Below are 144,179 nucleotides of genomic sequence, written 5' to 3'. Positions count from 1 at the left end.
AAGTCTCCCATTTATGGAAGTCACACACAAAGCATTCCTGGAATGACACCCAAGAAGCTTGGTCATGGGGTTGATGGGGCTGGAGACCTGCTTTTGGGGGAAGGACTCAGATTTCTTTGTGTAACATTTTGTGCCATTTGACTTCCTACTCTGTACCAGTGATATTTTCATAATTCTATGTTTTTTGAGGTAGATAATGGTTTATGAAATGAGAATAATTTAGAATTAGTAAGTATCCAAGGAATAGAACGAATACCCCAATTTGCAAAATTAGAAATCAAACAAGTACCTAATTTGCTTACTGTGACTTAGCACAGTGGGCCCACAGAGGCAAATCATCAAAACTGCTTTGGGTGCTTAGAACAAAACGTTTGCAGCCAGCACCCCTGGAAGGGTTTTAGGAAGTTCTCTGAAACCCTCAAGTGGTGTGCTAATTTTTTCTTTACTTTGGTCTGTTCATCTTCCGAGGTGGACGTCCTCAGTTTTTCTTTGTTTTTGTTTTTTTTTAGTAGATTCTCACACGGGTTCATGATCCCCCAGAGTTCAACAACCACTGGCCTAGAGGCTATGAAAAAAGGTGATGTCTGTACAAAAGACTCTTGTATGCAGACCGTTAATGAGTGTGAGAGGGACTCACAGGCGGGAGGGCCCCACACACTGTCCTCAGGCAAATGCCCGTGCCCGGGCACACCCTGCCTGAACGTTTTCAGCAACTGCGTCTTGTGCACAGCACATACATGACAGCCATAATTCTACCTGTGTGCCGGGACTGCGTTTGACTGAGTGCAGCAGAAACCTGGCCGAGATCGGCTGTGTCGACGAAGGGGGTTACTTTTCTAACTTGACCAGTTGCCCAGGCGGAGGGCGTGGTCTGGGGCTGATGCACAGGCTCAGAGAACCAGCCTTTCATCTCCCTGCACAGCCATCCTTAGGCTGTGGCTTCATGCTCCATCTCTGGGTACCAGGTCCATTTTCCAGGCAGCAGGAGGGGGAGAGGGCAAAGGGTATGCGATCTGCCAGTTGTCTGTCTTTTTTTACAAGGGAACCAAGAACCTTCCCAGCAACCGCACTCAGTAGAATTCCATTGCGTTTCATTGTCCTACAGTCACGCCCACCCCCCAGCTATAAGAAAGCCTGGCAGGGGAAGCAGGCTGTTCACTAGCTGGTTGTCGTGTAACCACCAACCAACTAGAAATTCTGATAGCATGGAGGAATAGGGACCAGTGCAGATTGTGTGGCCCCAAATGGAATCCCTGTCGTGGTCTGAGCGCGGGTTGGAAAAGAATTTCCAGACACAGGGCAGAATGCAGGGAAGGTAGAGTTTATTAGAGAGAAGGGTCGCTGCAAGAACAGCGGGCCAACTTCCTGGAAGCCAGGGAAAGTCGACCGTGAGCATGGGTTGCTTGCCTGTTTTTATAGCCAGGGAACCTGCAGTTAGCTGCTGACTGGGCAGAGTATGTATGCTCTTAGCGTGCTGAGAGGGAGAAAAATGGGGCAAATGTCTTTCCTTATGTGGGATGGGCAAGGGACATGGCATGCTGCTTCGGAAGGTTTTGGGACATTGCAATGTTTGCATTGTACAGAGTGATAGGAGTCCTGTAGCTCTTTGTTCTGGCAATATTGTCCCTTTGAGTCTCTCTTGTTCTTTGTCCTTGGAGCACACCACAGTCCCCACGTATGTGTGCATGGGCACGCGTGTGTCTGGACCTGTTTTTCTACCATGAGGCAACAAGCATGAATTATTTGGTTAATTGGGCCTGAAACATGGCCTAATACTTTCATTGTGAAAATACAGCCCAGGGCTGTAACTTGCAGACCTGCATCCATTAGTGCCATTAGAATCTAGCTGAATATCATACTATTTTAAACTATTCAAATGTAACTCCAGTAAGCATGCGTGACACAGCTTGGGACGTGGTAAAAAATTCATGGTGAAGGCAAACTGCATTTCTTTTTCAGTCTTATTGAGATATAATTGACATACAGCACTAAGTTGAAGGTTTATGAGTTTAGAAAGTTATGTTTATAAGTTTAAAAGAAAATGCATTGTAATAAAACTGACCTAGAAGAAAACAATAAATGAAGCAACCACCTGTGCCTGGTTCAGCCAAAGTTCTGATTCTGCGCACACTCTCCAGGGCATCTCTGTTTCCAAAAAAAATTCCATGAGCCTGGCTCACATTCTTCACTGTGGGAAAAAAACAAAAGGAAGCCTTTTCTCTGAGCTTTTTTCCTAGACACCACCAGATACTTAGCCAACCAGGCTGGATTTCTCCTAATGGGATCCGAGGCCTGGGACTGGGGCAGGCAGTGAGCTGGGTCACCAGTGAAGCATTTTGATGGAAGAAAAGCGGGAGCCAAAAGTGAGGAGATGTAGGTCTTGGACCAAATGACCAAACGGGTGTTCAAATGTACAAAGAGTGACTGTTCAGACAGTGACATAGAATTTGAGTTTAACACACTAATACTGGGACTTCCCTGGTGGTGCAGTGGTTAAGAATCTGCATGCCAGTGCGGGGGATGCAGGTTCGATCCCTGCTCCAGGAAGATCCATGTGCTCCACAACAAGAGAAGCCACCGCGAGCCCGCGCACCACAACGAAGAGCAGCCCTTGCTCACCGCAACTAGAGAAAGCCCATGAGCAGCAACGAAGACCCAATGCAGCCAAGGAAGGAAGGAAAGAAAGAAAGTAAGAGAGAAAGAAGAAAGAAAGAAAGAAAGAAAGAAAGAAAGAAAGAAAGAAAGAAAGAAAGAAAGAAAGAAAGAAAGAAAGAAAGAAAGAAAGAAAGAGAAAGAGAGAAAGAAAGAGAAAAAGTAATACTGACATTATTACTGTGATGATGTCTCCAATTCTAACTAAAAGCATTGTCTGCACAGGAGAGCGGCCAGCCTCCTGCGATCACACCTACCAATGCCCATCTCTCTCTCATATGACCCAAACAGTCCAACAGTCCAAACTGCACTCATCAAACTGCCAGCGTAACTCTTGGTTATGCTGTCTTCCCTTTCAGAATGTTTTGGGGGACGTTTCGCTAAGAAACTTTTGCAATGTGGCGTTTCTCCCAAAGGCCAAGCATCTGCTAATTAATGGTAACATTTTACCAGAAACTAAGTATGAACATAAACTTAAAAACATTCTCTCCCTTGGAAAGCTTCCATTTTCTTTACATTAACTCTGAAGTTTTAATTTGAAAACCTTGTATTTTAAAGGGATGCTACTGGAAAATATAGTCATCAAATTTCCTCCCCCCCCCCCCATTTATAACAATATAATTGTTGTCCTGAACATGGTAGACTTCTCTGGATCAAAATTTAATACATGAGGAAAAAAATACCAAGTATAATATCCTTGCATAAATACCCACAGCTTAAGAGTACAATTTTCAAAGGTACTTTGGAAGATTTAAAAAAATACCATCATGTGTAACCATGAAAGAAAAGCTATGATCTGAATTTGTTCTCAAATAATCTCTCTAAAAGGCTGAGCCTTTGATTTATGTTTTCTCTACACCCAAAGGAATAATTGTAAGGTGATTCAAAAGCTGTAATTGTGGGAAATATCAGCCCTTTTATTTAGTTTCTGAAGATAAATTTAAATCCCTGTTTCTTTAACATAAATATTCTTTGCTTATCACAGCTCTAAAATATTTTCAAAGAGGTAGATTCCATGTAGTCTGATTCTTTAGACCATTTTGAAGCATTCTACGACAGCTTGTGAATCTTTTAAGTGTCCCCGTGGGAGCTGCATAGAAAATTAAAGAGATACCCAGGAAAAAATTGTAGGAGCTTTAAGTGCCGCGGTGGAAGTCAACCCACAAACATGTGCTGAGTTCCTGGCACAGCCCCTCCTCAAGGTGCTCCGGTCACTCCGATAAGAAGCAGACAGAACTCCCTTATCTGGACACACTTGGGAGGACCAAAAAATACTGTCTCGTTTGCCTGCGTAAGACCGTACTGTATCTGAGACCTCTTGAGGATAAGATGGACAGGAGGGTCCCATTTGAGACCTGAAAAATCACATCTGGGAGCTGCTGTCAGTTCCCTGACGCTTCCTTGGCACGTGTGGGGGGGTCCCTTCCTTGGAGACAGCTCTCTCCATCATCTCCTTCCTGCTCCGCCCCCTGGGGAGCTTCTTCCCTGGCACATCCTAGGGATGCTCTTCCATCCCTGGCCTTGGTTGGTTCCTTTGTAGATGTGACCCTTTCCTCTGGAGAACTGATCTCACTTTGTAATTACATCATCTTTAATATGATTATTTCCTTGACGTCTGCCTTCTCTATGAGACTCTGGGCTCTGCTCACCACCGCATCCCTCGCTACAGCTGCACAATAAACACGGGTGGAGGAAGAAAGAAAAGGGAGGGGAGAGGGTTGCTGGGGAGCAGGGAAGGGCGGGGGGGGGTCACACTGCTGAGCCACCCAAATTCTCATATGCATGGTCTGGTCTGACAACCCTGCAGAGCTGAAATTGGAGCTGAACACAGAATTAATGTTGTTGGGTGCTTTGATTGTATCCAAAGGCAGACAGCCAGTGGTTGCCAGCCCAAGAGCAAGAATTTCCTTCATTTAGAGAGCTCAGCCAGCCTCTTTGCTGCTCCTGCACCATTTTTAACGTCGCTTTCAAGCAGCATCTTCTACTGTGCTTAGAGTTGCTTAAAGGAACAAAACTGTCATTGTATTTTATAAAAACTTTTTTACTTAAAGATCTGACTGTATGGTACAGTTCTGAAAGTTGCCTGCAGGCGTCTGGTGCCAATACCATCACCTGTGGCTTTACAGCTCAATTTTGTCAAAATGAAGAGCTGCCCTAGACAACAGGAGCTTGGCTAAAGTTCCTTTTAGTCTTCTGCAAAAACTTAGGACCTTTCACTGCTCTTACTGGCCTTCTGCTCTGCACCAAATATTTTCCATTGGCTCTTTCCTCCTGAGTTATCCATACACATCCAGTGTTGAATGAAGAAACCGACAAAACTATGCCTGACTTCCGCAAAGTCAACCTGAACCTCACATCAGGGGCAGTATTTGATCCTTTGTGTTACAAATGGACATCCTTGAGGAGGTCAGCTCAGAATGTTGGAGACATGGCTGCATCTGTGAACGTGAGCGACTGCGGTTGGCTAGCAGCTTCCTAGCCTGAACCGCATTCTAGGAAACCTACTTCCACCCTGGAAGATCAGATGTGATCTCCACCAGGCCAACCACTCCCATAGCACTTAGAGAAACCTGCTTTGCCCTGGATCTGAGGGCCTGAGAGAGAGAGAGGAGGGTGGGGAGGTTCCTAAAGAGAAAATGCATGGGGATTTCACTGCTCATCTTAACCATCCTTGCTGACTGCTCTTGAGCAGGTTCATTTGTTTTAAATTTACACTCTTGATAAAAGTGGTTTTGTACCAACACCTCTCCACTCAAGTACTGTTGTTGGAAATTCAAAGCCCTCTGTGGCCACCTTGGAGATCAATGCTAGTTTACAATGTATTGAATCCAAATGTTCTATGTGGGTAGTAGACGAAGTTCTCTGGACTTACTGTTGGTCAGTGGTTGGGTGAACAAGGCTACTTCTGTTTTTGTTTCTGTTTTTAACCAGTTAGCTTATTCATTATTTTTTAATTAATTAATTAATCTTATTGGCTGTGTTGGGTCTTATTTGCTGTGCACGGGCTTTCTTTCTAGCTGCGGTGAGTGGGGGCTACTCTTCGCTGTGGTGCATGGGCTCCTTGTTGCCGTGGCTTCTCTTGATGCAGAGCACGGGCTCTAGGCGCATGGGCTTCAGTAGTTGCAGCACATGGGCTCAATAGTTGTGGCACACGGGCTTAGTTGCTCTGCGGCATGTGGGATCTTCCTGGAGCAGGGATCAAACCCATGTCCCCTGCATTGGCAGGTGGATTCTCAACCACTGCGCCACCTAGGAAGCCCAGCTTATTCATTATTGATTCTAAGGGTCGAATTCCTTTAAAAGTCTTTCAGGCCTAAAGGAACTGGTTCCCTCTTCTGGTTCATTGTTTTTTGCTTTTTCCACTTTTTTTTCCTTCCTGCAAAGATAACAAATGAAGAAATAATAAGTCGTGGTCACTTCTTCCCTTCTGTGTCCCTCATACTTATGGCCATAAACCCTAATCCTATTTTTGTCTAGACCTCATATTTGTCTTGGTTCATTTCATAGAAGAAGCTTCTGGACTGGTTAAATGATTTTTTTAAAAGAAATGATAAAGTTGGACTCTTGCTTCTAGCTAGGAGGTGTCACCAGCTCAGAACTTGCCTACCTACCGTAAACAACTAGAAAACTGGACAAAATATAGGAAACAGCAATTTTCAGACACTGGACCAAAGTCAGAGTGTCAGTACAGGATTTTGAGAGAAGGAAAACAAATGAAGTGACTGCCATCATGGCCCCAGATTTCCACCAGGAGGCACTTTCCAGACCACAGCACAGGGAGAGGGAATCCAAGCAGGTTGTAGAGCTCTCTCACTGACTTGAGCATTAGAAATCGGAGTTCTCTCAGAGAGGCCAAGGAAGACAGAATTTTTGGAGCAGAGTATTGGAGTAGAATGAGCTACACAGAAAAAAAAATTCTCCTTGCGAAGCCTCATTCCATGTCCTTGAGTCTCTGGGTGAAAATCATACTGTGCCTGCATAGGACCAACTCTCCAAGGTCAAGGAAAGAACAACTATTAGGGGATTTGTAAGGTTAACCATTTCTAGAACTCACATAGTTCCAACCAGTCAAGTGGAGAGAACTCGCAGAACATACAGGGCATTCAGAAAAGAACTCAGAAAGGTCATGCATTGGTCATAGATAAAACTAGCCTGAGAGTAAAGGCTGCTCTAAACTTGTCATTAAAAACTTAACAACAGGACTCAGAAATACAATCTGATTCAAAAATAATTTAACTGCCTGCCAAGAAAAAACAAAAAACAAAAAACCCTGCAATGCTATTTAAAGGAAGACAAAAAACCTAAAATCTGGGCATACAATAATGCAATAGTCACAACATCCAATATTCAGTCAAAATTTACTAGGTATGCAAAGGTGCGAAAAAATATGACACATTACCATGATAAAAATCAGTCATAGAGACAGACCCAGAAATGATGTAGGTGATGAACAAATGATGGAATTAGCAGAGAAGGACTTTAAAACAGTTGTTATAAATATGCTTAAGAATTTTAAGGAAAATAAAAACATAATGAAGAGAGAAATAGAAGATAAAACCCAAGGAAACTGATAAGCTGGATAATACAAATCTGAAATAAAAAATTCTCCACACCTTTGCCAATCCATAGGAACTATTTCTCTTTATCTTTTAATATGAAAATATCTCAAACATACACAAAAGTATAGAAAAGAGTATGATGAACTCCCAGTGCTTGTCACTCATTTCAACATTTACACAAATTCTACTCTTTGTGATTCATTTGACCTCTTACAGCTTTTTTTAAAAATCTGGAGTATTGAAAACAAATCTCAGATAGCATATCATTTCACTTATAAATATTCCAGTGTTCATCTCTAACAAATAAGTCATCAAAGCTTAAACACACACACATAATACCATTATTACACCCAAAAGATTAGCAATAATTTCTTTATATTGCCTAATAACCAATTTATAATTTTTCCTGATTGTCTCAGAAGTGCCTTTATGGTTCATTTGCTCTACTCTTTGCTTTCGGATAATATGACTCTTAATTCTTTTGTCATCTTAACAGTTCACCTCCTCCTTTGGTTTTTCCATGCCAGTTATTTGTTGGAAACAATCTGATCATTTTCCAGGTCATTTGCCCAACGGAATGTCTTACTTCTGGCTTTGGCTGGCTGACTCATTGGGGCATCATTTAAATTTCTTCTCAGCTTCACTTTTGTGTGAATGGTCAGTTAGGTCTAGAGGCTCGATTGGGTTCAGGTTCAACCTATTGACAATAATACTTCACAGGTGGGGCTGTGACCTTCCTATTGCAGAACTTCAGGGGGTACACGATGTCTAGCTGCCCCATCTTTGGCAACATTAAGGTAGATGAGAGGGATCAGCTGTAGCCAGCCAACTTTTCATCTAATGGTTTTAGCTGTCCCTCAGAATGATAATTCTAAAATATCTTTGCCAAGTTCATAGCTGAGAAATGGGAGCCATCTGTTTGAGTTGGTCGCAGTTATTTGTTGCTTGCTTTTCGGGTCAAGGGATTCCTCCATGATTCACCTCCCCACCTCCTCGCCAGTTCTCCTCGCTGGTCTTGATCATCTCTGGTCTACTCCTTGTCTTGCCCTTCTCCTCAAGCCCTTTGGACTGCTTGATGCGGAAACCATTCCATGCACAGCTCCTACGAATTGTCTCCACATTCTGGGCCACAGAGAGGTATGAGATGTCAGGCCCTGATTCCAGCTCACTGATGGACAGGCTGCAAAGCCACCAATTCTACATCCTTTCCCTACCATGGTCCATGCTGCAAAATGGGAGAAGTTTAGTGAAACATTGTCTGTTCGTTCCTACTCCCTTTTTAACTTCCAGATCCTCTTCCTAAGACACAGGCATGAGTCTGCATGGGCTGGGCTTTGGACAGCTTGTGGAACAGACACAGTCCTGAGTCACAATGGCCCCTCCCCCCCTCAAGCTGTCTTTGGGCCCCCTGTGCTCTTCCCCTCTCCTTTCTCTTCAGATGACTTATCTCCCAGGAAGCTCCAAAGGCTCTCAGCAAATATGACCTTGATGGCATCAGCCCAGAGGCCGCAGAGACATGCCCAAATCTGTCTGAATCCTGGGATGAGCACAAGTGAGTCTGGCCAGCGGGAGCCCTGTCCCCACTAAATAGTGACCTAGAGCGATGTGGTCGGTAACCTCAGAGGTACGAGACACTGCTACCTAAAGAATGTTTTTCCAAGTGATTTTTTAAAAGGAAAACAATGTAAAAAATCTTCTTAGTAATCCAGGTATCTTTGTGAAAAATGTTGAAAATCCCCTGAGGGACTTTGTAGGAAAGAAAGACTTGAGAAGCACGGCTGTGACTGCTGCCACCCCTCCCCCGCCCCCGGGGAGCATGTTGAACACGGCAGGTGTTTCCATTCCGTCACGAAACTCCCTTGAGCTGCAGGTCTGGATCAAGGACATGTTTTGGAATTTGGTGTATTTTGTTTTTTACTCGTTTTTGTCATCTACTAACTTAAGGGGATTCCAATGCAGAGTCCCCGTTGGAATGGGAAGGGGCACGGGGAGGGACCCCAGCTGGTGACCATGGCAGCAGTGACTTTTTCGCATCCATGGAGCACAAAAGCGGATAATGGTGTGTTTGGAGCGCTGTGAAGGTGGGATTTTGTCCCTGGGCAGCCCTGGGTCCCAGACCCCTCTCTCAAAAAGGTCCCCAAGGGGAAACAATTCACTCCTTAAAAACCAGCAAAATGAAGGACACGGGATTCTCTTACTAATCATTCACATAAAATGCTTCTTTTATCTTTGGGAAAGTGACATAGAGGCATTGGTTCCCATTTTCACAACTAAGAAACTATTGGTTCCTACTTTGCTCCTGGCCCTGCGGCCCTGTCAAGACCACGGGACACCTTCCTTAGTCCTTTTGCCCCTGCCAGGTCCCCAGCCTGCTTCCTTCTCTCCAGCCAAAAAAACCAGGGGATCCCAAACACAGATTCTCTTCTTTCTCAGTAGAATAAATTTACTCCAGTTAAACCTCACCTCATTTTGTCTTCCTCAGGGAGGACCTACCAACCCGAATGACAGTGGTGAAGACATTTGAAGAGCATGAGCCGTGGACCACTCAGCAATTTCGAGTCTGGACAGCTGGCCTTTCTCCCTGTGTGGCCTGTGGCCGTGGAGCCACCCAGCTCTCAGGTTCTGGGAGAACGTGACCAAGATGCCAAGTCTTCAGAATTCCCCAGGCCAGGCTCCCACGGCCCTCACCTCCATCCCTCCATGCTCTCTCCTGGGACTTTCAGAACAGCAGAGCTGCCCTTTCTTTCAGACTGAGGTTCCTTCCCTTGCTGTCCGTAGTTAAAAAAATGGCACTAGCCTCTCCTCCCACCCAGACATGCGCTCTCTGCACCCTCACCTTGAAGCTACAAGGACTGTGACTGCTTCACCCAGCAGAGTACAGCCAAGGGATGCTGTGTGATGTCTGAAGCCAGGACAAAAGGGACCACCTACGTCCTGCCATTTCCCTGGAACATTGCTCTTGAAGTCCTGACCGCCATGTAAGGGGTCCTATGTGGCTGCCGTGCTTACAGGAAGCCCAAGCCACATGGGAGGCCATGGGAAGAGCTCTGGTCAAACACCAGCCTTCAAGTCACTCCAGCCCAGGCACCGGGCATGTGGTGAAGAAGCCTCCAGGAGATCCTAGTCACGCACGTCTTTGACATTGTGGAACGGAGATGAGCCTTCCCCATGGCCCCGCCTTAATTCCTGACCCACAAAATCCATGTGTATGATAATATTGTCTTGCACCACAACTTCGGGGAGTTTTGTTCTGTAGCAAAATAACCAGGGCACTGCTGGTATCTCTGCCCCTTGGTCTCCACACATGGATGGAAAGTCTTACTCTTTTATCTGCTCCTTTATGTCTTCCCTCTCTGTCACCTGACCTCTATGATATCTGGAGAAGTTCTGCACACTCCCTGTCCTTTCTAAAGAAGCCAAAGGAGCATCTTTCAATTGTTTATTAACAGTACATAGTTGGTCCCCTACAGATCTACGCAAATGTGCCAAAGAGAAAAACCCATGGAGGCCCACGCAATTGAGGTGGGTGGAAGGTCCCCGTTTAGCCATTTGCTTCATTTACACTAGTTTTCAATTATCTGTGATGATATAGAAGGAAAGGGGACATGAATCTGAATTCAATGGAAGTTATGCCATCAGAGCGCTCATAGTGGGATTGTTTGCATCAGCTGTGAGTCACACGGTAAGGAAGCTGGCAGGTAAAGGGCCACGTCCATGCAGGGGACTTAGTGACCACTTTACATGAGGACAGTAGAAACAGGACATGCTGTCGTGTGCGTTTCCTGAGGAAGACAGAGATGTGTGCCCTGAAAATCGTTCTGGATAAAGTAATTTAAAAAGAAGAGAGACAAAATCTGGAGATGGTGCTTGAGTATAACAGGAAGCTGTACAGAAATGTTCATTGCAGCCCTGGGGCCTTAGTGAAGATGTGGGCACAATCTCATGCCAGGGAGAGATGACCTCTTCATTACTACCCAGCAAGCTGCTAAAACTGTACAAAAAGGAAAGCCAGGGAATGACAGACCCAGGGTTCAGGGTGACAATCAGCCTTCAGTGCCAGAAGCCAGGAGGATTGGCAGGCGGAGAAAACCATGTGGCAACATGGAGGTCATTGTCAACATGTCAGCTTGCATTTTGGGTGGTGAGTTCAAAGGTGCTTAAAGATAACTATTCAGAAAACAAACGCACAGGAGTCACCCATGGATTGACCACGAGGGTAGACCAGGAATCGGGGACTGTTGATGAATCTAATTCTGTGTCCATGAGACGCAACAGAGCAAAGAAGGAGTGCACAGATACGGGAGGAGAGAAGGTGTAGAAAACAGGTCGAGACAGCTCTTTCAAGGGGCTGGGCGGTGAAGGGGAGAAGGAGACCAGGGGGCAGCCAGGGGAGCAGGTAAGGTCCCCAGGTGATTTTGTGTGTGTTTGTTTTTAGTTTATTTGCTAATGGGAATGACCTGGTAGCTGGAAATACTGATGATGCAGGATAAAGGGACATTCAGGACTGACATCCTGGAGGGGGCGAGAGGGAGTGTGACACGGAGCCCAGGGAGCAAACCAACTCTCCTTCCCCGAGCCAAGCAGCCGCACCACCTGCAAAGGAGCCTCATCCCCACCTGACAAGGTGCTGTCCTTGATAAGAGGAGCGTGGGTACCAGGTGTTAACTCAGACCTCACTGCTCCTTTACACACTGGCCTGCGCACACACAGCAGGCTGGCCCCGTGTTCAGGGGTGTGAAAAGTCCCAAACACAATCTACACCCTCACCTGCCTGCGGTTCCTGTGAATCCAGCCTTCATCCCCATTTTCCTGGGGAAGGGAGATCCCCCACTTTTCCAAGGAGGGGCACATTCAGCAGCCATTAAACCACCACGGGGTTTGCGGGCTCCCCCAGCTGTCCGCAGAGGGACCCCAAGGCTCCCTGTACCTGCTGGGACTCACCTGTATCTCCCCCTTCACAACCCCAAGCTCCAGACGCTGGGCCTTCAACTCTCCCATCATGCTGCTCCCAGAGGGTCTTCCTTCCTTCTGGAGGGTAAGAAACAGTTCACACAACCTCAGGCTTCGTGCGGATGCTGCGTACCACGCACAGGGTCCGCAGCTCGCCTACCGGCCCCGCCCGTGTCTCCCAAGGACTCAGTGGTGTCTGGTCACCTTGTGTGCCCAGGGGCAGCCAGGCTCCCAGAGCCCTCCTCTGCCCTCCCAGGCACGGGGGCCTGGTGCTTCCCCTAGACAGGGCTGGGGCGGCCGGGAATCAGGCCTTACCCGCAGTCAAACTCATAGCTCAAAATTGAGCCTGAGTGACACAGTTTTTCTTTTCCTGAAAATTACTGTGCTTTCTCTAAGAAATGGATTTATGTGCTTGTGCGGAGGCTCTTTACCCTGTGGCTGGAAACTGATACGTCCAACTCCTTCTGGAACATTCCTCCTGGGCTTCTCTTCCCTGCCCTCCCCCACAGAGCCTCCTGCCAGTGGGCGCTGGACTCCTCTCCTTCTGATCTCAGCCCGCCCTGTCCCACTGCCTGGTTGTACCCACCCCTGGACGCACACGGCCAGTCGGGGCCCACACAGTTCCCTCCACTTGTCCCCTTGTCTTCATTCTCATGGGACCCTCGCCCTCCCCACCCTGCAGTCCCATGCAGCCCTGAGGCATCTTCTGACCAGATGGGGGGGCGGAGGGGGGTGGGGGGGCGGGGGGGGTGAGGCTGACCTCGACCTCGGTGCTACACTCCCTCTGCTCCCTGGGGAGCTGGAGGCAGGGACAGAACCCCAACTGGAAGGGGCAGGAGAGGCTCTGGTTGATGCCTCCCTTCTCCAGGCCAGCGTTCACTTCTTCCCTGTGGCGTTAATCACTCTCTGCCCCCCACCCCAGGCCCTTGCCCACAACCACAGCTTCTGGGCTGGAGCAGGTAGAGAGGGTGGGACCTGGTTTTCCAGGCTTGGTTTCCATGAGTTATCTGGCTAACAGCAAGAAACTGCACACTGCATCACCTACACATTTTCCGAAAGTGGACGTCTCCAGCTACGCGGGAGGATGTTGAGGAATGAGGGCTGTGGCCTTCGGAGCAGAGATGTCCCACAGCCCCCTCGTCCTGGGCGTGAGGGCCCCCAACAGGAGGGTGGTGGACTAAATGCAGTGGGTGGAGAGATAGAAACATGTGAGGACCCTCATGCTTGGGGCTGACCCACCTTTCAGGAATTTTCAGATACCGCTTTGCTCCTGGCATAGGACTCTCCATTCGGTCCACTCCTGAGCCAAAATAAGAGACAGGTTTCCTAGGCAACCAAGGAAACATCTCAAGAGAAGGGTTATATTGTTTTGAAGTGTTTTGAAATCTTATCAATGGTTTCCAGGGAAACCCAGGATGATGAATCACGGCCTTGCTAGGTAACCTGAAGAAGAGGCACCGGGGAATGTATTTGAATTCACAGTGTGCATGTATTCAGTTGTTTATTAAGGCATAAAATCATATATTTCACTCACATCTGACATTTTAATTTTATTGTTATATGTACAATAGCTCCTTGGGGAGGTCAGCGTTATTCGGATCACAAAGTTTAAAAATTAGGTAATTTATGAATCACATGAGAATCAAATTTTAATTAATATTATGTCTTACACTTTGGGAAAATAAAGATGTAAACTAGTCACTGAGCTGCCAAATTTTGTTTGGAACAGTTTGTAAATCAAAAGGCAGCAGTGTCTCCAGAAGAAACAATGCAACAACATGTTAGCTCAGTGGAAAAATGACCCCAAACACTGATGTTTCGTACAGACCATCCTCTCTGTGACCCTATCTTGTCAGTTACTTCTATACCTTATTTACCAGTCAAAAAAATGTCTGTCAAGTCTTAATATCCAGTGCCTACTGGGTTTTATTTCATTTCATTTTATTTCATTTTATTTTATTTTATTTTATTTTGCATCCATGGAGATTACTAGGTGCTTGTGTATTCCTTCTGCAGGCAGTATTTTTCCTTTCTTGGTTGGCCCATGATCATCTTTTAGAATTCACTCCTGCATCTCAAATTCATCTTTGCCCTTGTTTATTGCGTGACTGTTTAGGAAGTGTCCCTATATCTCTAAAGATAGCTCAAGAGAACAGTGATGGGAAAACACATCCTCTAAGTCCAGTCAACCTTATGCTACCAAATCTCTTGAGAAATATCTTCTGTTTAATTGAAATTAATTTTAATTTCCTGAATAATACTTTTCCTTGTCATGGTGCTATATACATGTTTTCGATAAAGTGACTCTCTTCTATTTTTCTGGGCTTTTGTTATTGGGATCAGATACTATTGACTACAAGCAGAAACAGATGAATGTAACTATAGATCAAATTGATATCATAGCCACATAGAAAGATAACAGTGAATTCAAGTAACATTTGAAAAGTTTACTTTGACTATGCACCCTCCAGTGGGATATATTTTAAGAACAAAAACTGCAAAAATAAGTTGGAATTTATTTAAATAGGTTTGTTTTCAGAAGTGATATTGGAGTTGTAATTACAAAACTATTTCGTGTATTTTAGGACTGGGCAAATGAGCTAATATGTAAATGTCAGAAACAGGGATTCTTGAAACAAGGATTCTTGCTGTGATGGGAAATAAACTAATGGAAGATGTGGGAATGTCAGGACAAACCCTCTAACACTGTATTGGCGGTAAAAGCATCTTCAGGATGAATTCATGATTTTTTGAAAAAACAAATTTTGAGTCTCTTTCCATTGAAGAGATATGGAAACAATGACACAGCTACAATGAGCACACCTGGTACCCAGATCTTGATTTCTAAATACCTTTCTCCAGCAAAGGGAAAATGACAGACTCCAGGCCTGGAACAGGGAAAGTACAGGGTCAGTCCAAAATGTCTTACAGTGTCAGAAAGAAGGAAGTGTCCAAAGACTAACGAGGGCATGTGAAAATAGCTGATCTGAAGGGCTTCTCACTATACAGATTTGGAATGGTTTGGGTGTAAAAAGTTTTGATTATAACACTTTGAAATTTTTTGAGCATATTCATTGTTTTGGGTGTTGACTTTTTTTTTTTAAGACAAGTTACTTGTTTTTTTAAACATTTATTTTATTTTATTTTATTTTATTTTATTTTATTTTAGTTGCGTCGGGTCTTAGTTGCAGCAGGTGGGCTCCTCAGTTGTGGCAGGTGGGCTCCTTAGTTGTGGCGTGCGAACTCTTAGTTGTGGCATGCATGTGGGATCTAGTTCCCTGACCAGGGATCGAACCTGGGCCCCCTGCATTGGGAGCTTGGAGTTTTAACCACTGTCCCACCAGGAAGTCCCACACTTTGAAGTTTTTAAAGTATTCATGAATCCAAAATAATACTTTTAAAAAGTGGTGAAGGGACAGGTTTTCTTTAAGGAATAGAGAAGAAACAATAGAATTAGAAAAATCACCATTTTGGAGCCAAATGTAATAACCTGTTCAGGTGAGGATCGTAATTGATGCTTAAACCATTAGGTGGAAGGCTTTTGAGGAACAGGATATTCACATCATCTCAAAATGTCGCTTCACAGATAACTTACTAAAGGATAATTTATATTTTTAAATGGTAGTTTAACGTCTCCAACAATGGAACAAACTCAACGTTTGTCACGTGTGTCTCCCGATGGGGTTCACTGGTCCACACATATCACCCAGGTGGTATTCCTGCCCAAAATGTCCATCCTCAAATCTATCATGAGAAAACAATGTCCCAAACTGTGGGACATTGAGGGGAAAAAAAGAGCCCAGCCTGGACTCTTAGAAAATATCAGTCATGAAAGACAAGAAAACAATGGGCTGCTTTAGATTAGGGAAGATGAAAGAGCCATGACAGCTAAATACAATTTGTGATTCTTGATTGAATCCTTGATTTTAAAACAATCTAAAAAGGACATAACTGGGGCAATTTGACTATGGATTGAATATTAGATAATATTATTATATTAAAGTTAAACTTCTTGGGTGCAATAGTGGTATAAATGATTATGAAAGATAATGTCTTTATTTTTAGTATTTGAGAGTGAAGCATCAGGACACCTGCAACTTCCAAATATCAAATAATTGAAGTTCATATAGACATAGGTACAGATATACACACACATATACATATACATACATATATAATATATACAAAATAATATTTGTATACATACACAGATACAGAGAGAGAACAAAGGAGGCAAAATGTTAAATGATAAGTCAATGTGCAGATTATTCTCTCAACTTTGCTGTAAGTTAGAAAATTTTCAATACAAAAAATTGGGGGAAGTTGAAAACTATCTTATCTTTCTTATCCTTGACGCAGCCTCCTCCCAGCCAGAGAGGAGGTGCTTTCTCTGTAGCTCAGATTTGCAGCCAGCTGGTACCCACCCTCGGGCCCGCTGAGAAAGGACAAAGGCCACAAGGCCTAGATGTGAGAAGCTTCTAAGCATGAACTGAACTGGCCTCCTGAACCTCCTGGAGCCACCCTGCTGCCCCCTCCCCCCACACACCGGTGTGAGTGTGATTCATCATGTGCACAAGGGCTTTGCAGGTGTGAGGGCTCACGTGTGGGTCCACAGAAGTCACATGGTCGGAGCTGGGAGGATTGCATGGCCAATTTCCCTGTCCTGAGAGTCCTTGAAAATGGGCACAGGGACAGATGGCAGCCCTCCCTGCATACAACACCAGGAAAGCCACGCAGTGAAGAAGCCCAGTCCTCATATGCATGGAAAACTGGAACTGCGGGTACCACTCAGGGCCTGGAGTCAACTCTAAACCCTCCGTTCAATGACAAAGAAGGGTAGAGAGCGGCCACAGGCCCTGGCCCATTTGCTGCAGAAGGAGGACTTGAAGATTCCACCCTGAGGATCCTTGGCTGACTGTCTCCAGACCCATTTAGAATCCCCATCCCCACTTTTTAAGTTTTCTTAGGACCCCACGTTGGCAGGAGAAGGGCCAAATCTCAATATGTATCTGCTGAAGGCTGTGCAAATTTCACAAGTTTAATAAATTTGCAAAGACGCAGATTTTGATGGTGTCCACGAACACCCTATCCCATTCCCAGCTCCCATTCACACCCTCCAGCAAATATTTTCCAACCAGCAGGAAGGCCATGTAGACAAAGCAAATTACATTTGCTTCTGCTGTTGCCTGCAAGTCAGGTCCAGGTCAGGCAGACTGAGAACGTGCAGAGCCTTCCCCGGGACACCCCAAGGAGCCTGGGCCCCGAGATGGATGCTCAGACTCTAGTCTCAGCTGCAGAGTGACCTTGGGCCATCTTTAACCTAGTCACACTGCCCTACTTTTTCACATGCCACGGATACTTTTGTTTGCCCTTCGGAGCGGTCAGGAACTCTGAGTGAAATAAGTTTGTGAAAGAACATTTGAAAATGTTTCCTTTTCTGCACATAGGACAGCAGCCAGGCTGGAGGGGTTGCCTGTCTCTGGCAGAAAGTGATCATTAATCAGGTGTGAATTTCCTTGTAGTGTGAAGCCTTCATAGAAACCATCCAGTCGGGATTGGGGGGTAATGGCAGGTATTCTTCAGCTGCCTGGCACCAGAGTGATTTGACATAAACAAGGAAAAATGTTCTCCAGGTAACACATTGGCACCTCTAGAGCAGGCTGGCCTTCCCGTCTGTCTGGACCTCTGTGTTTACTTTCTCAGCCCGTGTGTCTCTTCTTGCTGATGAGCTGCTGCTTTGGAAAGAGGCATTGGGATGAATCCCTAGAGGTCCACCCATGGCAGTGAAAAAGAAAAAGTGCTGTTATGAAGCACCCAGATTTCTCCCTCCAAAGTCTCAATTTTTCATTTTCAAAAGCCTATGCCAACGTAACAGAAACCTGTGTGTCAATCCGTAGCCGGAACTCAGGGCTGCATTGACAATGTTTCCTAAAAACCTGGGGTCGAGCTGGTCAGATCCGTACACTAGACATTACCAGCCACTGACACAGCCAACTTGGAGGATCGCCCAAATTGGGAGGATGACAAGCTTGGGGACATGTCAGATGCCAGCTGGGAGTGATGTTGAGGAAGCAAGGCTGATGGGGTTTTAAGTTGAGCAACAGAAACCTGATGAATTGTATCAGGCCACATCAGAGGAAGAAAACCGTTGGTCAGGCATAGAAATCTGGGCTCAAACATGGGCAGGGCCAAGCCAGCCCCGTCGGGGGTGAGGACAGCTTGGCTGAGCACTCTCGATTCACTGCCTAGGAGTGGGTGAGAGAGCTTCCACATCCCCAGACCAGCCTGGCTTCAGTTCTGTCTGGACAGAGCAGCGTCTGTCATCCAGCTGCCCTGGCGACCAGCCTGCAGAAGAACGAGCCCCATAAGCTGAGACATGCCACCCCTTCAACAACCCCATCTCACATGATTGACAGATAGATCTGCATCAGGTTTATACATCAGTTGCTGTGAGTCCAGTTAACTTGTGTCTGTCCTTGTGAGACAGAACCACTCTCAGGACAGTAATAAAATCAGGTTTCTGGAAACTAGAACTGGAAACCAAGTATAGAGAAGTCACCCAAGTCAGAGCCCCCCAGGGCACCTGCTTGTGTGGCCAGCTCTGCAGCCCCGGAGGGCTGGCTCACTCGCCCCTGAAGATCAGTGTCTGGGATCACTGAAGAATCATTTTTTAACATTTCCATTTCTTTTCGTAAATATCTGTGCTTTTCCTTTGCTTGCTGTGTCTGTTTTCCCTCTTATTTTCACCATGAGCACAAATAAAATGTTCAATAAATTCTGATTTGACAAATGGATCAATGAGTAATAGCCTTAATATTTTCGACTGAAAATGAATAAATATCTACGAGAGCAAAGGCAGACTGTATGTGAAAGCACTTTAGGAGAAGTATGCTTTATAAACACAGGAGGATTATAAGTGATCCGGTGGGATTCCATCATAACACTGACTGACCACACATGGTTCTCGCATCGAAAAGAACTCCAAGTCTGTGAAGGGCTGTATGGTTATAAATTAGTTTTTCCATACATGCCCTCAATTTACCCTCACCATACTATAAGGGCGGCAGGGCAGTTATAGGCAGGAATTAGGGTTAGAATGTTGTCATTTGATCCAAGAAAGCCTTAACCCTGACCAGCCAGTCACCTCTTTTTTCCCCTCCTATTTTCCCCTTCCCAACCCCCATGTCACCTTCCACCACCCCCTGCCTTCTCCACCACACACAGAGCAAGGGGCTTCTGTGGGAATGAAATACAAAAGGAACACTAACAGGATGGGGACCAATTATTTAAAGCTAGCACAGAGCAGCTGTGGACATCCAAAGACACCCCCCCAAAAAAACCCAAACAAACCTTCACCTGAACACTTCACCTAATATAACTAACTCAAAATGGATCATGGACTTAAATGTAAATTTTTTTTTTTTAATTTAGCAACATGGATGGATCTAGAGACTATCATATTAAGTGAAGAAAGTCAGAGAAAGACAAATATCATATGATATCACTTATATGTGGAATCTAAAAAAATAATACAAATGAACTTATTTACAAAACAGAAATAGTGCTGGCTTCAGCAGCACATATACTACAAAACAGAAATAGACTCACAGACATAGAAAACAAACTTGTGGTTACCAAAGGGGAAGGAGGGAAATAAATTAGGTGTTTGGGATTAACAGAGGCACACCACTATATATAAAATAGATAAACAACAAGGACCTACTGTGTAGCACAGGGAACTATACACAGAAACTTGAAATAACCTATAATGGAAAACAATCTGAAAAAGAATACATATATGTGAATAACTGAACCACTTTGCTGTACACATGAGACTAACACAACATTGTAAATTAACTGTACTTCAATTTAAAAAATCTAAAAGAGAAAGAAAAAAGTTGTTTTAGAAAAAACTGGGAGAAAGTCTTTGGGATCTAGAGCTATGCAGAGTTCTTAAACTTGATATCAAAAGCACAATCTATGAAAGGAAAAACTGATAAATTGGACCTCATCAAAATTAAAACTTTGCTTTGCAAAAGACCCTGTTAAGAGATTGCAAAGGCAGGCTACAGACCAGGAGGAAAGATTCGCAAACCACATATTTGACGAAAGACTTGCATTTAGAGTAAATGAAGACCTCTCAAAACTTATTAGTAACAAGATAAACAATCCAATTAGAAAATGGGCAAAAGACACAAACAGACATTTCATAGTCGAGGACATACAGATGGCAAATAAACATAAAAAGACAATACCATTAGCTAGAAAGCTGCAGGTTGAAACCACAGTGAATTAGGAGACTAAACACTTATCGGAATGGCTAAAACAAAAAACAATGACAACACCAAATGCTGAAGAGGATGGGAAGAAACCAGATCACTCACACATGACTGGTAGGAATGTAAAATGCTACAGTAGTTGTTTACAGAACTCAACATGCGCTCACCATATGACCCCGCCATTGCAGTCTAGGGCATTTATCCCAGAGAAGTCAAAACTTCTTTCCACACTCAAAACTTCATAAATGTTCATTGTCGATTTAATTTGTAATAGCCCCAAACTGGGAAAAACCAAAATGTCCCTCCAGGTGAATGGATAAAAAGCGGTGACACGTCCATAACCCTGGAATCCTACTCAGCAATAAAAAGCACACAACCATTGGCACCCACACAACTTGGAAGGATCCCACGGGAACCATGCTGAGTGGAAAAAGCCAAATTCAAAGATTCTATGCTGTGCGAATCCACTTATATTGCATTCCTTACAGGACACAATCATGGAGATGAGAACAGATGAGTAACTGCCAGGGAGTGGGGTGGGTGAAGGAAGGGACGTGGCTTTGGCTGTGACAGGGCAGCACGAGGGATCCCTGAGGTGGAATTTTTCTGTGTCTTGACCGTGGTGGTCAGATGAAGCTACATACGGAATAAAACTGCACGAAAACAAGCGCACACACACATACCCAAATGAGGAAACCTGAATCCAGTTCCTAGGACTGCTGTAACAAATAAACACAACCAGGTGGCTTAAGGCAGCAGACATTTGTTCTCTCCCAGTTCTGGCGGGCAGAAGTCTGCAGTCAAGGTGTCAGCAGGGCCATGCTCCTTCTGAAAGGTCTGGGGGAGAAACCTTATCTCCTCCAGCTTCAGGTGGCCACAGCTTCCTTGGCTTCTGGAAGCATCACTCCAGCCTTTGCCTGGTCTTCCCACGGTCTTCTCTGTGTATCAGCGCCATATTGTACCATATTGGCTGCCATACTGTACTGTTGTTATGCAAGGCGCTACCTTTGGGGAAAAGGGGAAAAGGTTTATAAGATCTGTCTTATTTCTTGCAACTGCATATAAACATGCAATTATCTCAAATTTAAGTCGGCACAGGGAGAGACAGAGAGAGAAGGAACCCATGGGTCCTGGCATCTGATTGGCTCTGGGACAGAGAGAGACGTTAATGGTGATATCTCAGTTTCATGCCTGTGTGATGGGAGATGGTGGAACCAGAAGAAAACAGAGGATGGGGAAGAGGGGCTAAACCAAGCCCCCCCAGGGTCTAGCGGTCAGCATGAAGGCCTCAGGGACTGGGTTCTCTTTCTTTGGGATGTTGATAATATCAGAAACACCAGGCAGCTTCAGCAGAAATGGGCAATTTCCTAGAAGGCTAAAGAGGGGACTGTGGAAGGTAGAGGCAGAAGTGCAGCTGGGCCTCAGGAAGAGCTGGAGCCAGGACCAGGGTGAACACACTCTCCAACCTCCACCTTTACTTCACTCTTCTTCCCTAACAGACTGGCTTTCTCTGTTCCTTAGGCCACAGGTGGACTTTCTATAGAAAATGGCTGCATTAACTCCCAAGTTCAAGGGTTATCACTGCTGCTGGGAGAAACTGACCTCTTGCTATTGGTCTTAGTCCCAATTTCCCAGGGAAAAGGTTCTGACTGGGCCTCCTGGGCCTCCTGGCCCGCTCCACGTGGCCAGAGGCCAAGGTCATTTTCACAAGCACCGCCAGAACTCACCAGGGTAGGATGGCGTAAAGTGGTCCCTTTGAGCTGGGCAGACATCCCAAAACGTAGCTGTCACAAAAGTCCTGAAAGGGCTCCTATTCAGTCCAGTAAACTTGGAAGGCAAGAGAATTAACCACATTTACTTTTCCGAAAGGGAAGTCTCTACGTTCTCCAACCATCAACATTTTATAAAGGTTTTCAACAACAAGCACTGAAACAAATATTTAGATTGCCTTTTTTTGTCACCTGAAAATTAAATTAACCAGAACATCAAATCCATAAACCTGAGCATCAGAGTTTTATTTTATTATAAATCCACAATGATGCAATAAAAATCATTCCCTTATGGATTTATAGTGGCTGCTCCCCACAATCCCTTAAACTTTCTAAAATCATTAGTTACTATTCCATCAAAATAATTTTGGCTGGAGATAGGTTATGGTAGAATAAGCTTTTAGCATGAGGCCACTTTTCTTTAATAAAGAAGTACTGTTTCTTCTTAGAGACCCACACAAACAGAAGCCATTGTAGTTGTTTATTCTCGGGGGCGTTTGCTGTGACAAGTTGGGTCATCAGCTGAAGGTCAGGACCCAGAGCCAGGGAGTTTGCATCAAAGGAACATCTCTGAAGCCTGGACAGGAGAGCAGGCTATTCTTTCCTTCGCTTGTATAAAAACCTCTCCGGCGAGGATTTCCCCTCTTGTAAGAGCGTTTATGAAACCAAGTCCCAAACAGCACACGGGCTGAATAAATAAATAGGTCGCCCAGGCATCTGCTTCCGAGATTTGGGATTTGTTGATTTAATCCCCCAGTTGTGCCTCCTGGTGATTCTTCATTAATTAAGCAAGGGAGAAACAAAAGAACTTTGTATTCCTTCAACATGGAATTTCCAAAACATCAAAGTGAACAAAGAGGTTTTCAGAAGCTCTTTGATTCTCCTCATCCTCCTCCCCCTCGGGGCCTCCACCAGGGAAGGAGGCTAGAGGTCAGCCCGGGGAGGAGGGGGCCCCAGAAGCGGTCAGGACGACTCAGAGACTCCAAGAAGGTCAGTGGCTCCAGCAAATGTGGTAGAATCGGGGTTTTGAAAATAAAAGCTTCGCGCATCCCTGAGAGATATCTGTGCCTGGGCGGCAGTTGGGGATGTGGATGATAAAAAGCAAAATCACATTCCAAGCATACCATTTCTGGTGGGGAGTAAATGTATTCAGGTTCAAAGAGGGGTCTGCAAAACATCCCTATGAAATGTTGCTAAATAGTTGCAAAGGATCCAAAGGTCGACTTGGAGGTTTTCATCAATTTGTGTGTGGACGTTTTTCTCAGAAATCATGTAGGAATGGAACTAAAAAGAATCCTGATGAAACGCCACAGGAGAGCAGTTATACCAGGTTGTGCTGTAGCAAGATTTTAGGGTGCCCCCAAGATTCTAGCCCCCGGTGTAGTCCTGAGTATAACCCATGTCTACTGGAGAAAAAAAAAAACGCACAACCTAAAAGCTGAGAATTATGTTTTATTTGGCAGACAAAACTGAGGACTTCAGCCTGGGACACAGCATCTCAGATAGCTCCAAGTGACTGCTCTGAAAAGGTAAGGGAGGAGGTGGAGTATATAGGAGTTTTTGCAACAAGGACCAGTTCATAGGAACATCAAAAGATTACTGTTAATTAAAGAAAACCAGATATCTCAAGTTAAGGAATTTAGCGCATTTCTTTGTATGGGAGGATGAAAATATGCACCTCAGCTATCTGGGGGCAGTACCCTGAGCTTTCTCATCCTGAGTCTCCTCAGGGTGCATCGGGTAGGGGTGGCTGGGGCAGACAGCGGGCATCCTGTGTCAGTCCTGAGTTCCCTCGGGGCTCACCCATGGGGGCGGCTGTAATGTGATGGCTTGATGGCTGCAGCATCCCTTGTTTACTGATACGGCAGACAATGTGTTTTTTCACTGACACCCCCTCCTGCTGTGAGAGGATGGGGAAGAGGGTGGATGCTTGGTTACATTACATGACAAGGTGACTCTGTGACCTTCTCTAAGACTCCCTGCCTCCTGGAAGAAGCAAACAGCTGTGAGGGGAGCCACATGGCAAGGACCTGGGGGAGGTTCCAGGAGCTGACAGTCAGCGAGAAAACTGGGGCCTTGGGGCTATAGGCTGGTGGTACTGGGCTCTCCCATCAACCAGGAGAGCTTGGAAGAGGACCCTGAGGCTTTGTCAACCCCTGTGGCCACACCCTGAGTTCAGCCTGGTGAGACCCTGAGCAGAGAACCCAGCCAGTCATCGCGGAAACTATGAAATAAGAAATGTGGCTGCTTTGAGCTACTGAGTGAGGGCCAGTTTCTTACACAGCAGTAGAAAAAGAATACAGATCATGTCAGAAAGCCAGCACAATTTATCTCAGTAAGAGTTCTTTAAAAGAATTGTGTGCCTCTATCATAGAACAGAGAATCGCTGGTGTTGGATTAAAAGTTTGAACGACCTCAATGCATCATATAAAACAAACAGCACCATGTTGAGAGTTTAAAAAAAAACTTGGTTCTGGCCCTTTCTTTACTGGCAGGCTAACTTGGACCAGTAACTTTATTACTTCTGGTGCCAATTTTAGACCTTATTAAATGAAGAAGTGTGCCAGATTGCTCCCTAAGTTTTCTTCTAGTTTTAAAACACTCTGTCAATAATCCCTCAGCTTGTCTCTTTCAGTTATAAAAGGTATTCCTGCAAACATGCACTCACCTGCTTAAACCCTGGTTGCAGCTGGCTCCCCTGGCTTGTTTGTTTGTTAGTTTAATTTTTGGCTGCATTAGGTCTTTGTTGCTGCGTGCAGGCTTTCTGTAGTTGTGGAGAGCAGGGGCTACTCTTTGATGCGGTGTGTGGGCTTCTCATTGTGGTGACTTCTCTTGTTTCAGAGCACGGGCTCAAGGCTCACAGGCATCAGTAGTTGTGGTGCACGGGCTTAGATGCTCTGTGGCATGTGGATCTTCCTGGCTCAGGGCTTGAACCCATGTCCCCTGCATTGGCAGGCAGATTCTTAACCACTGCACCACCAGGGAAGTCCTCCCCTGGTTTATTTAAAAGTCCAAATTACATGGCCTTATCCGAGTTTCCAGCCTGTCTTTTGTTTGTCTGTTCCCACCTATCACCTCAGTTAAGCCAGAAGCCTGGAGGGGCACATTCCTCACACACGTGTGTGTCCCTTTCCACACCTGTGCATCACCGCCTCACCCTGACAGGTGACCAGGTAGTAGCCTTGGAAGCTGCATAACCTCATTGTGTCTCATGTTTCTTGTCTATAAAATGTGCAGTAAGGCTGCCTTGTCTTCCTTACAGGATGGCTCATCTGTTCAACAATCATGTATTCAGCACCTCACGCGTGAGATGCTGGGGTTACAGCAGTGAACAAACCACACCCAATCCCCTGCCCTCTGGCGCTTGTGTTTTAGAAAGGGTGGTGCAGGAAGGCCTCTCTGATGAGATGGAATTGGGATGAAGCTTAAGTGAAGTGAGGCTGATGAGGAAATTGAAACTTCCATACTTGTAATTGCTTACTCTCCATCTTGCAAAGGCCTGCTTGCCACTCTCAGTTAAACAGTAAAATGAATTACTAAGAGTGATCAGATAAGGGAAGAATATCTCGCTCTCAGGCACCCACCCCAAGCCTTTGTTTGAGACCCTTTGCACATAGACTTGTTAAGTGACCATTAACTTCAACCCACAACCAATGTGAGAATGCAAATTGTGACCTTAGTCCTGATAGGAATGGGATGTCCGGCTCCTACAAGTTCCTGTTAGGACCCCCTACTATGTGGGTAACCCCTAGCAACTCCCGCGCTCTGTAAGTGCCAGTGACCTATAGTAATTTGTAGCCAATCAGTTTGTACCAATTATAGCTGTATGTTTTAACCTATATAAGGAGAAGACTCCCCTGAAACGGGGCCCCAGAATTTTGGAGCGTTCTCTCGTCTGGGTCCGCCGGCTTAATAAACCTGAGTTCTCCAACTCTCTGAGTGTTGTGCTTGGTTTCTCGTGGGATCAGTTTTTTTCTGCAACAAGGCCGCAGCCAGGCAGACCCTGGGGAGGGCACCCAGGTACAGGAGCAGCGTGGACCGAGGCCGAGCTGTGTGCGAGGCATGTAGAGAGGCAGGAGGCTGCAGTGTGGTGGCCGCAAAGCTCCTGTGATTTTGTAGGAGCCTCGCGTTCTGTGCTGAGCAGCTTAAAGCAGGTTGGCCTGGCTCCTGTGGGGCCATCCCTAGGAAGACTGCTTATCACTGAAAGGAAAGAAGTCCCCGAATAACTTCATCTGTTGACCCATGGTAAGAAGTTGTTAGTCTTCAAAGGGTATCAGAGAGCTTTGCCAAATCATGGGATGCAGTTCAGGGGGTGACAGTCCCAACCCATTGCTGATAAGCGATCATCATTGCCACTGGCTTGCTGTGCAACCCCAAGAAAATTGTTGTGCCTCTCTGAGCCTCCTTTGGCTCATTTGTACAAGGAAGGTGTTGAATTCAAGCAGTGATTTCCAACCTGGGGACTTGGGCTCCACAAACAAAATAATGTCAGAAAGAGACCAACTGTCAGTGTCATAAAGAGCTGTTGTGGTTCCCAAGCATCGACTCAACTCCACATAAAAGCCCATCCTGTCAAAGCTTCTACTGAGCTTTGTGTCCTTGAGGGGGTGAGTAGGGAAAGGGGCTGCTGTTGGGGAGGCAGTGACCCTTGTGCAAGGTGGGTCTTCCCGCCTGGTCAGGGGCTGAGGAAGAGAAGAGGTGGGGCCGGACCATGGGCAGGGGTGCAGACCACCACCCCGAGGGGGGCCTCGTCGTGCCTGCTCCCTTCAGAAACTCATTCCTCTCCCTTCAAAGGGACCTGAGGCTGTACGACCTCTGACAGGTACTGTTCTCCTGAGGGGGGTGTGTGTGTGTGTGTACATGTGTGAGTGTGCGTGTGTATGGGTTGCAGGTGCATATGTGTGTGTGGTCATGTGTGTGTACATATGTGGGTGGTGTGTACAGTTATGCATATGTATATTCAGGGTGTGTATGTAGTTGTGTGCACATACTATGTGTGTTGTGTGTGTGGTATGTGTACATGTGGGCTGTGTACGTGTGTGTGTGCGCACATACATGTGCATATGTGTGTACATGTGTAGGGTGTGTGTACCTATGTGGTGTGTGTGGTTGTGTGTGTGTACATATGTGTGTTGTGTGTGTGGTCTCTGTGTGTATACATATGTGGGGAGTGTGTGTGTGTGTGTGTATTTCTCAGGTTGCCCACTGAAGACAAGGAAAGCAGCGGGAGGTTGAGGGGGTGGTAAACCCCAGAGGAGACTAGGCGGGGAGGCCCCCAGCCCCCAGGGGAAAAGTGCCCCGTGGCGTCCTGAGTCAGGGGCTCAGACTCTGGAAATGGCCCTCCTGGGCAATCACGACCATGTCCAGGTGCACAGCGGAAGGCAAGGCAGCTGATCTAGGCAGATTCCAACCCCAGAGCGAGGGGGCGATGTGCCCCTAAGGAAGGGAAAATCACTCACAACCTCAGAAGAGGTGTGTCTTAGAGGAGGAAGAAGAGAGGAGCTTCCTTAGACTCTTCTGCCAGGGCTAAACTCATTCTTCCTGGACGCTGGGAAGAGTAGTCTTTAGAATCCAGGCTGGAGCATCTCCCTGTAAGAGAGTCATAACAAGCACCCCATCTGTTATCAGGCACAGCCCAAGGGTGGAGCAGCGGTGGGACAGTTAGAGAACAAGGGGTCCGTGGTGAGCCCGGCACCAGGCATGCATTCATCCCAGCCACTTGCTCCTTCCACGCACCACGTGTGGTGCACTGGGAAGCGTAAGCGCTCTTAGGAGGCCACCCTGGACTTCTGGACAACAAACAGGTAGGGTCCAAGGTGGGACAGGGCAGGAACCTTGAGAGCCGCTGCAGGCAGGGAAGCAGATGGGAGACCCTTCTTGTCCCTCCTGAACCTCCAGACAGAGGTGAGGGATAGTGGGACAGCACGTGGGGTTCACATGAGAGAAACAAAGACGGTCTGGTTTAAACCTGACATTTGTGTTGCTTGGGGCTGGATTCACAGCAGCTCTGATCTAACACGGGTTATCTTATGATGCTCTTTAGCTGTGTAACTGAGTAATTGAAACTGGACACGTGATTATTACTTAATAAGAACATTTGTCCAGGGGAGGTTCTTTTTAAAAGGAGGACCATGATCCAAGGATCCTTGAGGACAATGAGTTAAAGAGTTTCCAAGGTCCCTCCAGCATCATCCAGGCCCTTCCTTGTCCACTATCCAGGAACGCTTTGTTCTCTTACCCTCCAGCACAGCAGACTCATAACTCTTACCCAACTGAGACTATCCATCCATAAATGCTATTCATGGCACAAAGAAACCACTTTTGAATCAACGGACTTAATTCCTGGCACCCCAAGAAACATCAGTCCACTGTAAAAAGTAACACTGCCACAGGGGGCCAGGAAGATGGTGGAGAAGTAAGGCATGGAGATCACCTTTCTCCCCACAAATACATCAAAAATACATCTACTTGTGGAAGAGCTCCTACTTCCGAACACTGGCAGGGGACCCAGACCACCAAAAAGGCAACAAAATCCCCACGTAATTGGGTAGTGCAAAAGAAAAAAGGGAAAAAAAGAGACAAAGGAATCCCAAGGAGACATGCCCTTCTGGGAGGGAGCTGTGAAGGGGGAAAAGCTTCCACACACTAGGAAGCACCCTCACTGGTGGGGATGGATGGGGGAGCTTCGGAGCCCCCAGAGGAGAGAGCAACAACAGGTGTGTGGAGGGCAGAGCAGAAAGATTCCTGCACAGAGGATCCAACCAGCACTCCCCAGCTGGAGACACTAGTCTGCTCACCCACAGTGGTGGGTGGGGGCTAGGTGCTGAGGCTTAGGCTTCAGACACCAGGGAGAGAACAGGGGCTGGCTGTGAAAACAGCCTGGGGGGCAAGTGCACCACAGCTAGCTGGAAGGGAGTCTGGAGAAAAGCCTGGGTGAGACAGAGAGGCAGGAGACCTTTGTTTTGGGTTGCTCGAGAGGAGCTTGCTGCTCCACGAAGTCACAGGCTGCAGAGCAATGCCTGAGCAAGCACCACCATGACCCATGGCTGCTAAATTGAAACACAGAGGCTGCCACTGTGGCCACCAAGGGTCCTGTGTGTAAGGCAGGTCATTGGCCACAACCTCCCAGCAGCAGGTGCAGCCCACCAATGCCAAGGGTCCCATGTTCAGAATCAGCTTCCCTGGGAGAACGCATGGCACACGTCAGGATCATGCTGACCTCTGCTGTTGCAAACACTCCTGCAAATTTCAATTAGACTGCCATATCTCTCCCTCTCCCTGACCTGAATTTGCAAGTGAGCCCCAATCACCCTCCTTTGGCCCCTCTTGCCTGGGTGGGGAACCAACTCCTGAGAGCAGCCTACACACAAAAAAGGCACCAAAACAAATCTGATCCCTGGAACTGTAGGACCAAAGAAGAGAAAGGGAAGCAGCAGCAGGAGGAGCAGATTTAATACCCACAATAGGCTTGATAGACCCTTAAGAGACCCTGCATCTGTGGATCACCTGAATAGGCGAGTGTTTCTACAATAGAGGCTGTAGACTTAGGGGGCAACTGTGGACCATGGGGGCAAATACATGCAGGACTAATACCAGATCACAGAGGTATCCACAGTCCTCCCCACAGCAGAAACAGAGACCTACCCAGAAGTATTGGAGGATTTCCTGCTTCCAGGGTCTTGGTGCCCCAGCCAGGGGTCGGACCTGGACTTCTGAGGCAGCAGAGCTGAGTCCAGGACGTTGGACCACCAGAGAACTGCCAACCCCATGGACTATTAATCAGTAAGAGCTCTCCCAGAGGTCTCATTCTCAACACTAAGATCCAACTCCAACCAATGGCCAGCAAGCTCCAGTGCTGGATACCTCAAGCCAAACAACTAGCAAGACAGGAACATAACCCCACCCATTAGCAGACAGATTGCCTATAGTCATACTAAGCTCACAGACACACCCAAACACACCAACAGATGTGGCCTTGCACAACAGAAGGATAAGATCCAGCTCCACACACAAGAACACAGTCACCAGTCCCCCCAACAAGAAGCCTATACAACCCACTGAACCAAGCTCCCTACTGGGGACAGGCAACAGAGTTAAGAAGAACTACAACCCTGCAGCCTGAGGAAAGAAGATCCCAAACACAATAAGTTAAACAAAATGAGAAAACAGAGAAAGATGCAACAGATGAAGGAACAAGATAAAACCCCACAAAACCAGGCAAATGAAGATGAGATAGGCAGTCTACCTGAAAAAGAATTCAGAATAATGATAGTAAAGATGATCCAAGATTTCAGAAATAGTATTGAGGCACAGGTGGAGCAGATGAAAGAAATGTTTAACAAGGAGATGGAAGAACTAAAGAGCAAACAGTGATGAACAACACAATAACTGCACTTAAAAATACTCTAGAAGGAATGCAGAGCAGAATAACTGAGACAGAAGAACAAACATGTTATCTGGAAGATAGAATGGTGTAAATAACTGACATGGAGCAGAATAAAGAAAAAAGAATGAAAAAAATTGAGGACAATCTCAGAGACCTCTGGGACAACATTAAACCTACGAACATTTGAATTATGGTGGTCCCAGAAGAAGAATAGAAAAAGTAAGGGTCTGAGGAAATATTTGAAGAGATTATAGTGGAAAACTTCTCCAACATGGGAAAAGAGATATTCAATCAAGTCCAGGAAGCACAGAGAGTACCATATAGGATAAACCCATGGAGAAACACACCAAGACACATATTAATCAAACTATCAAAAATTAAATACAAAGAAAATATATTAAAAGCAGCAAGGGAAAAGCAACAAATAACATGCAAGGAAACTCCCATAAGACTAACAGCTGATCTTTCAGCAGAAACTCTACAGGCCAGAAGGGAGTGGCAGGATATATTTAAAGTGATGAAAGGGAAAAACCTACAACCAAGATTACTCTACCCAGCAAGAATCTATTTAGATTTGAAGGAGAAATTAAAAGCTTTACAGACAAGCAAAAACTAAGAGAATTCAGCACCACCAGACCAGTTTTACAACAAATGCTAAAGGAACTTCCCTAGTCAGGAAACACAAGGGAAGGAAAAGGCTTAGGAAAACAAACCCAAAACAATTAAGAAAATGGTAATAGGAACATGCATATCGATAATTACCTTAAATATGAATGGATTAAATGCTCCAACCAAGAGACACAGACTGGCTGAATGGATACAAAAGCAAGACCTATACATATGCTGTCTGTAAGAGACACACTTCAGAACTAGGGACACATACAGACTGAGGGTGAGGGGATGGAAAAAGATATTCCATGCAAATGGAAATCAAAAGAAAGCTGGGGTAGCAATACTCATATCTGATAAAATAGACTTCAAAATAAAGACTATTGCAAGAGACAAGGAAGGACACTACATAATGATAAAGGGCTTAATCCAAGAAGAACATATAACAATTGTAAATATCTATGCACCCAACATAGGAGCACCCCAATGTATAAGGCAAATGCTAACAGCCATAAAAGGGAAAATTGATAGCAACACAATAATAGTAGGGGACTTTAACACCCCACTTACACCAATGGACAGATCATCCAAAGAGAAAGTAAATAAAGAAACACAAGCTCTAACTGAGACATTAGACCAGATGGATTTAATTGATTTTTATAGGACTTTCCATCCAAAACAACAGAATACACTTTCTTCTCAAGTGCACATGGAACATTCTCCAGGATAGATCACATCTTCAGTCATAAATCAAGCCTCAATACATTTAAGAAAGTTGAAATCGTATCAAGCATCTTTTCTGACTACAACACTGTGAGACTAGATACAATTACAGGAAAAACACTGTAAAAAATACAAACACATGGAGGCTAAACAACACTCTACTAAATAACCAAGAGATGACTGAAGAAATCAAAGAGGAAATAAAAAAATACCTAGAAACAAATGACAATGAAAATACGATGACCCAAAACCTATGGGAGGCAGCAAAAGCAGTTCTAAGAGGGAAGTTCATCAAAATACTACCTCAAGAAACAAGAAAAATTTCAAATAAACAACCTAACCCTACATCTAAAGCAATTAGAGAAAGAAGATCAAAAAAATCCCAAAGTTAGCAGAAGGAAAGAAATTATAAAGATCAGATCAGAAATAAATGACAAAGAAATCAAGGACACAATAGCAAAGATCAATAAAACTAAAAGCTGGTTCTTTGAGAAGATAAAAAAAATTGATAAGCCATTAGCCAGACCCATCAGGAAAAAAAGGGCGAAGACTCAAATCAACAAAATTAGAAATGAAAAAGGAGAAGTAACAACTGACACGGCAGAAATACAAAGGATCATGAGAGACCACTACAAACAATTATATGCCAATAAAGTGGACAATCTGTAAGAAATGGACAAATTCTTAGAAAAGTACAAACTTCCAAGACTGAACCAGGAAGAAATAGAAAATATGAACAGACCAATCACAAGCACTGAAATTGAAACTGTGATTAAAAATCTTCCAACAAACAAAAGCCCAGGGCTGGATGGCTTTACAGGTGAATTCCACCAAACATTTAGAGAAGAGCTCACACCGATCCTTCTCAAACTCTTCCAAAATATAGCAGAAGGAGGAAGACTGCCAAATGCATTCTATGAGGCCACCATCACCCTGATACTAAAACCAGAAAAAGATGTCACAAAAAAAGAAAATTACAGGCCAATATCACTGATGAACATAGATGCAAAAATTCTCAGCAAAATACTAGCAAACAGAAGTCTAACAGCACGTTAAAAGGATCATACACCATGACCAAGTGGGGTTTATCCCAGGAATGCAAGGATTCTTCAATATATGCAAATCAATCAATGTGATACACCATATTAACAAACTGAAGGATAAAAACCTTATGATCATCTCAATAGATGCAGAAAAATCTTTTGACAAAATTCAACACCCATTTATGATAAAAACTCTCCAGAAAACTCTCCCTCCAGGCATAGAGGGAACCTATCCCAACATAATAAAAGCCATATATAACAAACCCACAGCCAACATCATCCTCAATGGTGAGAAACTGAAAGCATTTCCTCTAAGATCAGGAACAAGACAAGGGTGCCCACTCTCATCACTATTATTCAACATAGTTTTGGAAGTTTTAGCCACAGCAATCAGAGAAGATAAAGAAATAAAAGGAATCCAAATTGGAAAAGAAGAAGTAAAAATGTCACTGTTTGCAGATGACATGGTGCTATATACAGAAAACCCTAAAGATGCTACCAGAAAACTATTACAGTTAATCACAGAATTCGGTAAAGTTGCAGGATACAAAATTAATGCACAGAAATCTCTTGCATTCCTATACACCAATAATGAAAAATCAGAAAGAGAAATTAAGGAAACACTCCCATTTATCATTGCAACAAAAAGAATAAAAAACCTAGGAATAAACCTACCTAAGGAGGCAAAAGACCTGTATGCAGAAAGTTATGACACTGATGAAAAAAAATCAAAGATGACACAAGCATATGGAGAGATATACCATGTTCTTAGATTGGAAGAATCAACATTGTGAAAATGACTATACTACTCAAAACAATCTACAGATTCAATACAATCCCTATCAAATTACCAATGGCATTTTTCACAGAACTAGAACAAAAGTTATACAATTTATATCAAAACACAAGAGACCCCAAATAGCCAAAGCAATCCTGAGAAGAAAAAACGGAGCTGGAGGAATCAAGCTCCCTAACTTCAGACTATACTACAAAGCTACAGTAATCAAGACACAAAAACAGAAGTATAGATCTATGGAACAGGATAGAAAGCCAAGAGATAAACCACATACATATGGTCACCTTATCTTCGACAAAGGAGCCAAAAATATACAATGGAGAAAAGACAGCATCTTCAATAAGTGGTGCTGGGAAAACTGGACAGCTACTTGTAAAAGAATGAATTTAGAACATTCCTTAACACCATACACAAAAATAAATTCAAAATGGATCAAAGACCTAAGTGTAAGGCCTGGCACTATAAAACACTTAGAGGAAAACATAGGCAGAACACTCTATGACATAAATGACAGCAAGATCTTTCTTGACCCACCTCCTAGAGTAAAGGAAATAAAAACAAAAATAAACAAATGGGACCTAATGAAACTTAAAAGATTTTGCACAGCAAAGGAAACCATAAATATAACGAAAAGACAACCCTCGGAGTGGGAAAAATATTTGCCAATGAAGCAACTGACAAAAGATTAATCTCCAAAATATATAAGCAGCGCATACAGCTCAATATCAAAAAAAACAAACAACCCAATCCCAAAATGGGCAGAAGACCTAAACAGACATTTCTCCAAAGACATACAGATGGCCAACAAACACATGAAAAGATGCTCAACATCATTAATCATTAGAGAAATGCAAATCAAAACTACAATGAGGTACCACTTCACACCAGTCAGATTGGCCATCATCAAAAAATCTAGAAACAATAAATGCTGGAGAGGGTGTGGAGAAAAGGGAACCCTCCTGCACTCTTGGTGGGAATGTAAATTGATAGAGCCATTATGGAAAACAGTATAGAGGTTCCTTAAAAACCTAAAAATAGAACTACCATATACCCAAAGAAATCCCACTACTGGGCATATACCCAGAGAAATCCCACTACTGGGCATATACCCAGAGAAAACCATAATCCAAAAAGAAACATGTACCCCAATGTTCATTGCAGCATTATTTATAATAACCAGGACATGGAAGCAACTTAAATGTCCATCGATAGATGAATGGATAAAGAAGATGTGGCATATACACAATGGAATATTAGTCAGCAATAAAAAGGAATGAAATTGAGTTATTTGTAGAGAGGTGAATGGACCTAGAGTCTGTCATACAGAGTGAAGTAAATCAGAAAGAGAACAAATACTGTATGCTAACACATATATATGGAATCTAAAAAATGGTATTGATGAACTCAGTGGTAGAGGAAGAATAAATACGCAGAGGTAGAGAACAGACTTGAGGACATGGGGAGGTGGGGAAGGAGAAGCTGGAACAAAGTGAAAGAGTAGCATTGACATATATACACTACCAAATGTAAAATAGATAGCTAGTGGGAAGCAACTGCCTAATGCAGAGAGATCAGCTCGATGATGCTGATGACCTAGAGGGGTGGGATAGGGAGGGTGGGAGGGATGCTTGGGGGGGAGGCTCAAGAGGGAGGGCATGTGGGGATATATGTATAAATACAGCTGATTCGCTTTGTTGTACAACAGAAACTGGCACAAAGATCGAAAAATAAAATAATTTTTTTAAAAAAGTAACACTGCCCGGAGATGCAGGGCAAGAGTTCCCAGCAAGCTGCTAAAAACCTGCCCTCTGGCCCTTAAATCCTGATTTCTGCAGCCACTGGAGTCTGTGAAGGAAAAAAGGAGGCAAATTGCTTCTAAAACTCCTACCAATCTGCCCTCCCACCTCTTCTGATGAGAAAGAGACCAAGGATCCTAGAGAGAAAGGCCAAGATAATCAGGGAAATGGGAGCTCCCGTCAGAAGGCAGTGCTCTGATAACGGAGCCTTCTCCAGGTGTGAGGAATTGAGGGACACACATCTGTTCTCAGAGGAGCTGCCACCTGAATTCACGTTTTTCAGAGGATGCTGAGGGCTAAATCCTTCTGCCTGGTAACATGCTGCTCCATCTGGCAATTTTCAGGCAAGCATTTCTCTTGCAGAGGAAATTATTGTGCAGAAGTATCTCAAGCCAACCTTGTATCTGGGGTTGTTTGGTGGTTTTTTCCCCTTCTTTATTTTGTTTTACACTAGACTGATAAACAGGGAGAACATCTAATCAGGGCATTTCAAGTTACTTTAAACGGAGTCACATAAAGATCGGACCTAGTTCCAGCTGTTTCTTTGGCCCTCAGAGACGGGAGATCATGTTTGCTTCAATATTGCTGAAGTTTGGGCTTTGTTGATAAGTGTTTGTATTTAAGGGCCAGGGATGGGGAGGATATAAACGCTTATCTACGGGAAAGGAAGATGGTACCCTGCGAAAACTCACTTCAAAGGGAGCAGCTCATGTGCGCGGCTTCCAGGGCGGCTTTGGGATCCTGGGCTTAGGAGTCAGCCAAGAGGAGCGCTCACCAGCTGACCAGCTTCTCCTGACCCCGCGCCTGATCGCCAACCCCACGCCAACCCCCAGGGACACTGCACAGAGGAGCAAAGCCCCGACTCTTACGGTTCCTGTACTTGAATCGTCACAATCCAATGCAGTTGCTATTCTTTCTCCCTGTCTTCCTTTCTTACTAATTGCTTTTCCAAAGACAGTTTTCTTCAATGAACCACTGCCTGGTAATTCTACTACTGAGCTTTTGAGTCGCTTCCTGATTTTTTTCTTTCTTTACCATCCTGTGAAGGATCCCTATCCTGGTTTCCCCAGTCCCCCCCAGACACCATCTGTTATGTCGAGTAACCACGGACGGTAGTACCTGGAGCCCATCTCCCTGTTCACAGGCAGGGACTTCATTTTAACCCCAATATTTCAGGTGAGGCAACTGAGTCCTAGAGATGCTAAGACGTGAAGATGTTGTCCAGTCTCACAGCTTGTTGGGGATGAGGGGTGAAGTCCTCATCTAAGGAACATTTCTAAAAGTGGGGTCCATGGACCACCTGTGTCAGAACCTCCAGGGCTCCTAAATGAAGCCTAATTTGCATTTTCAACAAATTCCCTAAGTCATTTTTAAAATAAGTTTAAAAGTCAGTATCTTAATGGTTATGAAACAATTAAACAGCTCCTTCTCCTCCACTCAAAGCTGCAATTTTTATGAAGGTGAAAAGCTTTTAACTCCAAATAGCAATCAGAGTTGGGGGTGGTGGTGTATTCTCTGATGTGGGGTGGGGAGTCATTGATAATGAAAAATGGATCATAGCCATGCAGAAGGTGGAATTTAAAAAAAAATGATTTCTAAGCAGATGATATGTGCTATGGAATAAGTCAAAAAATACAAAAAGAGAAAACGGTGAAAAGAGGTCACCTGCCTCCCTTCTCTCTGGCCACCCCATCTTTCCTCCCTGGAGGCAACCACGAATACTAGAATCTATTTGAAGGAAAGACTTGAAAAGTGGGGGAATCTTGCAGGCCATGTTCAACCTGGAAATAGTATTTGTATCATCTCAAACCAGTGAGGTCCTTAAAATCTTGTCCCAAACCCACTGGGGGCAGAACCTACCCCCCCACCCCCACAAAGATGTCCACACTCTAATCCCTAGAATCTGTGAATATATTACATGACATGGCAAAGGGGACTTTGCAAATGTGATTAGAGTGATGACCTAGATGGGGTGCGATGGTGGGGGTGGGAGGAAGATCTAAGAGGGGATATATGTATACACAGAGCTGATGCACTTCATTGTACAGCAGAAACTAACACAACATTGTAAAGCAACTATACCCTAACTAAAAAAAAAAAAAAAAAAAGAGAGAGAATGATGGCCCTTAAAATAGGGAGATTCTCCTGGGTTATATGGGCAGGTCCAATCTGATCACATAAATCCTTAAGAGCAGAGAAGTTTCTCCAGCAGGAGGCAGAAGATGGCGCGGAAGAGGAAGTAGGACTAGGTGGAGTGAGAGGGGGTTCATCCCTTTTGCTGGTGGGGGAAGCCGCGTGGAAAGCACAAGAAGGAATGTGGGCAGCCTCTGGGGGAAGGACTGGCCCCTGGCTGACGGCCGGCGGGGAGGCAGGGCCCTCCACCCAGCAACTGCAAGGAACTGAATTTGTCCAGAACTTGAGTGGCTTTGGCAGCTCATTTAGCTGGAGCTTCCAGAAAAGCACATGGCCCCGCTGCCACCTGCTTCTGACCTGGGGACACTCTCAACCGTGCTGGATTCAGATTTCTGGCCGACAGAATCAATGGTGGTGTCTCAGCCTGAGGGTTTATGAGAATTTGTTGTTGGTTTTCCCGGAAATGTGCTGTGAAGATGCATGTGTGTGCATCACATGTGAGCGGAGGTTTATATTTGCATCTGCATGGGGTGAGCGGGACAGAGTGTGACTTTGCAGTGTGAGTTGTCACACGGCCACCTGTCACTCCAGGGGCGGGTCCAACCCCACTGCTGCCCAGTGGTGACCACAGAACTTCCACGATGTTTTGGGGGAAGGACTGAGTTTCCAGGGCTGGACTCTGGTTGACAGGGCTGAGTGGGTGACTTGCCTGACGCTAGATTTGCAGCCTGTCTGTAGCTATTTCTAGTTGTTTCTGGTACAGACTGGAGTTTATATGGGGAGGGGAAGCTGGTGGAGACTGGGTATGGGATCAGCCTTTTACAGCCCCGAACTGAGGTCTCGTTTTCTTGTTCTTGTGGGCTTGCTGCTGTTGTTGGCATTGCCCGTGTATGGTTCTTTCCACCTGGAGAACATTAATTGTTAAGAGGATGGGCTTGGATTCCACCTGCACCACCTAACCCAGTCCTTTAGCTTCTCCATCCCTGGTGAGCTCATGTGTAAATTGGGGTGACAAGAGCAGGAGGCTGTGTGAGGCCCCCCAGGGGGACATATTCTGGTGGGTGATTAGTCCTACGGTCCCTGCTGCCTGTCTGTCCGTGGGGGACCCTCTGCGGACCCTGGTCTCCACGCCTGGGCCCCTTCACATCACTTGCAGGGCTGTCTGCTGTGAAGCTCCCCTGGGTCAGTTGCCTAGAAATGGGCACCCTTTGGGCCTGGCCTTGGAACACCACGTCCAGCACTAGCCCTGGAGGTGGCCCTGCCTTTCAACTAAAATGGAGTTTTTTAAAGTCCCGTCTTCCACAAATCTTTCAATGGACCCCAGGAGAGACCTGAACTGGGCAGAGAGCTCACACTGGTGATCTCTGGCCGATCCCTGTCTCTGGGTGCAGAAGAGAGACAGGTCTGGCAAGCCTCCTCCCCACTCCCACCCACCTCCCCCTTAGAATATGCTGCTGGGGGTTCTCTGGGCAGTTGGGCAGCCTCTTGGAGGTTAAGTGCAGCATGGATTTTGACAAGTTAATAATGTGGATGGTGACCCCCCCCCATTTCTCCCCGTTTCACTCATCAGTGCACCCCACTTCTAGGCTGAGAGGCGTTCCCCTGGACCCAAGGTGGTCAGCAGTCTGGACAGAGCCTCTGACTGGAGAGCGAGCGCCACCTGTCGGCCCTGGAGGCCCACTTTTTTTAGTTGGTCTCTATCTGTAAAGTTGAGGATAGAAAGATCCCACCTGCCTAATTCTCGAGTAAAGATGCTGGTTGATTCTACCTTTGATCTGGGCAAGAGGCACCAGGTCCTTGGGCCCAGGCTTCATGAGGCGCAATTATTAGAAACAGTCCTCCCAGTAAACATATTAACAAAGGCTCCCCTTTTCTTCAGGGTCTGGTACTCTGTGCAGCTGCAGTGTGATCTTAAACCTTAAACATCTCCTCTCCTCTCCTGATAACACCATCCTGGTCCCAGGGAAACATTCCTCCATAGGTCCTTGGCCTGGAGACCAAAGGTGACTTTGTCCTAAAGCTGTGACGGGTTGTAGGTTGTGGCCTGCCACTGTCGGACATGGTCACTGCATAGCGCACTGTGGGCAAGTAGGAAAGAGAAAATACAAGATAATTCACTTGTCAAATTCCTCCTCCCAGGTAGCTGGATGCAATGGATTCTCTGAAACTACGTGCCATTGCCCAGCAGTGCCGAGCATTTGTTTTCTTCCTTCTCTTTGTGTTCTTGTTAATGATTCCAGAAATATTCCTGGACATGCAGAATACTCTGAGTACTTGTGCCTCATGGCAGAAGAGCATTTTCCAATAGTAAACCATCTGTTTCAATTTTTTAAAATAAACATTTATTTATTTATTGGCTGTGTTGGGTCTTCATTGCTGTGCTCGGACTTTCCCTAGTTAAGGCGAGCAGGGGCTACTCTTTGTTGCAGTGTGTGGGCTTCTCATTGCAGTAGCTTCCCTTGATGCAGAGTGTGGGATCTAGGTGTGCATGCTTCAGTAGCTGTGGTTCATGGGCTCAGTAGTTGTGGTGTACAGGCTTAGTTGCTCTGCATCATGTGGGATCTTCCCAGACCAGTGCTCAAACTGGTGTCCCCTGCATTGGCAGGCAGGTTCTTAACCACTGCACCACCAGGGAAGTCCCCATCTGTTTGACTTTTAATTTGCATACATGCAGGTCTAGATATAATGCATATGATGCCGAAACCGATTCTTCGTGTTTCTCTATGAATCTTGATACTGTTGTCAGGGGTGCTGAAAATCATACATGCGGTAATAATTTGTATGATAAAATTCAAACAGTTTGCATTATCTTATGCTACCATGATAAACTGAATCACCCCTAGAAGTGGGGTGCACTGATGAGTGAAACGGGGAGGAATGGGCGGGTCACCATCCACATTATACAGCCCTATTACAATGTTTGAAGGAGACGTAAATTCCTGGTACATTTCTGAATCTCAGTTTTGCTTTAAGACTTTCATTGACAATTCCAGTTGCTACAGCTTTAGCAAATCAAAGTTCCTTTAAAATGAAACTAATAAAAAATGATCTAAGAACCCTAATGAATCAAGAAAGTTCATCTAATTTGTCATTACTATCAATAAAATGCAAATTGTATGGAAATATTGATTATAATAACATAATTAGTGTGTTCTGCTGAAGTGAAAAGATAAAAATGTATGGGTAATGTTTCACTTATGAATTATGTATGTTGTTATTTAATCACTTATTCAAACAGCATAACCTATCCACAGGATGTACACAATAATAAACTCAGATGTCTTTGATATTTTACCAACTTTCAGTCAATTTAAACCACAGCTTTACATGTATTGCTCAGGAGGTCAGGGAAGGCTGGGGAGACATTTCTTCCTGGCTGACAACCAACCCCACCCAAAGGCGGTTCAATCAGTGACGTGTCCTGGAGAGGTGGCCCTGTTTAGGCAGCTATGAGAAGGTGACATGAGCTTTGCTGTAGGAATCTCTAGTGGCTCCAAGAATTCCCAAGTCAAATCTAAGAAGCTTCTTCCTCTTTTTTATAGCAGAAATGGGGAAACCATAGTTGCTGACATCTGTTAAGCTTCACACTCCAAGGGTACAAAACATATACCCTTGGTTCCTACCTAGGACCAAGAACTTGCTTCCTACCATGAAGGACTCTTAAGATATAGCTTTGCAGAGAAACACACCTTTATGGAATACTTTTCGTTCAAAATCATTTGCTACAAAACAGCGTGGCAGTTCCTCAAAAAATTCAAAATAGAATTACCATTTGCTCCAGCAATTCCACATTTGGGCATATACCCAAAAGAATTGAAAGCAGAGACTCAAAGAGATGTTTGTACACCATGTTCATAGCAGCATTATTCACAATAGCCAGAAGGTGGAAACAACCCAAGTGCCCATCAGTGTATGATGGATAAACAAAACGTGATATATACATACTGTAGAGTATCATGCAGCCTTTAAAAGAAAGAAATTCCAACACAGGCTACAATATGAATGAACCTTGAGGACATTATAAGTAAAATAAGCCTTCCTCAAAGAACATATACTGTATGATTCCACTTCTGTGAGGTCCCTAGAGGAGTCAAACTCACAGAGACACAAAGTAGAGTAGTGGTTGCAGGGGTTGGGTTCAGAGTCTCAGTTTTGCAAGATGAAGAGAGCTCTGGAGGTGGATGATGCTGATGGCTGCATAACAATGTTAAAGTACTTAATGCCACTGAATTGACACTTAAAAGTGGTTCGGTTGGTAAATTCCATAGTATTTTTTAAATTGAAGTATAGTTACAATGTTGTGTTAGTTTTACGTACAGAGCAAAGTGATTTAGTTTACATATAGATTCTTTTCTCTTATAGATTATTACAAGATATTGAGTATAGTTCCCTGTGCTATACAGTAGGTCCTTATTGTTCACCTATTTTATATATAGTGTCTAGAGTATTTTTTAAAATTACTTGTTACTAATTCACACATTTGTTCATTCTTTTATTCATCAAAAGATATTTTTTTGTGAGAAGAGACCACGGCCCCCGATCCTACCATCTTTTTACTGCCTCCGTAGTTGAGCCTTTTCCAGAATGTCATATAGTTGGAATCGCACAGTATATGTAGCCTCTTCAGATTGGCTTCTTTCACTTAGTGACGTACACTTAAGTTTCCTCCATGTCTTTTCATGACTTGATAGTTCATTTCTTCTTAGTGCGGAATAATTTTCCATTGTCTAGGTGCACCGTAATTTAGTTATTCATTCACCTACTGAAGGACATCTTGGTTGCTTCCAAGTTTTTCTGATTATGAATAAAGTTGTTGCAAACATCCACGAGCAGGTTTATATGTGGACATAAGTTTTCAACTCCTTTGAGAAAAAAATTAAGGCGCATGATGACCACAGTGTATGGTAAAATTACGTTTTGTTTCGTAAGAAACTGCCGAACTCTCTTCCAAAGTGGTTGTGCTGTTTTGCATCCCCACCAGCAATGTGTGAGAATTCCTGCTGTTCCACATCCTCACCAGTATTCAGTGGTGCCATCCTAAAAGGTGTGTAATAGTAGGTTTTTATATTTTCTTATAAAGCTTTTCTTCTTACATTGTGGTCACATTGGAGGGTGAATCAAAAATTATCCACACTCTGGCTGTAGAATTTATAGAAGTTTTAATATAACTGGAGTATGGATAATTTTTTGACTCACCCTCATACTTATAAGTGGAGAAATAGGTGTCAGCCAATGGACTGTCCAGTGATATGAAGTCCTCAGATTTCCAGGGAAGAATTCTAGCCAGTAGGAGTGAGACAAACGTGATGATAACCCAAGCTTTTCAGAGCATGTGTTTCTTGGGCACGAGAGCCCCAAAGTGAGCACTCAGATGCTGAACCTCCTTATGTTAATCACAGGGCAGCCTCTGTCCCAGAAGTCACATTCCCAGCTTCTTAATAGAAAGGCATTTCAGGGTGAAGCTAATGTTTCAGCCTAGGCTGCCAGCATAGAGTTGTGATCTTAATAAAAACCAAGACTGGCCTTTGATTCTCTGGAGGCAGCAGAGTGTTTATGGTGTGAAACATAGAAATGCAAATGGGTCCTATACACTCTCTTGAAATAGAAATCTGAGAAACACACCAGGAGGCTGCAGCTGGGAGCAAGCTCATCCCATGGCTCTGCCTGGTAATTTCCAAATCCTTTACTCATTTCCCCCCAGGTTTGAAAATTGTGAAAACTCAGACATCGAATATGCAACATTAAATTTTAAAGTATCAAAAGTTGATTTACTTGACATAATGGTTGATTTTGTGTGTGTCAACTTGGCTCGGCTAAGGTGCCCAGATGTTTGGTCAAACACTGATCTAAACGTTGCTGTGGAGGTATTTTTTTTTTAGATGTGATTTAAACCAGTAGACTTTGAATGAGGCAGATGACCCGCCATAATGTGGGTGGACCTTGTCCAATCAGTTGAAGGTCTTAAGAGAAAAGCCTAAGGTACCCTGAAAAGGAAGGGATTCTGTCTCCAGACTGTCTGGACTCGAGCTGCAACATCTACCCTTGCCAGAATTTCTAGCCTACCGGCCTGTCCTGAAAATTTCAGACCTGCCAGCCCCCACAATTGTGTGAGTCAATTCCTTATATTTTCTCAGTCTCTTTCTCTTCACATCTCTTCACATCACACTGTTTCCTCCACTGGAAGTTGCTGTCTGTCCAGAAGCCTGCCCCCAGCTTGATCATAATTGCTCTCCCCTCCCCTCACCTCCCCAGGCACCTCCTCAAGGGGGGAAGAAGGTGGGCTTCCCTGATACAAGTGATGTCAGGGCACAGCAGAGTGGTCCCTCTCAGGACTCCTGGCAGGTGAAACTGTACCTGAGTGAAGGGCTGCACCTGACTCAGAGTTCTCCAGTTTGCTCAGTTTATTCCCACACAGCCCCTCTGTTTGGGCAACAGTGATCCTGGGTGGTGGGAAATGCCACCCCTGCTGGAGATCAGCCACCGACAAAGTGGCAACCCATGGTAGAGCCAGGGTCCCTCTTGCTGGGCAGGGAGCTGATGGAGAGATGGCCCCCAGGATCCTTCTGTATCATCCACTGGCCCCTGCAGGCATGGGACAACAGCAGGAGACAAAGATGCTGCCTCTGCTCCTCAGCGCCCCCTGCTGGTCTTCTCTGGGTTCCCTCCCTCTGCACGACCTGGGCAGAGCCCAAACCTCCCCCACCCCTACCTGTTGTAGGTCACTGCTGGGACTGGATCCCTGGCTAATTTAGGCTTCACCCTGTACACCCCCACCTGTTTCCACCACCTCCTTCATGCTGCAAAAGAAAAGTCATTCCATGCACGTTCTTTTAGGTGTTTGGGTGTTGTGAAGTAAAAATCATGGATATAGAAAAGATGAATCAAATCTCACTCAAAAAAAAAAAATCTCACTCCAAATGAGATGGATCCTCCCCAAACTTAAAAAAAAAAATCACTGAGAATTGCATGCTGTAATGGCAAAGCTGGCAAACAGAGTGAATTCTGAATTGTCTTCAGGTGATTATCATATGATGGGGACATTTTAACTGTCAACAGAAATTTCTATCCATCCTTCTGAAAAATTGCGTGGACCACATTGCTGCTCATTTGCATCTGAGCATCCGTGAGCCATCATTGTGTCCGAGCTTTAACGCTGTTATTATCTCCTATTGGAACGTCATCTGAGTTATCAAATTGTGATGGTCCCGATGCTGAAAAACACACAAGAAAATTCATGTCCTTGAAACAGAAGTTGGTGGTGATCAAGGGCTGTGAAGAAAGCCAAAGCCATACTATCGCCTGCCTTACTGTCATTTCAGCAGAAGCCATTGCAAAATATGAGGGATGAGGGCTAAAAAATAGAAATAGTATCAACACAGGTGAAGTCATATTTAAAATATCATATCATCAGGCAAAGGAAATGCAAAATATAAATAGTGCTGGCGATGTGGCAGGTGATAAACTTGCCTTGAGTCAGATTCGAGATCTCATTAGCTGTGGAGAATCTGGTGATGGTTATAGAGGAAAGAAACCTGAGAGAAAGTAGAAACGCTAAGAGGACTCACATAATAAGGAGCTGAAAGATGGGGACGGAAGAGGAGCGGAAAAGGCAAAAGGGGTGGTATTGGAGACATTTGGGGGTTTGTAGAGATGGAAAGCAAAGATAAAGGAAGAAAAGGAATGTTTGCAACCACTGCTGGAGTGTGTGAAACATTTTCCCTCTAAATTCTTTCTCAGAGCTACTTTGTATCACCGTGGACGGTGGGAGGGGCCATGTAGGTCACTGAGACATCTTCCTATTTCACCCTGCAGAGAAAACCAGCTGAATAATCCCTATTTTTGAGATTCCCTTATGTGAGATCTTTGTTTTGTTTTGTTTTTCACTGAAGTATAGTTGATTTACAAGGTTGTATTGGTTTCAGGATCCAGTTACATATATATACACAGTGATTCAGTTACATATACACACACACACATATATATGTATATTTCAGATTCTTTTCCCTTATAGGTTATTACAAAATATTGAGTATAGTTCCCTGTGCTATACAGTGGTCCTTGTTGGTTATCTATTTTATATACAGTAGTGTGTGAGATTGTCTTTTTACTTGATCAGAGATGTGAGCTTGAGAAAGTGTTGCCTGAGCCTGGCTCTCTTGTATGAGATTCACAAACACTGTACACAGTCCTCTCCCACCTGTCCTAATGCCACTTTCCCCCAGCCACATCTGGCCACATCTTCATCCTTGGCCTAGCACTCAGACCCACCTCTCTGGTCCTCTCAGGCCATGGCCCTGCCCAGAGCTCGCCAGCACCCAGGCCTGCCCTTCACGGCTACCCTGCCTCCAGCTGTTCAGTTCCTGTCCCCCTGGGGGATCCGCATAGGCTCTGACGCCTCCCTGAAACTGTCTCAAACACTCTGCCTTTCTTCCTCTCACTCCTTTGCTGTCCTGCAGCACCAACTAATTTAGCCTTTAGTTGTTGGTGCCTTCTGGACTGCAACACTTCTTACATCTTTCCTCAAGGACCAGTGCTTAGTAAATCCTCAATTGTTTAAATTCATTTTTAAAATCCACAATTACCATTCAACTCTTCTACCAGGTCAACTAACCTTGATAAAAGTTGAAATTGATGTTACTTGGAAATGATGTATATATATTAGAAAGGTGAGGATTAGCAATACATTTTCTTTTTCAAAAGTATAGCATAGTGACTTTTTTCTGAGGAAACAGGACAAATTTCATTGAATCTCTCCACGAGAGTTTCTCTAATCTTTCCCACATGGTACAAGAATTAAGCGAGAAAGGTCCATTCTCTTAGACTTTGAATTACTCCTTCCCTACGTTCTTGTTCTTTCAGAGTCCCACTTATTAAAATATTTTACTTTATTTGCAATACTATACTTCCCCCTGGTGGAAATAAACAGGTTGTGACAATCGTAATCTTTCTTTTCCTGAATCCACTGTAGCATATTGTGAAAGGACTAGGAAGGAAAATCTAGTATGCGTATTTCCAGAATTTTTACCCCCCAAAAGAATTATTTCATCTCCATTGGTTCCGTCTTTAAAATATGACCTTGTTCTTCATTTTCCTCCCTACTTATGACGTTGTATGTGGTCTTGCAATTTAAATTCTTTAGTGATATTATACAAATGAAAAGACATCTTTTGAAAGATATTTTATTTCCCTAAATTTCATATATTAATTAATGATGCTTTTCCCTTTAGAAGCCAATTTTACACATATAACCTATCCATCTGAGCTAATACGCATAAATTAAATGGTGCTTTTGATTGATGTAATTTTGTTGCAGAAATCGGTCCATCAAGAAACCAAGCACCACACTCAGAGGGTTGGAGAACTCAGGTTTATTAAGCCGGGGGCACCAGATGAGCTAATGCTCCAAAGTTTTGGGCCCTGGAGAGCAGCATGAGCTTTACTTTTATAGTGCACATGTTTACAGAGCATGGAAGTTTCCAAACAGAAACTTACAGGAGCAGGTGCAGAACATTCCCTTTTATAGCAAAACATCTTAAAGTTACATTGAATTGTTAGGTCATCCTGTTTTTCTATTTTTCTTGGTGCAGCAAGCATATGTCACAAAAGCAAAACAAGCATGAAGCTGTTTTTAGCTGAGTGTAAGTTTCTAACTTTCCTCTTCAATTTCAGCTACTAAGCTAAGAAATCTGCTATTTTAGCCATTTTGTGGTCAAAGATTTTAATTAGGGAAACAAGATAAACAAAATATCCAGTGGAACACCATTTTTTTACCTTTATACTCCTAGCCTGATGGATTTGTTTTAGAGGTGACAAGCCTCAAAAAATCAGTCTTACCTTCAGTGAAAAAGGTGGTTAATGTTGGAACTGTGGTTAAAAATGTGGTAATTGATTGAAAAGCCTGGAGCTGTCCACAAACTACCTCCCTCAAGAAAGGAGAAGGTGGGAGATCCCTGGCCGTCCAGTGGTTAGGACTCTGTGATCTTACTGCCAAGGGCTGGGGTTCAATCCCTGGTTGGGGAACTAAGATCCCACAAGCCGAGAGATGCGGCCAAAAAAAAAAAAAAAAGAGACAGGGAGAGAGAAGGTAACAACCACCAGATTGAAAAACAGATTATGCACATTATGTGCTTTGTAACCAGCTTTAGATGTGCAAATAAATCACAGCTTCCTAGAGCAAATGGGAGAACAAAAAACATACATTTCAAGGTCACCCCAAAAAAGGCATAAAACCTGACAAATAGTAAGTGCTGTATTATTAAAAGACACAGCGGGGCGGGGGGGGGGTGGTTGGGGGGGATGAATTGGGAGATTGGGATTGCCATACATACATTACTAATGGGAAAAAAATATCAAATTGTACACTTCAAATATATGCAGTTTATTGTATGTCAATTGTATCTCAATAAAAGTTCTTAAAGAAAAAAATAAAAAATAAAAGACACAGGCTCTCATTTTCTATTAAAATGTGTTTTGGGGGGAGGGTTAATTCACATGAATTATAAACTATGTGGTCTCTTGCTCCAAATTAAATGCTTTCTTACTGTTTCAGTATATTTGTAAGACCTCTCTGTGTTACTGTGTGACTATCTGGTGCATTCTTTCTGGAAGCTATTCCTTGGTCTGCCTCCACCCCATTTTCTCATCTCTTCCCCTAGTGATGACCACCTAGGTTGCCTCCAAACTCCAACTGCCCCAAATCCAGCAAAGAACATCCTTCTACACGTCCCTGCAAGGACCAATGTGAGAACCACTTAGGGATGTACACTGTGAGCCAGATTGTGAGGCAACAGGATGTGTGGGATTTGGCTGAATCCTGGCAAATATGCTCTTCAGAAGGGCTGTCTCCATCTACACTCCCATTATTGCAGAAATTGGTCTGTCAAGAAACCAAGCACCAGACTCGGAGGGCTGGAGAACTCAGGTTTATTAAGCCGGCGGCCCCAGACGAGCTAACGCTCCAAAGTTCTGGGCCCCGAGAGCAGGGTGAGCTTTATTTTTATAGTGTACATGTTTACAGAGCATGGAAGTTTCCAAACAGAAACTAACAAGAGCAGGTGCAGAACATTCCATTTTTTAGCAAAACATCTTAAAGTTGCATTGAATTGTTGGGTTATCCTGTTTCTGTGTTTTTCCTGGGGCAGCAAGCATATTTCACAAAAGCAAAACAAGCATGGAGTTGTTTTCAGCTGAGTGTAAGTTTGTAACTTTCCTCTTCACTATCACCAGCCCACATATGGTCCTCTTTTCCCACATCCTCAACAACAAGTATAGATATTATTCTACTTTGTCATAGTGGCAAGATCAAAGTGGCATCTTATAGTTTTCTCTTGACTTCTCTGGTTCATAGCAAGATTGGGGTTATTTTCATATTCCTGTTAACTATTAGGATTTCCTCTTCTATGAACTGCTTATTCATATTTACACCCATTTTTCCACTGCGCTTCTTGTCTTTTTGTTTATTCACAAAATCAAGAAGACTGTAATTTCATGATATTGATTCTTTATCATTGAGATGTTGCCAATATCTTCAACAATCTCTCACCTGTTGACATTTCCTATATGGTATTTTAGTGAACATAGGCTTTTAATTTTGGTGTAATCAAATCTTACTTTTTCTCCTTATAGTTTGGCTTTCACTTTTAATTTTTTTAATAAATTTGCTTATTTATTTTGAGCTGTGTTGTGTCTTCACTGCTGCATGCAGTTTCTCTCTAGTTGCGGTGAGCGGGGGCTGCTCTTCATTGCAGTGTTTGGGCTTCTCATTGCAGTGGCTCTAGGTGCGTGGGCTTCAGTAATTGTGGCACATGGGCTCAATAGTTGTGGCTCGTGGGCTCTAGAGCGCAGCCTCAGTAGTTGTGGTGCCTGGGGGGCTTAGTTGCTCTGCGGCATGTGGGATCTTCCCGGACCAGGGCTTGATCCTGTGTCCCCTGCATTGGCAGACAGATTCTTAACCACTGCGCCACCAGGGAAGTCCCTCACTTCTAATTCTGATATAATCAAATCTTACTTCTTCTCCTTATAGTTTCACTTTCTTTAAGAAGTACTCACACTTGCATGGGTACAGAGGCCCCCTTGTTTCCTTGCCTTTTTAAAAAATATGTTGATTGAAGTATGATTGATTATAATAAACTCTACATATTTAAAGTGTACAATTTGATAAATTTAGAAATATATGCACCTATTAAATGATCACATTGAAGATGGTGAGCCTGTTAACCACTCCCAGAATTTTTCTCATGACCCTTGGTAATCCATCTCTTCATGTCCCCCATCCCCAGAAATCACTGATTTGTTTTCTGTCACTAAAGATTACTTTAAATTTCCTAGAATTTTCTATAAGTATAAACCATCAGTATGTGCTCTTTTTTGGTCTGGCTTTTTTCATTCAGTGTAATTGTATTGTGATTCATCCACGTTGTTGTACGTTAGTTTGTTCTTTTTTTAATTAATGGGTGGTATTCTATCATATAGATACACCACAATTTATTCACTTAGTGTTGGATATTTGGGTTGTTTCAAGTTTCAGATTATTATAAATAATAATGTATGATATTTTTATGGTTTAAAATTTGTATTATTATAAATAACACTTTGTGTAAGTCTTGTACATAAGTTTGTGTGTGGATACACATGTATTTTTCTTGGGTAAATACCCAAGAGTGGGACGGCTGGGGTGTGCTGTCCATCCCCTCAACTTAAGGATCAGGGCTCAGGGCTCAGCCTGAGCTTCACGACCCTGCACCGCTGCCTGTACACTCTCACCAGGCAGCACGCTGGGGCCGTCATGAGGGTCCCTCGTTTGTTTCCCCGCTCTCAGAGGTGGTTGTTCTCTGTTGTGTGTTGTCCAGTGTTTGAACCATGGTTTCATATACTTTGTTCTGCTTTTTTAGTCTTTAAAATGGGAAGGTAGCTCTGGTGCCTATTATTCTACCTTGGCTGGACTGGCATGTTTCCCCAGATACTTCCATTGACTTTATAATCTCTCCTACATTTAGGCCTTTAATCCAGCTAGGCGTGCCTTTGTCTAGGCTATTATGTAAGATCCAGTATTGTTTTTCTCTCCATAATGAGTGTTCTCCCAACACTATCTACTAAACAATCTGTTTTCCCCCATGATACTGTCTTTATCCTGCATCAGGTGCTCAAGTTAAGGGGAACTATAACATCTCTGTGTCCCATTAGTCACCCTCTGACCAGAACCAGCACCATATCCCACTCTTGTATTATGTACAATGTGCTTGTGCTGATTTGGTAGGCTATGTCTGTCAAGTTTTCCTTAGCTATTGTGAATCTTTATTCTTCCATGTATTACACAATGTATTGTAAATAAATGAGAGGAATAAAATTTTTAAAAATCTATCTGAAAATTTCAATGTAATTGCTTAGAATTTATAGAAGAATTTGGGGAAAATTGATATCTTCATAATGTTAAGTCATCTCATATAAAGAACAGTTTTACATTTTTGGTTTCAATTTTCTTATACATTCTGTCAAAACTTTTCTTTATTCACAGAGTTTTTATGTATAAGAAAAGTCTTTAATATTATATAGTTTTGTTACTATTGTGAATTGTATTTTGTTTTCGATGATACTTTTTAGTTGTATTTTATCCATGTAGAAAAACACTACTTAGTTTTTATAATTTGCTCTGGCATCTAGAAATATTTCCAAACTCTTTCATTATTTCTAAATAGTCAGTTATGTTTGGTTTTTTAAATATAGAGAGTCGAAGAGAAATTACTCCTCAGGCTTATTAAAAAATAGCAAGTTAGATTTTATTTAGGCTACTGCCATAGGGGAGGGAGCCTTCAGAACAGAGCTGAGCTCAGCTCTGAACTTTGCAGAGGTGACTGGACATTTTAAAGGGAGAACAAAGGAGTGGGGGGGAGGAATCAGTGGGGGTGTGAGAAGAGAAGGGAAGCAGAAAATTATAAAAAGTAGGCAGGGGGTTGGTCAGTGAGCTTAGGCCATCTATCTGCTAACTGGTAATTATTGAAGTTAGGCTCCTGTGCTCCCCTAGAGGCTGGGAGGCAGAGATAAAATCATTTTGATGAGAGTTTGCAGTTCTTATAGGCCAAGGGTGAGGCCTAGTTCAGGAGAGGGCTCAGAGGAGCCCAACTAGCATCTGGTCAAGGAGATGGTCTCTGTCAATAGAATCACATTATCAGCAAATAATGCAGGTTTGTATCATTCCTTTCCAATTATCACACCACTTACTGTTTGTAATTGCTTTATGTGTCTCTACCACCAAAATTTCTTTAAACAATAGCGGACACCAATATTCCGATCTGTTTTTTAAAGCCAATGTGTTCAAAATGTTTCCATGAAGTGGGATGTTTGCTCTGGGTTGCCAAATTCTCTACATTTCCTGGTTTGCTAAGAAGATTAATAAGTGTTGCATTTTGCAAAAAAGAGTTATCTGACTCTATTGAGAAACTCCTGAAGGCTGTCTCATGTAACTAATAATGTGGTACATTGCATCCTTAGACTTTTCTGATATTGAACCCTTCTTAGAAACCTTTCTTGATCAGAATATAATTTTTAAAAATATCTTCTTAGTTTAGGTTAACTAATATAGTATTTGGGACTTTTGCATGAGTGTTCAGAAGTGAAATGGGACTGTAAATATCTTTCCTTGTACTACTTTATCCAATTTTGGAATAAAAGATACACAAGCATAATAAAATTAATTTGACAGATTTTCATTTTCTAGAATAATTTATATAATATAGAAATTATCTGTTCCTTGAAAGTTCAGTTGACTGTCAAACTGAACCTAGGCCTTATTTCTGGGAGGGGATGGTCTTTCATTTCCATTTCAACTTTTCAAATTTGAGCTGTTTTATTCAAGTTTTCTATTTCTTCTTGTGCCTATTTTCAAACTTATCTTTTAAATTTTATTAGAATGTAGTTGTTCATAATACTTTCTTATTTTAGTATCTAAGGTTTTCCATCTGTTCATTTTATGTATTGCTTATTTACATTTTTGATCTTTTATCTTATTAGTCTTAGACATTTAATTTTTCTTTATGTAAAGCCAACTTTTGTTGTTAATTTTCTCTGTTTTTATTCTCCTGTTTCTGGCATTATCTTTATTATTGATTTCTTTCACTATGCTTATTATTCCATTCTCTTGATTTGTATTTGATCTGATTTCTTTTTTAACTTCTTAGGTTGAATGCTTAACTTGTTATATGCAATATTCCTTTTTCCTAATAAATACCTTTATACTTTCCCATAGGTAGTGATTTCTCTGTTTTTCAAAATGTTAACCACAGAGTTTTCATTATTATTCAATTCTAAGAATTTCATTATTTTAAAGATGCTTATCTTTAATCCAAATCTTTATTTATTTAGAAACACATTGTTTAGTTTCCAATCACATGGAATTTTTTTTTTTTTAAGTTTTGTTACTTATTTCAAAATGTATTCCATTATGGAATTTACTAGGACTTTTTTTTTTTTGTCTAAAGCATGATCAATGTTTTTGCAGATGTGTTATGGCCACTTGAAAATAACATATTTTCTCTGGTATTGGGGGTAGATTTCAAGCTTAGTAATTGTGTTGTTCAGCTCTTCTAATTAAATTTGACCAATGCATTTTATTTGTTCCCAAATCTGTTTGTCTATTGTACTTGTTATTGTAATTAAGCATTTAAAGGTGCTTAATTACAATAAACAAATGAAATATGATTACTGAAATAATGTTTCTATGAAATCAAAGATGGATCCTTTAGAAAGACAAAAAAAACCAATTTATTTTAAAATAATGGGCATACCTTGGAGATACTGCAGGTTCAGTTCCAGACTGTTGCAATAAAGTGAGTATGGCAATAAAGTAAGTCACAGAATTTTTTTGGTGTTTCAGTGCATATAGAAGTTACATTTTCACTATAATGTAGTCTCTTAAGTGTGCAATAACAATATGTCTAGAAAATCAACATACGTACCTTAATTTAAAAATTATACTGTTGGAAAAATGGAGCAAATAGACTTGCTTACACAAGGTTGCCACAAACCTTCAACTTATAAAAAATTCAACATCTGCAGAGCACAGTAAATTGAAAAGCAATAAAACAAGGTCTGCCTGTATGTGGAATTCAGTGAGGAGGTACTAGTGGGGTCATTGTGAAGTCTGGGGAAAAGAGAGTAAAAGGTTTCTGCACTTAGATTTTTGTATGTGTATCCTTAAGGACTTATTGGACTTTACAGAAAACAAAGTGATGCATCATAATGAACTCATCACTGGTATGGTTTATGTAGAAAAATGACTCAAACTTCCAGTCAGAGCCAAGGCATCACATTAAAATATTTTCTTCTCTTATTTGTTACAGGTGTTAAATAACAAGAAAAATTTTTAAGTAATATGTATTATGTATCTTTAAGTGATTTCTTACTTTCAGTTTTTTGATTAACTAACCAATTAATCATCATAACTATTAGAATAGAGGGTGCTTCCTGCATATTATTCGTGGGAATATTAGCATACCTATAGAAAAGATTGATGGCAAATATTCTAAAATGTCAACAGGAGTTCTAGCTCTGTGAAAGGATTATTGGTAATTACAAAATTTTCCTGCAGCTTTTGCCTATCTGACAAATTTTTAATGGTAAACCTGTATTATTCTGGTAATCAGAGCAGAAATTTTTTAAACAGAAAAAATAAGCAATACGAATAAAATTAAAAGTAATAAAAGGAAGACGTGATAGAGAGACAGAAACAGTAATAAAGTACTTTAAAATCTTAAAACACTTTTTTTTTCAATCGTCACAAAAGCATTAAGTATCCACCAGTCCAGAAGAGCACTTTCTTTCTCTTTCTAACGGATGCAAAAACAAGTTCTGAAAAGTTGACTGTCTTGCCTAAAATCGCTCTTCCATTATCTATTACCCCGTAGTAAGCCACCTCAAAACATAGTGGCTTAAAACAAGGGTTTGTTATTATTTCTTGTGGCTCTGTGGGTTGGCTGAGGTTGCAGCCAAACGCCAGGTGGGGCTGTGGCCACCTGAAGGCCCACTAAGCTGGCTGTCAAGATGGTGCCCTCCTGTGGCCATGTCCTGGGAGTTTGCCTGGGCCCTGACCAGAGCACTGATGGGGCCCCTCTCTCAGCTTAGAGGCTGGGTTCTTAGAGGGAGATGCCAAGAGTGAGCTTACCTGAAGCTCCTTGTCTTCTAGACCTGGCCTTAAAGGTTCCAAGGCATCTTTCTACCACATTCTACCTGGCCAACCAGTCACTAAGACCAGCCCAGATTTCAGGAGAGGGCACTTAGCCCCTCCTCTTGCTGGGGTGGGACAAAGTCACACCACAGACGGAGTGGAATGAGAGACACTGTTAGGGCCATTTGTGAAAAACAGAATCTGCCACAGTCACTCCACTAACGACTGCCAGGAACAAGATGACGTGGGTGTTCTTTTTACTGCAACCCGCCCCCCCCAACCTCAGTAAGATTCACAGATATGAATTATCTCACAGTGTGTGAGATGATGTGGGTCTAGTAATGCCATACTTAAAAATAAAGGTGATTTGAGGACAGTTCCATTTTTTAATGTAGGACTGGTATTTTTAAAGGTCTGAAGCCAACTGGAGCTTTCCAGCTTCTTCCAATATGCCTGTTATTTAACATGGGCTCAGGTGGGACCGTTCACAGCTCATCTGTTTCCTTAGAGCAGTGGTTATATGTCTAGGGTGCTGATTGGTTATTGGTAATAAAGCGATTTCCCTAGGCATGAAAATAAAACTTAGTGACTGCTTCCATATTAAAGTCATGAATTGCTCAAAACAGCTTCCTGCCCCCAGGAAACCTAAAACAAAGCACTGAGTGATTTGAGAGCCTCTTTCATTTCCCCGGAGGCCACATGAGTCATTTTCTTCCCTTCTATCTCTTCTCTTTGCCTCAGACTATAATTTCCCTTGGGAGGGGGCAGTATCTGGGGAGCCCAGTTCATTGGAGATTCTGGGGCTGGGATGACAGTGTCCACACAACAGGTCATCGAGGGCCCTCGGGAGGTCTGTGCCTCAGGGACTGGGCATTTTTTTCTTTAAAGAGACATAGTCTGGTTTTGTTCCTCCTAGGTCTGTGCATGATTAAAGAGCACAGAGAACTATATTCAATATCCTATGATAAACCATAATGGAAAGGAATATTTTTTAAAAAGAGGGATATATATGTATAACTGAATCACTCTGCTGTACAGCAGAAATGAACACAGCGTTGTAAATCAACTATACTTCAATAAAGAAATATTGATCAAAAAAAGAGCGTATTTAGTGAGTAAAACCAGAATCTTTACAGATTATGCCCGTGACAAATATCACTAGTTATTTGTCATATTCATTAGGACTTTAAATTAGGTTCAGCATTTGTTTCCTTCATGACTGGTTGCATTAACTACTGGATACTCGTTTTGCTAATAACTTTCATTAGCTGTCATTGCTGAGTGGCTTAAATTCAAACCATGCTCGACAGTTTGTTGGGGACTTCCTTTTCCTTTTGCCAGGGTTGCTATAAAGGTCCCCTCGGCTCCCCTTCAAGGGCAGCCTCCTTCCTCCCCCAGATCAGCTCTCCCCGCTGCTCTCCATGGACACATGGAAGGACCAGAGATTTAGGACTGAGCAGGAAGGATTGGGAAGCCAGGGGTCTGACTGCCAGGAGATGGATGAAGAGGTTGAACTGAGTCAGTTTCCTCTTTTGGTGAGGGAGGGGTCACTGTGGGGAGGACGAGAGGCTGAGACTGTAGCAGCGGTAGTAGGGAGCCAGAGAGATCATAGAGGGAGGTCAGGACTATTTGCTGAGGATGGCTGACACCACAGCAGACCGGGATGCCCTGGGGTCCCAGGGTTGCAGCTGTGCCTCCAGCCCTGTCCTAACAACATGGGGTCCAGCCAGGGCAGTGGTCTAGGGGCGCCTCTCAGTGGCTCTTGCCTTCTTTCTTTCATCCCTGAACTCTGAAACCACATTTCCATGTTTGTTTATTTGACCCTCAGCCTGTTGTCTCCCTGGCTTAGGCTCACTTTTTTTTTTTTTTGCTTCTTCTCCCTCTTGTACGTCCTCCACTTCTGATCTCTCAAAAACCTGTGGCCAGAGATCCATCTTCCTGGTGACATTTTTCTGGATGCAGCTGTATCTATTGATTAAAAATTTGTGACTTGTTTGAAAAAGCAAGCATGTTTACAACTTGAATATAGCCCAGTGTCTGGACACATAACAGTTTCTCTAGACGTGGACTGCGAGTGGCTAAATTAATTAGTTCCTATGAGTAGCTGAGCCCTGGGGTGGATAAGGTTACCAGGATGCCATTGCTTCGGGTGTTTGGCTTCACAATTTGTGACTTGTGCTATGCTGCAGGCTTCGCCAGCCTGGAATACAAATGAGGTCACATTGATATTTATGCCCAGACTAGAATGGTTCCAACTAGCATTTCTGAAATGGATCCAAACTTTTCTGAATATTTCCCTGCTCAACGATTCCCAAATAAGCCAAGCGTTGCTTGTACGAGTCCATGAATCAGTCCTTCTGAGCAGCCCCATAGCTGCCTGCTCCCCTCACAGTGGAGCAGACCATCCCCTTTGAATCCAGAGAGTGATGGCTCCTCAAAAGGAGGATATGGAATTGGGGAGTCACACAGAAAACTGCCTGGGCCCCAGGGTAACAACTGCTTCCAATTCACAGGGGGGCAAGCCTCTTCCACTGGGCACCGTGGTACCAGGGTTGCTGCGTCAAAATGGTGGCTCTTATGGACCACCCAGAGGGCTCAGAGCCAGCTTCCACACCATCAACCAAAAGCTTCAATGCTCACAGTTCCAACTCCTCCCCTTTCTTGTGGCAGATTTTCTCCCAGGAACCCTGGGATCCTTTCCTTCAATCCATCCCATTAAGGCCAGTCCAGCCCCTCAGGCATTTTTCAATATTTTTGAGCCTGAATTAGAGATGAGTGGGGTCTCAGGCCCCCTTTTCTATGGAGTAATTCCACCCTTATAAAGATAATTAGAACAACCCTGCAGCACCTGAGCCCCAAGTTCGTATATTAGCAGGAGATAGGATGCTTGACTCTATAAAGTAGTAAGGCAACCACTCTGAGTTCATCAAATGCTTTGTTACTTGAGAGGACAGCTGATAAGCTGGGGTTTTCAGAGCTGTTTCTCTCCCACCCACCCGAGGGCGTAAGGGTTCTAACCCCAAATGTCGTGGACACATGGGACACTGATGTAGGGCAATCACATGGTGTACTGAGCAGGTCTGACACCCAGAATGGCTTGTGTTTCAACAGCTCCTTTTTTATACAACAAAATCATTTTTCATAAACTCATGAAATGGCACAAGCAATAATAATGGCCAGAAAAGAAACCTAACCAGTGACCATTTTCTCTTATTGAATTTCATAGATAAAATTTTACCAGTAAAAAATAAATAAAAACAAAAGAAATGCTATGGTACAAAAAAGGAAATAAGCATGCCTTTTTTCAACAGTTTTAAAGTGTATGTAACAGTTTAAACTTTTGATTCTGTAAAAAATTAATAAAGAGAAACCTCAATTCAGTATTATAAATAGATTTGGGTGACCAATAGGGGGAGCTCTCACTCCCCGTGATGACAGCAGAGCCCAAGAGGAAGAAAAAAGCCTCCCCTTCTTCCTGGCCAATGAAAAGCCAGGACTCTGTTTACAACATCCCTCCCCAGTTCTTTTATCCCTCTATAAAAGCAGTCTCCTTCCCTTGGCACATAGGGACTTGCATGTGGCTCGAAATTCTCAACCCCAAATTGCAATTCTCTGCTGATCCCTAGAAAACCCATCTTTGCTGGAGAAATACCTGACAGTCTGTTTCAGGTCATCAATCCTTTGGTTATGGTCTCATATAATATTTTATGTAAATAATTGTCTAATAACCAATAGGTGGATTTTTTAAAAAACTGAAACATCTACAAAAGCGACAATTGAGGCAACTACTAAATCACACCGTTTGGGTAAAGTTTATTTTCTTGATGTACTCTTTAGTTTTGAAACAATTAGCAATGGCAAAAGGATATGTTTCATTTTCAGATTCCAGTAAAGAGTCGATGTTATGACTAAAATAAGTAGGAGAGAAGTGAAGGAAGTCTTCATCTCTACCTTTCCCTGCTGCCACGACTTGTTTTAAACTTCCTGGTAAAGACAGAAGGTGTAGCCCCAGAGCTGGAGACCCAAATGGCACCCAAAGTGAGCTTGTGAAATTCCATCTGCATAACAGGAAGGTCTCTGAATTAACTCCTGATTAACTCACTCCTCCTAGAATACAATATCTACTAAGGCACGGGTCCCCAGTCCCTGGGCCGTGGGCTGATACTGGTCCGTGGCCTGTTAGGAACCAGGCCGCACAGCAGGAGGTGAGCGGTGGGTGAGCGAGTGAAGCTTCATCTGCTGCTCCCCATCGCTCCCACTACTGCCTGAACCATCCCATTCCCCCCACACATACATACATGCTCCCCATCTGTGCAAAAATTGTCTTCCACAAAACTGGTCCCTGGTGCCAAAAAAGGTTGGGGACTGCTGTATTAAGGTATGAGTCACCATAAACGCGCTCATTTGAAGCTTGCCCAGATATTATTGAAATAGTGACTGCTGCATTTGTCCACACCTTAGACCGATAAAAGATTCGCATAGGAGTGTTTTTTATCGCTGACATTACTTACAATTGCTGGCACATGGTAATAATAAAAACCAGACTGTCTTTTAGTTTTATTATTCTTTTAAACGTGCTTTAGATGCCCTGTCTTATTGTCTGCCCCTTGCAGACCCTCCCACTGCCTGAGGAACGTGCCACCCACTTGGGAGAAATAAATAAACAAATCAATACATAGAAGCCCCACCTACAGGATGGGATCTGGTACCAGAGAAGGAATGCCGGCAAGGAGGCCTGCATTTTCCAAAAACCGGTCTGGAAAACTCTTCCTGAAGCTTCCAGGCACGTGCACATGCCCTGCTCTGCTCCTTCCTCTCCAGAGACCCCAGGCCAGGCGTCCATACCTACCAAAAGCCCAGCTCTGTTCAAGCTTCCACAAAGTCTTTCCAGCTCCCTGAAATCCCAAATAAAAAATTACCCTAATAGTTAGTAATTAGTTGCATATTGAATTTCTTTGGGACTAAAGCTAAACTTACACTGGAATAAATTATTCTAATTTGGGAGACAGGGAAATAAACAGAACTTCTTTTTTTAAGCGAATCAAGTTATTCTTCAAAAATGGCACTAGAGCCCTGAGGTAGAGAGATTAAATCTCCCCAAGGATGTCCTATTAGAATCCCCAGAACCTGTGAGTGTGTGTGAGGGGTCCAGCAGGCAGAGCTGGGAGCCAAGACCCATCTGCGGTGGGCAGGAACCAAGCAATCCGGCCAGGCCACAGACACAGGTGGACACCCAGGGCCCTAATCATGGATGGGTGGGTCCCAGGGGCCCTGGGTCCTTCTGACCATGCAGCACAGCAAGCGAGCTGGACTGAAGGCCTCGCATTTAAGTCACCGTGCTTTTACTAAGGCTGTGACCAGTTTCGAGGGTCTGGAATGTTCTCATTAGCTTGGAGTCTTGATAAGGCACCAGTGATGGGCTGGAGAAGAAACTCTATCTACCTTAAGTCTGAGTTCAGGATACAGTCAGAGACTCTTTACTTTTCGGGTTAAATATTTTACAATGATACATGGGCTTCTGTCAGTTTCCTATTGCTGTCCTAACACATGACCACAAGCTTAGTGGCTTAAAACAACTCACATGTGTTATCTTATAGTACTGGTGTCCAGAAGTCTGACATGGGCTTCACTGAGCTGAAATCAAGATGTCAGCAGAGCTTCGTTCCTTCTGGAGGCTTCAGGGGGGAATCCATTTCTTGATTTTCCAGCTTCCAGAGGCCCCCTTCCTCCATCTCCAAGGTGCCTCTGTCATTGCATCTCTGACACTGACTCCTGCCTTCCTCATAAAAACTCTGTCATTGCACTGGACCCACCAAATAATCTAGAAATTTATCCCTCTCTCAAGATCCTTAAGATTGGAGATTTGGTTTCAGAGATTAAGATGTGGATATTTTGGGGGTAGGGGAGTGGAGAAGAGAACTTTTTATTCTGCCAGTTACAGGGCCTTCTTGCCTTTTTTGAAAAGTGATTTTAAAAATTAGCTCTGGTTTGCCGAATAGCCAAAGCAATCTTGAGAAGGAAAGACGGAGTTGGTGGAATCAGGCTTTCTGACTTCAGGCTATACTACAAGGCTACAGTGATCAAGACAGTATGGTACTGGCACAAAAACAGAAATATAGATCAATGGAACAGGACAGAAAGCCCAGAAATAAATATGGTCAACTAATCTATGACAAAGGAGGCAAGGATATACAATGGAGAAAAGCCAGCCTCTTCAATAAGTGGTGCTGGGAAAACTGGACAGCTACATGGAAAAGAAAGAAATTAGAACACTCCCTAACACCATACACAAAAATAAACTCAAAATGGATTAAACACCTAAATGTAAGGCCAGACACTATAAAACTCCTAGAAGAAAACATAGACAGAACACTCTTTGACGTAAATAACAGCAAGATCTTTTTTGACCCACCCCCAAGAGTAATGGAAATGAAAACAAAAATAAATAAGTGGGACCTAATGAAACTTCAAAGCTTCTGCACAGCAAAGGAAACTATAAGCAAGACAAAAAGACAACCCTCAGAATGGGAAAAAATATTTGCAAACGAATCAACAAAGGATTACTCTCCAAAATATATAACCAGTTCATCCAGCTCAATATCAAAAAAACAAACAACCCAATCAAAAAATAGGCAGAAGACCTAAACAGGCATTTCTCCAAAGACATACGGATGGCCAAGAGGCACATGAAAAGCTGCTCGACATCACTAATTATTAGAGAAACGCAAATCAAAACTACAGTGAGGTATCACCTCACACCAGTTAGAATGGGCATCATCAGAAAATCTACAAACAGTAAATGCTGGAGAGGGTGTGGAGAAAAGGGAATGCTCTTGCACTGTTGGTGGGAATGTAAATTGATACAGCCACTATGGAGAACAGTATGGAGGGTCCTTGCAAAAGTAAAAATAGAACTACCATATGACCCAGCAATCCCATTACTGGGCATATACCCAGAGAACACCATCATTCAAAAAGACACATGCACTCCAATGTTCACTGTAGCACTATTTACAATAGCCAGGACATGGAAGCAACCTAAATGTCCATCAACAGATGAATGGATAAAGAAGATGTGGTACATATATACAATGGAATATTACTCAGCTGTAAAAAGCAATGAAACTGGGACATTTGTAGAGACATGGATGGACCTAGAGACTGTCATACAGATTGAAGTGAGTCAGAAGGAGAAAAACAAATGTATATTAACACATATATGTGGACTATAGAAAAATGGTACAGATCAACCGGTTTGCAAGGCAGAAATAGAGACACAGATGTAGAAAACAAACATATGGACACAAAGTGGGGAAAGCAGGGACGGTTGGGGGAGAATGAATTGAGAGATTGGCATACCAAATTGTACACTCTAAATATATGCAGTTTATTGTAAAAAAAAAAAAAAAAAGAAGAAGAAGGAAATTCTGACACATGGTACAGCTTGGATGAACCTGAGGACATTCTGCTAAGTTAAATAAACTGGTCACAAAAAAGAAAAAAAAAATTAGCTCTGCTTTGTTCATTTCTCTGTCTTCTAAATTAAAACAATTTATTCCAGTTTATGTTTAGCTTAAGTCCCAAAGAAATTCAATACACAAGTAATAATGACTAGTTATTAAGCTAATTTATCATCTGGGAATTGGCTGTACTTACTCATTGAAACTAAAAGGCAGTGGTGAATTTGTTTTATTTTGATTTAGGCTATTTATAGGTCTTTTAAAAAGACTTGAGGCAGTTTACAAACTTAAAATGGAATGAATAAAATCAAAACCAAAATAAGACTCAATATGAGAGACAAGCAGATTTCACCAGGCACCTTCAGAGAGTGAAGAACAGCACAGCTTCAAGGTGGTCGGGAAGCTTGTCTGTTGTAGTTTGGGTTAGAGGTTGAGCCATTTCCTGGTCTTGTGGTCTGACACATGGAAGTATACACGTGTGCAAGAAAGGAAACCTATGCCCAGCCCTGGATTCTAGGTGTTTCTGTCCTGGAAACTGACTGAAACCGCCTGCCCTGGCCAGGCCCGATAGTAGCCACTTGCATGAGTTATAACAGGAGGTCCCAGTAAGGAACGTGGAACTAACAAGCCACCACCAACCAAAAGAATTTGGGAAAGGTCAAAAGGTGAGAGGAGACGCCAGTCCATATGTCCTACCCACCTCCCAGAATCCTCCTCGCTGGACTCCATCCTGGCTGAGTGATGCAAGTGCCACCAGGAAGGACCCGGAGTCAGAGTGACTGGCCAGAGACAACCCGGAGACCAACCCCATCACCATAAAACCTGAGACTGCAAGCCGCGTGGCAGAGCAGTTCTCCTGGGTGCCCTTACCCTGCTGCTCTCTGCCTGGGCGCCCCTTCCCAATAAAGTCTCTCGCTTGGTCAGCACGTGTGTCTTCTCGGACAATGTATTTCTGAGTGTTAGATAAGAGCCCACTCTTAGGCCCTGGAAGGGGCCCCCTTTTCTGCAACATCTCTGTGCATCCAGGTACCAAGGCCCAGGCTCCTTCTGGGGTGTCTTCCACGCCTGGGTCTGCCTTCTTGAAACCTCTCTCCAGATCATCCCACCATGCCTGGTCCCTGTCCCCAGCGCAGCCCCTTCTCCTCTCCTGGAGACCTCCCCCCACAACCAGGCCACCCCAGCTGCCTCCTCTGTGCTCAGCCTCCCTCTGCTGTCTGGGGCCCCATCCAGCATGATAAACACACACCCCCCATGGGCTCCTTGCCTCTTCACCTGAACTCACCCTCCGAGGGTCCAGCACCTCCCCTGCAATCTCTAGAGTGGAGGCTCTCTGTTCTTCCAAAACCCACCAAGGGGGCTGGAGGTGGGGGTGTAGGAGCATCCTCCTGGCTACACGCAGATTCCAGACTCTTCCCGTGGGTTCACCCAGCCCTGGGTCTCACATCCCTCTACTGCAGGGACCCGGCTCTGCAGCCTCCCTGTCCTTCACCGGCTCACATCACAGGCTGGTGCTCTCTGTCAACCCCGTTTCCCACGTTGACACTTGGACCCCTGAGTGAGCTGCAGGAATTCACATCAGCACAACGATCTGTGGTCCCTGAGCCCTGGGAGACTCAGGGCCTCTCTGCGGTCACCCACTCACATCCACTCCTCTCTCCATGCTGTTGTGCTTTTCCACATCTTTACTGCTCCCCCCAGACACCACCCTCCGGGCCTACTTCCCATTTCTCTCTGAAGTTCCTGCATCCAAACTCACAGAGAAAACCAGATGGTGAGCTTCAGTTCCTGCCCCCTGGAAGCTTGTGCTCTTTTGCACACATATTGAAACCAAGCAGGACTTGGGGGGCCCCCCAAGGATCAAAGTACAAAAGCCTTTCTGTGTCCCCCATTTCTTGCTTGTAGGGAAAAGGTTTCGGCCTCCTAGTCTTTCTTGAGTTCCAAAAAGCAGATTCAGTTACTAATGAGAGGAGTGAGGGAATGCAGAAATACAGGAAAGGCAGTCCAGAAGTGATGGGGCAGGGCCCAATTTCCTCCTAAAGGAATATACAAGCAACCTGGTACAGATCTCTGAGCTCTTTTATGGGAACTAAGGCCACCACTCAGGTGGAGGACACCCGTCAAATGGGGGGGTGGTGCCTGGCCCCACTGGTCACAGCTCAGAGAAAGTGGGAAATAAAAGAAGACACATAGGTGGGATACCCAGTCATCATACAGGGATGTCCCCATCATACAGGGATGCTCTTTCTTATCAAAGCCAGACCTCATGGGGAGCCCTTGGAGTGCACACACACAGAGGTGCATCTCAAAGGCCTGTAGCATCTGCCAGAGGCTCAGCCTTCTCACCCTGAGCAATTAGGACTTGCCTGGGCTTGGCTCAGAGTTGGGGGAGGAGCCTGGGGGTGTGAGCACGGGCAGTGCCTGCTGCATCCAACACATGGGATGCTGAGAGCTCACCATGCCTGCAAGTCACTCTCAACAGCTAAATGCAGAGAAGATGAACCCATGCTCGGATCTGGAGGAACTGGGGCAAGGGCCTAGGTCACCTCTTATATTTCATTGTTTTCATTTAGTTCAGTTTTTCACTTAGCATTTCATTGTTATATTATCAAAGTCTCACATGCTGCCGGTTTGAAAGGTCCAACTGCTCTACAAGGCTCATTACACACAACAGTGGTCCCCCCCCACCCCCTCCCCCATTTCCTGACTCCCAGGGACTGCCACCTTCACCAACGTCAGCAGACTCTTTCAGTAGCTGCCTCCACATCTGAGATCACAGTGGACTTGGGATCTACCGCCCGGCGGTTAATAGTGACCCTCTTCCACGGTGACTGAGGGCTTAGGTCTACTCCACACTTTTAACTCCACAGCATACACGTGCCATGTCCTGCCCTATGCCTTCCCAATTAGGTGTTATAGTAACTTCAGTGAGATCGGTGGCTGGTGTTCACATTAATATAAATTTGTAAATGCAGTTCCCAGCTGTGATGGCAAGTTTTGTGTCAACTTGGCTAGGCAGTAGTACCCAGTTATCTAATCAAACACTAACATAGGTGATACAGTGAAAGTATTTGGTATTTTGTAACATAGGTGTTGTTGGGAAGGTAAACACCATCCACAATCAGTTGCTTTTAAGTAAAGGAGATTATGTTCAATGGTGTGGGTGGATCTGGTCTAATCAGGTGAAAGGCCTCAGGAGCAAAATGGAGGTTATCTCAAGGAAGAAGACATTCTATCACAGGGCTGCAGCATCAGCTCCTAGAGTTTCCAGAGTTCTGGTCTGCCCTTCAGAGTTTGGTCTTACCAATTCCACTATCACGTAAGCCAATTTCTGTAAATAAATAGATTTGTTTGCTTGTTTGTTTCTGTACACATAAAGGATAATACTTGTCCTGCTAGCTCTGTTTCCGTAGAGACCCTTGAGTGATGCACCAGCTAAGCCTGTGGGATGCAATGCCAACATCTCCTTTTTGACATCTCTCTGATTCTCTTGGAGTCAGTGATGGTCTTGGTCTTTCTTTTTCTAGTTTCTGATGCTGTTGACACTAATTTGCTCCAGACTTCCCAGACTGCACAGCCATCCTCTCCCTCCACTCCCTTGGTGGTGCTAGGGAACTTCCACCTGCCTCCTTGGGTTGTTCTCTGGGCTCTGCAGGGCTGCCCCTGGGAGCTCCCTCTTCCATGACCCATGCTGCCCCTCTCTCCTGGGGGACCCTCTGGATTCTGCACCCTCTCCTGCCTGCTTTCCTCCCTCTGGTCCACGGAGCACATCTTAGTGTCCTGACAAAAGATGACTCGAACACAATTTTTCTGAGATATTCAAGATCTGAAAATGTCTTTTTCTCTCCTCAGACTGATGGCTACAGAATTCTAAGCTGGAAGTCAACTTTCCTCAGTTTCAAGGGCATTGTCCTGTTGTCTGTCAGCTCCCAGTGTTGTCCTTGACACGTCCTAAAAGTGTTCTGATTCTAGACCTTCTGTCAGAAAGCTATCTGCCCTCTGAAAGTTGTACGGGGTTATTTTGGCCCATGGTGTTCTGAAATTTCACAGCCATCTGACTTGGAGGGAGTTTTCCATTTCCATCATGCTGTGCACTGGCCTCCTCTTCCCATGTAGAAACTCAGGTCCTTCCTTTCTGGAACCCAATGATCCCTCCTGTTCTCCTTCTGGTTTCTTCACTGGACTCCCATTATTTGGATGTTGGACCTTTGGGGCCAGTTATCTAATTTTATATTATTTCCCATTGACTTCCACCTCTGTTCTTTCTACTTTGCTTTCTGGGAGTTTTTTTCAACTTCAGCTTCAAATTTTTTATGCAGTGTTACATTTCTACTTTTTTTTTTTAATTCCAAGAGCTTTGCTTTTCTCTTACATTACTTTTCTAAAATTATTTTTGAATCGTTGTCTTTTTGCTTCATGGAAGAAATAGCTCTTTAATCCTCCTGAAAATTTTGATAGCTTTATTTTTTTTAACTTTTTGTATCCCTGCATCTTCTAAAAAGCAGGCTGGATCTTCTGCATAGGTGGGTGGGGCTTGAGAAACATGGATTTCCTTGGGGGAGGGGTGTTTGTGTGAGCTGTTCAGTCTGGGGAATTGCTTTCTGTGTTGGTTCAGATTCTCAGACTCCAGCAGTCTTGTTCAGGGAGGCTGAAAGCCCTAGGTTCTGGAAGCCTCATGGGAGAAGTGGGGTGGGTGTTCACTGACTCTCCTGGTGCCTTTGGACAGTGTCCCTGACCTAGGAGACGCTGCTTCCCCCAGCATCTATTCTGTCCTCCAGAGACCAAACTCTCATCTTCTGCCAGGCTGTGGGGAAAAGCGAAGGAGATCTGGGCATCTTTCAACCCATCCTCCCACATGTAGCCCACCCTCCCGCCCCTCCCAGAGCCCTAGGTGCCACGGTCCTGAGCCACCCGGCTCTGCGTCCCAGCCCAGCTCTGCATGGTTTCCTCGGCTGCAGATTTAGGGATCCCCATTCTTTTGGGTTAGTTCAGTTCATTTTCAAGTCTATCTTTTTTGCTACTGTTTTCTGTTCTATTTCCCCCTGGAGATTGATGATTAAAGAACAAATAAAACAAATGACAAAAATAAAAACCTCTTCTTTCATTTCAGTGAGATTTCAGGGAAGAATGGGATGAGGGGTGGTGAATGCATATGTTCAATTCTTTGACTCTTACTAGACACTTCCTTCCCTCACTTTCTATACCTTTAGTAGCCCCTGTGACCCAAAACTTCTACCCAGAGTGTGGCTTCTGTGAAGACATTTCCTGGCAGGATAAGACTTCAGTTTAGAAAGTAGCTGTGGGTGTGAGTAGTGCTCCTTTGACTGGGATGCTGCTGCTGGGGGCTAAGGTAGGCATCCTACTAGTGCTCAGTAACCATCCTGCGAACCCAGTGAGCGGCGACTCAGAGCAAGGCTCCTGGCAGTGCTTGGTTTCCTGCAATCCTCACAGCTGATCTCCAAAGCCTTAGCGCACCCTCAGCTAGGAATGTGTCTCCCAGAAGTCTGGTGCATTCAACCCCATCCCCCAAAGTGAGATCCTTCCTGTTAATGAAAACCGATCCTCTCTGACTTCAGCATGCTGGGTGCGGTGAGCATTCCAAGCAGAACAGGTTAATCCCTGCCCTGGAGAAGCAGGGATGGTCTGGGCACTGGTTCAAATGGGCTCGTCTCTGCCCTGTGTTCCAGCCAGGGCGGCAGTTTCCCAGAGGGCACTTTCTGTGGCCCTGGTGTTGGGTCTACCCTGAGCATCAAGCATTCCAATTCAAAGAGTGCAAAGGCAGCTAGTGAAGCCATCGTGCCTGGTGTTTTCCTGACTTTACTGTAGCGTTCACATGGCACACTATGTTTTACAGGGTGTTAAGTTCTGTTTTTGAAAATCATTTGTATGCTTTCACATCATGGACTAGAGAGGACCAGGAGGCTGTAAAATCACCATCTGGCTTGAAGTAGCCTCCCACAACTTGCCTCTTAGTGTTTTCTGCCATCTAAGTAGGTAAATAAGCAAGAAACCTGTACGAAACAAATTTCACAATTTTCATTTAAAAAGCTACATGGAGTTTTCAAAAACCAGCTTTCTAGGCATATCATTTATGTAAAATAAAACACCAATTTTAAGTGTCCAGTTCAGTGAGTTTTGTGACAAGTGTTTAGGGTCATAAAACCACAGCTACAGTCATGACATAGAATGTTTCCATCCTTGGAAAAACCCCTGGTGCTTCCTGGCAGCCGCCCTCACCCCATGTCTCCAGCCTCCACCCTCAGGCAGCAGCTGACCTGTGTCACTGATGTTTTGCCTCTTCTGGATACACGGAATCATACAATTATTCAGACTGGCTTCTTTCACTTAGTGTAACATTGCCGTGTATCAGAAGCGTGTTCCTTTTTACCTCTGGGTGGTATCCACTGTACGGCCAGACCACAATCTATTTTCCGCTCATCGGTCGATAGACACGAGTTTTTTCCAGTTTATAGCTATTACAAATAAAGCTGCCACAAACATTTGAATGTAATTCTCTGTGTGTTCATGTGTTTTCATTTCTCTTGGATAAATACTTAGGAGTAGAAATGCTGGGTCGTATGCTAAGTGTCTGTTAAACTTTAAAAGGAACTGCAGGACTGTAAAACTGTAGAGGTGACACATCTGGCCACTCACATTTAAACTAATTAAAATTAAATAAAAATTTCAAGTCAGGTCCTCGGTTTCAGTAGCCCCTTTACAGGTGCTCAATAGCCACATGTGACTAGTGGCTACTATATGGGATAGCCCAGACATGGAATATTCCCATCACCCCAGAAAATTCTACTGGACAGCACTGGTATAGAAGTCTAAATCTCAAGTTTCAGATTCAAAACTTTTTCATTGATTTGGATGAAAGGTGTTTTTTAAAGCCATGAGTAGTTTTTCTCACTGTGGTTGATGTAAACATTAACATCCTTGCCAAGTCTAGTTAAAGGAGGAATCATCACATCTTGTATTCACTTTGCAGAGCTAATGTTTGAAGCTGTGTAAGGACCAGATTGCCCGACAGCCTGGAGAAGTTATTGTCAGAGCAGCTGGTTGTCCATGTGGAGAAGCCACCATGGGGACCCAACTGCCCTCCCAGGCTTGGCAAATTCCTGTAAACAGCTGCAAGACCCAAGGACCCCATGGGATTGAGGGGGAACTCTGCTCATAGCTGGGAAAGTGCCAGGGGCTCCCTGACAGGTAAACATATAATAAGCAGATTGGAATCACTGTGTCAGAAATAAGCTTATACGTTGCTTTTCAGATGGTCTCTTCATTCATCACTTTTTGAAAAAACAGCATGAAGTCCAACTGATAAAGTATGGGTCACTTGCTCCTCTAAGTTCCAGCATCCTTAAAGACCCTTGGACTTGACAAATTGAAATTTTTTCTGACCACAGCCCAAATGGGTTTGTTTCAGCTTGGCTTTTCCATACAAGGTTCAATCAGCTGGGGCTAATAGTGAGGCATTTGGACCTGGGACAATTGGGGACATTGAGCACAGACATGGCTCAGTTCGCTGTGTGTGGTCTTTCTCAGGGAAGGGAAGTCACATCACTTAAGAAGGGGCTTTTGTTACCTCTGGGGCAATGTTGCATTCTGTGAAAGGAAGTATTTTAACCGCAGATTTGGACAAAGCTGGCAAAACAATAGTCCCTCTTGTGGTTTTAGCCATTAATCTTCTTTTATGTAGGGGGAAAAAATCAGATGCCTCAATGACGTCATCGTTTGGCTCAGAAATGAACCAATGGAATCGAAGGACACTATTGTTTCCCTGACACAGTGGTTGAAGAGGAAGATGCACTTGCTTTTTCTTTTCCAGGGAGAAGAGGGCACTCTGCAGCTGACCACCAATAAACATGGTCGGACTCTTAACACTGGGAGAATTTGCTGGAATGGCTTTGTTGAAGTGATTCAACATTTCAAAAGAGGCTCCTCCATCTGTCATCTGCTTTCTTTTCATTCTTAAATAAAAAGAGCTCTTTTTTTTTTTTTAATGTTAAGTTGGTGGAATGGGTCTTTCCCTCCCCTTCACTCCACTGTTCCTTTCTCTCTTCACCTTCAGTGGAAAAAGTCATTTAGGGCAATAAAGCAATGAAGTTATCTTATGAGAGATGAGAGGTGGTCAGTGTTACTGAGGGGAAATGTGTGTGTGTGCAAATCCTCTGCAGGAAGAAGCAGAATGGCATGACAAACCAGTCCTCAGGGAGGACCGTGAGGGCTCACTCTGGGAAACTGGACTTTCCATGGCCTTGTGAGAGGCTCCCCAGGGAGAGGGCTGGGAAGAAGAAGACAGATGGGATAGAAAATGGGAGTCACGCTACACCAGACAGAGAGGGTTTCTCAGACATCCATCACGATTTAACTCTGTTACACCAAAAGTTACCTTAATGGCAACATGCAGTTTACAAAAGACCCAGTGGTGTGAGTACTTATGCTCTGTTCTCTACCCTTTTGCATAGAGTGTGGGCCACACCAGCAGGGTCACGTAACTGACTTTCATGGATTGAATGCAAAAAAGGCCCCAATTTTCCACTCCTTCCCATAATCATGCAACTTTGCACTCTTTCCATCAAGAGTTGGAGTATATTTTCTGCATCCCTTGAATGCAGGCTGGTCTCTGATTTGTTTTAGCCAATGAATGTGGAGGAAGCATCTGAACCCAGGCTTCAAGATGTGTTGTGCTCTTCTGCTCACTCACTTGGACCTCTGCATCCACTGGGAGAACAAGCCCAGGCTAACGAGCGAGCTGGAGGATGACCAACCATATGGAACAGAGCATCGTCTTCTTAGCTGAGACCATCTTAGACCACCTAGCATCCAGCCAGCTTGCAGACGTACACACAAGCCCAGCTGAGCTGGGGCAAGCAAATTAGGGTTTGTGAGAAGTAATGCATGATTGCTTTTATAAGGGACTAAGTTTGGGGGTGGTTTGTTACACAGCAATGATGTAACTGGTAATTCTTTAGAAAATGAGGGTTGTTGAGGGCAAAGAGATTACAGATGGCATAAAATCATAATAAAAGGACAATCAGCTTTGGGTTGTGTATGAAATGCAGTTACAATGAAGCAGAGCCCTGCAGGGTGTTCGTCTCCCAGCTGGCAAGGGCCTCGAGTCTTCCCTACCAAGCTTCCATCGGAGCACCTTCTCTAGACCCCTTGGCTCCATCAACTCCCCACTCAAAAGCCAGCACAGCATTCGCCCCCCAGCCCCACGTGGAAGTGAGCCATCTCCCAGTTCCTGATGCCATGTGACCAATCATCTGCAAACTGGATAATCTTCACTGGATGGGTTCAAGATTACTATAAGAATAGTACCTACTTATTGAAGCAGATGCAAACTATTAAATCCCACAACTTAGAGAAGAGCTGTAAACGTTTTGATGACCATGCTTTAAACATGGTTTTGCACAAACACACACATACAACTTTCATAACTGGGTTTCTTCAATTCAGATTTATGCTTATTGCTTTTCTGAAAATGCTTATTGTAGACAATTCAAACAACAGGGAGTGTCTAAAGTCAAACAGAAAAGTCCTCCCTTCGCCTCCAACTGCAGATGACAAGGCTGGTGAATTTCTTCCAGAACAGTGTTCTCTTTGTAACTGTGCTTTTTGTGTTGAGTTTTAAGACACAAATTTGTTTTTCAGCTACATCCATTTCATGATCCACTTCTTCCACTGAGGTTCCTGTTTCAATATTTTTACCTTTTATTGTTTTATTGTTTTTAATTCCTAAGAACTGTCTGTTATCATCTAACTGATCATTTTCATAGCAGTCAATTCTTGTTTAATGAACGTAGATTTGATCCTCAAAACTCTCTGAGGATATTAATTAGGCTTTTAAAGGACTTCTTTCTCTTTCCTGTCTTAACCATGTTTCTTGCAAGCCATTTTCTATGCCTGCCTATTTCAGGCATTTGATTTTCCTCCAAAGTCTTACAATCCTTGTGTGTGGGTTTGTATTTATCAGTGAAGACCTAGATTTATCAGTACTGATAGCTGTTGTGAGCATCTTTCATAAATATGAAGTCATGTTTCAATTCTCCAGTCGTGTATGTTCCCAGAGGGCAATGCTCGGCTGCATGATTTGGGGGTGGCTTGTCCATGGCTGCAAGGAGGTAAATATTGGCCAATAGGGGGGCCTTTCTGTAGTTTGTGTGGATGGGGAATTGGCTAGTGGACTGCAGATTCTCTTAGGTGGAGGAAGAGAGATCGAAGTTAGCCTGGGAGCAGAGTATGTGAGTGTGTATCCGAATCACATGGAGAATGTGTTGAAACAGCCTGCTGGGCCTCACCTGGTATGTTTCTGATTCAGAGGATTTGGGGTGGGACCTGAGAATATGTGCTTCTAACAGATTCCCAGGGGCTGCAGATGCTGCTGGTAAAAGGATGACACTATAAGAAACGTGGAATGAGGGGATCTCTCTGCTGTGTGAAGACTCCTGGCTTTTTACCCCTCCATGCTGATGTGGTGGCCGGAAGCTGCCAGGAACAGGGCCTCACCTGATGCTCTGATGAGGACACAGGTTCACGGCAGAGGCCTGGAGCTCTTCTGAAACCTGCCTGCTGACTCCCAGCCCCGCCTGCCCCCTGACTTAGGGAAGCTTCCGAAAACGTAGTCTATTCACTTTTTATGCACCTCCGTTGGGCTGTGAGCTGTTTCATTCTAAGCTTTTATCACTTCCATCCAATCTCATGTATAAGAGTCACAGATTTTAAAGAATTTCTCGTGTTTTCCAGCATTCTATGAGCTCCTCCTTCTATTTCTTTTTAAGTTTTAATATGTAATTTCTCAACATACACGAAAGTAGAGAAAATAATATAATAAACCCCTTTGTACTCACCTCTGTTTCTTCTGTTGTTTAAATGAATTTGGAGAGGAAGATGGGTAAACCGAGTGCTCAATCCACCATCTAGATCTGACACTCCCTATTGAAACTGTAAATATGATATCATCCAAATTTGTTTGTGAGTTTCCATTCTCAACTGTCTCACCTTTCTAGTTCTTCTTAGCTATACTGTGTTTTCCAGAACGTTTTGCCCATGTGACACATTCAACTTCATTCCATGAATTCATCCACAAATAAGCCAAACGTTTCCTAACAATAGGGAACAGATGGATATGACGTAATCTCCATCATAAACCCCCAAAACTTTCAATCTTAAAGACTGAAGTGAGGCCAGTAGTGGATATTAACAGCTGTCTCTTTGGAGGATAGGACTTTATCCATTTACAGGTAAAGCTTTATCTTGCCTTTAGTTCACATCTCTAGTCCTTAAATCCTTGCTATTCTGTTTTTTTGTTTGTTTTTTTAAATACACATTTATTGGAGTATAATTGCCTTACGATGTTGTGTTAGTTTCTGCTGTACAACAAAGCGAATCAGCTATACCTATACACATACATATCCTCTTCTTGTATCTGCGTTTTCTTCCATCTCTGCTGAGATGACTAGTCTGGGCCATGTCTGGATAAACTTCTGGATGCGAGGGGTTTGCAGAGATGGAGATCAACTATGTTGATTTTCTTGAGTTAATATTCTTCTCGTCACCTGAGAAGTATATGTGGAAATGGAGAATAGGGATTTAGGACAAGTGTTTTCCTGCCTTCTAGCATGTGTTCTCGGGCTTAAGCTCCCTAATTCTTGATTCCTTCATCTGCTAAAGAGAACGATAATGTCCACCTCACACACCTATCAGGAGGACCAAATATGATAACATATAGGAAGTACCATGGGTTCTGCCTGGCACGTAATAGGTGCTCAATAAAAGACAGCACAAAGTAATCCCCTTTTCCCTGGTCTTCCCAGCTGCAGTCATGTGTGATTTTCACTGGCATTTCTTTAATTACTGGAGATGTTGAACATTTTCCATGGGATCACTTCCTGGTGTTTGGATTTTCTGTTAATTCCCCTACCCACTCTGTCCATTCAAGTGTATTGTGATTGTATATACGGGCATATAAATTAACCCATTGACCGCCACGGTTTTGCAGAATAACAATTCTATTGTTTTTCTCTTCGTGCTTGTTTACTTGGCCAGCTGGTTGGTTAACTTAGCTATATTGGATAAATAATAATAATAATAATAATAATAACAACAACTACTGAATGCACTTGCTGACCTGTTTTAATTTGTAATTTAATTCATAGATAATTTCTAAGTTAGAAAATTGTGTTCTGGAAGATCTTTAGTCTCTGAACAGACCCAAACCAGGCAAAACAGTGAGACGGTGGTTTTTCTTTAGTTCTCTCCAGTTTCTATTCTCTCCCCATTCCTTCCAGTTTGGTTGCAGTTGTTTCGGTTTGAAGCCACTGAGAGCTGACCTATAGCAGACTGGACTTTATTTCCTAGAACCTGGAGCTCTAGTTAAGGAAGCAGTGAGTTAGTTGATCATTCGTTCCTCATTCCCTGAGCTTCTCTCCCCTGGACTGACTGCTGCCCATCACATCAAGAGGGCCATGTGGTGGTGGGGGAGCTGTCAGCCAAATGTTGGCCCCCAAGATGTCCAAGTTCTAATACCCAGAACCTGTGAATATGTTACCTTACACGGCAAAGGGGACTTTGCAGATGTGATTAAGGTTAACATAGGAGATGCTCCTGGGTCATCTAGGTGGCCTAGTGTCATCACAGGGCCCTTAGAAACAGAAGAGTGGGTCCGATGGGTGTGACCCTGGAGTGAGAGGCAGGAGAGATGGAAAGTGTGAGAGGCATTCAATGGCCCTCGCTGGCTTTGGAGATGGAGGAAGGTGTCAGGAACCAGGGAGTGTGGTGGCCTCTAGAGATAGAATGGCCCTCAGTTCACAGCCAGCAAGGAAACTGGATCTCAGCCCCACAGGCACAAGGCACTGCGTGTGCCCCAGCCTGGCTGAGCCGGAAGCAGATTCTCCCAGGGCCCCCAGAGAGGCACGCAGCCTGCAGACACCTTGATGTGGGGGTTGTCAGACCCAGATGAAACTGCTGGACTTCTGACCTATGGAAACTGTGGGATAATAAATAGCGTTACTTTAAGCTTCTGAGTTTCTGGTGAGTTGTTATGGCAGCAAAAGGAAAAAATACACCCTGGATCCTGGAAGGAATCTTTTCAGGAGAAAATACATCAGCACTGCCATCCCAGGGATGCGCTGACATGACCAAGGCAACCCCCTCTGAGATTCAGCTCCTGAGGGGGTCTCCTCTGGACAGCTCCGCCCCTCCCTGGGCAGCACCTGGGTCTTCTGAGCACAGTGGCAACACTGAGCAGAGCTGCGCATTGGCTGTGGCTCAGCAGGGATGCAGAGCATCCCTCCCTCTGCCTTGGGCGGATTTTTCTCCTTGAGCTGGTAAGTTGCTCTAGTGCCCTATTTTTTAAAAAAATTACTTAGTTTTGTAACAGAATGAAATTAGAACACTTCCTAACACCATACACAAAAATAAACTCAAAATGGATTAAAGACCTAACTGGAAGGCCAGACACTATAAAAGTCCTAGAGGAAAACATAGGAAGAACACTCTATGACATACATCAAAGCAAGATCCTTTTTGACCCACCTCCTAGAATCATGGAAATAAAATCAAGAATAAACAAATGGGACCTCATGAAATTTAAATCTTTTGCACAGCGAAAGAAACCATATACAAGACAAGAAGGCAACCCTCAGAATGAGAAAAAAAACTTACCAACGAAGCAACAGTTGAAGGATTAATCTCCAAAATATGCAAGCAGCTCATGCAGCTTAATACCAAAAAAGCAAATAACCCAATCCACAAGTGGGTGGAAGACCTAAACAGACATTTCTCCAAAGAAGACATGCAGATGGCCAACAAACACATGAAAAGATGCTCAACATCACTAATCATTAGAGAAATGCAAGTCAAAGCCACAATGAGGTATCACCTCACACCAATCAGAATGGCCATCATCAAAAAATCTAGAAACAATAAATGTTGGAGAGGGTGTGGAGAAAAGGGAACTCTCCTGCACTGTTGGTGGGAATGTAAGTTGGTACAGACACTATGGAGACCAGTTTGGAGGTTCCTTAAAAAACTAAAAATAGAACTACCACATGACCCAGTAATCCTACTACTGGGCATATACCCAGAGAAAACCATAATCCAAAAAGAAACATGTACCATAATGTTTATTGCAGCACTGTTTACAACAGCCAGGACATGGAAGCAACCTAAATGCCCATCAACAAATGAATGGATAAAGAAGATGTGGCATATATATACAATGGAATATTACTCAGCTATAAAAGGAATGAAATGGAGCTATATGTAATGAGGTGGATAGACCTAGAGTCTGTCATACAGAGTGAAGTAAGCCAGAAAGAGAAAAACAAATATTGTATGCTAACTCATATATACAGAATCTAAAGAGAGAAAAAAATGATACTGATGAACCCAGTGACAGGGCAAGAATAAGGATCCAGATGCAGAGAATGGACTGGAGGACACAGGGTTGGGGGGGCCGGGGGGAGTGAAGGGGAAGCTGGGACGAAGTGAGTAGCATAGACATATATATACTACCAACTGTAAAATAGATAGCTAGTGGGAAGTTGCTATATAACAAAGGGAGATCAACTCGACGATGGGTGATGCCTTGGAGAGCCAGGACGGGGAGGGTGGGGGTGAGTCGCGGGAGGGAGGGGATATGGGGATATGTGTATAAATATAGCTGATTCACTTTGGTGTACCTCATAAGCTGGTACAAGAGTGTAAAGCAATTATATTCCAATAAAGAGCTTAAAAAAAAAAAGAAATAGAGCACTCTGGGCTGAAGACAAAATATTTCCAAAAAAAATTACTTAGTTTTAAACTTTCAGGGGGAAGCAGGTTTTAAGAGCGGGAGAGAGCTCAGCTGCGGGGAAATGGGTTTTCACCTGCATGGTTCATCGGTGGGTTTGCCTGGTCTGGGCAGTTACAGCTCAGAGACTAATCTGTGCCTGAAAAACAAGAGAGAGGCCACAGGCAGAGCACAGGGTCCAGCCCTGACCCTTCCCAGGCCAGCACTTGGAAGCAACTATGATGGATGCGTGAACACCAGGCATCATTTCTCACTCTTTAAATTTTTTTAATAAAAGCAAAGACAATACATGTACAATATGAAAGTGTATGAAACAGACATGAAAATTGTCTCCCCAACCTTACATCCCAAAGCTTTCCGCTGATACCAGTTGGGTATTTCTCATTCCCAGCATCTTCTATGCATATATACCTCCTCTCTCCCCCAATTTCTGTCTCTGTTTCTCTCTGGCTTATTAAATCCACATTGTAGACATTTCTCCAAGTTTAGGGTGACAAACCTAGAATGTTCTCTCCACGACTGCTGAGTTTTCCTTTGCATGGATATGCGGGGTCCTAACTGAGGCTCGTATAGATTGTGGTTCTTTCTCACCATTGCAAGCATCTGTGCTAGCGAATCTGTGAGGAGCTGCTGGGTCACAGGTGCCTCAATTTTAGATCCAATAGCCACCGCCAAATGCCCCCAGCTTCTTTCTAATCTTAGCACTTTAGGTGCCTCCCTTCCTGACTCAATTCTACAGTCACCTAGCTGGTCCAAGGGTGTATTTCTCCAAGGGCACCTGCTGGTTTCTCCACTTGAATTCTGCTCTGGGTTTCTGCCTCTGTGTGTTCTTTCACTGTCAGGATTTGAAGTCAGATACCTACTTATCTCAAAGCTCCATCCACTTCGTTCCAGAAAATTGCTTCTGCCACCATTTCTCCCCAGTCTCACGTATCTTTATCAGCAGCTAAAAATAGTCCTCAGCTCAGCATGCAGGTTTATTTCTAGACCCAGGTCTCACTTGGAGAGCCCCGCTCTGGGGCACAGATGGGCAGGGCACATCTGCCTCCACACCACAGTGCACACACTACCTCTTTGGCTCTTGTTCCCACCGTCCTAGGTCCCCGCTGCCCAGTGGAGCATCTGCCAGGCGGAGCTCACTGCAGATGCTGGGCTTGGGATCCTGGGAAGAAAGAACCTGTGATGACTACTCCCTGGGATGCGGTCATCTGGGCCCTGTCTCTGTGCCCAGTAATGACTTCTCCGCTGCAGCCAGGAAGGGCCGGCACTGAGGTTGCCCTGTGTGTGTATGATGCAGGAAATGAGGGAGCCTGGAGCAAGCTGTCTATTTCAAAGGGCTTCCTCCAGCCAGAAGGAAAGTATGTGTGTGTGTGTGTTTCTTCTCTTGTGCACCTTTCCCCTGCCTGGGCTGCAGGGATCACCTTGTCCCATCCATGTTCTCATTCCTCTCTACATAGCAAGGAGTACTAGCAGTGGTATGCTGGTAAATGTTAACCGACCAGCTTCCAGAGGGAAAAAAAGCCCTGATCAAACATTTACTGATTTCCAGGGTGCAAATATTTCAAACTACCAACGTGACATCACTTAATTCGGAGTTGGAAAGAACTGCACAGTAACCATCACCATTATGTAGGATTTCTGCCATGTGGCACAATAGATGTAAATTGCCTCAAAAGCATTGATGATCTTGAGATAAGCAGGAAGTGATGAGTTTTAAGTACTTATTACTTCTTTTTTAATATAATTTATTTCTCAGTTTATCTACTTTGACTTTTAATAACAGCTGTGTTTAACAACTGGCTCACAAAATTCCTGAAACTTTACCAAGTAGATCCTATGAGCTGGTATGAGCCATTGATGGCTTAGCATAGCACTGATTGGCTCTCAGAGGGAAGCAAAGGCTAAGATTCTGGCATTTTTCTTAAATATTTATGCAAAAGCCTTCCTCTCTTTCCTGTACAGTCCTTTGGCCATGTGCCTGACACCTACATATCATCTCTCACTCTTTAGGTAGAGAAAATCAGGTGGACTCCTGATTTGGGTGGGTCATTTTTTTGGATTCCTCTGGAATGTTCTAGAAAGAATGATTCTGGGGAAATATTTGTTCTCAGTATCTCTCGCAGAGGTCAAGATGGGCCTTGATTCTAACATACAGATCTGCACATATTCCGAATTTCCGAGTCTCTGGTGTATCTGAGTAGAGAGCTATTTGTGTGAGTTTTCACAAAGGAAGTTGAGAACACTGGTCTCCCTGACTCCTGGGGATGAGCTTATCTGAGACCAGGATAGAGACACAGCCAGAGAGCAGCTGGTGAAAAGATTCCAAATGCATTTGCAGAAGGTTTCCTTTTCTTACAGAAACTCCTTATTCTAGCTTTCAATAAATCAACTTGAAGATCTGCTCCGACTGATTGGAAATCCAAATCCAGTTTTTGGATTAAATCCAATTAACCAGTTTAAATCTTCAAATTGATACATTGTGTAAATTCATCAATAATAAAAATAGGAGAAGGTGGGGGGTGGAGGATTGGGAGTTTGGGATTAACAGATGAAAACTACTACATGTAGGATGGATAAACAACAAGGTCCTCCTGTACAGTACAGGGAACTATTAAAAAAAAATAACAGGAGTCGATAGTTGCATGAATAGTGCAAATCCTCCTTAAGTTTGGGGGCTGGTTGTTGGGTGTAGGAGCTTCATTCCCCCCAAAACCACCTCCATCTTTTGCTTCAGGACGTGGGGCTGGCTTGCTGGTGCTTCTCACCCCATGCCCACTGCATCCCCTTCTCCTGGGTGCTGTTTGGGATCCTTCTCAGCACAGCAATCCAAGGACCAGTTATCTACCTGGTGAGGCACAAAGGAGGAAACAGGTGTGTTACCCCACAATCACCAAAGCACACACACACATACACCAATATACCAATACCTACACACAAATACACAGACACACACACGTGCAAACACACACAGACCATGAACACAAACACAAGCACAGAGAGTTCATCAGCTGTCTTGTAAGAAACTTTTCAGGGGCCTGATTTCTTGCCTTTCTCTTACTTACTTTTCTTTACTGATATCAGCCAGTTTAACCAGCAAGGGCTTGTTGTAGCAAGTTACCCTACTGTTTGTGATCATGTTTACATTTCCTAGATGGTGTCCGGTTTGAGGCATTCATCAATCTGAGGATTCCTGACCCAGTTAGGATGTGGAGGTGGGGTCCTACACCACGGAGCAATTGTCAGACACTAGAGGGGTGTCGTACAGTCCAACTCAATTCTGACCCTCCCTACCTGGAGGTGATGTCAGATCCCACAAGGTAAGGGCTCAGTCCCTATCCCCTGCTTCAGATGGCAATCATCCAGGTTGTCACCTGTGCTTCCAACCAACTGGCTATAGATTAGAGGTTCCAACGACCCCATCCTTGGGTTCAACCAACTTTCTGGAGGGGCTCTCAGAATTCAGGGAAACATTTCACTTACCAGATGAGCAGTTGATTATAGTAGGATACAACCCAGGAACAGCCGATGGAAGAGTCGCATGGATGAGGCATGGGGAAGGGCACAGAGCCTTCCTGCCCTCCCTGGGCTCCCCACTCTCCCCAGATCTCCACGGGCTCACCAATACGGAAGCTGTCTGAACCCTGTGTCTTTGGGTTTTTGTGGAGGCTTCACTATACAGGCAGGATTGACAAAACCATCGGCTACTGACAATTGATTCAACCTCTAGCCTGTCTCCTCTTGTGGGGGGTGGGAGTGAAAGTTCGAACCCTCTAATCACATGGTTGGTTCTCCTGGCAACCAGCCCCCATCTTCAGGTGCACCCAAAGCCACCTCATTAACATAACAAAAGATGCCTTTGTCACTTCTCTCTTAGGAAATCCCAAGGCGCTCTGCACCCCTTGAAAGGGGTTAAGGACAAAACACAGATTTCTTATCATAAATCACAATATCACAGTCCTCTAGCGGAGAGTGGAGGGCAAGGAGGGGGGTTGAGGGGACGGGGGTGTTGGGGGGAGGTGGGGGATGTTAGAAGGCTACGTGGTGCATCACGTGCTGTCTCCTAATTCCTTGCATCTTTGGTGAGCTCACCAAGTTCACACCCTGCCAAGGTGACGGGGTACCACGGAGGGAGGCAGGGAGGGCTTTGTGTGGTGCTTCAGCAGCATATGCCTACCGGCCGGTATTTTTTTTTTAATTAATTTTTATTGGAGTCTAGTTGCTTTACAATGTTGTGTCAGTTTCTGCTGTACAGCAAAGCAAATCAGCCATATGTATACATATAGCCTCTCTTTTTTGGATTTTCTTCCCATTAAGGTCACCACAGAGCACTGAGTAGAGTTCCCTGTGCTATACAGTAGGTTCTCATTAGTTACCTATTTCATACATAGTATCAATAGTGTATATATGTCAATCCCCATCTCCCAATTTATCCCACCCTTCCCTACCTCCCTTGATATCTGTACATTTGTTCTCTACATCTGTGTCTCTATGTCTGCTTTGCAAATGAGTTCATCTGTGTCATTTTTCTAGATTCCACGTATAAGCGATATTATACCATATTTGAGTGAAAGAAAGCTGTGATGTGACCAAAGGGGTCACAGGGACACACAAATAGTCGGGCGAAGTTCCACTATTTCATATGTCTCTTGGTAGCACTTATTAATTCTGTGAAATTTCATAAAAACAAGTAACTAACTTTTCTAATAAAAAACTGGACTGATATTTTCCAGTTATCTCAGAATAAAATCTACCATAGAAATGCTTCGCATCTCTAGAAAGTTTTCTTATCATGCCCTTTATCATGTATCAGCCAATTGCCACCCTCCCTCTCCACCCCCACCCCTGCCTCTGCCCCCCCCCCCACCTCCACCCCACACTTGGCAGGAGCTGGGTTGCTCCCTTCTGCCTCCCTCCCCACTGGGTCCACTCCCCCATCTCCCCCTACCTTAGGCTCAGCAGACTGCCTGTACAAAGGCATCAACCTGGCGCTCTGGATCGGAGGTTTAGCCAATGGGGAGTCCAACAGGATGTCGGAGGGGAAGTTTGGAGTGTTTATCCCCCCAGAGTCTTTTCTGCAGGTCCCCTCAGGTTGACTGTCACTGCTCCTTCCAGGGCAGATCTCTTTATTCCTCCCTCTTCTTCCAAGTTCTGGTAGCTGGTCCCTCACCTTCTCCCACACGGCCTAGTGATGCTGTTACTGGCCCGAGGGTACCACTCTGAGCCTTATTATTTCCCTGCATGGGATCCAAATCTTTGTAAATTTTTCCTCCATTGTATTAGTTTCCTATTGCTGCAGAGACAAATGATCACAAATTTAGTAGATTAAAACAAGAATGTATTCTTTCAGAATTCCAGTGGTCAGAAGTCCAAAGTCAGTATCGCTTCAGGGAAGAATCCATCCCTCCCTCTTGCAGCTTCTCCTGGCTACCGGCACTCCCTGGCTCATGGCTGCACAAATCCAATCTCTGCCTCCAGGATTATGTTCCTTCTCCTCTTCTGTCTGTAGTCAAAACTCCCTTCACCTCTCTCTTATGAGGACACTTATGATTGCACTCAGGACCCACCAGGACAATCTAGGATAATCTCCCCATCTCAAGGTCCTTCACCACATCTTCAGAGTCTCTGCCGTGGTTGGTTCCAAGGATGAGAACCTGAAATCTTTGGGGGCCATTATACAGCTGACCACATTCATTAAACCATCGTCAAATTATCCTAATTTGAGGATACTGTCTGCCTCCTGCTAGGACCTGTCAGATACAACCTGGGTCATAATATTGGGAAGAGTACAAATTCAAGCCACATGAATATGTTAATCTGATAACTTGCACACGGCTTTCAAAACCATTTATATGTTAATGACTCCCGAATGTACATCTCTGGTCCATTCCTTTCCTCTGAGTTCCAAGATCATATATCCAATTGAATATTTGATATTACCTTTTGGCTATTTCCATTTCATTTCAGAGGCACCTCAAGCTCCGTGTGGCAAAACCCACCGCTTCTCTTTTCCTACTTCCCACCTGCTCCATCCCTGGTCTTCCACATTCCAGCAAGTCGCACCACCACCCACTAGTTCACTCCAGCTGTCACCTATGTACCTCAACCACCTCCCCCACATCCACCAAACAGTTCAGTGCTGTGTCCCTGCAGTTCTACCTCCAGTTCATTACGTTGGGTGCTGTTTGTCCAGCTCATTACCTGGGAGGCAGTTTCCATGCCACGGCAGATCTGGAATCGCTTCTGTTCTTCCCATCTCTGCTGATACTTACCTAGTCCAAGGCACCGCCTTGCTCCCCTGGACCACAGCAACGACCTCCTGAACACTCCTGTCTCTCCTCTGTCAACTAGAAATTGGCACTTGCCATGGGCACGTGCCATCTGCCTCTACAAGGATGAAATCACAGGTGCTGCTGCAGCTGCAGACCTTCCACATCCCCTGAAGGGAATTCAGGGTGGAGATCTGGAATGAGGCCCTCTGTGCTTTGGAAAAATGGGCGGAACTGGTCTTCAGATAGTTACATGTTTTCAGGAGCTGATTTTTTGAGCCAATCCTTGCATCTCCTCATATCTAGAAAAGCAGTAGATCCCTTCATGGTGATGTCTGCTCCTTGTGACTAGCAGAGACCTTCTACAAAAATATGTGTTTGATTGCATGTACTCCTCCTTCACGGAGATTACATATATACTGACCTTCCCCCTACCTCTTCAGAACAGTTTCTCAGAGCTCTTTGGGAGGCCATTTCCAGGGCTGCAGTCCTCATTTTGCCCCAAATAAAACTTAACTTGTAGTTCTCACATTGTGCATTTTTTTAAGTCGATACCTCTCTAGTCCCCTCCATACAAGTATCCAGAGGGATATTTTACAAACCTAGGTTGGATCACATCACTGCCCATCTAAAGACTGTCAGTACTCTCAGTGGCATCCTTGCCCTCACCCGGCACTTTTTGCTGAGCTCTTTCCTCCATCCTTCTCATCAACGTCCCCTGAACCTGGAACCATCTTTTCCCCAGCTCTTCACGTGTCTGGGTTGTTTAGTCTTGTTTACCCAGTTTTCGGCACAGTTTTCAACCCTAGTGGGAAGTTAGTGACCCCTCCGCTTGATGGGATGAGCAGCAGAGTCATCCTGCAAAGGGTGAGAATACCAGGAGGTGTGAAGGACTGTGGCCATTGGTGGAACCTCCCACGTGGCGGACAATGGTGGAAACAGGCTGACCTGGGGAAAGGGTCTCCCCAGAAATAGAAGGACCTTCCAGGTCCTGAATTCATCCTGGGCTGGCAACCGCGCCTCCTGGGTTCCCATGAGAAATGATTGGGCTGTCCCTCCTGGGATGGGAGGCATCTCGCCTGTGGGGAAGATTCTATCTGTGCTGTGTCCCCATGTGTCCCTGCTCAAGGTCACTGGCAGGGTCTGACTAACAAAGTATTGCATCATCATCATCAGTTACGCATCAAGTGCCCATTCATGCCGGTGTCCTTAGCTTGACGGTCAGATCTGTCTGCACCCCTCTCATGGCAGTGATTGACGCCTGAAAGAAGAAGTGCAGATTCCTACGGAATGTCAGAAAAAGGCACCTCCAGATCTAGAATGAGTTGCAAAATAAAAATATCTGCAAGGCCATGCCAAGGTTACCGTACACCGGCTAAAGGAGTGCAGAAGCACTTTAAAACGCTGTTATGCTATGAATCCATGGCCTGAAACAGCTACTGGACTCATGCTGAAATGTCTAAGGCGTGCACCTCAGGACTCAGAGCACAGGCCCCAGGGAGGTGAGGGGCTAGAGGAGCCTGTGCCATGTGGGGTGGGGGTGTCAGCGCCTGGAAGGTCTCCTGCACTCTCCTGCTCTACAGCTACCAAGGCCAGGCATAAATCTTGGGAGGGGGTTTCCCTGCAGTCACTAGATGTCACTGCAGGAAAAAATCTGACCAGAAAACAGATGCAAGGGAGAGAGATATTAATGTTTTGGATTCTAAGGAAGTGGTTGCCTTGGCAACAGGGAGCACGTGAAATAACTTCCTTCTTCATGAATAGCACGCAGCTTGTGCGTAATGGTCCAGGCAGCGCCCCAAGTGGAAGACGCTGTCCAGAGCCGAAGCCCATATAAGGGGACTGGATGAAACAGCCCTGGGGAGATAAGGGGAGACACAAAAGCTGGAGACAGACGGGGGAGGGGAGACAGATAGAGAGACAGAGAGAGGGCATCTAGCAGTGGGCATGCTCGGCAACCCTTGTTGATTCTAAGCCTGAATTCCAAAGACACACCACCAGAATGATATTCTTTTTCCTCCAAGTGTTCAGTATCCTAAGAAAGCTGTCCTTTCTTGGCAATTTCAACCACCATCACAGAAATACTTAGAGCAGAGCCCAGGACCAAGCCTGCGCCCACAGATGACTTCTCCTCAGATGCTGAACCAGGAACAACGGGTGGGGAGGGTGTGGGGGGGCCAGAGGCACCCAGCTCATCTGCGGTCACCTCTCTCCTCTGCTTTCCTACTTTCGGTCCACACCTCTTTGTGAGGAGGTGGATTCCACCTCGAGACGTGGAGACGGGCGAACAGGAGAGAAGATGGAGGGGTGGAGGCTGAGTGTTTTCACCTTCTGGGCGGGTCTTGGGATTTTGAGGACCAGCAAGCTGGCTGACGGTGCAGACAGAGCTGCACTGCCCCGTGGCCCCACAGCCCTGAGCTAAGTGGTAATGGGGCGAGCTCTTTGCTGCTGTCCCAAACCCCACCTCTCCATCCTCTTCCCTTTGCCCCCCACCCCTGAGAGGCCGGTGCCCTTGAACTACCCTCTGGATTTTCAAAACGTCTACTGCCCACCCAGGTTCCTGCTTGCATCACAGCTGGTTCCCAGAGCCCTGCGGAACTTTGGGATTAGAATAAATTCACTCACCAGGGCCCCAAGGCGTAGCCCCTTCAGGGGATATTAGTGATTTAAAGGGCGGTTTCTTATCCAAGTGCATCCTATCTAATGCACACAAGTGAGAGAATGGAGAATTCTAGACTGGACTCCACCCAGAACGTCAAAACCAAGCTTCTTCCCTTTGGCAAGGGCCTGGGCAGGGTCTTCCCTGAAGCCCTGAGTGGGTCGGACCAGGCCAGGGAGGACGAGATCCCCGACCTCCGATCTGGGAGGTGACAGAAACACCAAGAGAGGCTGGTGTCTCCTGGATGACTCTCAGGGATGGTGGCCACCGGGAGATCAGGACAACGTACAAAGGACAATAAATACCGAAGGCCAAGGTCCACATAAAATCAAAGTCCAGACAGTCTAGCCTCTCGGAGGTGCTGTGTCTCAATCACATCACAGCTACAGAGAGCAGGAGTGATGGGCGTGGCAGTCCACGAGAGGCGCCCGGGGTGAGGGTGGGGATGAGCATCCGACAGCAGCTCCTCATGGCGGGGGGGGGGGGGGGGGGGGGGGGGATGTGCGGAGCAGCTTGGCCAGCCTCTGGGGAGGGGCCTTAGGACAAGCTGCCCGACCCCTAGGGGGCCGGACCCCTCTTTCTGCTTATTTTTAGTCCTCTGCAGAAAGCATTGGTTACCGGTATTATTTAAAAAGCACAACATCATCATTTGAGCATGTTTTGCACATGATGGCAAGCTGGTTTGCACAGTATTCCAAGTATTCACTTTATCTCATGCTTTAATTATTACTAAATGTCTATTAAGTATATTGAGCCAAATTACATACACTGGCTGTTGTTGCAAAGACAACATGTTTCAGGCTTTATTTCAGACACACGTGTGATGAGCACAGAGGACGGCTCCCGGGAGAGGCCTCCAGCCTGGCCGGCAGGGGACCTAATGCACGGCGCGGCGACTCCTGCTAACCATACTGTGTTGTGTGTTGGAAAACTGCTAAGAAAGTAGATCTTAAAGGTTCTCATCACAAGAAAAAAACCTGTAACTATGTGAGGTGATGAATATTAACTAAATTAATTGTGGGGATCCTTTTGCAATATATAAATGTATCAAGTCATTATATTGTACACCTTAAACTAATGCAAAGTTGTACGTCAATTATATCTCAATAAGACTGGGAGAAAAAAGAGACCCCAGAGAGCCATGTTACAGGGAGAAGACGGCCGTCCATGATTCAGGAAGCAGGGTCTCACCAGACGTTGATCCTGCAAGCGCCTTGACCTTGGGCTTCCAGCCCCCAGAACTGTGAGAAACTAAATTGCTGTTGTTTATAAGCTCCCCAGTCTATGGTATTTTGTTATGCCAGCCCAAACAGACTCACACATTTGGGGAAAAAAATCAAAAGAACAATAACATATCATGACGTGAGCATTATAAGAAAATCAAATCTCAACATCAATAAAGTTTTATTACCCACATGCATTCCTTTACGTATTTCTACAGCTGTTTTCACACCACAATAGCAGAGTTGAGTAGTTTTGACAGAGACCACGTGTGGCTCACAGAGCCTGAAACATTTACTACCTGGTTCTTACAGGAAAATCTGACTGACCCCTGATCTCTACATAGGAGTGGACCTCGTACCCGGATCTTACTTCCCATGATTTTCCAATGTTTGTTCCTAGGAAAGTAGAATATGGCCCCACCTTTGACCTTATCACCCCATCCCATGACTGAAACTGTGCCCAACAGGGTTAACAGAAACTGGTGACTAGCAGATATTCTTGAGCTTGTCTTACAGCTTGTTAAAAACCCCTCTGCTTGTAGCCTGCCTTCACTGAGCAAGCTTGCCTTAATTATTTTTTGCAAATTGCATACCCTCCAAGCTTCATGCACCCTAAACAATAAAATGTCTGCCCAAGTTGTTTTCCAGGAACTTTGGAGTCAGCAATGTCCAGTTCAAGCCAGAGCTGGCTAAGACTGGTTGGGACCATTTACCCTAAAGCTGCTGTCCGATGAATGACCTTTTGGTGTCAGGGGGCCAAAAACTCCCCCTTCAGATCATGCTAATGCCTCCATTTTTGAACAGACATCCCACGAAGAAGCGTGTAACCCAGATACGTCTGCGCAGAACCTCGATTACCTCACCTTTTCCCTGCCTCCAATCACCCTGCCCCATACCTAAGACCACCCTGCTTCTTTATCCCATAAATATCTCAAGGATCGTTATTGCCTTTAGTGGGGGGGGGATCTGAGACTTTTTCTCCTGTCTCTTGGCCTGGCTGCCTTATGAATAAACCCTTTCTAGGCTGCAAAGGTCGGCAGCTCAGTGATTCAGTTTACTACGTGCAGGGCGAGCGAACCTGCTTCAGTAGCACAACTTGTGTGATTCCCATTTCGTTTCCCAGGCTCACCCCTGTCCCCCTCCTCGGGCTGCGCAGACCACAGGGCCCTCTGTGTCCTGAGGCCCTGGCCTGTTTCTCTCACCACCTTGATTTCTTCTTTGCTAAACTCTGATTGCAGCCCAGCCATCAGGACCACACAGCTCAGCGTGGTTCTGGGCTCTATTATTCCGGTCCTATCTGTGTTTCAGGATTGTTCCTCTGAGTGTCTGGACCAGTCCATCTTTGTAACCCCGGCCCTCACGGAGCCCTTGGCACAGAAAAAGCACTGGATAAATTGTTTACTGAGTCAGTGAATGAATTAATGGGCCGTGTCATCTATTTCTGGGCGCTCTTTACAGCACCCGGCACGGCCACAGGTAGACAGTTGCTAATAGAATGATTAACTGATGGATTGATTTTCCTTCATGGTGTCCGAAATGCCTCCTCTCTCTCATTCACCCGTTCATTCTCCACAAACGTACTGAGCATCGATGCTGTGCTACTTTCTAGGGTTACAAAGACGAATTAAGATAGAAACCAGCCCTTTATCATCTTACAAATCAGTAAGACAGGAAGGCAGGTGCTGTAAGCAGCCTGGTTGTTGGCCGCTTTCTGCTCACGCAAAGATCTTTCTTTTCACCAGGCATCTCTGGGAGCCACGTGCGCACACAGCACGTTGGTTCCAGAGTGAGGAATGTGGCAGGTGTGGTCCTGGAGGTGCCCTGCTCCCCCTGCTGTTCCTGGCACCAAGGCCCCTCCGTGGCTCAGGACCCGTCAGAACTACTTTGGAGGCTTGCTCTGTGCTGGCCTCGGGATGACACAATTATGGAGGTACAGGAATCCCCAGGATACCTGATGCCCTGAGGCCTGGAGAGGTGTGATGTGTCCTCCCCAGTGTGTTACAGCAGCTGCGGCAGGATCCCAGTGTGTCTCAGGCTGTCATGGGCTGAATCATGTTCCCTGCAATTCATATGTTGAAGCCTTCAGGACCTCAGAATGTGACTTTCTTTGGAGATACAGTCCTTGCCGATGGAATTAGTTAAGATGAGGTCATACCAGAATAGGGCAGGCTTAAGCCTATAGGACTGGTGTCCTTATAAAAAGGGAGGATTTGAACTCAGAGACAGACTTGCACAGAAGGAAGACAGTGTAAAGACACACGGGGAGAAGACCACAGTTTACAGGCTAAGGAGAGAGACAGGAACAGTTCCTACCTCACATCCCTGGGAAGGAACCAACCCTGGTGACCCCTTGATCTTGGACTTGCAGCCTCCAGACTATGAGATGAGATGTTTCCGTTGTTTAAGCCTCCAGTATGTGGTGCGATGTCAGGGCAGCCCCGGCGGGTGAAAGCAGGGACACAGTCCTCCAGCGTCACTTGCTGCCCCGTCCCCCAGGACGCTGGTCCAGGGAAGGGCATCACAGGTCAGTCCACATCCAGGATGCTGTTCTCAGAATCCCTCTCCTGCTGATAACCACGATTTGGTTACCAGCTCTCTCCTTCCGAGGAAGTCTCTCCCCACCAGCCCTTTGGCCTCCCTCCACCTTCAGGTTCCTGAAGAGAAGGCCGGCCCTTTGCCCCATCAGAGGACGTGTCTGACCCCAGCAAAGGGAACAGCGTGAGGCTTTCCCAGGGTGGCCCTCAGCTGCCGTGCAAAGGCTGCCACACTGACCAGCTGGCCCCCATGTGCCCAACCCTGGGAACCTGGCAGCAGGGGAGGCTCAGGCCGAGGGACCCAAACACACAAGGAAGTCGCGCTCGGAAGAGAAGTGGCACCAGCTGTGGCCGGGCTCAGGGCAGGGACTGAGGCTGTGTCTTACCGAGGGGCACGTGCAGCAGTCGGGGTTGGGGGGGTGTCAACAGGTGATTTGGATCAGGCAGGAGGTGACATTCACAGAGAGAACAGCACGTGCAGGATTTAGAGCGGCTCAGGGAGTGGGCATTACAGAGGCTTTAAAGGACGCGGGGGCCCAGGCTGGATGGGCCCAGATGCTGCCCTACCTGGAAGCGAGGAGGGACCACGACAGGGTGTGAGGAGGACGCGACACCGTCAGATGGCACTTCAGAAAAAGCAGCTGGCAGCAATGGCCGTCACTCGGGAGCCTCGATTCAGGCTTTCCCACTCCCCTTTGCTTGGGACACACACATACCATGAACACACACTTCCACACACATGCTGCATACACTACACACTCTCACCTACTCATTCTCACACACACATACCACACACACTCACAGACTGTCACACACATACACACTACACACACATCACACACCATACACCACACACTCTTTTCCTGCCTTCTGCCTGACAAACAGTTCCTAATGTTAGCTCAACAGTCACACCCCAGGGGGCAGTTCTTTGAGGTTTAGAGTCAGAAAGGCAAATATGTTCCTCGCTCTGCGTTTTGGACCCTCTCCTGGGAAATGGCGTAACTATCTCTACTGTGTTCACCTGCAGGGTGTTATAAAGTTGAAATTAGATTTTGATGTTGGACAATGCTCTCTACATTGGAATAAAAGTAAGGGGTATCAACGATGATGACTATGATGGACAATGACGGTGGTGAGGATGGTGGTGATGATGGTGATGATGGTGATGATGGTGATGGTGATGATGATGGTGATGATGATGATGGTGGTGATGGTGATGGTGATGATAATGGTGATGATGGTGATGGTGATGATGGTGGTGGTGATGGTGATGATGGTGATGGTGATGATGGTGGTGATGTTGATGGTGATGATGGAGATGGTGATGACGGTGATAACAGTGAGGATGATGGTGATGGTGGTGAGGATGGTGATGATGGTGATGGTGATGATGATGATGGTGATGTTGGTGAGGATGGTGGTGGTGATGCTGGTGGTGGTGGTGGTGGTGATGCTGGTGGTGGTGATGGTGGTGATGGTGATGGTGATGATGGTGGTGATGTTGATGGTGATGATGGAGATGGTGATGACGGTGATAACAGTGAGGATGATGGTGATGGTGGTGAGGATGGTGATGATGGTGATGGTGATGATGATGATGGTGATGTTGGTGAGGATGGTGGTGGTGATGCTGGTGGTGGTGGTGGTGGTGATGCTGGTGGTGGTGATGGTGGTGATGACAGTGAGGATGGTGGTGATGATGGTGATGTAGAAAGCCAGTGAATCCTACCTTCCAGGCTATTGGACCTCTCTGCTGGGCAACTATCTTATGCTGCCCTTGCTACCACAGCCAAGAGAGGACTGGCTGGCAAATGTGGGACGAGCAGCTCATTCCCCAGCTATTCACGCTCATCAGCGCACAGAGGCCCACTGCTCACGGACCCTCGGTCTTTCATTCGGGAGCTTGTTCCCGGCACTTGAAGGGAGAGAGAGGACTGCCTTGGCACCACCCACCTGCTTGGCCCCTGTGCTTCTCCAGGAAGTCCTGGGCTTGGTGGACTCAAGGGCTGAGCACTGCAGGCCTCCCACCCTGGTGGACCAGGGGACGCTCTGCTCCTTCTCGCAGCCCCACGTAGCCAATTCACGGAGTGCTCCCCTGCGGGAAAATTCAGTTTAGCCAAGGCAAGTGGAAACTCTGTGTTCATTCAGCCCCCTCTCTTACTCATATCCCTTTACCTCTGTCCTAGAAATCTGAGACTCGAGATGAGAAAAATGCTGTCACTTCATCCCTAAAGGCCTCTGAAGGCAAATTCTCAAGGCTTCAGGGCCTTATTCAGCAACTTCGTTTTCCCAAGGGCATTGGATCTTTTAAAGGTTATCACTTCAGACTGAATACTTTTGGTTTATTGGGACAAAAGTGAACGTCTGCAACGTTGCACATCATCTGTTTTCTAAAACAGGTTCAAATCCGAGGAGGAGAATGAGAAACAAATCCGCAGGCCTCGGCGTGAGCCTTTAGTTAGCACAAACAAACTTCTTGCACACAACAGGCGGGAAGGGTGGATGTTTCTCTCCTTCTGAACCAGCTCTCCCACATGGGGCAGGATATTCAAGCAATTGGTAGAAACTGGGCCCCCAAGACAAGCCCTCAGGGCTCGGTGTCAGAAATCCCACGAATCACTTCCCACTCTCTATGTAGCTGGAGTCTGGTCAACAGCATTGACTGCTAAGAATGTGATTAAAAGTCAAACCAAGCTATTCTTGCCAAACCCCAGGGGGAAAGTTGCCGTGAATGAATAATTCTAAAAAGATCCTGGAAATCTGTGCGCATGAACCACAGATGGTCCTTGAGTCAGAGAAACAAGGGGAGTGGGGCCGTCAAAACTGGGGCCCATGTGAAACACCGGCTCTCTCCCCTCAGCCTACTTGGGGAGCCAACGCCTGGGGCCCCACCCACAGTCTCAGCCAGGGGGCTGCCTCCTCCACTTTGATCACTAGAGAGGAACAAGCAAGTTCCTTCTCAGCAGTTTTAGCAGCAGGCTGCTGCTGTCATTGCCAGGGGCTACTCATATGGCCCCTTCAGCGCCCCATGAGGCTCCGGCGGGTATTGCAGCCAGGAAACAGCTTCAAAAAGAAGCCCCCATTACAGCAGAGCCCAGATGTGGGTCAGGGTGGTGGGGAGCTACGGCATTGATCCTCCTCCTGATCTCAGGTTGCGAATACGATTTACCAAGGAAGTTCCCTAACCTCTTCCCTACTCTCTCCTTTGCCCTCCCCACCAATGGTCACCATTCTGGGTGTTGCTGTCTTCAGGGAGGCAGTCCCCGTTGAGCTTTGGAATCAGCCTATGTTTATAACGTTAGGCCCGTTACTTAGCTAGTCTGAACCTCAGCTTTCTTATCTGTCAAATGGGAACGATCCTCTCCTGGTGCAAGAACAGAGACTCAATTAGTTTACATCAGAAGAAGTAAGGTAAACTTTGGAAATGAGAATGCAAGGATCTTGAACATGGGGCCATTTTGCCAAGAGACTGAATTGTGTTAGGCTCTGAGCAAGAGTTTTAAGGGTCCAACAGCTGACACACTATCTGACCAAGAACTCAGGGGGAGGGTTCCTCACAAGGGCATATGCACGCATCCCAACTCCATTGCATTAACATGACTCAGCTGATTTCTCTCCATGTGCATTCCTGGAAAAGGGCCTTCTGAATGGACAGGGTAACACCTGTTTTCCTGTTGGGCCCCTTTTGTGTGAGGCTACATGGTAGGGTGCTGGACTGATATAGCTTTCCTCTCCTTGGGCCACATGCATGTCCGTAGTCTAAAGAGACTGCAGAGATCAGGGTCACTAAAAACAGACAGGGGAAGTATTTCATGCTACACTTTCATCAGGGGAACTGTGCTTCGCAAATAGGCCCTGTCATAAGGCTTGTGACACAAGTGTCCAGACCACCTCCCCTCCCCCCATCACTACCATAGAGATTCTGGTTAGGTCTGAGATGGTCAGAGAAATCTGGACTTTGAGGTGAGGTCTGATGGGACGATGGGCTGTGGGCCAGGGGCTTGGCTTCCCCACCTCCCCGGATGCCCCCAGCCCTGCCCTGCCCCCTCCCCACACCGAGACCAATGCAGCCTCTGCCTGGGATAGGAACTGAGGTACCTCTGTGGAACAGCCTTTGTTCTGCTGTCACCCACCAGCACTGGCCAGGACCTGGGCGTGAACACAGGGAAGTCAGGGTTGGGCACAGTGTCCAGCAGTTTCTCAGGACAGGGACTGATGGGGGTTGTCTCCTCCCTGGACCAGCAGGGTCACATCATGGTAGGCAAGTGACTTGTTGGAAGCCCCTATCCCAGGTCCCAACGTCTGGATCTCAGCTTTGTGAGAGTCTGAGCAGCAGACCCAGCTACAACATGCTGGACTCCTGACCCAGGGAAATTTTGAGGTCACATATTCATGTTGTTTTGAGTTTGTGGCAATTTGTTATGCGACAATGAAAAACATAGAGCCCACGGAATATAAGTCCCCAAGAAATGCGTAGAAATCCTATTGCACTTATCGGCTGTGCAATTTGGAGAGTCCAGGCCCCTGTTCGCTAGATGCTAAGGAGTGGAGGGGACCATCTGACACCTGGTCCCCACTGGACAGTGCTCTGCCTTCTTCTGCACTTTCCTGTTTCCTAACGAGACTGTGGGGCATATTCCTGCACTGTGATGCCAACCAGCTGGGGGCCGAGGTCCCCCTGAGCAGGTGGGGTCATGATCAGCTCTCCCTGGAAGTGCCATGAAGTTCACCTGCAGAGCTTGCTCAAACCCTTACCTTCCCAGGGTCCACATTTTACTAGGAGAACACAAAGCAAGACTGAAACCATGGATATGTGAGGTGATGACAAGTGCTATGGAGAACCACCAGGTAGGGCTGGAGGCAAAGGAGATGCTGGGGCGGGAGGAGATTTTATGCACAGAGACCAAGGAAGACTGCACTGTGCAATGGGTAAGTGTCCATGGGGAGACCTGGAGGGGGAGCTCTATGCATGGATTCTGGGGAGGGGCCATCCAGGCCGAGACAAGGGCAGGTGCAAAGGCCCTGAGGAGGAAGGACCACAGCGACCAGGAGCTGGAGAGGAATGAACAGGACCCAGGACAGGGGAGGAAGCCCAGGGGCACCAGGGTGGGCAGTCACGTGCAGCATTTTGTTTTTTTGTTTTTTTTCAGATCTTTATTGGTGTATAATTGCTTTACAACGTTGTGTTAGTTTCTGCTGTACAACAAAGTGAATCATCTATATGTATACATATATCCCCAAATCCCCTCCCTCTTGAGCCTCCCTCCCACCGTCTCTATCCCACCCCTCTAGGTCATCACAAAGCACTGAGCTGATAACCCTGTCCTATGCGGCAGCTTCCCACTAGCTATCTATTTCAAAATTGGTAGTGTATGTGTCAGTGCTACTCTCTCACTACATCCCAGCCTCCCTGTCCCCCCATGTGTCCTCAAGTCCGTTCTCTACATCTGTGTCTTCATTCCTGCCCTGCCACTAGATACATCAGTACTGTTTTTTAAGATTCCATATATACGCGGTAACATATGGCATTTGTTTTTCTCTTTCTGACTTACTTCACTCTGTATGACAGAATCCGGGTCCACCCACCTCACTACAGATGCCTCAGTTTCGTTCCTTTTTATGGCTGAGTAATGGTCCCATGGTGTATATGTGCCACATCTTCTTTATCCATTCATCTGTCGATGGGCATTTAGGTTGCTTCCATGTCCTGGCAAGTGCAGCCTTCAATGGAAGACTTGGGCTTTTACTCTGAGCAAAATGGGGTCATATATCTACACAACGTCTGGTGTAAAGAGTGCTCAGTGTTAGCGATTGTTACTAATGTCAGCCCGTTTTACTCATTTAAGAGAAAAATATCTTGGCTAATTTAATTTTACAGGCACTTTAAGGAGGGAGTCTGAGAAGAAAACATCGAAAAATCCTCTAAAAATCCTCTCTACCAACAAGTACCTACTTTTCAGGGAACTCTACCCAATACTCTGTAATAACCTAAATGGGAAAAGAATTTGAAAAAGAATAGATATGTGTATATGTATAACTGAATCACTTCGCTGTACACCTGAAACTAACACAACATTGTTAATCAACTATACTCCAATATAAAAAAAATTTTTAATTAAAAAAAATAAAAAAATCCCCTCTTCTGTCCATGAGCTGCCAGGGGTGCTTGAACAGCTCCCTGGTCCCTTCTGACACTGATTAGGAGTTTGTCCTGCATCTCAGGCCTTTGGCTGCTTCCAGGGTATTCCTGGATGTTTGGTTCCTTCTTCGAATTCCTTAAACTCTTAAGGGGTTCTAGAGGACTGATAACTGCCATGGAGGAAAACATTCCAGGAGGTGAAAGAAAAAGATTGCACGCAGCCTTCAAGAGTCTTGGACACTTCAGCCTCCGTATAAACACAGCCTTAGGAATTCAGCTTGAGCCTGTGTCTTAAGCAAAAATCTTTGACTGTTTCCATGTCTTCCAAATAGTGCAGACAAGTTACTGTTCTCCGCAGTACAGCGATGCCCACCAGCTGTTAGAGGGATGCCATGCAGATCAGGTTGCCCCAGCGCAGGGATGGGGCTTTTCCACGGGAAAGAGAGTCATTCTTTCTCATGAGCTGAATCATTCTGCAGAGCAGCGGCTCCAGCCAGCCTCACTGACCACTGCAGCAGCTGTTTCCATGGCATCTGTTAGCGCCGGGCATGTTGAAAAAGAGCAAGGTGGAACTGGAGAGATGCTTCAGGCATCAGGGAAGGGAAGAGGAAGGGGAAGAGCATGTACACAGCAGGCAGAGACGTCCTAGATATTCTTTTACGGCCAGCTCTGTGTTGAGGGGGATCCCTCCTTGCTTAGAGAACAGGCAGGGTCCTCAGCATGGCTCCTGGGCTTCATACAGAAGATTTTGCTGCAGGTAAAGCACAGGAACATGTGTTGGGGCTCCTGAGCTCTGAGATGTAACAGGAAGGCCATTTGCCATCTCTGCTCTGAGCAAGTTGAAGCTACAGAGCAAGGCCAGTGAGGGTGGATCTGTACTTTGTTTCACCAGCATCATTAGTGAGGAGTGGGTCACAGAGTGCTGTGTAGATTCTTCAGGGGATAGAAAACTATGTGGAACATGGTCTCACCTCTGGAATTAGAATCTGAAGAGGAGTTCCGTGAAAAACTAAAAATAGAATTACCATATGACCCAGCAAACCCACTACTGGGCATATACCCAGAGAAAACCATAATTCAAAAAGGCATATGTACCCCAATGTTCACTGCAGCACTATTTACAATAGCTAGGTCATGGGAGCAACCTAAATGCCCATTAACAGATGAATGGATAAAGAAGATGTGGTACATATATGCAATGGAATATTACTCAGCTGTAAAAAGCAATGAAACTGGGACATCTGTAGAGACATGGATGGACTTAGAGACTGTCATATGGAGTGAAATAAGTCAGAAAGAGAAAAACAAATATCGTATATTAACGCATATATGTGGAATAGAAAAATGGTACAGATCAACCAGTTTGCAAGGCAGAAATAGAGACACAGATGTAGAGAACAAACATATGGACACTAAGGAGGGAAAGCGGCGGGGGGGGATGAATTGGGAGATTGGGAGTGCCATATATACATTACTAATAAAAAAATATCAAATTGTACACTTTAAATGTATGCAGTTTATTGTATATGTCAATTATATCTCAAATAAAGTTCTTAAAAAAAAGTTCTTAAAGAAAAAAAGAATATGAAGGGGAGAAGGGCTAGGTGGATAGACCTTTATAAAAAGAACCAGTTTGCATTATAAAAAGAACAAACCAAACCATCTGCTGGACCTCCTCGCTCAATCAAGCAGGGTGAAAAAAGCGCACAGGAAACCACTAATCTACCACATATTCAGAATCATTTTAGAAACTTCTACTTGAAAGATTATTACAGGAGACACTTCAACTTGGGAGAGACGGTATGTCTTCTCACTTGAAAATTTTTATTCTCCAAAATGATATGCTACATATCTATTGGCTATATCATATTTGATTCCATAACAGTCATAATTTTAAAAACATTTTATTGTTAAAATAATGCGTGCATATCAGAGAAAATTTAGGACATACAAAATAGTATAAGGAAACATTGAAATTGCCTGTAATGCACCACTCAGAGACAGTCACTGTTAAGCTTTAGGTCTTTCCCTTTATTTTTACATTTCTTTTTATAAATGTATGTTTACAACATAAAATATAATTAGGCTAAACTGTATATAGAGCTGTAACTTGATTTTTTTGGTGTAACATTATATCATGCACATTTCCCCATGTCATCAAACCTTTTTAAACACTGCTTTAAATGACCACGTAATATTCGATCCTATGGATACACTATCCCTGATTTGACTGTTCCTCATCTGTTGGGCATTTATGTGCTGTTAAGTGTGTTATCATGATGAATAATGCTATGATGAATATCCTTGCACAGAAATATTTATGCACATATCCAACAAACATTTACTGAGCTTCTACCAAGCATCCCTCACAGACCTAGGTATTGATAGTTCAACAGGACAAAATCTTCACCTTCCTGGAATTTACATAGTAGTAGGGGAGATAAGCTATAAATAAGTGAATAAATAATGTGATTTCAAATGATAAGTGCCCTTAAAAAATTAAGCAGAGTAATGGGCAGAAAGTGATCATGGAATAGATGTTATGTTAGGTGAGCCCATCTGAGAAGGCCTTTATGAAAGTGATGCTTGGACAGAGATGTGCGTGATGAGGAGGAGTCATCCATGGCATTCTAGGCAGGAGGAAGACCCTTAGGTGGACAGTAGCATGGTGGATTGGAAGAACTTTGGAAAGACCAGTGTGACCACAGGAAAGGGAGGAAGGGAGAAGATGGCAGGAGATAAAGGTCAAGGGGCAGGCAGGGGTGTAGGCATTGGAGGCCCTCGTAAGTGGTCTGGACGGTAAATGTGATGGGCAGCCATTGGAGATGGGGGTCAGACATGGTGTCACTTTGTTACACCTAAAACATTACTCTAGCTACTGAATTAAAATTGGCTGTGGGGAGCAAGAGTCAAAGCAGATCCCAACTCAGTCTATAAGGATGGTATTACCCTGACATCAAAACCAGAAGAAGACATCACAAGTAAAAAACTACAGGCCAATATTCCTTGTAAATATAGATACAAAAATCCTCAACAAAATACCAGCAAACTAAGTTCAGCAACATGTAAAAGGGATCATTCACCATGACCAAATGAGCTGTATCTTAGGAATGCAAGGTTGGTTTAATATCCAAAAATCAAAGAAGAGTCCTAGAGTTCTGGACATATCCATGTCTCCTTGGTTAAAATGAATTGCAAGATGTAGTATCCCTGGGACTCTCCTGGGGATCCAGTGGTAAAGAATCCGCCTTCCAATGCAGGGGATTCAGGTTCAATCCCTGGCTGGGGAACTAAGCCTGCACACCACAACTATTGATCTTGCATGTCTCAATAGAGAGCTTGTGTTCTATAAGCTACAGAGCCCATGTGCTCTGGAATCTGTGTGCCACAAGTAGAGATGAGAAAATCCACACACCACAACTAGAGAGAAGCCTGTCTGCTGCGACAAAATATCCCACACCCCTCAAGGAAGATCTCACATGCTGCAACAAAGACCTGATGCAGCCAAAAATAAAAATAAAAAAAGATGTAGTATCCCTGAATGAAAAGAAAAAAACTGCTTTGAAAAATTTTAGATTAGTGGTTCATAACTCTTTGGGGTCACATGGTAATTAGAGTGACAAATCACCCCCTAGTGTCCTGGTATTACTGAGCATATGCGTATGACAGATCCAGGTGGGAGAAAGGGTCTAAAGCCTAATTTTAGGAACCTTGTCCTGAAAGCTGTCTATTCCCCCCTCCAAAAAAAATATCACGGCTAAATGTCCACACTGTCTAGACATGCTGTGCCTTTCTTCCCCACAAAGAATGGCAAGCTACTCAACAGAAATGTGGCTTAAACATTTAGCTGATGCTTGGAAGGATGGACTGTCATCAGCTCCTGGAGGAAAACCTGCAGTATTAACAAGTGTAACAGGTTGTAACTTGTGACCTCAAGGAAAAGGGACAGAACGACCTTTAGGAGAGAGCTCTGGGTGGAAGGTGTAGGAGCAAAGGTCCAATGGGAGGCTACTCTTCCTCCTTGAGCAGAGAGGGCTGACCATGTGGAGCTTGCAGAGAGCCAGGTTCTAACTATTGGAATCTGCTGGGGGACACGCAAGGTGAGTCGGGACCCACCTAGCTGTGGGCTATGTAGGATTCGAGGAAAGCAGCTCACACATAAAGATAAAGACTGTTTAGTCTTTCTGGACTCCATATGTGTGTTTGATTGCCTTAAAAAAAAAAAAGTGAAAAACCATAACAAAGCAAAGCCAAACACAAACCTTTTCAACCTCTCACCTCTGTCTTTTAAGGGGCCAGCAGCGGCACTCACCTGCTCAGAGGTGACTTTCACTAAAAAGGCTGCTGCTGTTGGTCTTGGAAAAGAAGCTGAAATTGTGAAACACTCCCTGACATTTGGTGTCAATGTTTGGTTTTGAAGCCAATGGGCTGAAAACCAAGGGTTTAACAGTGTCTGTGAACAAGAGGCAGAGCTTCCACAAGTTCACTTTGCTAGTTGTGGTTTCCATTCTGTCAAAGGATTTCAGAATGTTCCAAGTCTGTTTGAGTCGAATCCACATTGCATCATTTCCTTTGTCCACAAGGCAGTGAGGTCACCTCTGACAAGCCTTCGATCACTCCCTTATCTGTTCTGGCAAAGAAAGGATTATACATGTACATTTCCATGTGAAGTTCATCTGAGATTAGAAATCATCCAAAGAGTTTTCTGCAGGGTTTCCAGGTGCATGGAGATTTCTTCCTGCAGAAGTGAAGATGGGCCTTGTCACCCTGACTCCGGCCTGTACTGTGCTTACTCCAGGATTGGAAAGTCATCCACATCTGATCTTTTCTTCCAGAGTAACAACTTGACCAAAACATCTAGTAGCATCTGTATGTGCTTCAGACTCTTGATGTAAAGATTTATCTTCCTCATACGCTCAAACCGTCACCCTTCTGTACCCACAGGTTCTGCATCTGTGGATTCACCAAAGATCATGGCTTGTGCCATGGCTTGTAGAATCTTAGTTCCCTGACAAGGGATTGAACCCGCATCCTCGGCAGTGAAAGTGCAGAGTCCTAACTACTAGACCGTCAGGGAATTCCCCAAAATATATATGTTTTAATTCCAGAAAGTCCCAAAAAGCAACACTTGAATTTGTCCTATACCAGCAACTATTTACCTAGCATGCACATTGTATTAGGCATTATTAGTGATCTAGAGATGATTAAAGTGTATGGGAGGATGTGTATAGGTTATATGCAAATACGATGCCATCTTATAAAAAGAACTTGAGCATCCATGGATTTTGGTATCCACGGGAATCCTGGAACAAATCCCCATGGATATCGAGTGAGGGTTGACTATTTGTCCAAAAATACTCCCCCAGGAATACCAACGGTGAATGAATGTCATGTTACCAAACAGATTTTCCTGTTCTCTCTCTCAAGATAAGATAAGCTGCCTAAATTTCCACTACAGGTCAGTTAACTAAGTTCTCCTCCATGTCCTTAGGAGATGATGTAAGTAGACAGAAAAAGGGAGCTTCGAGTAGAAATTATTATTGCTGAAGAGAAGGAGAAGAAGGAGGAAGAAAAGGGCAGCAGAAAGGTACAGAATCCCAAACAAACAAAAACCAGCTCTGCTAGGATGTGGATGGAGAATTGGAATTATCGGAAAGCCTCACTTAGGCTACACCATTCATGATCTCTGGGAAAAGAGAGAACACAGCTTGAAGAGCTTAGAGTTTTACTGATAGACACTGCTAGGCATGGAAACATCTCTAAGCTCAAGACGATTTGCAATTAGCATTCTTCCAAGTGGCCCAATGACCGTTTCACATGGTTGCTATGGAGACTAAGTAAGGTAAAGCTTGAGAAAGCCTCATTAACCTGGAGTGTGTTATTCAATTTTAGGGATTATTTGCAGAGTCATGAAATAAAATCCGATTGGCACAAAAGGTATTTATCGAGGTGCTACTACCATGCCAGACACTTTAAATTCATGATTTCTCTTCATCTTTACAGCGACCCTGCAAGGCAGGTATTGGTCCCATTGATTTTTTTCTTTAAGTGAAGATAACTTACAGCTTGTCTAGGAGAGATGTTTCTAAGTGTTTAGAGTTGAGGAAAAATTTCCTGTGCATGCAAAGTTGTTCTAAATGTAATTCTTGAATTCCATGAGAAGAACAAGAATGCAGCGTTCGAATTTCGCTAAGTTTAGAAGCACTAACCCAGGAGCTGAGTATTAAACACGTGTGCCCTTGGATGTTTACTGCAGCGGGGGCGTGGCTGGCCAGTAGACATTTATTCACTGAGAAGAAAAATGCAGAGTAAAGAGTGCGTGCTGAAAAGAGAGAAAGGGCATGCTTCTCAGGTTACCTTTCGCTGCTGGATTCCACCTTCCTAATTGGTGTTAATGAGAGGAAATTAGGCAGGTCTTCCTGTGGTTTTTCTCAAACTGCTCGTCTGGGAATGCAAAGAGAGGCTCAGAGTGGAGCAGGAGACAGGGGAAGTTTTTGAGTGAAGATGCCATGCAGACAAAGGTGCGAGATGACTCTTCAGAGGAGCTGCAATGACAAGTGTTTCTTCCGGCATCATGGGCTCAGAGCATCCCCAGCCGAAAAGAAGATCCAGAAAGAGGAGAGAGAAAACTAAGCTGAAAAGTGACATGGGATATAGTCACAAGATAAAGACACAGAAAACGGAGCTTCTGTTTAATTTGGAAGTCAGGTCAGTAAGCAGAGGGTGTGAAGCTGGGGACTAAGACCGAGACCTGAGCGTCCAGAGAAGGACTGACACACAGCAGTCATAGAGGCACGGACAGGCAGCCAGGTGATGACCCCCCAGGATCCCACCAGCTCCTCTTTTTAAAAGTGAGGGAGGTACAAAGAAGGTATACAGATGGCCCATAGGCATGTGAAAAGATGCTCAACATCACTAACCATTAGGGAAATGCAAATCAAAACTACAATGAGATACCACCTCACACCCATCAGGATGGCTGCTATCAAAAAACCAGAAAATAACACGTGTTGGCAAGGATATGGAGAAATGGGAACATTTGTGCTCCATTCATGGAAGTGTAAAATGGTGCAGCTGCTGTGGAAGACAGGATGGAGGCTTCTCAGAAAATTAAACAGAGAGCTACCACATGATCCAGCAATTTTACTTCCAGATAAACACTCAAAAGAAGCAAAAGCAGGGACATAAAGGAGTATTTGTACATCTGTGTTCATAGCACCGTTGTTCACAACAGCCCCAAAGTGGAAGGTCTGTTGATGGATGAATGGGTAAACAAACTGTGGTATATACGTACAGCGGACTATTTTTCAGCTTTCAAAGAAAAGAAATTCTGACATGATACAACACAGATGAGCCTGCAGGACGTTATGCTAAGTGAAATGGGACAAATACTGTAGGCTTCCACTTATGTGAGGTATGTAAAGCAGACAAGTTCCTAGAGACAGAATGGTGGTGGCCAGGGGCTGGGGGGAGGAAGGAACGTGGACTTAGTGTTTCATGGGGACAGAGTTTCAGTTTTGCAAGATGAAAGGGTTCTGTGGACGGATGAGGGTGATGATGGCACAGCAATGTGAAGGTATTTAATGCCCCTGAACCGCACACTTTAAAATGGTTAGGATGGTAAATTTTATGTTATGTTTATTTTAACACAATTTTTTAAAAGTGGGGGAGGCAGGCAGATGCGGGTAACTCAGAAGTCGAAGATAAGGGAGACCTGTGTTCCCGCCACGGCCTCGCTCCCCGTCTCCAAGGAGGAACCCACTCACCCCCTCACTTGTGGGTCTAGGACCTTCCTGATGTCTGAGGGCTGCCTTATGGTGACTGCTGTTGAGGTTCCCAACATAAACTTCTCTTCATAGGGATAAAAATGGTCCCTGAGGGAGAGATGAGATTCAGAGAATGGCTGGTGGGCTTTGGCCTCCTTGGACTCAATGTGTAACAGACAGTTCTATGCCAATAGCAACTCTCGCTGACCGAGGTGGATGCTGGGTGATGTCATGGATTAGGGTCTGACAGCCGGGCAACCCTTTCTGTCACCTCCTCATCCCCGCCTTTCTGGGTTGCTGGAGAACAGGGGCTTTCATTTCTCAGAGGGAGACATGTACCTGCCATGGTTATATTCTGATAATAACAGGTCATTCCGCAGAAAAGCTCTCACTAAAGCCCCCACGTCTCACGCACTGTTACAATGTTCCAGAAAAGACCATTCCGCATCCCATGGGCCAGAGATGGACTTGCTCATTAACCTTTGGGTGCCCTTAACACCAACAAACAATCATGGTGCCCTTCTCCCATGCTCCAAATGAAATCAAACCACAAAACTGGAAGAAAAAGACAAACGAGTATAAGGAAATTCATCACTGTTTTCATGTTTCCCGTGGTCACAACTGAGAGGAGATTGAAAATTTTTGAATTAATGTACTTTACTCTTTAGAAAAGTTTTAGGTTGATAGAAAAATTGAGCCAAAAGTACAGAGTTCCCATATAACCCTCACCCCTGCGCACACACACGCACAGATACACAGAGAGTTTCCCCTATTATTAACACCTTGCATTAGTGAGGTACATTTGTTACAACTGATGGACCAATATTGGTACGTTATGATTACTAACTAAATAAAGCCCATAGTTTACCTTAGGGTTCCCTCCTGGTATCGTGCATTCTATGGGTTTCGCCAAATGGATAATGTCATGTACCCAGCATCATGGTATCACCCAGCATCATTGCACCCAGCATCATTGCACCCAGCATCATTGCACCCAGCATCATTTCACTGCCCTAAAAATCCTCCGTGCTCCACCTATTTATCCCTCATCCTACCCCAACCCCTGGCAACCACTGAGCTTTTTACTATCTCTGTAGTCTTGCCTTGTCCAGAATGACATGATTGGAATCACAGAGTATGGAGACCTTTAAAACTAGCTTATTTCATTTAGCAACATGAATTTGTCTCCTCCATGTCTTTCCATAGCTCGGTAGCGCATTTACTTTTCACTGAATTTCCATTGCCTTCCAGTTTGTTTATCCATTCATCTATTGAAGGACATCACGGCTGCTTCCAAATTTAAGCAGTTATGAATAGAGCTACTATAAACATCCATGGGCAGGTTTTCGTGGGGGTGGACACTTTCAACTCATTTGGGTAAATATATTGAGGACCAGTTGCTGGATTGTTTGGTGAGACTATGTTTAGCTTTGGTAAAATCTGCCCAACTGTCTTCCACAGTGTCTGTTCCAGGGCCCCAGGGGCAGGACATCCATATAGATTTAATGCTTGTCTGTGCAAGGCTTCACATTCGGCCCTGAGTGGCACCCTTACCAGCATCTGGGTGAATCAACCCAGATGTCACCACGGTCCCCACCCCTTGCCTCTGGGTCTGACCCTCTTCCCGGCCAGGGACAGCCAAGAGCTGTCAGCAAATTCCGAATCCTGCCTCTTCTTGCTTCTCCGCCACTCCCTTGAGTCTGTGCTGCCACCATCCTGGTTCCACCCTGTAGCCTTCGGAGCCAACAGGCACTTCCCTCAGGGCTGCAGGTGGACACCTGCAGGGGAGGGTCCCATGGTGGGCAGGGCAGCATCCTCCCCTCCATCACCTTGCCAGTCCTGCGCACGTGGCCGGCCTGGGACCCCGCCCTCCTTGGGCCCAGCCTCCTGTCTCTCTCCCTTGGACAGTAGGTCCTCCCTGGCTGGTTGTAGAATTGTTCACCATCGTCCCCAAGCATATTAATTATTTTTTGCATCTTCTTTTTTAAATCATTTTCACATCCTATGTTTTTATTTGCATCCTTTAAGAGTGCTGTGAAGTGGACCTGATGAGATGGGAGTTCCCATCGCTCTTTCAGACATGAGCAAAGGACACACCAAACCTTCAGTCATTAGGCAAGTGGTTTAGGAAGTGGCCCAGGGGATGAGATTCAGGTGTTCTGACACCAGGACCAAACCCCTTTTCCAGAAGTGCCCAAAACCTCCACTTTGCTACACCCAGATTCATTTTTGATTCCCTCTTATCTTCCCAATTTACTATCCAATCTCACTAATATTTTTTATGAGTCTTATCTTAAAATTCTTTCATCAAACTGGCCTGCAACTGGCCTGAAATTGAGAGCTCAGAGTTGGGAGGTGAAGTTTTGGAAGGTTCCAACCGCTCTTGATAAAGGCTTCCCTTCAAGCCAAGTTCAGCCTCAGTTTCTAGGGTGTAAACTCCTATGCCCCACAGATAGGGGATGATAGGCTTGAGGATTTAGCTAGGTTTTCCTAAAATAAAAAATGAAAAAGGCATTAGTAGTTTTCTTTACATTAACATAGAACTTTTACTTTTCCAGCCACTTTCTAAGGATTAAGAATACTTTCTCAACAGGATGAATGTCGGCCCTAACAGCCTACAGGGACACCAGCAAACGAATCCCCCATCCTGCCTATGAGCCGGATCAGAGGGTCTGGTTCCCATGCCACTGCTACCTAAACGTGTGAATCAAAGTGCAGAGGACAGAACATGATTCAGATGTGTGGCAAATCATTAAAAAAACAGCATCCTTTCATGTGCATTTTTAATGAGAGGACAGCTCCTTATCATCACCACTGTGAGAGTCATTGCTGAGACCTCACAAAGGTTTTTGAAAAATATTTCATTGGTATTTCAAACAACCCTTTAAAAACTTCCCCCAAGAGCTGAAATCAATTCATAACTGCAAATCAATCCATTCCTAAGGAGGATACACATCAGAAGATGGTGGCGTTTTATATGGAGGAAGGATGCATGTGAGATGTGGCGGTGCTGACTGCCCCTTCCTACCTCCTCCTGAGGACCCCCAGCCCTCCGAGCATCGGTGTCTCTTGGGCTGCTATATCACACGCAGCCTCTGACTTGGTTCAACATAGTGCCATAGCCTCGTTATCCACATCTCACCCCATGCATCCCCACTGAGCACTCACCGTGGTCAAAGGCTTGTGTGCTTGATTATAACAAACTTCCTCTCTCTACCTCAAATCTGGGTTTCACAGCCGACAAACACTGTGAGGATGAAGGCGCATGATCAGGAGGCAGAGGGAGAGCCTTAGGCTCCTGCAGTCCTGACACCTGTGATGGAGAGACAGACGCACAGAGGGCTGGGCAGGAAAGGTCTCAGACCTCAGTGCAGTTCCACCAGAGATCTGGCCAGCCCATTGGTTGGAGAGGTCTGGTTGGAGAGTTCTCGAGCCAAAGTTACCCATTAGAAGTGTCCAGTGAAAGACAAAGGGGTGGAGGTAGGATTGAGGACTGTGATGGAGGTGTGACTCTTATGGAGGAGAGCTGGGAGGAAGCCACACTGGGCAGGGAGGGACTCCGGGGGCAACGCGGACCTGAGAAAGTCTTGGGTGATCCAGAAGGGACCCCAGAACAAAAACTGCCAGCTAGGGGAGCTCTGCACAGGCATCCGCCCCCAGGCCCCAGAGCCCACCCAGGGAAGGGCCTGGTCTCAGCTCCAGAGCTGGAGTTGACCCTGAGGTTGTGAAGAGCTGGAGGCTGCCTACACCCTCGAGCTCTAGGGCATGTTCTTTCTTGATGGGAGATTGAAGCAACGCCCTCTGCCACTGCCGCACCAAGCATCACTCTAGAATCGGTTTCCATTTACTGCTACCATTAAGTTAAATGACTGTTCATTCTCTTTAAAATGAATGAAACAATGTTGAATATTTTTAGTGCCTATTTACAAGTGTTTATATTGCTTAAGAGAGTTTCCTTGGAATGAAATTCCAGGGTCAAAAGTATGATCATTATTTCTTGGTACATGACACTCATTTTTTTCACAACATTTCAATCATTTTGTGCTTCACCCAGCAATATAAGAGCACACTTAGCTCCTAGAAAAAGACCCACTTAGGGCAGTCTAGTTAAATGGAAAAAAATTTCATCTTTGATATTTGTTTATTTATTGCAGCTTGAGTGGGGAATACTATGAAGGCTGGACATTTTTTTTTAGATGTTGTTAAATCAGTGATTGTTTGTAAACATTTGTTAATCTGCATCTTCTGAGAGGAGGATGCCAACACAGAATTAACCTTGCCATAGAGCCACTAGGACACTGTCCTGTGAGAAGAACTGGGAGGGAGGTGCAGGAGATGAAGGACAGGATGGCTTGATCTTGCGTGAAGGAGATGGGGAGGGAGGGAAGGAAGGAAGGAATGAAAGAAGGAAGGAAGGAAGGAAGGAAGGGAGGGAGGGAGGGAGGGAAGAAGGAATGTTGTTTTGGGGGAAATGTCCTCCACTGCAGCGTGATCTGGGGGAGTATGAGGGCCAACACTGCCCTTTAAAGGAGCCCCACATCCCCCAAGAGTACCTGCCTTAGTGGTCCTGCTGCCCTAGAGTCTGGCTGGGAGCAGCCCTCAGGAAATGCAGCCTCAGAGTGACCATGGTGATGGATTTCAGGGCCAGCCCTGGTCAATTACGTGCCCCATGGTTGGAGATCTGAGAGGTGCATTTCCATGATCACTATACAATGCCTCATGTGTTTTACCCACAGTAGGTATCTTCATGTTATTTCATTGATTTATATGACACTTTAATGTAATTACTAGCTATTTGCTTGTCAACACTGTCTAAGATATACTCTTCAATTTCGGATTTTCTTTTTGTTTTTTATACAGATATTTTAAAGTAATCAAATTCATCTATTTTTATTCCTTTTTTTACATTTTCATCTCGAGAAGTAAGGATTTTTTTTTTGTTTTCATGTTTAACTTTTTAATCATTCTAGAATTCATTTTAACATGCAGTTTGAAGTAAAAATTGTTTCAAAATTCCAAATTACTAATTTTTCCCAGTTTTTGAACAACTCTTCCCTTTTTTACTGATTCAAAATGCCACTTTTATCAGCTCTCATATTCTTACATGTTTCCTTGATATAAATTGTGTGCCCACATCTATTATCTTCCCAGCATGACAATGACTACCTAATGATAATTCAGCAACAGTTGTTACATGAATTGTATGCTTATAATGTGCTGGACACCATGCTAAGAACTTTACCTGAGCATCTCACTTAATTCACACAGCCAACTTTCACTACAGATATTCTTATAACCTCTGTCCTCTAGAGCAAGAATCTGAGGATTACAGGCATTAAGAGACTTGCAAACTCATCAAGCCAGCAAGTGAAGCGGTAGGAGGCTCATCCAGGCAGCCAGAGCCCACTGTCCAGCCTGGGACAACTGCAACCTTCTTTCACACCCCCAGTGTCTAAGCATACACAGGTGTGTGTGTGTGTGTGTGTGTGTGTGTTTGTGAACTCTCCACCGTGTTCCTTTGGTCTCTCTCTCTCTCCTGGAGCAAGGTAATCTCCTAGTGACGGCTTCAGGGCACATACAAAATTCCCATTGGGCAAGTCCCATCTTCCCTCCCCCTCCCCCCTTTCTCCTTCTCCTCGTCATCCTCTTCTTCTTCTTCTTTTTTTTTTTTATAAATTTATTTATTTATTTTAATGGCTGTGTTGGGTCTTTGTTGCTACACACAGGCTTTCTCTAGTTGTGGCAAGCGGGGGCTACTCTTCCTTGTAGTGCGTGAGCTTCTCATTGCAGTGGCCTCTCTTGTTGCAGAGCATGGGCTCCAGGTGTGTGGTCTTCAGTAGTTGCGACATATGGGCTCAATAGTTGTGGCTCACGGGCTTAGTTGCTCCACGGCATGTGGTATCTTCCTGGGGCAGGGATCGAACCTGTGTTCCCTGCTTTGGCAGGTGGATTCTTACCCACTGCGCCACCTAGGAAGTCCTATCCTCTTCTTCCTTTTCAATGTCTTCCTGAATCGGTGTAAACTAAACTCCAGTTAGTGGGTTTAAACCATTGAAATATTGAGACATGTGTCTTAGTTCCCTGGGGTTACTGCAACAAAGCATCAAAAACTGGGTGGTTTAAAACAACAAAAATTTATTCTCTCACAGATCCAGAGGCCAGAAGTCTTAAATCAAGATGCTGGCAGGGCTGTGCTCCCCTTGAAGGCTCTAGGGGAGAATCTGTTCCAGGCCTTTCTCTTAGTTTCTGGTGTTGCCACCACCCTCAGCATTGTTGACTTGTACACTCATCACTCCCATCTCTGCCTCTGTCACCATCAGGTGTTCTCCCTGTGTTCCTCTCTGTCTCTTCTTATAAGGACACAACCACATTGGATGAAGGGCCCACCCTACTCCAGGGTGACCTCATCTTAGCTAATGCCATCAAGCATCTCTCCAGGTGAGATGAGAGGAGGGGGAGCCTGCAGGGAAGGCTCAGCCCCGCCAGGCATTCTCTTCTCCTCTCCTTCTCGGTGCCTGTAAAGTCATCTCTTCCTGTGTTCCTGCCTCCCCACGCTCAGCACACTGGACTCAGGCCCATCTTGCCTTCTGGGGGTCCTGGGTAAGCTGGTGTGTTCAGCAGAGCCAAACCCCTCCTTGTGCCGTTATCCTGAGATATGGATGGAGGGCTGAGGACGAAGGAAGCTGCACGGTGGCCCCAGACCCCAGCTCAGGTCTCCAGTCTGGCTTTTCCAGTACAAAAGCTGATTTATTATGTCCAGATGTCTGAATCCTGTGTCTGATCTTCAACTGGTTTGGGATTTGGGAGTGAGATAAATTGGAGAGATGGCTGGAATGGACTGGTATTGTATCTGTGGGTAATTTTTACATGGAGAGAGGGAAGCTCTGGGCTGGGACAGGGCAGCGGCTTCACGCCTTCAAGCCCTAGGAAGCTCCATGCACAGAGGGGCAGAGCTGGGGCTGGTGAGGAACCAGCAAGGGCTTGAGTATGAGGACCGCCTGAGTCTCTGCAGTCACCTTGACCTGACCACCTGGGTTCCCTCTGGACCAAAGCAGGGACTAGAAAGAGTGCTTGGGGCCCCAGCCAGGTAGAGCTGCCTGCGTGGGCAGTGCAGACAGCAGCAGGAAGGTGCTCTTATTGGTTTTCTCCGATTTCATCTCCAGCTCAATGTTCATACTCAGAGAATTTTGGTATTTTCCTCTCATCTTGTCTGAACTTCATCTAAGGTCAGAGCAGATATATGCAGTAGTTGTGTGAATTCTCCACATCCGCTCTGATCCAGAAATGCGCTAATTATGATTCTGGATTTTGGAAAATCAGATGGCTTTACCTACAAGGCACAGTAGGCCTTTTTAACAAACAATGACTGTGTAAAGCCCCATATGGGAGAAGGAAGAGGAAGTAAAGTTGAATGACATTAACATAAATCTAAAGGGCAAAATAATCCTCCCATGAGACTTGTATCTGGAGCATCCAACTGTGGGAAGGGATGACACAGACGCTGCGGAGACCTAAAAAGGCAGCAAGAGATGTTTCAGGACGCGCTGAAACCAAAAAGGGAAGAAAGTCCAGGCCCCGCCACTCCCACCCTGGCCTCAGGTCTGCAGAGTTCCTGCTGAGCAAACTGGTTTCGGGGGCGAGCAGAGGGCAGAAGCACTGGCTGCACCAGGCCCCGGGGGCACTCCAAAATCAACGGCAGCTGCTATTCAGGAACCCGCTGAGGGCAATTCTCCTGCCAAGTAGATGCTGACAAGGAGAGAGGATGAACCTCTAGGAGTTAGATTTCACTGGCCTGAGCAATCCCACAGCAAGAGGCAATGGTAACAGCCAGGCTCACCAAGATACTATCACTAAACAGCCCACCCTTAAGGCAGCACCCAGGTGCTAGGAGCGCAGGGCTCAAAGGCAAATAGATGTTGAAACTCTTTCTAGGGACTTCCCTGGTGGTACAGTGGTTAAGAATCGCCTGCCAATGCAGGGGACATGGGTTCAATCCCTGGTCCAAGAAGATCCCACGTGCCACGGAGCAACTAAGCCCGTGCGCCACAACTACTGAGCCTGTGCTCTAGAGCCCATGTGTCACAACTACTGCAGCCCGTGCGCCTAGAGCCTGTGCTCCCCAACAAGGGAAGCCACGGCAATGAGAAGCCCGTGCACCACAATGAAGAGTAGCCCCCGCTCAGGGCAACTAGAGAAAACCTACACACAACAACAAAGACCCAACACAGCCAGTAAATTAATTAATTAATTTTTAAAAAAAGAAACGTGCAAACAGGAACCCAAATCTAAGACCTAGTGATTGGAGTGTTGTCATCATTTAACTCCCTAAATTTTGCAAGAAGACATGTTACTCTTTGATAGAGGAAACATGGGGGTGTGGCTTTTGGCCTTTGTATAAGCCAGCTATTGCTACAACAATGCTGGTTAACAAACAAGCCCAGAACCTCAATTTTTATTTCCTGTCCGTGGGTTCATGTGCGCTGTGGCTTTGCTGGGTTTGGCTCAGGTGTGCTCAAGGCACCTCCTCATTCTCAGAACAGTGGCTGGCGAGGCACGTCCCTTTTCTGGCAGAAGCACAAGAAGCCAAGCCAAACCATGCTGGCACTCTTGAGGCCTCTATAAGCGTCTTGCTTGCTAACATTCCATTGGCCGAAAAAACACAAGTCACATGGCAAAGCTCTAAATCAACAGGGGATAGAGATTATCCTCCATGTATTCCACAGGGAAGCACTGCAAGGTCACATGGCAAAGTCTGGACATGGAATCCTTTACAGAGGGCCGGTAAAGGACTGAGACCCATAACTTACCACGCTCTTGATGGGAGGTTTTTCTCAAAGGAGTATAGAACTGAAGTTATGGTTCTGGACACTAGACACAAATCCTCCTGGCAAGAGCAAAATCAGGAAGAGTTTCTTTCACATCCCCTCTGTCTGCCTTCTTTCTTTCAGACACACAAATCTCTAGATGGCCTCTGGAGACGTTGTTGGCTCTGAGTGTTTGGAGTATCTCGATGCAGTCTTGGTGCAATCTCCTGATCACATTGCGAAGCCTCTGGTGAGCTGTATAGTACATCTTGCTGGATATAATTTCAGACAGTTATTGGAATAGAGAGTATATTGTAAGGCTCAGGCACAATAAGTCATGACACAAATTTGAATAATGTACTGTTCTGGACCATTCCAGAACCATCCTGGGGAAAAAGCTGAACCACTCACCAGCCCTCCCTGGGTCCCTGGAGGATACACACAGGCGCAGGGGTTGAAATTAGGAAAAGGCCTCATGAAGATGGAAGGGCCCTGATAGATTAGGCTCTTCTCCTCTGAAGGGTCCAGCCACACAGCCCCTGGTAGACCACAGCCTGACTGCAGAGTCCAAAGGCCGAGAGCACAAAATGCAGGATGAATGTCCATCCTTCACTCCTCACACCTGCACAGAGGGGAGAGGTACTGGTCAGTGTGGGCTGGGTTACACTTCAGTAACAAACAAAATCTCAGGGGCTTGAAACAACAAAGTTTTGTATGTGACTGACTCTATATGACCATCACAGGTCCCCAGCTGCTCTGTTGCACCTTGCCCTTATTCAGGGGCTCATGAGGATGGAGGGGACCCTGCTGAGTAAGATGTTGTCAGTCACCCGGTGATTCATTCAGCCTTTTCTTTTTAAACTTATTTTATTGAAGTATAGTTGATTTACAATGTCATGTTAATTTCTGCTGTACAGCGAAGTGAGTCAGATACAGATATATTCTTTTTTCATATTCTTTTCCATTCTGGTTTATCACAGGATATTGAATATAGTTCCCTATGCTCTACAGTAGGACCTTATTTATCCATTCTATATACAATAGTCTGCATCTACTAACCCCAGACTCCCACTCCATCCTTCCCCCACTCGCCTCCCCTTTGGCAACCACAGGCCTGTTCTCTATGTCTGTGAGTCTGTTTCTCTTTTGTAGATAAGTTCATTTGTATCATATTTTAGACTCCACATATAAGTGATATCATATGGTATTTTTCTTTCTCTGTCTGATTTACTACACTTAGTATGATAATCTCCAGGTCCATCCATGTTGCTGCAAATGGCATTATTTCATTCTTTTTCATGGCTGAGTAGTATTCCACTGTATATATGCACCACATCTTCATTCATCTATAGGTGGACACTTAGGTTGTTTCCATGTCTTGGCTATTGTGAATAGTGCTGCTAGTGATTCATTCACTCTTAAAGGCATCCCCCAGGATTCATGCCCAAACCACTCAGGCTTCCTTGTCCTAAGGCAGTCACTTGACCACACTAACCTTGAACATGCTGGGAAAGTGCAATCCTACCTCATGCCCAGCAGGGAGAATGTTGGGAATAGCCCCGCCAACCACTGTGGGAAGGAACTCCCAGTTCTGTCCCCAGGAAAAGAAAGTCCGGGAGAACCTCTACTGTCCTCCTTCTTCATCCCAATTCACTTCCATCTCCCAAAACTTCTCTATGGTCAGACTGGGGAGAGGCATAGTCCAGTGGGTGATCAGAGGGTGTCCGGCTCCCCTCTGCTGCAGAAAGCACACTGGGGGCAGGTGCAGGCCAGGATGCCCCTCTCTGTCCGCAGGCAGCGGATCCAGTGTCCACATGGCTGAGTCTTCCTGCTCTGCAGACCCCCAAACTCCTCCATATGAGTCCGCCCGAGGGCGGGCTTGGGAAAGAAGCTAACAAGAAGCCATAATTGGGGGCTGTAAATCCAATTTGAACTCTTCAATATAAGTTTACCTCTTAAACAAACAACTCTTATCTCTTTTGTTGGTTTTAAAACTCAATCTCTATGGTTCTTGTTTCTTATTTCTCAATATTTCTTAATTCATAGGGGATTTAGGGGTTGTGACTAAACCCCAACAAGCCCCTCTTCAATCTTCTGGGGTTTTTTTCATGTTTAGTAAACTTTTCAATAAAGTTTCATTACAGTATAACACATACAGAAAGATGCACGAATAGTAAGTGAACAGATGAGTGCATTTTCATAAACACACACGTGTAACCAACATGTAGGTCATCAACAGAACACCCCTTAGAACAAGAAATGGAAAATTCCCAGCACCTCAAAATTCCCCCTTATGTCCACTTTCATTAACTAGCCCCCTCTGCCTACAGTTCTGACTTTGAACATCATAGATTAGCTTCACCAGTTTTCAAACTTCACATAAGTAGAAATCACACAGTTTATGCCTTTGGTGCCTGGCTTCTTCCTTTATTTGTTGTGAATAGTTTTGATTTGTTCATTTGCACTGGTGTATGAGATTCTGGTGTGTGTTTATCGCTTCCTCTCTTCATGAGCTTTTGGGTTGATTCTAGTCTGCTACTAGGATGAATACTGCTTGTATGGACATTCCAGTGTGTGTGTCTGTTGGTGAACATGTATGCCCGTTTCTGTTGGGTATCTACCTGAAAGTGAAGTTTCAGGGTATAACCAGGCATGTGTATATTCTGTCTCCAAAATGCTTGTAACCATTCTCACTCCCCTGGGCAGTGTATGAGAACTTTAACATCCTCGCTAACACTAGGTCTTACCTGTCTTTTTCGTTTCACCCATTCTGGCAGGAGTGTACTAGCATCTCCCGATGGTTTTATGTTGTATTTCCCTGATGGCTGATGAGATTGAGCCCCTGCTCATGTATGTGTTGGCCATTTGAATAACCTCTTTTGCGACATACGTGGTTATGTCTTTTGCCCATTTTCTATTGGGTTTTCTTGTTTTCCTATTAACCTGTGCAAGAGCTTTATATTTTCAACATATGAGTCTTTGGTCAGATGTACATCTGGAAAACACTTCTCCCACTCCAAGCCTTATCTTTTCCTTATCATCCTGTATTTTCCCGTGTTAGCTAATCATAACTCAAACAGAGCTCTCTCCTAACTGCATGGGAACGACCACACCCCACAACTATGCATCAGGTAGAGTTTGATATTCTGGTCCTAACTTTTCAGGTCATAATGCAGAGCCTACAGACTGGCTCATAGACAGGTGGGTCAGCACAGCATCCTTCCTCCTGGGTAAATTAACGCCCACAGTCCACTAAAGTGTGTGCCTTCTTAAATGGGATCCTAATGGGAAACAGACTTTCCTCAAAAGTGTCAGCCATGATTCACATCCATCTGCCACAAAGCCAGCTGTCTTCACAGATACGTCCACTAAAATGAGCTCTGCTTCAATCACGAGTCTGTGAATCCATCAGGGTCCAGCGAAAAAAGAACAAACGTGCAACATTTCCCCTGTATTGGAACTCCTTTGAGGCTCCCTGATACATAGGACACTGAAAATCTAAAATGGGACACATTTTGGCTCTAGGAGAAAGGGACAAAGGGACAAAATAATTTCTCCTTTTTAGACGTAAAGGGGGAGTCACATAGACTCTGTGAATGTAGGGCGGGCTTTGGAAGAAGAGTGTTTTTTACACTGAGGCTGAGACAGGGAGGGATTCTGGTCTGAGACCTTTGGTGTCTTGCCAAAGCATCTGATGGGGTCAGAGAGGAGAGTGACTGGACACACGGCCCTTGGTGGGCACGGCTGGTGAGGAGAGCATCCCAGGGGCCCATCAGTGGAGACCCCATTAAGCACATCCTGGAGCCTCATTCCCAGGACAGCTTCAGAAAACCAGAGTCAGCCTACAGGGTCTACAAAACTCTCTTTCCTGGGAATTACGTTTGAAGGGGCAGAATGACAAACAGATGTGACATCTTGGCTTTGGAAAACTTCTGAGGCTCTTCTTTCTTTCCCAGGAAGCTGGTGATGGCCTGCCTGGGCCGTGGGTGGACAGGCATTCCTCCCCACTGGGGGAGCTCCGTGGGGACCAGACCAAGGATGCATTAAAAACAGGCGGGTATCGACCAAACCCTGCTTGGTATAAAACACAAAACAGACCGAAAATCCTAATGTAGCAATTCTTTAAGTCCATATACAATTTTTGAAAAGAGGGATTTTCACTTCCTGTAAAAACTCAAGAGTAAATACACTCATTCAATCACCAAATGTGAGAACATTTCTTTCCAAGTATTCTCAAAGCAAGTCAACGAGCCCCAGATGGTAAATGCCTCCTTTGCTCCAGGAAGCTCAGGCCTTTCCCTGCCCCCTGAGCAGACAGCCCAGGGATGATGTGGGCTTTCCCTGGGGCGGACGCTGAAACTGAGCCAGTGGGTTGGTGGTCCTAAGACCCCTGCATACCTCTAAGAAAATGGAAAACTGGAACTACTCCCTGGGTTTGGGGCCTGAAGCTACCATGGAAATGAAATGAGAGAGAAGGAAGTTTCCAGATACTCAACCAAGGGGTTCCTCAATGCCTCCCCCCCGCACCCCCTCTCCCACCAGATACACAGTAGGGAGACAGATGAACTTCCTAGGGTGTTTGTAACCATCTTTGGTCTGATGTGGCCCCGGGGATGCTGGTTGGTGTTCTGAATCACTCCAGTCGGACCAAGCTGGCTTTCACCCACCCCACGGCACGGTCCCCATTGCCACCACCCTGGAGTTGGGTGGGTCTTCATCCCCCAGAACTGGGAGCCTCTGGAGGGTAGGAGAGTCCGGCTGTCAGTGCCCTGCGAGCTCACACCCGCCCCACACCCAGCCTCTCTGCACTCCTGGCTCCCTAGTTTCCCTGCCTGAAACCTTCACCAGAAATCCTTCTAGAATGATCATCTGTTTAATCCAAATGCAACTGAAAATGGATACTGGATTGGTTTTTATATAAAGTTTCCAAGCTACCAATAAAGTTTCCACCATGGGGTTACAAATTTACATTTACTGGAATAAGAAAATAAGGCAACTAGAGTTCCTTTGTAGATTTGGCATTCAGTGGAGCTGAGGAGCAGGGGAAAAAATGATACTTCTGTCTAATCGAATGAACGTCTTTTGATCCAATAATCTAGCCGGTCTCCTGAGACAGCTGAGTCTCTGTTGTGTCACTTAGACCTCAGATGGCCTCTCTCTTGGCTCCCCTGCAAGAAGGTCTGGGGAGGAGGAGACGTAAACGGTACCGTGACCTTGGGGGAGGGCAGCCCAGCCCTGCTGGTCCTTGGTGTGCATTGTCCTGGTTCACCGGGTGTGGTTGGTCTGCCTTTGTCGCTTGGTGTTCTGCCACCTGCTGCTGCCCAAGTCTCTGGTGGCACAACCAGTGGTCCCTTCTCATCCTGCTCACGGCCCAGCACTCTCTACTGACCCAGGGCCATCTCAGCCCTCCCCGGTGTCTTCCCTGTGGTCTGACCATGATCCCTACTCAGGGTTATTTCACCCCACCCAACCCCTCCTCTGGGAAAATTCCCCAGCAAACTTCACTGACATCCAAGTGCCCCCTACAGGTGTGAACAGAAATTTCTAACTGCCCTCACACCAAGGGCAGGTCAAGGGCATCTTCAAGGGGCTGGTCTGGAGTATATCCCTTCCTGACCATGAGTTCCCTCCCCAAGTCCTTCATGGCATGTAACATAAAAGCCCCCCTGCTTTTTGCTTTGTCCTCTCTCTCTGTTAACCCACACCCCCACATGCACGGGACCCCGCCTCATCACGGCACATATCGGACTACTGTTTTTTCCCTCTCTGGCCATTCTGTGGGGCCGGCTGTGGCAGAAGGGTGCTGTGCTGGTGTCAAGTGTCTCAGGGCTTTCAAGCTTGTACTGGCTCGAAAGACTCAATTGTTAAAATTTTAGGAATTCTGGAAGTTGGTTGGTAAATGCAGGTGTGATTAAAAGTTAAATTATATAAACTCACAATTAGATAAACTTGATTAAAAGCAAAGGGAATGAAAACTTAAAATTCATCATTTTCTGATTATTTTCCTAGATCTTACTATTATCTATACCCTTGAGGTTATTTATTTTCCACATTGCCGGTTTAACTCTCTGAAGTGCCATTTTAAACAAATATTTCTTTCAACAATCATGGTATTCGGTTTATTATTTGCCTTATTCTCCCTTTCTAGCCTCATATTTTTATTTAAAAGATAGCATATTTTTTCATCTCTTTAAAAATAGAAAACTACCCCTTTATAAAATGTTCCTTTGTTCAATGAAATTTATTTATTCCAGGGCACAGATTTTCCTCTTGGTTGTTATAACAATGCTCTTTGATGTTTTAAATGTTTATTCTAGGTCCCTGTTTCTTGTTACTCTCTGCTCGCCTCATTCTTAAAGCTGATATATCTTATCGTTAAAGTTTAGGGATATTGAAGGCCTGCTGGTTTGTAGCATGAAAATGATCCAACATCTCCGAATTATGTCCACAAGATCCCATATACCCATCACCCGTATTCAGATATGATCAGGAAAGTGCCCCATCATTTATCTTCCTTCCTTCCCTCCTTCCTTCCTCCCTTGCTTGCTTTCTTCCTTCTTTCTGAAATATTTTATTCCAGATATCAGATGACTTCTCTCTTACCCTCTTCAGTGTGCATTTCTTTAAAATTATGGGCATTTTCTTACATAACCATAAAACTATTAACACCTAACATAGTGAATAATTTCTTGATATCATCCAATACCATTTCATACTCACATGTCCCAAATTGCCTCAAAATGAAAAGCTCTGCTTTTAAAATCAATCCTCCATGGCCTGTCTGAATAGAGTGGGGTCTGTGTTATGCTGAGTGAGAACCAGAGAAGAAACTAGATGGAGGGCCCCCTCTCCCCTTCCTGCCCCCTGAAATTCCAGCTAATTCAGCTGTGCCATCCCTCTTCCTGCTGAGTAAATTACAGGCCTGGAAGAATAGCACTAAGTACCCACCGACAGTCTGGAGGGTGAATATTTGATTTCGCAGCCCCATGTATTACCGGTCCCATTAAGCCTCGGCTGGCACAGCTGCCCTCAGCCCCAGCGGAAACCCCGGCGTGTGCAAGCCCAGCCGCTTAGGCTGGAGATGAGAAAGGACGGCTTGTTTTTTCAAGTGTATATTACATCCACTTCAAAAATGTCTGAGGCTTAGAGAACACTTTCATTTTGTAAAAGGTTAAGAATAAAGAACTTAGGCAGAGTGGCGTATTTCGAAGGAGAAGACAGTTCAAAAGATCAAAGGGCAGACCATGGAAATTGTAGCCACGGATTTGGTATTTTCCCCTGGAGATCACAGAAGCCTGCGTACAGAGGAAGGCGAATACACATCTGAAAATATCCCGATTAAGGGCTGATGGTGTCAGTGCTCGGAGAAAAGCATTCTCTCTCTCGGAAGGCGCCCCGGGGCCTTTGAAGACGCGACTACCACCACAACAGCCTTGCTATGAGGGAGAGCCTAGGGGTTTGGGGAGGGGCCTCGGGCTTTTTAGATGCACTGGCCAGGCTCCAGTAAGAACTAACTGCTGAAACCAGCTCCAGAGCAGAGTGACCTCCAGGCGGGGAGCTGAGAATTCAGTCTGTCCCGGGCTCCGCCCCATCCCCGTTTGGTCTGGAACGTGCCATTCTGCTTCTCTCTGCGAGTGGGTTCTTTGTGACTCTGCTTCCCATTTGTGCTTCTTTTTGTCCTGGAGCAGGTGTGATGTCATCATATCTGCAGAAAACAGGAACTATTTGACCACAGTGACACTTTTTTCTGCAAGAAAAAAAAAATATGTCTTATCATCCGGATTATTGAGATGCTTCTGTCTCTTTTCCTGCATCTCTGCCTAATTTGGGCAGACCTAATGGGATAGAGAAGGAACAAGCTTTTCTTGGGATCCCTCTTCCGAACTACAGAGATAGCAACTCCTACCTTTCAGATTGTTCTGGCGCTTGATACCTGTAATTCCAGGTTTCTTCTCTGGTTCCTTCTCTCTCATTTGACCAGTAGCGTTGGTAGCTCTTTATTCTACAAACAACCTCCCAAAGGATCTAACTGCCTCCCGGGGCCCTGTAGCTCTCTGTCTCTGTGCCCCTACAGCAACGGGAAGCTGGACCACCGGGATTCAGCGCTGGCTCTGCTGTCCTGGAAGGGACTGTCTCCACACCCCCTCCCACTCTACCAGCCTTCAAACACCAGGGCCTTTCCCAATATCCGCTTCGGCTGACTTGTATGTTTCAAAGAACCTCCACCTCAGGTCTGCTCAGTGCCTTGTCCTGCCCACATGGGACAGCTGGTTCCATCAGTAAGAACTGTCCCTTCCTGGACCTCTCCTCCTGGTGGTTTAGGCAGGGCTAGGCCCGCAAAGCAAGCTGAGGAGCAGCGGGCAGACGTCTCTCGAAGGCTGGAGCAAGGGTGGATCACAGTGTTGGCTCATGGCTCTTCCTCCCCCTCCCTGTGTGGCTCCCCTTGGGTGCAGGGTGCCCCCTCTGTGCTGAGTGGGCTTGGCCACTTGACGTGCTTTGACTAAGGACATGTGGGCAGAGGCACGGTTGGCTACGCTTGTCCTCCTGTGCCTCTTGTAGGTCATTATCCAAGATTCTTGTGTTGCAGAGCTGTCCACCATTGTTCAGGGGACAGATCTCGCTTACAAATCATTGGACTCAAAGTCACCACCAACCCTCATTTTCTTCTGCCCCCTCGGCATGGGAAGACCCCACAACGGCACTTGAGAGCCATCCGCTGCTCGGATGAAGGACTTGTGCCCAGAGCAGAAGCCAAAGACCACCTCCCAAAGTCCTTTCCCTCCCATCACCTCTCTGGAACCAGGGGTGACCCACAGGCCTTGGGTGTGATGGTTGTTCCAAAGCCCCAGGACGTTGCAGCTCCCTCTGCTTTCCTTTGAAATTCCTTGGGGTGAGGTTGCAAATCTCCCCACCAAGGAGGGAGGGCTGCTGCTCTTTCTTCTACTTGCTATTGTGAGGCCCTTTAACTATATTCCAGATAGATTCTTAAGTAAGGGAGTTTTAGTAGGGTCTGTGCTTGGAGGTAAGTGGGCAGGAGAGGAATGGATTGTTTGGGGCATGAGAAGGTGGGTGTGAGGGGGCTTGGCGGTTGGGAATCTCAAGCGGACAGAGGGAGCAGAGAATGGAAGACAGGAGGGGAGCAAGTCAAAGGATACACATAGCCTCTTCCCCAATTTTGTTGCAAAAGCCATTGGCAACTGATGAAAGAAGAATTGAAAACCACCCTGTGTCTGTCCTAGAACATCACTGCTTTTGTGTGTAAAACTTTGGTAATAACTGCCTGGAAGGAACTTGTAGCTACATTGGTACCCAGTCCCCAGCCATGAGGTAGGACTCGACAGGTAACATCTGTCTCAGCCCCGCCCTCCACAGCCAGCAAGCTCCTCCAGGGACACAGGGAGGTCCAGCACCATGTGGTGGTTTCATCCCACTGAGCTGACTGGGCACGGGCTTACGGACTTTGGGAAGCAAAACCTTGTCATTGGGCTGACAATTCAAGGACACAGATGCATCTTTGCTCCCTAAAAGGGTTGGATTCAGTTTAAAGAGAAGCAACGACTCAAGAAATGGGATTTATGTTCTGTTAATAACATCGTCCACATGGGCAGCACATAACGAAGAGAGAAAACCACATGGTCAGGGTCGAACAAGGGGATCCAGACTCCTTACTATCAATTACCAACTAATTTTTTAAAATTTTATATTGGAGTATAGTTGATTAACAATGTTGTGTTAGTTTCAAGTATACAGCAGAGTGATTCAGTTATACATATACATGTATCTATTCTTTTACAAATTCTTTTCCCGTTTAGGTTGTTATAGAATATTGAGCAGGGTTCCCTGTGCTCTACAGTAGGTCCTTGTTGATTGTCTATTTTGTATGTAGTAGTGTGTACATGTCAATCCCAATGTATCCCTCCCCCATCTTTCCCCTTTGGTAACCATAAATTTGTTTTCTAGGTCTGTGAGTCTGTTTTATGTGTTGTAAATAAGTTTATGTGCATCATTTTTTTTAGATTCTGCATATAAGAGATACCATATGGTATTTTTCTTTCTCTGTCTGACTTACTTCACTTAGTATGATGATCTCTAGGTCCATCCATGTTGCTGCAAATGGCATTATTTCATCCTTTTTAATGGCTGAGTAATAGTCCATTGTATATATGTACCACATCTTCTTTATCCATTCCTCTGTTGATGGACATTTAGGTTGCTTCTGTGTCTTGGCTATTGTAAACAGTGCTGCAATGAACACTAGGGTGCATGTATCCTTTTTTTTTTTCTCTCTCTCTCTCTCAATACCTTTGGTGCTCTCTTCATTTTTTTTTTAATTGGAGTATAATTGCTCTACAAAGTTGTGTTAGTTTCTGCTGTACAATGAAGTGAATCAGCTATACGTATACATATATCTGCTCCCTCTTGGACCTCCGTCCCACCCCCACCCCCATCCATCCATCTAGGTCATCACAGAGCACTGAGCTGAGCTTCCTATGCTTTATAGCAGGTTCCAGTAGCTATCTATTTTACACATGGTAGTGTATATATGTCAATCCTAATCTCCCAATTTGTCCCACTCTCCCCTTCCCCTCCCATGTCCACATGTTCATTCTCTACATCTGCATCTCTATTCCTGCCCTGGAAATAGGTTCATGTGTACCATTTTTCTAGATTCCACATGTATACGTTAATAAAACTCTTAGAGGAAAACATAGGAAAAACACTCTTTGACATAAACCACAGCAAGATCTTTTTTGACCCACCTCCGAGAGTAATGAAAATAAAAACAAACAAACAAACAAAACCAAATGGGACCTAATTAAACTTAAAAGATTTTGCACAGCAAGAGAAACCATAAACAAGATGAAAAGACGACCCTCAGGATGAGAGAAAATATTTGCAAATGAAGTAATGGACAAAGAATTAATCTCCAAAATATACAAACAGCTCATGGAGCTCAAAAACCAAACAACCCAATCAAAAAATGGATGGAAGACCTAAATAATAGTCATCTCTCCAAAGAAGACATACAGATGGCCAAGAGGTACATGAAAAGATGCTCAACATCGCTAATTAGAGAAATGCAAGTCAAAACTACCATGAGGTATCACCTCACACTGGTCAGAATGGCCATCATCAAAAAATCTACAAACAATAAATGCTGGAGAGAGAGGGTGTGGAGAAAAGGGAACCCTCTTGCACTGTGGGTGGGAATGTAAATTGATACAGCTACTATGGAGAACATATGGAGGTTCCTTGAAAAACTAAAAATAGAGTTACCATAAGACCCAGCAATCCCACTACTGGGCATATACCCTGAGAAAACCATAATTCAAAAAGACACATGCACCCCAAAGCTCACTGCAGCAGTATTTACAATAGCCAAAACATGGAAACAACCTAAATGTCCAACAACAGATGAATGGATAAAGAAGATGTGGTACATATGTACAGTGGAATATTACTCAGCCATATAAATGCACCAAATTGGGTCATTTGTAGACGTGTGGATGGACCTAGAGTCTCTCATGCAGAGTGAAGTCAGAAAGAGCATGTATCCTTTCAAACCATGGTTTTCTCCAGATACATGCCCAAGAATGGGATTGCTGGATCATATGGTAGCTCTGTTTTTAGTTTTTTAAGGAACTTCCATACTGTTCCCCATAGTGGCTGTATCAATTTACATTCCCACCAGCAGTGCCAGAGGGTTCCCTTTTCTCCACACCCTCTCCAGCATTTATTATTTGTAGATTTTTTGATGATGGCCATTCTGACTGGTGTGAGGTGATATTTCATTATAGTTTTGATTAGTATTTCTCTCATAATTGGTGATGTTGAGCATCTTTTCACGTGCCCCTTAATTACCAGTTAATATTGACAGAAATTTCATGGGGGTGTAACCATGCCTTGAAGGGAGAGAGGAGTTTGAATACATTTCAAAATAATCTGTGGGTAATAATAACACTATTTTAATAAGAACAACAACACTATTTTAACCCTTCTGTAGAAAGATTAACTGTCATATAAGGATTAGGAAATTGGGGCAACACAAAAGGAAAATGTTACAAAAGTAAAGGAAATGAATTTCAAAGTCTGGTGGATCAGCAACTTGTGGCAGGGACCCTGGCTTACTATCTTCTTCTCTCCTGAAATGTCTGCGTGTTTGCATCACAATGACAACAAGACGAGAGCTGGCACCCAAGTGACCTTGAGGTCACCTTTATGCTCCTTAGGAGGAAAGGCACAAGTCCCTGGAGTAGGTGGTGGGCTCTGTCTGCCCCCAGGGCTGAATCCTGGCCCTGAGATCAGGTAAATAAGGAATTTTGCCTTCCTGGACTTGAGCAAACCTCAGGAAGGGGCCTTGCAGGGGTGTCCTGAAGATGACCCCACAAGGAGTGGGGGCAGAGCAGGTCTCCTAAATGCTTGTCCCCTGGTCTCCCCTGCTTTTAGTGTAGAAAGGAAAAGCTACAAGGGAGGAGATAGTCCAAGGTTCAGACTCACCGTGTCCTTGACTTTTAGGAAAAATCCCCTAAAAATTTCCCGAGACATATTTAGAACAGGAATTTAGAGCATACATATTCCAAATACGCCTGTTGTTGACATGTATTAAACAATACAAATAGACACTAAGTGTAAGAGAAAAACAGCTGTATCTTTGATTCTAACTTGTGGTTAACATTTTTCAATATCCAAGAAATCCTCCCTTTTGATGTTTGTATTTCAACATTGTCCATGTAATTGTTTTCTATCCTGATAAACAAGGTCAATGGAGATGTATTTTAACACAGCACTTCATCGCTGTTCTTCTGACCGATCTCTCTGGGGAATTAAAAATTATCTCTGATCTTGTCCTCACATGAGACCATGAAGGAAATATAAACTGTAAACATGCCTCTCACGGCACTGCCAAGTTGTACCCAGTGGGAAAGGCCCTCCTACCTCAGCCTTGGCAGAAATTTTTGTTGCTGCTAATTAAGTGATTAATTTGTAAATTTTGTTAAGGAGTGACTTTTTTTTTTCAACATTTTCACAAAAGGCACAGTGGCAGCACAGAAGAATTGATCAGTAGAGTGACCTTCCAATTTTCCCTTTGACAACAACTCCACCTCACCCCCACCCCCACTTTTCTTGTGTTTATTAAAATAGTCAACCTTTCTTGAAGCTGATTTGGGAGCAAGAGGCTGAAAAGCCTTAGACCTTGCCCACCAGATGGGGGAAGGGCGCGCACCTTCCAAGAAGTCCCACATAGCAAAGTTATTACATTGTGTATCTTGCTTAATTCAAGTATAACTATAGCAACTACCTAGAATTGGAGATCAGTGAAGAATGATTCCCATGAAAATGAGCTTTGCCTTAGGCCATTTTAATTAAAGCATAAATATTTTGAAGAAGGAACAAGTTAGATGTTTTTAAAAGAGGGGGCAGACATGTAATGTTCTGGAGATTACAATATGGACATCTTTGGAGGCATTTTTCAGCCTATCATACTGACCACACATTACATCTCTTAGGAACAAAGTTACACCCAGGTATTGCTCAATAGAGAGTTAACGTGCAAGTGTCCAGTGGTAACTGTGCTTTGAGCATCAGCAAAAAAGTTTTAAAGAGGGAAAGGAGAGCGTTATTGATCTGCAAAATCTGTTAAATAGAGGTCTATTAAAATATTCTCCTCTGAATGTCTATTACACTTTATCTTTCATCATGTTTGTCTAATTAACATTATATTATGGGGACTTCCCTGATGGTGCAGTGGTTAAGAATCTCCCTGCCAATGTAGGGGACACAGGCAGGCACCCCTGGTCCAGGAAGATCCCACATGCCTCGGAGAAACTAAGCCCATGCGCCACAACTGCTGAGCCTGTGCTCTAGAGCCCACGAGCCACAACTACTGAGCCCATGTACCACAACTATTGAAGCCCGTGAGACTAGAGCCCACGCTCTGCAACAAGAGAAGCCACCACAGTGAGAAGCCCACGCACCACAATAAAGAGTAGCCCCCACTGGCCACAACTAGAGAAAGCCCACGTGCAGAAACGAAGACCCAACACAGCTAAAAATAAATAAATATTAAAAAAAAAAAGTTAGAAGGTGGGAATTTCCGGGCGGATCAGTGGTTAGGACTTGGTGCTCTCACTGCTGGGGCCCCAGGTTGGATCACTGGTCAGGGAGCGAGGATCCCACAAGCACGTGGTGCAGCTGAAAAAAACAAACAAAAATTATATTATGGATTTTCTATGTTAATAAATAGAGCTGCCATTGTATTTTCCACATTAGAAGTGAAACAAAATTTATTACTCAAAAATAAATAAATAAAATAAGAGAGGGGCAGAAAGGAGGGGAATCAGATACGTGCATGTGTATATGTGGATCTTCTTCACTTCTATTTTCCCTCCTGGGCCATAAAACTAGGGGGAATATCCATGTGAAAGGAAAATACATTTACAAAAAGGTACGTTTGGTAACATTCATTTTTTAAAATGTATTATTTAGAGATGTAATATGTTTCCTCTTATTTTTATGAGTAAGCTCCAATTACTGCACACATGATACCTGCTTGGAGAATGAAATACACTTCCTGTAAGTGCTGAGGACTGGGGATGGAACAGCTTCTCCAGCCAGAGGCCTGATTGGGTAACGGCCACAGGGCAGCATTCTCGGTGCTGCCACCAGATCCAAGCCTACAGCACCACTTACTAGCTGCGTAAGTGTGGGCAAGTTTCCAACCTCGCTGAGCCTAGGTTTCCTCATCTATAAAAGGGTAATAATAGTACCAGTTTCATAGGGTTGTTGGTGGAATTAACTAGGATAATAAATGAAAGTGTTTGGCTTGAGTAGTTCGTAGACACCAGCTATGATACTTATCACTCCAGTCTCATTAATGAGGCAGAGAGTGACGGGAGGCTGGGGAATGAATGGAGGTTTGGAGACAGGGGTCCTAAGACTAACTCTTCCAGAAACTAGCTAGGAAATCTCTTCCCCTCTCTGGGCTTCAATCTCCTCACCTGCCATCTCAGGAAATCGGACGACACAGCGTTTCATATTCATCCAGTTCTAAATCCTGTGCGTCTCATCCAGCCTTTCCACCTTTAATGCCATTGTCTCATCATTCCCTCTCTGAAGAGCCCAGGAAAGGGGTTTTAGTACATCTCCTTGTCCTAGGAGAGAATACTGGGGCACACGGAGGGAGGACCCCAGTAACCGCACACCTTTCTCACCCTCCTTTGACTTCAGAGGTCTGTGTAAAGAGAGTTGATCAACGGGAACACATAAATCACCAGGCTGAAGCCATGCCCCAGAGTTCAGTTTGATTTCTGAATTCAGACTCTGTCTTCTGATCCTCCCTCAGAGGTTTGCAATCCAGGGACCCGAGCGTCCTCCCAGCATTTGGCTGTGTTCATCAGCCTAGAAATGACAACCTGGACACAGATGTGAGGTGAAGATACCCTCCCTTCCCCTGGAGCTGTGTGATGACTTTGTGAACATAATAACTAAGATTTATATAAAGGAATTTGATTCATTTCAGATTTTTTATAATTCGTCAACACTGTGAAAATTCACATGGCCCGCCTGCCCCTAGCAGAAGTGAGTATTTCAAGGACCTGGAGGGTTGCATTTCTTAGAATCACATGGGTAAATACATTGACTGTGAAATTTATAATTCTATTCAGTGGATAATTATGTTAAAAGAAGAGGAGAAAAATCTGTCTCATGAAACTTCTAATTTACTTATTTATTTAAATTTATTTTATTGAAGCATAGTTGATTTACAGTGTTGTGTTAGTTTCCGGTGTACAGCAAAGTGACTCATTTGTACATATATAATAGTTTGCCTCTGCTAATCCCAAACTCCTAATCCATCCCTCCCCCACACCCCCTCCCCATTGGCAACCACAAGTCTGTTCTCTATGTCTGTGAGTCTGTTTCTCCTTTGTAGATAAGTTCGTGTCATATTTTAGATTCCACATATAAGGGATATCATACAGTATTTGTCTTTTTCCAACTTGTTCACTTAGTAAAATAATCTTTAGGTCCATCCATGTTGCTGCAAATTGGTGTTATTTCATCCTTTTTATGGCTGAGTGATATTCCATTGTATACATGGACCACATCTTTATCAATTTATCTAGGACATCTAGGTTTTTTCCCATGTCTTGACTGTTGTAAATAGTGCTGTTATGAACATAGGGGTGCATGTATCTTTTCGAATTAGAGTTTTATCTGGATATACATCCAGGAGTGGCATTGCTAGATCGTATGGTAACTCTATTTTTAGTTTTCTAAGGAACCTCCGCACTGTTCTCCATAGTGGCTGCAGCAATCTACATTCCCACCAACAGTGTAGGAGGGTTCCCTTTTCTCTAGCATTTCTTATTTGTAGACTTTTTAATCATGACCATTCTGACCAGTGTGAGGTGGTACCTCCTTGTAGTTTTGATATGCATATGAAACTTCTAATTTAAATTCAACAATCCCATCCTTCTTACTGAGGATGTAGAGAACACAGGGGAAATGGGGAAATTAAGGCAAATTATTTTCATCACCCTCACCCCAGAGGGATGGATTTGTGGTCCCATTGCCCATGTCAGTCCCAGGTTTTGCCTGTCACCCCAGGTGAGCCTATGAACAATAGGGAGAGCTGAGGGCTCGGAGAGGGACTTGTCTGGAGACCTCAGGGAAGACTTGGCAAGAAATGTCTCTCCGGAAGGATGAGTAGAACTTGTAGGATGAAGAAATGAGGGAATGGCCTGTGAGGCACAGAGGCCAAAGCTGTGAGTTTGGACTTCATCTCTTCGCTGCGAGGGGTCTGGTAGAGTGAACTGATAAGTCTGCAGGTTGGGTTCTTCCAGAAGCAGATGCCGAGGCAGAGTGAGCAGAACAAGGGGAGACATGGGGAGAGACATCTGTGAAAGGACAAGAGAGGGCCCAGGAGCTTTCAGGCTGGGGGACAGAACGGACAAAGCTCCTGCCCACCTTCAGGGCCACCCGCAAAAGGAGGCCAAGCTGGTGGGCATGGCCATGCTCTCTGCTTCTCGCTGTGTGCCGTCACTGTCTGGGACCTCCCTGAGAAGAATGACCCGGACTCAACAGCCAAGGTGAGTGCCAAAGGAGCCACAGGTGGAGGCCACTGAGAGACCACACTCTTCTAGAAAGTGGGGCTGAGCAGTGCTGCTCCGTGTCGGCCACAAGAAGAGTCAAGTGTGTTGGTAGTAAGAGGTAACGTTTACTGGGTGCGGGATATGCCCTCTGCTAAGCACATCACCTTCTTTCTTCCATCCGACCTTCAGAGTAGTCCCGTAATGGAGCTGCTCTAATAATTGTGTCCATTTTCCAGATGAAGAATGGGGTCTCAGAAAGGTAACATCAACTCAGAATCACGAGACCACGACGTGACAGAGGCCAGGTGGTAATGCCGAAAGCTCAGCTTCTCTGTACACTGGTGCCAAATCAAATCTTAGAGGCAGAGTTTTGGGTGAAGTAGGAAAGGAGAGCTTTATTACGTTGCCAGGCAAAGGGGGGGCACAGCAAATTCCTGCCTCGAAAAACTACGTATTCCCACCCAGGAGGATTTGATGAGGAGTTTTATGACAATACTTCCCAAGGGTGGGGTTGCTGATAAGGTTAGGGTGGGATAGGGTCTCAGGTCTCGTAATCTTGATGAGCTTCTTTGGTCCCTTTAATGTTGCCTCAGGTGGTTTCTTGGCTGTTCTTCCCTTGATGAGCAGGTGTTAGGATCTGCCATTTGGAACTCAGGGAAGGTCATGGAGGCTGGAGTCTTGTCTACAAGAAACGGAGGTACAAAAGTCCTCCGTGCCTGGGGGGCCCACAGGGCCCTGCTTGGTTTCACTGGCAAATCCCCCCACCCCTTCCCACCCCTTTCCAGTGTCTAGAGCTGGTGTTCTTAGCAGGTTTGCCAGACAATAATGAGGTGAGGGGCCAAGGCCGGAAGGCTGGTCCGAGAGCTGGTCCACAGCACAGCCTAGAGCAGCAGCAGGAGGTAAAGAAAGATGAAGGGACAGCTTTAGAAAAGTCTTCAAGAGAGATCATGCATGGCTTTGTCTGTAAGTAGAGGCAGTGGGTAAGAAAGATAAGTCACTTGACCAGGTTAAGATGTCTGGAACTGTTTAGGTTTGATACCTTTCTTTGATCAATTTTGGCAGCTTGTAATATGTTAGAAAGACATCAACCACATCCAGATTCCTAAATTGATTAGCTTAGGTTATGTTTGCAGTATTATCCTAGTTAATTTGCTGATTTTGTAGTACAATCACAAGTTTTGAAGATCAGAAAGTATAAAAGTGTATACAGTAAAAATCTCCATCCTTCCCTTCTTCCCCATCTGATCAGTTCCTATCATGTGGGATACCCAGGTATATATCCAATGTTATCAATGTCTAATACATTCTTCTAGAGATTTGTAATGTAGATAGAAGCAAAGGCAAAACTGTATCCTCCCTTCTTTACACAAATTAAAGCATTCTATGTACACAGTTCTGATTTTTCTATATTAGCACATAAGACCTATCTCATTACTTTTCGTGGCAGCATAATATTCCATGGAATGGATATACCACTTTTGATTTATCCTGTCAATGAAGTTTACTTATATGTCAATATTAAGAACATAACTTCTATGGAAAAAAATATGTTTTTTATCTTCAAAGTTTTAGTTTGTTTTATCTCTGTGGTTATATTCTCTTTTTAATTCCAAATACTGTATGTTTTAGTTTCTTTCTTTTTTTTTCTTTGATTGTACCTCCTAAAGGCATCTCTATTTTGTTAATCTTTACAAAGAACAGGATCTTGACTTTATTATCCCTAAAATTTTACTTCTAATGTGTCTTTTTTAATCATCATCAATACCTGCATTTTTGCTTATTTTTATCGTTGTGTGACTTCTTGAGTTGAATACTTAGTTAATTTTTTAAAATCTTTCTTCTCCACGAGTAAAGGTTTCTAAAGCTGTGAATTTGAATTTACAGACAATATACTACAGGTTTGATGTGTATTTTATTATTACTATTAATATTATTAATTTCTAAATCATTTATATATTTACTTTGACAATAATTGATTTGCTCTTTGACTCAGAACCATTTGAAAGAGTGCTTTCAACATATCCCAGGACTTAAAATTTATTTTTTTTTCTTATCCATTTGCAGATTATTTCTGGATCTAATATATTTTGGTTAAATAGTGTGACCTGTGTAATTCCTACTTTGGAGTATGTATTCAAGTGTTTCTTTAGCCTACACACAACCAAATTTTGTAAATATTCCATTTTTTTAAAAAGCCTTCTATTTGTAGGGTACACATTTCAATATGTGTCTATTAAAATAAACACATTAATTGCAATGTGCAGATCCTGGTCTTTCCTTATTTATTTCTTGTCTCCATCTGGCAAATTCTGAGTTGGTGCATTAATGGCTTCCATAATTACTGCTTTGATCATTTCTCCTAGCAATTCTAACGCTTTGCGCTTTTACATATTTCCGTGCTATGCTGTTTGTGCATCAGACTCGTCCATGACTTTACACATTCTGAAGCATTTTTATGGAATATGTAAATAAGGACAAGAGAGCTGTGTTAGCTTTTCTTTATTTACAGAGCATTTTGTGGAACAAAGTTGCCTCTAGTGTCATCCCTTTAACCTCCAAATTCAACTAAACCACACATAGCGCACAGAAATCCGTTGGCTCAGAAATTTCACTGCTGTTCTCAGAAATTCGGCCAATATCTTTTCTCTGAATGTAATCCAGCATTTCATGGAGCTCATGAACCCTTCCAAGGTATTAGTTTACAATTTCTTAAATGATGGGGTCACCATCACAAAATGAGCAAGGTCTAATTTGTACCCAGACACGAATTTCTACTCATGGCGAGACTTGCTCTATTTCATCCCCCAAAATTTACTGTAAAGATTAAAAACTTAACCACAGTTGGGTATTTTCAAAGTGACATCAAGTTAAGCTATAATTCACATTTGGCCTTACTAAGTAAAGTTTAACCTACCTAAATAGGAAAGAAATTTCAACGCAGCCCCCAGTCCTGATTTCCTGAGCAACCGTATTTGGGATTTGCTATTTCGTAGAATTTGGAGACATAATAACAGGGATATTTTCCCCCTTCTGACATCATCTTTTGAAAATATCCTTCTATGTACCTTTAGGCAGTTACGCTAGCGTTCCTTAACCTTAAATTCCTAGAAGTGAAATTCTCATATCAAAGGATGAACAACTTAAAATTTTGATAAGTAATTTGAAATTGCCCTTTGAAAATCTTACCCCAATCCACCCAATCACATTGGGTGTGTAACTGCCTGTTTCCCATGCTCTCACTGCACCAGGCGTTTTCACTCTCTTGTGTGTCCAGTCTGGCAGAAAAAAATATTTCACTGCTTTAATTTGCATTTCTTTCATTGCTGTTAAGTTTGAACATTTTCCTAAATTTAATGACCATTTGTATTTCTTCTGTTAATTGCTTGTTCATATTCATTGCCCTATTCATTTTTCTATTGGGTTATTTGCATTTTTCTTACTTGTTCTTAAGAGCTGTGTGTAGGGTTATAAACCTTTTGTCCTTAAAGGATGAGGTCTTTAAAGCATCTGTATTACAGCCATTTATATATCTGATCCAGCTGAGTTTTTCTTATTGATCATATTTCAATATTAAAAGACACTGCAAAGTGGGTAGGTATTGTTATGCCCATTTTAGAGATAAGAACACAATTCAGAGAGGTTAAGTGGACACAAACTAACCACCACCACCCCCCCTCCCCAAAAAAACAAAAAACACCACCAGGATGAGGTTTTGAAGTTCCATGCATTTTTGTCCTCTATCCCCAGAAGTCTCGTACAACTTTGTTACTGGAGCTGCGGTTACTGCTACTTCTACTACTGTTCCTATGACTTCAGACAGTGCAGTCAATTTCCACTTGACCCAGAAACATCTACTTCCCCTAAAAGTCTGAATAACCCCTAAAATCTTTATCTAGGACCAACTTGGTTTAAAGTCCTGCCTCTTTAAATTCATGGAGTTTCCGTTTGTAAGAATATCTACATTCCATCTTAAGGGAAAAATACATTATTTTGTTTGGGTTTGTTTTGTGTGCAAGAAGCCAGAAGACAATTCTGTGGGTTGAGGCAGAGCCGTGCGGTGAGGCTACCTCCCATTTGGTGTTTGCCACGAATCCCCATCACAGGGCCTGCAGATTTCCCTCCAGGGTCTGAGGTTGACTAGATGACCCCACCATTTTATTAACAATCTTTAGTTGATGCCAGCTTGTTGAATTGCTTCAGTGAGGAAACAGAGAAGAGAGAAAACTCACAAAGTATCCTGTTTCACTGTTGCAGCACAAACCAGCATTCTTTGTTTTTTAGAACCACCACATCTCTTTGGTGATTGGACATGGGTGGACAAGAGGCAAGCTGCCCAGCCCAGTGACAGAAGTCTGTGCCAATACGCTAGTCAAATGACAGGGTGGCAGAACTGGTCTCACACAGCAGCATGCCCAGACCATGCAGTCTTTGTTCAAGTGTCGGATCCAGGCCACCCCGTCTGGTCTCCAGCTGTAGGTGGTTTTGACCGTTCACCCCCTTGAATGATTTCTAGACCACTGACGTTCTCGCTGACATTCTCGCTTACATTGTCCTCTGGGCTATAGAGACTCTAGAAAATGGCCACAGTAAGGGTCAACATTGCGTAATTTGAATTTATCTACAGTGAATGTCTTCAGCACAAGAGGAATTCTTCCTAAGATGGTGGGTGCCCCAGAAAGGTTTGTTGGACATTTCCATGGATTCTGTATACAGATTTACTTGAATTAACAACTTAAATTCGCAAACTGGAGAGGACTAGAGGGAACAGGCAGGGACAGAGAGGGGATGCCTTCAGACTCCAGAGTCAGACCATGGGGTTGAGACATTGACTATGTACCCACCTTGGGCAAGACACCTGGGCTTGCTTTGTGCCTCGGTTTCCTCATAGGTAATGGTACTTACGCTGCAGGGTTATCTGAGGGTTAAATTGGATAACACACTGGCCTAGCAAGCATGGGAATGTTAGCTAAAGCCATCACAGTCATTGCAATGCCACACCTGCTGCTGCCTTTCCTGTTTCTCCGAGGGCCCCGTTCTCTTCAGTGCCAGTTTTAGGGGTTCTCAGACCCACCACTGCGTTTTCCTTAAAATTCAATCATAACACTATGTTTGTGAGTTTAAATTATACATACAAATTTGAAATAGCATAATATTAACATCCATACATTATGAAATGATGACCACAAGTTAGGTGAACATCCCTCATCTCATACAGACACATTAAAGAAATAGAAAAAAGTATTGTCCTTGTGATGAGAAATCTTTTAACAGCTTTCATATATAACATACAGCACTGTTACATTATTCAATGGAGACTATTTTATTTTATTTTATTTTAGCCATGCTACATGGCTTGCAGGGTCTTAGTTCTCCAACCAGGGACTGAACCTCAGCAATGAAAGCTTCAAGTCCTAACAAATGGACCGCCGGAGAATTCCCCCAATGGAGATATTTGAAATGGCACTTTGGTGATAACGAGTATTTGCAGTTGTAACAAATAGACTGGATTAAGTCAGTTCCATCACTGCAAATAATTTATCACAGCAAAGAACTTCAAAACTAATCATTCTCTTTTTTTTTTTAATTAATTAATTTATTTATTGACTGTGTTGGGTCTTTGATGCTCCACACGGGCTTTCTCTAGTTGCGGTGAGCAGGGGCTGCTCTTCATTGTGGTGTGCAGGCTTCTCATTGCAGTGGCTTATCTTGTTGCAGAGCACAGGCTCTAGGCACGCAGGCTTCAGTAGTTGTGGCACATAGACTCAATAGTTGTGGCTCACGGGCTCTAGAGCGCAGGCTCAATTGTTATGGCACACAGGCTTAGTTGCTCCACGGCATGTGGGATCTTCCTGGAGCAGGGATCGAACACATGTCCCTGCATTGGCAGGCAGATTCTTCACCACCGCGCCACCTAGGAAGTCCCCTAATCATTTTCTTTTCCTTAGAGCACAAAAACACAGATACCTAACACTTAAGAAATGATAATTATGAAAGAGCAATAGGTGCTCAGATGGTACTAGCCCTGGTATATGCGACTTAGCAAACCAAAAAAACAAAAAACAAAACAAAAAACCTCTGCTTTGTGATACCTGTGAAGCAATGTTTCAATTACACGCAACTAAACACACAGCGCCGAGTGTTCTAGGATGATGTGATTTCAACTACCGTAGACAGACACCTGAAGCTGAGCCTGGTGGGAGCCGTAGGGTTGGGGTGGAAGTTGGGTGTGGGTGTGCGTGGGGCAAGTGTGGGGGCAGTATCTCCCCCTGGGCTGTGAAGAACCAGCAGGCCTGCAGGGCTTTCCCTGCTTGTTTGCTTGACTCTTTGTTTGTTTGTTTTTCACTTGTACCAAATGCACAACAAGAACACAAGAATGTAAGTTCTGTTTTAATGATTATGTTTAGTCAGTATTATTGGTATTTAATTTTCTGGGAAGGCACGCTTTATTTTAAAACAACAATGACACCAGACCGTGGAAATACAATCACAGCCCCCTTATATGTCTCTCTTGCCATCCTCACTCTGAGTCAAGGTCACAGGTGACAGAGAAGCAAGGCCTGTCCTCCCGGAGGGCCAGCGTGGGCCAAACGAGGGGGCGGCTTGAGCCCAGCACACTCGGACTTTGTGTGCTACAGCGGACCCCTTGCTGTCCACATTGGAGAGAAATTTTTCCCATGATGTCAGCATCTCGGGATGCTAATAAGGAGAAGCCTTCTGTGTTCCGAGGCATTACTAGGCACCCAGAAACATGAGACAGCTACCAATTTAGCCCAGCATCTCCCCTGCTCCATCGGGGTTAATAGGAGGCAAAGGTGGAAGGAAGGGAGAAATGTACAATAAAGGAAAAAAGGGAGGAGACCGAAGACTGGAATGATGGGGGTGGGAGGCCAGGAGGACAGGAGGGGGGCAAAGAGAGGCGGCACACATTAGCCCTGGGAGGATCTCAGCCGGACCCTGGAGCCGGGAGAGCAAAGCCGATTCCTTTCCCTCCTTCCCTCCCTCCCTCCTTCCCTCCTTCCCTCCTTCCTTCCTTCTTTCCTTCCTTCCTTCTAACATCCTTTCTTTCTTTCTTCCTAGTTTTTCCTTCTTCAGCACCTGAAGGGAGAGTGGGTAATCCTTCATCCTTAAGGAATTATGACAAGGTTTAGAGCTCCTGGAATGTGCAATGTCTCAGAAGCACTAGGAATTTATGATCTATTTCCAAACAAAGCAATAATTAGGTCACTCCAGATCACTAATATCATGTTTTCAGAAGCCCTGAGTAGATGATAAGGTAATATTTGTACAGTTGACCTTAAAAATGTGACAGCTAAGAAGCTTCTGGAGAGATGCCCAGAAAAACAGCACCAATTAGGAAAGGGTTTAGCAAGGCCGTGTAGAGAGGAACTTTCAGAATTCTTTCAAAAATACGTTTTTCGTTTTGTAAGTCACTATGCTAGAGTAACTGTGAAATTATTCTTTGACAGTATAATTACATTTTAATTGTAGAGCAATTATGCGCTCAATAGTCATGAAGGGGAAATCCAGTAGCCAATCGGCTGCCACCGCTATGAAATATAAAGACTGTGGTTTGTATGGTAGAAGACCTCTGTTTCCTGGTGACCATTGGCATCTTTCAGTTGGATTCAAGCATTTGCAAAGATAGTGAGGACTCACAAAGGCAGCTGAATACTCAGATACCCCAACGAAACAGCCAACATGTGTCACAGACCCAGCTAGAGGCTATTTTGCAAAATGTTCTGAAGGCATATTTAGGAAAATATTCCCTGTTGTGCAATCAGCTCCCATGAGACAATGAAGTCTTCAGAGAAAAAAGGAAGCATTTTGCAGAGGTCCTGGGTGGGTACGGGCGCCTCACCCAAAATTCTCCTAGGAGGTCCATTCAGACCTATTCTCTTTTCTTTCTGCTCTAAATGTGAAGCAATTCAGGCTAGAAACCACAACTAGCACGAATGAGCAATGAAATGGTCCTTAATCCAAAAGATCTGAGTGTTATTTTCTCCCCCATTTGACACTTCCCATCCCCCACCTCCCTCACTTACAGATTTGCTGCCTGAGCTCTGAGGATGATAAGTTCACTTTTCACTGTAAACTACTTTCCCAAACACTTGCCTCCTAAACTATTAAAAGTCATCTCCAATATAATTTTTAATCCCTGTGGTGATGCTCATTGTGTCTAAAATGGTAGTTGGAACTTTGGGGCAAATTGGCAGCTGTTTAGAAAACTGGAGTCTGTTTTAAAGTGTATCTGGATGTTACTGTTACAAATTAGATCCTAACTGATCTATATCCTTAAGTGGTAGAGAAGTAAGTCATTTCTGAACTTGAGGAAGGACCAAACTAAACTCCATTCAGGAGATGCAAGAAAAAAGAAAGGAATTAGCTGAAGGGGCTGTAGGTGAACTTGACCTGTTGGGGTGATTTCAGCAGGCTTAGAGAGGGCAGAAAGGAGGGACCTTTCCAGTGCTTAACAAACCAGCTGTTTGGGTAAAAAGTGTTTATCAATGTCCATGGTGTCAATACATCTTACATCCCCATGACTGATTTCCAGCTATCCACGTGTCACCAAGGAACTCAGAGTTGGAAAGAAACACACACCATTTGCTTTCACAGCCCCATTTCTCTCTGCCTCATTTCTGGATCATTTGAGAGTGAGTTTATAAAGAAGACTTTATATCCCCCTGAATATTTCAGATCCCACTCTCTGATGTATTTTAAGGATAGACAGACATAAAGTGGTCTTCAGTTTTTTTAGGAAAGTAGATATTTGTCATTCTCTTTTTTGGTTGCCCAGAATCAAAAACCCATATCTGCGGTTTGGGAACACCCCACCTCGTGAATCTTAACACAAAGTGGAACCAGAGTACCAGACCCTCTCTTTCCCAGCATCACTTGCAGTTAGGGCCTGGTCATGTGACCAGGCTCCACCAATCAGGTGTGCACCACATTCTTTAATTGGGAATTGGTGGCATAGGAAGCAGAGAGGCAGACCCTTGTCGTGGAGATGGACACCGGCTGCCGCCATGGCTTCGAGGGCCCAAGCGTCTCTTCTGTTGCCCATTTCCCAGCCTAGTTCTGGGAGCTGTCCCAGTCTCTTTCTCCACTAAATCAGCCAGAGCTGATGCCGGCTGCCCTGATGCTGGACCTTCGGCGGGGTTCATGCTTCCACGGCCATCATCTCACCACACACAGAGCAATATGACGTCACTGTTATGGTGAAAGTAAAATCAGGAAGGGAACATCTTCTTCATCCTCACTCAGTGGAAAATAGTCTGGATGCTGTGAGAGGGCAGAGCTGTCTCTGGATTCTCTGTCTCTGTCTCTGTCTCAGCTGTCTCTGAGCCCCCACCTCAGCCCTACAGCATCCTGACCGAGGACATGGCACTCTTCTCCCTCCTCTGGCCCTCTAGCGGGTACCAGTGCTCACGGGATCGCCATGAAAAGAAGAGATGTGCGTGGGGAACTTCTCACACGGCTCAGTGGCCTTGGCTCCTGTTCCAGGAAGGTTCCTCCTGTTCCCGTGTGTCCTACTTTACTATGCACAGTAGCCTCTTAACCACCTAACATTGTTTGGAGAGAAACAATATTTTTATCCTGTAACACAAACTGTATTTTACAAACACAGTGTTCAAGATTTTACCATCAGCTCCTGGACCCCCAAAGTCTGCTCGTGTTCTCCGAGGGTCCGTGGGACCCCGGGTGGACACCCCCTGCAAGGAGTTAGCCAGGTCCGGGCAGGCTCACTGCAACCAGACTTATCTTAGATCTCCCCTTCACCTGCATGTTTTGCAACATGGTTAAGGTGTTTATCATGAGAACAAAGCTCCCAGAGATTACAGGACTTGCAGGTTTCAGGCAGCAGAGCAAGAGTTGGTCCTGGACTTTGGGCCTCCCTAGTGCGGACGTCTGTGCCATTTCCTCGATGACCGCAGACAATTAGCAGGATGTTTCAGGCACTGTGTGGGGGTTGGTGGGGGAGGGGACAATTGGGAGGAAAGGTGCTTTCTCACGCACAGAGAATGCAGTTATAAACTGGTGCGTTTTTTATGAAAAGTGATTAAGTAAGATGCCACAAGAGCCTTGAGAATATTCACAATCTTTGCCTAATTTGGCTTCCAGGAATCTAAGAGGACTCAGAGATGAAGTCAAAGCTTTTTTTTTGTTTCCACATAGAAGATATTAACGCAACTCTGTGAAATATTGGTATCAAGCATATACATTTAATGCATATACAGGCAGATTAACACAATTAACACATTTGGTCTAACGTATATTTACAAAATCCCTCCCCTAACAATTACAGACCATTTTTCAGGCACTCACGAACTCATCCAAAAATTGACCATATATCAGGCTACAAAGCAATCACAACAAATATCTGTGAATATGATAGAGAGATACAGTCGAAGCTTTAAATTCCAGGTTATTTCAGCTTTATTTATAAAAGCAGAAATTGGAAACAATAGAAATAACTAAATGAGTGGAAACAATTGAAAAATGGTAATACATAGCTTTAAGCAGCCATCAAAACCCATGTTTTCAACGGCACGAGAAATTGCTCATGAGGTAATGGTGAGTGAAAAAAAGACAGGACTATATTCAGCATATCCATTTCATATATAAAACTGCAACAAAAAAACGTCAAGAATGATTCTATCTGGCTAGAGGGGTCACTGATGATTCACAGTGTTTGCCCAAATCTCTACAACGAAATTTTGTAAAAGAACCAACAAAATTCTCTAGTGCACATTTTATTTATTTTGTTTTTTTAATTTATTTTCCCCAGCTTTAAGATATATTTGACCTATAAATTGTGTAAGTTGAAGGTGTACAATGTGATGATTTGATACACATATTTCCAAATGATTACCACAGAAGTTTAGTTAACATGTCCATCAAATTACGTAACAACTTTATTTTTTTACATCTCAGGAAAGCATTTATTACGCTTGTATATAATTCCAGTCTGGACACATTATATATGATATCAGAAGCTTAGAGTCTTTGCAATGAGTAGGGGCATAGCTATAAATTTTTTTTGTACTGAGAATGTTTAAGATCTTCTCTCGTAGCAACTTTCAAGTTTTTAATACAGTATTTTTAACTATAGTCACTGTGCTGTACTTTAGGTCCCAGAACTTATTCATCTTCTAACTGAAAGCTTATACCCTTTGACCAGCATCTCCCCACTTCCCCACCCTAAGACCTTGGCATCACCATCTTATCCCTTGTTTTCATGCACATTAATGTATTAAAATAAAAATGAACGTAGGGCTTCCCTGGTGGTGCAGTGATTAAGATTCCACACTCCCAAAGCAGGGGGCCTGGGCTCAATCCCTGGTCAGGGAACTAGATCCCACAAGCATGCCATAACTAAGAGTTCACATGTCACAACTAAGGAGCCTGCGAGCCACAACTAAGAGTTCACATGCTGCAACTAAGACCCAGTGCAACCAAATATATATATGAAATAAATAGTTTTAAAGAATGAAGGTGTATGGCAATGAATCTAAATAATCTGGATCCCAATATTAAAAAGAAAATGTTCTAATGAGATTATGCTAAAAGAAGAAAATAAAACTGACAGCTTCACAACGAAGTGATGGCAGATGACGGAAAAGAGACAGTGGGGAAGCAAAGAGAAAACAGACATTGAATATTGACACAAGACAAAGTCGAAGTCTATTAAGAAAAGGCATTGCGAGAAACATCATTTTAGAGGAATGAATTATGGAATTCATCAGGAAAGGCCATCCTCAGACTTTCTGCCACTGATCTATTGTTGGCCAGAGGAGTCTGGGGACTCTAGTCTCTTTCTACACCATTTGCTTTGTCCCTAATGGCGGAAATACCACAAGCGACCTCACAGAGTTGCTGCGGAATCAAATGAACTGTATATGGAAGCACTCGCCCAAGAACCTGGATAATAGCTGCTCAATAAATTTCCTTTACATCTCATGTGCCAAACAACATGGCAGCAAAATATGCAAAGGAAAATTTATTAGATGTACAAGGGAAGTGGATGGAAATACAATTGTTATATGAGGTTGGTTATATGAGATTGTAACTCACGCTTGCCCAAATTCTCACATAGCAGCCACCTGACATTGCCTGGAGGATCACGAGACAAACAAAAGGGTTTTGTAAGCTGGAAAACAGCATGACAGTGTTAGTTATTTCCAAGACGCAGTATGGGAGTGATTATACTTTTCTCAAGGTCATAAAGAAATTCTCGATAAATTTTGAAGAAGTCGAAACATTGCAGTCCATATTTATGACGCCAATATAATATTTAATATTAGTCATTTATATTTAAACCAGAGAAACTCCATCCCCTCCAACATTTTCAAGTGCCCTCCTGAATAATACTTATACATAACAAATGAAATGAAGGACTTAATAGTAATTGATTTGGAAAATAAAACACTATGTATTGAAATAAAATTATAATAATAAATCAAAGCATGTCTTTAAAATGTTATTGAATATTAGCTTTTAGATGCAGGATTGATTTATGGGCTCTGAATTCACTACAGAAATCACAAAAGAGACATTCAAAAGATTTGGTCATAAAAAATGTTTGAAATATATAAATGAGGACAGGCTGAGATAAAATATTCCCAGCAAATATCCAGAGTCCATAAAGGGCTCACAGTAGTTGATTATAAAAAAGTTAAAGATCCAACAGATAAGTGGACAAAGGATTTCAACCCACAGAGCATACTTCATTATTAACTTGTATGTAATAGATGGAAAGGTAGATGAGAATACTTAATTAAATACCCATAAATTCTTCCTAAGTGCTGGCATGGTAACTCCTTCCACCCTCACAACATACGGTAGATAGCATTGTTGTTCCCATTTTACACATGGGTAAATGAATCCCATCTGTAAAGGAGGGAGGAATGACCCACCCACAGTCACCCAGCCAGGAAGTGGCAAAGCCAGGATTCAAGCCCAGGGTGTATTGTCATCTACATGCTTACTCTGTTCTTACTCCTTCCATAGGGCCTTTGCACGTGCTCCTCCCTCTGCCAGGAACACTCTTCCCTTTGCAGTCTGCCTGCCTAACTCCTCTTCCGTTACAGTTCAGTCCAAACACTAGTCCCTGAGTGGGGCCTTCCCTGCAGGACACCACACTGCGGTTTGATTATTTCATTAGTGTCTGTCTTCCCAACTCAACTATAAGCTTATGAGGCCAGAAAGCTTGTCTGATTGTGTGCACCATTGCATCTGTCTTCTCCACTTGGTAAATATTTATTGAACGAACAAATGAATGAATGCACAGGTGGGGCTTGAAGGCATTTTCATTTTGGCAATAGTGTGAGTATGACATAAACTGGTTTCACAGGCTGTTGAAGTTGCTGCATCTCAAAACTCTTTCAACAATACAAGAGCTACCCTGATCTACAGTCAAAAAACTAAAAGTGAACTAAACAAGAGTTTTACTAAAAATATCTCTAAGACCAAAGTACACAGGTATTGCACACTTATTTAATATTTAATATTCATTTTCTAATATGAGCATCCTAGATTAGGGAGAGAATTAGGTCACCTGTATTTAGTTCTTTTTTCTACTCCTCACCAAAAATCTATCCATATAACACGTTAGGATCTCAGCCGAAAGGACACAAAATTCATGTCGAGTTGATTTCTGTAGCAAACCTTAGGAACGTTCAATAAAAGCCATAAAACAAATGAAGCTGCAGATATCGTGGATGGAAAAAATGCTGCCACTTTCAGTGATGAGTCTTTGGGTGGTTGAACACGATTCTCTGAGTTCCATTCCCTTGAACAAGCAGGCTGTTGAGGAAATGTGGATGCCAGTGATGGCCTCATTCTTTGATACGGTTGTTAAGTGTTCCTCCATCTGAAGGAACGTTAAATAAGCAGAGTCCAGGACAAGTTCTCTACTGCGAGCCTTGGTCCAGATTGCCACACTGTTTCATCCATCCCCACCCCCACCCCACCCCCACCCCTGGCCCGTAGGCATTTTGAATCTGGCCCTTGCTCTGACAAAGGCTTCTTATTTTTCTATGTAGCAACTGGAAGCAGACTGGACAAGAGTCCAGAAACCTGACATTTTACACCAGCACTGCTCCCGGCTAGCTTGGGCATGGGAAAAGTCCATTTTCTCTGTTTTGGGTCTCTTTATTCAGTGATGAAGTGGGGCTAAAGGAGCTAGGATTTTGGCTTTTTTAAACTAAGCCATTGTTTTGTTTTGCTTTTCCCAAAACATTGAATATTTTTTATTTATGTTGGGGTGAAATTCACATAACATACAATCAACCATTTAGAAGTGAACAATTCAGTGACATTGTCTATTTGCAATGTTGTGAAACCCCAACCTCTATCTAGTTCCAAAACATTTTCATGGCTCCAAAAGGAAACTCTGTACCCATTAAACAATTGCTCCCTAGCACCTGGCCGCCCCCAATCTATGCCTTTGCTTTTTAAGGGCTTGTTTTGAATGAACTGAGCTTACTCTGGTCCATGACTCTACTCTTCACCTGTGCATCCCCAGAGAGAGCTCACAGTACTCTAGGGGTGAGTAGTACGACTGTGTCAGGCAGGGTTCTCCACATAAA

The sequence above is a fragment of the Hippopotamus amphibius genome, chromosome 8, assembly GCF_030028045.1.
Source record: "Hippopotamus amphibius kiboko isolate mHipAmp2 chromosome 8, mHipAmp2.hap2, whole genome shotgun sequence".
In the NCBI taxonomy this organism is placed as follows: Eukaryota; Metazoa; Chordata; class Mammalia; order Artiodactyla; family Hippopotamidae; genus Hippopotamus; species Hippopotamus amphibius.
The sequence above is the reverse complement of the archived record's forward strand: the minus strand, read 5'-3'. Positions refer to the sequence as shown.